The sequence below is a fragment of the Apium graveolens genome, chromosome 8 (genome assembly GCF_009905375.1).
Source record: "Apium graveolens cultivar Ventura chromosome 8, ASM990537v1, whole genome shotgun sequence".
Lineage (NCBI taxonomy): Eukaryota > Viridiplantae > Streptophyta > Magnoliopsida > Apiales > Apiaceae > Apium > Apium graveolens.
The window spans coordinates 261,142,805-261,286,983 of NC_133654.1; the positions used below are offsets into that span (position 1 = coordinate 261,142,805).

The 144,179-nt window shown below is 35.1% G+C and overlaps 9 protein-coding genes, 3 long non-coding RNA genes, 1 other non-coding gene and 1 pseudogene across 14 annotated transcripts; 5 read left to right on the forward strand and 9 right to left on the reverse strand.

Annotated features, from left to right (window-relative positions):
* Positions 1-24,556: 24,556 nt before the first annotated feature.
* On the reverse strand, positions 24,557-25,237 carry LOC141676479 (uncharacterized). The gene is made up of 2 exons (XR_012557034.1): positions 25,032-25,237; positions 24,557-24,831 (listed from the first exon to the last, which is right to left on the reverse strand). It is a non-coding gene; the product is annotated as an uncharacterized LOC141676479 (long non-coding RNA).
* A 936-nt stretch (positions 25,238-26,173) lies between these two features.
* Positions 26,174-30,177, reverse strand: LOC141680801 (uncharacterized). The gene is made up of 3 exons (XM_074486920.1): positions 30,120-30,177; positions 29,746-29,874; positions 26,174-27,816 (listed from the first exon to the last, which is right to left on the reverse strand). The coding sequence occupies exons 1-3, from the start codon at positions 30,175-30,177 to the stop codon at positions 26,174-26,176; spliced, it is 1,830 nt and encodes a 609-aa protein (XP_074343021.1).
* Positions 30,178-32,654: 2,477 nt separating this feature from the next.
* LOC141676922 (uncharacterized) lies at positions 32,655-33,303 on the reverse strand. Its single transcript, XR_012557229.1, has 3 exons — positions 33,107-33,303; positions 32,834-33,022; positions 32,655-32,755 (listed from the first exon to the last, which is right to left on the reverse strand). It is a non-coding gene; the product is annotated as an uncharacterized LOC141676922 (long non-coding RNA).
* Positions 33,304-37,378: 4,075 nt separating this feature from the next.
* On the reverse strand, positions 37,379-38,605 carry LOC141678636 (uncharacterized). The gene is made up of 2 exons (XR_012557829.1): positions 38,327-38,605; positions 37,379-37,690 (listed from the first exon to the last, which is right to left on the reverse strand). It is a non-coding gene; the product is annotated as an uncharacterized LOC141678636 (long non-coding RNA).
* Positions 38,606-43,966: 5,361 nt separating this feature from the next.
* On the forward strand, positions 43,967-45,912 carry LOC141676870 (nudix hydrolase 1-like). Its single transcript, XM_074482588.1, has 2 exons — positions 43,967-44,310; positions 45,371-45,912. The coding sequence occupies exons 1-2, from the start codon at positions 44,169-44,171 to the stop codon at positions 45,667-45,669; spliced, it is 441 nt and encodes a 146-aa protein (XP_074338689.1). The 5' UTR covers positions 43,967-44,168; the 3' UTR covers positions 45,670-45,912.
* A 487-nt stretch (positions 45,913-46,399) lies between these two features.
* On the forward strand, positions 46,400-46,848 carry LOC141680802 (nudix hydrolase 1-like). The gene is made up of 2 exons (XM_074486921.1): positions 46,400-46,553; positions 46,676-46,848. The coding sequence occupies exons 1-2, from the start codon at positions 46,400-46,402 to the stop codon at positions 46,846-46,848; spliced, it is 327 nt and encodes a 108-aa protein (XP_074343022.1).
* A 2,381-nt stretch (positions 46,849-49,229) lies between these two features.
* On the reverse strand, positions 49,230-51,230 carry LOC141680803 (uncharacterized). The gene is made up of 5 exons (XM_074486922.1): positions 50,834-51,230; positions 50,593-50,737; positions 50,106-50,376; positions 49,712-49,946; positions 49,230-49,465 (listed from the first exon to the last, which is right to left on the reverse strand). The coding sequence occupies exons 1-5, from the start codon at positions 51,228-51,230 to the stop codon at positions 49,230-49,232; spliced, it is 1,284 nt and encodes a 427-aa protein (XP_074343023.1).
* Positions 51,231-55,142: 3,912 nt separating this feature from the next.
* On the reverse strand, positions 55,143-76,548 carry LOC141680804 (uncharacterized; annotated as a pseudogene).
* LOC141681115 (small nucleolar RNA R71) lies at positions 73,242-73,348 on the forward strand. Its single transcript, XR_012558558.1, has one exon. It is a non-coding gene; the product is annotated as a small nucleolar RNA R71 (small nucleolar RNA).
* A 2,453-nt stretch (positions 76,549-79,001) lies between the features above and the next one.
* LOC141677075 (uncharacterized) lies at positions 79,002-82,981 on the forward strand. The gene is made up of 8 exons (XM_074482811.1): positions 79,002-79,168; positions 79,594-79,933; positions 80,047-80,122; positions 80,251-80,325; positions 80,825-80,961; positions 81,048-81,297; positions 81,595-81,658; positions 82,144-82,981. The coding sequence occupies exons 2-8, from the start codon at positions 79,683-79,685 to the stop codon at positions 82,776-82,778; spliced, it is 1,488 nt and encodes a 495-aa protein (XP_074338912.1). The 5' UTR covers positions 79,002-79,168; positions 79,594-79,682; the 3' UTR covers positions 82,779-82,981.
* A 139-nt stretch (positions 82,982-83,120) lies between these two features.
* LOC141677076 (protein MIZU-KUSSEI 1-like) lies at positions 83,121-85,171 on the forward strand. The gene is made up of 2 exons (XM_074482812.1): positions 83,121-84,383; positions 84,474-85,171. Exons 1-2 carry the CDS (start codon positions 84,166-84,168, stop codon positions 84,928-84,930), a joined length of 675 nt encoding a protein of 224 aa, XP_074338913.1. The 5' UTR covers positions 83,121-84,165; the 3' UTR covers positions 84,931-85,171.
* Positions 85,172-88,454: 3,283 nt separating this feature from the next.
* LOC141677788 (disease resistance protein RPV1-like) lies at positions 88,455-93,040 on the reverse strand. 2 transcript variants are annotated; one of them, XM_074483855.1, is made up of 6 exons: positions 91,256-93,040; positions 90,868-91,152; positions 89,464-90,790; positions 89,271-89,354; positions 88,908-89,149; positions 88,455-88,815 (listed from the first exon to the last, which is right to left on the reverse strand). In XM_074483855.1, the coding sequence occupies exons 1-6, from the start codon at positions 92,840-92,842 to the stop codon at positions 88,639-88,641; spliced, it is 3,702 nt and encodes a 1,233-aa protein (XP_074339956.1). In that variant the 5' UTR covers positions 92,843-93,040; the 3' UTR covers positions 88,455-88,638. The 2 variants fall into 2 exon arrangements, with proteins under 2 accessions (XP_074339956.1, XP_074339957.1); XM_074483856.1 differs by lacking the exon at positions 88,455-88,815 and having other exon boundaries at positions 88,961-89,169.
* Positions 93,041-120,111: 27,071 nt separating this feature from the next.
* On the reverse strand, positions 120,112-121,671 carry LOC141680806 (uncharacterized). Its single transcript, XM_074486923.1, has one exon. It carries the CDS (start codon positions 121,669-121,671, stop codon positions 120,112-120,114), a length of 1,560 nt encoding a protein of 519 aa, XP_074343024.1.
* An 8,598-nt stretch (positions 121,672-130,269) lies between these two features.
* On the reverse strand, positions 130,270-133,613 carry LOC141680167 (uncharacterized). The gene is made up of 2 exons (XM_074486466.1): positions 132,180-133,613; positions 130,270-131,515 (listed from the first exon to the last, which is right to left on the reverse strand). The coding sequence occupies exons 1-2, from the start codon at positions 132,396-132,398 to the stop codon at positions 130,472-130,474; spliced, it is 1,263 nt and encodes a 420-aa protein (XP_074342567.1). The 5' UTR covers positions 132,399-133,613; the 3' UTR covers positions 130,270-130,471.
* Between the last annotated feature and the right edge of the window lie 10,566 nt (positions 133,614-144,179).

The following is a 144,179-nucleotide window of genomic DNA, read 5'->3' on the forward strand; positions in this document are numbered from 1 at the left end:
GCATTGCTAAATAAGCAGATATAGACCCACGTGATTCTGAATTGCTCGCGGATTTTAAGATTTTACTACATGTTGGTTTCGGGAGCTTAGATTTACTGGTCATTTCCTTGTCAGATGTTTTACCAGCTTGCGATGGTTCATTCTCTGTTGCAGTGGTGACATTAGCTCACGAACGAGTTCTTGGTCCAAGGGGGACATGGTTCTTTTTCTTCCCATTCTTCGTTCTCTACAATTATTAGGATTGCAAATATAATGTGAGGCCAAAGCAATAAAGAGTATAAAATAAAAACAAAATATATAGGAAACTTGATATAGTGATAAACAAAATATCAGGTCTTAAACTAATAAAAAAACACAATTTACACTCTTGAGAAACAAGGAAGGAAGGCCAAAGTAATGAAGACTGTAAAAGAAATCCATACCTCAGATGAATCATCACTATCATGTTCGTCCTCACTTTCCGGATTATAATCATCATCATCCGGAGAGGCTTTGTCTTTTTCTTTGGATTTCTCAATAACTGTTGCTGATCGAGCTCTCAAATCAATCACTAATTTTTTGATCCCAAGTTCTTCCAACCTTCTATCATTTTCCTTCATTCGATTAAGTCTTTCTTGCTCACAGGCTGGTAGCGGTGGGGGGGGGCACCTGCAATAATTATAAATCAGCACTGTTATTAGTGTAGCTCAACTATGCATTGTACTTTCTTTCTAAAAATTTGGAAGGAGTGTTTAAGTGAATATTACAAGTGTTACAGTCCAGGTTAGAAGAAAAAAAAGAGGAACATTGACAAGGATACCTCGATGTCAGGTATAGCAAGTTCAAGGGGACATCTTACTTGGCGTGCATCACCTTGTAGTTGATCTTTCATTTTCTCATTATTTTACAAAGTACGGGGTCTTTTTCTTTTGATTTCGGTCAGTGGTGGTGGGGGCAACTACAATAATTTATGAAGACAAGGTCAGTGATTAAATTGACATAACATAACAATAATCATTATAACTTATGTTTTTAAGAAGGAAAATTAAAAAAATACCGCTTTATCCAGAATAATATCATCTTGTAACTGCAGTTTCCTTCTAGCAGACCCTTTATCGTTTCCTTGCCCAGCAGTTGCATCTTGCTGAGTAGGCAACAGAGCTAGCGATGATCGTAACGCATACCTCCGACTAGGCTCAGGTGTCTTCTTAACAATCTTCCTTGGGTTCTGCTTCTGCTGGAGTTCATGTGTGGTAATATATTTCCGCTTTTATATTTTCTTCGGTGAAACTGTATTTATGCAAGAAAAAAATCCAAGTCAAAAAATTATCTTCAACTAATATGGACATCCAAGTCCCATTATGCATATATAAAGAGATACAGAAATAGATAGAGATGTGTACTTAATGGGGACCTAATTATTTATCAGCAATAGGCATACCTTCAAACAGGCTTTTCCTCGGCCTGACAATCACGTGTGGCTGCATCTCACATAACGGCTCAATTGCAGGGTCAACAACTGTGTCTACATAAAGCTTGACCTCTTCGCCATCGTTGCACTTTTCTATCTCTTGAATGATGTCCAGGTCAGTCCTCAGCAGCTTCCAACCACCATGTTTTCCTTCTTTTGCATAGACTCCTCCGATTTCATTGAGTTTGAGGAGATCCTTCACCTCCTCCATCAGATCATTATAAGCCCACATATCAGCATCTACATTATAAATAGTCAAGCAATCTCCACCAGAGTAACTTGTCCTCTGAAACTCCCCACCGTGGTACAATCCAATATTAACGTGTTTTTCTACCATCCTGCACAGAGTTCAAAGAGATGTCAATGACTGACCATTAAACAAAAATATTTCAAATATATATTTGCCAAATCCTAGTATACCATAAACACATATCTCGAACTAATTGGTAAACACATATTAGATCAAATAATAAACAACAAAATATTCATGAATTGGCACTCGACACAAATGCAACAAACACAATTTCGATCATAAAAAGTTATTAAGCATCTACTTCATATCCTATATTTGTTTTTATTACACGTGTAGGATATTTGTAGCTAACATACAAAATTATAAAAATAAGAAAAAATAGTTATCATATGCATTTACTGAATAAACTAAATTACAGTAAGGAGATTTAATCCCAACACTACGAAATATAACAAGGGCATGCTGAACTTACCAAGACAATAAATATAAACTACAAATCAGACAACGACGACAAAAAATTTAAACTACAAAGATGGATTTCATTGAAGAATTCATGGAAGAAATAAATTAAGATATTCAATTACATCTAAATAGTCCAAACACAGAGAAAATACAAAATGAAGTTCACTGCTGTGATTAATTTTAAACTTATAAATATTTAGCAGTTTGGTTGCTTCATTTATCGGGAATGGGAACTCTTGTTGTAGGGATATCATCTCTGCACCAACTCATTTCATCAACATGAGTTTGAAGTCCACAAACAAATTCAATCTCACGGAGATTAGTATCGTTGACATCTTCATGTGCATCCACGTTTCCATTATCACACCACTCCCTCGGTAGTTTCTTAATTACGTAATGTACATTCTTTTCGATTGGGTCTTCCACATAAAAAAACTTGTTGCACTTGTTTGGCTAGGACATGAGGATCAGATTTATGGCATAACCTATTGAAATTTACTCGAATGTTACCGTGTGGATCTTTTTGTTGTTGGTACCAACGACACTTAAATAGGACAACTGTAAATAATCCCCAGTAATCAAGTTCTATGATATCTTCTATCGATCCGTAGTAGCTGACATCCCCAGCTATAGGGTTCTCGTCTCTAGAACTAGAGAAACTAGTTGTTTGTGCAGTCAAATATACACCACTGTTTTGTGTTGTGCATCGAGAATCTCTATCACTTGTGTGGAATCGATAGCCATTAACAACATAACCAGTAAACCTTCTAGCTGTTCGATTAGGCCCCAACGCAAACACCCCCAAGTCAGATGAAACCTCCACCATTTTCCCAACCTCTTCTCGTAACCAGTCCCAGAATTCTGCCGTGTGTCTTCGTGCCCTCTTGTATCTGTTCGTATTTTCGTGGCTGTCCACCAAGGCTTGATGTTCCCTAAAATTATACTAAGTTAAAACAGTGCAGAAAAAAAAAAGTTCTTGAATTATGAATTAAAATTATTTACGTTAGAGCTTATTAAACTTACTCGAGGAGCTTCTCTACTTCTTTGTTACCAGTATTGAACAAAACATAGCGATGACTTGCCTTCCAATCAACATCTTCCAAATGAATAATAGTTCCATCTTTATTCCTTCTCGTTCCAATATGATATTCAGCTTGTGTTGGCCCTCTTTCAAAAACTATTGAGCACATGTTGTTTTTTGTTGTTTCATCAGCAGCCAAAAATCTTGAACAAAATGTTAGACATTCTTCAGCTATGTAACCTTCTGCAATAGAACCTTCCGGCTTACTTCTATTACGAACGTATGATTTCAATTTTGCAAGATAACGCTCTATTGGGAACATGTTTCGAAGGTGCTGAGGTCCCCCAAGTCTAACTTCTCTAGTTAGATGAACAAGCAAGTGCACCATTATGTCGAAGAAAGCTGATGGAAAAATCATCTCAAATTGGCAAAGTACCTCGACGATTTCAGTTTCCAACTTCTCAAGCTCCTCCAAATCGATAACCTTGCTCCATAGAGCTCTAAGGCAGGCACTCAATTTCATCAAAGGTACTGCAACCTCAGCCTTTGTAGTTTTTTTTATGGCAAACTGCAACAAGTAGTGGAGTATGAAATGAGCATCATGGCTCTTATACCCCACTACTTTCCTCTCCTTTGTGTGCACATATCGCCCTATGTTGGAGGCACAACCGTACGGCAGTTTAGTGTTTTCCAACACTGAACAAAAGATCTCCTTCTCTTTGTTCGACAAGTCAAAGATTGCTGCTCGTATTTCATGGTGTGCTCCATCTTCTGATAGAACAGGATGGAGGGGTTTTCTAATTCCCATTTCTTGTAAATCTTTACGAGCGGCAACATGATCTTTTGTCTTGCCACTTATATTGAGTAAAGTGCCCAATATGTTATCGCAAACATTTTTTTCTATGTGCATGGCGTCAAGGTTATGTCGAAGTGGATTATGCTTCCAATAAGGTAAATCAAAAAAAATTGACTTGTTTTTAAAAGGGCCCTCAGTTTTACTCTTTGCCTTTTTGTTCTGTAGGCCGAATTGGTTTACATACCAAGACAACAACTCTTCAATGTCAGTTCCCGTTAAAACTGAAGGACAATGCCCCATTTCAATTGCGCCATTAAACCTTTTAGTATCCATTCTCCACTTGTGTGCAGAAGGAAGAAACTTTCGGTGGTTCATATAGCACATTTTCTTGCTATGCTTCAAATAAAGTGATGAAGTTTCATAATGGCAGACAGGACACCCTAGTTTGCCTTTTGTGCTCCAGCCGGACAACATAGCATATCCCGGGAAATCGCTAATAGTCCATAGCACTCTAGCACGTAAATTAAAATCTTCATCAGCCAAGGCATCATAAGTATTAACGCCAACCTCCCATAATTCTTTTAACTCGGCAATTAAAGGTTGCATGAACACATCAATACTATTCTTTGGTAAATCTGGACCAGATATTAGTGTCGAAAGAATTAGATTTTCTTGTTTCATGCATAGCCAAGGTGGGAGGTTGTAATTGACCAATACAATTGGCCAGGTACTGTGACTTAGGTTCATTGAACGATAGGGGTTGAATTTATCTGAGGCTACTCCTAAACTAACATTCTGATTTCTAATGAAAAATTAGGATAGTCAGCATCTATCATCTTCCAAGCCTCTGTATCAGCCGGATGTCTTACTTTTCCATCCTGTTGACGTCCCACATCGTGCCATTTCATTAGTTTTGAATATTCCTTGCACATGTATAGCCTCTGCAATCTCGGCTTTAGAGGGAAGTACCTCATCACATTAGCTGGCACTTTGTGTATAACCTGCCCCGGATCACTAGCATCATTGCCTTTTTTTCCGGTAACACCCACTTAGAAACACCACAATTGTCGCATTTTTCTTTGTCTTTATTTTCTCCCCAGTACAACATGCAATTATTTCGGCATGCATGTATTTTTTCATAATGAAAGCCTAAATCCTTGATCATATTTTTTGCAGCATTCAAGACAAAGGTATTTGGGCATCAGGAAAGGCGTCTCTTATTAACTCCAGCAATTCCCCAAAGGCAGACTCGGAAATTCCATGAGCACACTTTAAATGATAAAGTTTGATCAGGAAACTTAACCAAGAGAATTTAGTGGATCCGGGGTATAGTGGTTGTTTACCCTCCCTAACATGGCCATAAAACTTTCTAGCCTCTGCATTTATTAGACTTTCATAGTCATTTTCTAAATCTCGAAACTTTTTACCCGTACAATTGAACATTTCACCTAAATTATCTTCGAAATCCATCCCCGTCCCCGAATCCATGAAGTCAGTACTACCGTCTACTTTGGTATGTGATACCTCGCAAATCCATTTCATATGTAGTGGAGAAGGGCCACTACATATGAGATGATCATAGATAACTGTTTGAGTGTGCCAATAACGGTTGACACATACTTTGCAGGGGCACTTCATTTCTACTCCTTTAGCATGAATTGGAAATGAATTTTCCATAAATGCCTTTATCCCTCGTACATATTCTTTACTAGATTTTGGAAATCCTATCCAGCTACTATAATCATCTTCCATAAGTACACTGTATAATATAGCCTGCGAAGTTAAAAGATTATAAGTCTACCTAAAAAAGCCCGTGTAATCCTCTCTGTGCACTATACTGCAGTGATACTAGATAAACTAATAATTTCCTACATCTCATTCCCCATTTTTATCCATGCTTTGATTTTTATTAAATTTTTTACTTCAATTTACAACTGTAACTTTTGAATAGCACACAGGGAATAAATGTTAGAATGTAAAAGATCAATAGTCAAAGACTTGTATAGCACATAAAATCAGTTTGAGATTAGATTAATGTCTTAAGTATTCGAATAATATATATTTATTCAATTGTACAAGGAACTAAGGAAGGCTCAGTACTACTAAGAGACGATAAAAACAAGACACAGTAACCAAATGGCAAACAGAGTTAAGCCTTGCATTTGGACATTAAATAACAAAAAACAGCGAATAAGCAACATAATTTCATCAATTCATCTCGGCACGTAATCACATCAAGAAATGCAATAACCATAATTACAAGAATCTAAAACAATAAAACTCAAAGAGAGAGAGAGAGACAGAGACAGAGAGAGAGAGAGAGAGAGTCAGAGAGAGAGATAGAGAGAGGGGGGAGATGACCACAAACACATATTACATTCATATTAAACACAAACTCTAAACGTATTACACATATTACACATATTAAACACAGACACATATTAAACATATTAAATAAGCAGGGATAAATACATAAAATCAAAAATAAAGTTCAATTAGAGGTTACCTTGGTCCAAAATCGAAACCACAAAGCAACTCTGAACCCTAATTGCTAGCTCCAACCGAAACCCTAAAATTCTGAAACCCTAATTGCACGCCCTAACTCCGTTGCAGAGAACCCGAACCACCGAAATGTTGCTGAGAACCACCTAATTGCTGCTGAATCCACCGAAATGAGAGCGGCTGAGGTGAGGCTGAGGTGAGAGTGCGGCTGAGGTGAGAGTGCGGCTGAGGTGAGGTGAGAGTTAGGGAGAGTGAGATGGGTGAGAGTTAGGGAGAGTGAGATGGGTGAGAGTTAGGGAGTGTTGGTGAGAGGTGAGTGAGTGAGCGAGGTGGGAGGCTGAGGTGAGTGAGCGAGGTCGAGAGAGAGTGATGTTTCTGAGAGAGAGTCTGAGAGAGAGAGTGATGTTTTTGGGGGGAAATTTAGCCGCCCATATTTTCACTGCACCTTTTGTACGATTTTCATTTTATTTCATTTTTTCATTTTTTTCATTTTTTCGTAAATTTTAGAAAAAACGATATTTTAATGTCCCGATCCGACCATGATCCGGGCATTATATTTTTTGATTATTTTTTCCTAATGTTAGGAAGGCAGTTTAATAACATCCGTACGGTTGGATCGTCGAGAAAACCGATTAAAAAAATCGAACGACGGATATGTGGGTCGAACCGTTAAATGAATCTTATCCTGACATATGAACCCTATTACGATCCGACCATGATCCGGGCATTATATTTTTTGATTATTTTTTCCCAATGTTAGGAAGGCGGTTTAATAACATCCGTACGGTTGGATCGTCGAGAAAACCGATTAAAAAAATTGAACGACGGATATGTGGGTCGAACCGTTAAATGCATCCTATCCTGACATATGAACCCTATTACGATCCGACCATGATCCGGGCATTATATTTTTTGATTATTTTTTCCCAATGTTAGGAAGGCGGTTTAATAACATCCGTACGGTTGGATCGTCGAGAAAACCGATTAAAAAAATCGAACGACGGATATGTGGGTCGAACCGTTAAATGAATCCTATCCTGACATATGAACCCTATTACGATCCGACCATGATCCGGGCATTATATTTTTTGATTATTTTTTCCCAATGTTAGGAAGGCGGTTTAATAACATCCGTACGGTTGGATCGTCGAGAAATCCGATTAAAAAAATCGAACGACGGATATGTGGGTCGAATCGTTAAATGAATCCTATCCTGACATATGAACCCTATTACGATCCGACCATGATCCGGGCATTATATTTTTTGATTATTTTTTCCCAATGTTAGGAAGGCGGTTTAATAACATCCGTACGGTTGGATCGTCGAGAAATCCGATTAAAAAAATCGAACGATGGATATGTGGGTCGAACTGTTAAATGAATCTTATCCTGACATATGAACCCTATTACAATCCGACCATGATCCGGGCATTATATTTTTTGATTATTTTTTCCCAATGTTAGGAAGGCGGTTTAATAACATCCGTACGGTTGGATCATCGAGAAAACCGATTAAAAAAATCGAACGACGGATATGTGGGTCGAACCGTTAAATGAATCCTATCCTGACATATGAACCCTATTACGATCCAACCATGATCCGGGCATTTTATTTTTTGATTCTTTTTTTCCAATATTAGGAAGGCAGTTTAATAACATCCGTACGGTTGGATCGTCGAGAAAACCGATTAAAAAAATCGAACGACGGATATGTGGGTCGAACCGTTAAATGAATCCTATCCTGACATATGAACCCTATTACAATCCGACCATGATCCGGGCATTATATTTTTTGATTATTTTTTCCCAATGTTAGGAAGGCGGTTTAATAACATCCGTACGGTTGGATCATCGAGAAAACCGATTAAAAAAATCGAACGACGGATATGTGGGTCGAACCGTTAAATGAATCCTATCCTGACATATGAACCCTATTACGATCCAACCATGATCCGGGCATTTTATTTTTTGATTCTTTTTTTCCAATATTAGGAAGGCAGTTTAATAACATCCGTACGGTTGGATCGTCGAGAAAACCGATTAAAAAAATCGAACGACGGATATGTGGGTCGAACCGTTAAATGAATCCTATCCTGACATATGAACCCTATTACGATCCGACCATGATCCAGACATTATATTTTTTGATTATTTATTTATTTATTTATTTATTAAATAATTAAATAATTGGATAATCTGGGGCCCACATGTGGGGCCCATTTTTCCATTATTTATTTATTTAATTATTTAAATAATTATTTATTAAATAATTAAATAATTGGATAATGTGGGGCCCACAAGTGGAGCCCACATGTGGGGCCCACTTCTCCATTATTTATTTATTTAATTATTTAAATAATTATTTATTAAATAATTAAATAATTGGATAATGTGGGGCCCACATGTGGGGCCCACTTCTCATTTATTTATTTAATTATGTAAATAATTATTTATTAAGTGATTAAATAATTGGATAACGTGGGGCCCACATGTGGGGCCCACAAGTGGAGCCCCCATGCGGGGCTCACTTCTCCATTATTTATTTATTTAATTATTTAAATAATTATTTATTAAATAATTAGATAATGTGGGGCCCACATGTGGGGCCCACAAGTGGAGCCCACATATGTGGCCCACTTCTCCATTATTTATTTATTTAATTATTTAAATAATTATTTATTAAATAATTAAATAATTGGATAATGTGGGGCCCACATGTGGGGCCCACTTCTCATTTATTTATTTATTTAATTATTTAAATAATTATTTATTAAATAATTAAATAATTGGATAATGTGGGGCTCACATGTGGGGCCCACAAGTGGAGCCCACATGTGGGGCCCACTTCTCCATTATTTATTTATTCAATTAATTATTTATTAAATAATTAAATAATTGGATAATGTGGGGCCCATATGTGGGGCCCACTTCTCATTTATTTGTTTATTTTATTATTTAAATAATTATTTATTAAATAATTAAATAAATGGATAATGTGGGGCCCACATGGGGGCCCACAAGTGGAGCCCACATGTGGGGCCCCCAAGTGGAGCCCACATGTGGGCCCACTTTACCATTATTTATTTATTTAATTATTTAAATAATTATTTATTAAATAATTAAATAACTGGATAATGTGGGGCCCGCATATGGGGCCCACATGTGGGGCCCACAAGTGGAGCCCCCTTGTGGGGCCCACAAGTGGAGCCCCCTTGTGGGGCCCACAAGTGGAGCCCCCTTGTGGGGCCCACTTCTCATTTATTTATTTATTTATTTATTTATTTAAATAATTATTTATTAAATAATTAAATAAATGGATAATGTGGGGCTCACAAGTGGAGCCCACATGTGGGGCCCACATGTGGGCCCACTTTTCCATTATTTATTTATTTAATTATTTAAATAATTATTTTCTTAAATAATTAAATAATTGGATAATGTGGGGCCCACTTCTCCATTATTTATTTATTTAATTATTTAAATAATTATTTATTAAATAATTAAATAATTGGATAATGTGGGGCCCACAAGTGGAGCCCACATGTGGGGCCCACAAGTGGAGCCCACATGTGGGGCCCACAAGTGGAGCCCACATGTGGGGCCCACAAGTGGAGCCCACATGTGGGCCCACTTCTCCATTATTTATTTATTTAATTATTTAAATAATTATTTATTAAATAATTAAATAATTGGATAATGTGGGGCCCACATGTGGGGCCCACTTCTCATTTATTTATTTATTTATTTATTTAAATAACTATTTATTAAATAATTAAATAATTGGATAACGTGGGGCCCACAAGTGGAGCCCACATGTTGGGCCCACTTCTCCATTATTTATTTATTTAATTATTTAAATAATTATTTATTAAATAATTGGATAATGTGGGGACAACATGTGGAGCCCACAAGTAGGGCCCACTTCTCCATTATTTATTTATTTAATTATTTAATTATTTAAATAATTATTTATTAAATAATTAAATAATTGGATAATGTGGGGCCTACATGTGGGGCCTACATGTGGGGCCCACAAGTGGAGCACACTTCTTTATTATTTATTTATTTAGTTATTATTTATTTAATTATTTAAATAATTATTTATAAAATAATTAAATAATTGTTTAATATGGGCCCACATGTGGGGCCCACTTCTCCATTATTTATTTATTTAATTATTATTTATTTAATTATTTAAATAATTATTTATTAAATAATTAAATAATTGGATAATGTGGGGCCTAAATGTGGGGCCCACAAGTGGAGCCCACTTCTTTATTATTTATTTATTTAGTTATTATTTATTTAATTATTTAAATAATTATTTATTAAATAATTAAATAATTGTTTAATATGGGGCCCACATGTGGGGCCCACAAGTACAGCCCACATGTGGGGCCCACAAGGGGATCCCACATGTGGGGCCCACTTATCCATTATTTATTTATTTATTTAATTATTATTTATTTAATTTTTTAATTAATTATTTATTAAATAATTAATTATTTAATGACGTGGCGGTGCACACGTGGCAGGGTTAAGCAAATGTAACAGTAGCGTTGTAACAGAAAAGTTAACGTAACGCTTTGCTGACGTGGCAGTGCCACGTGGCAGTGTGGGCCCACATGTGGGGTCCACCTGTTAGTGTGGGACACACTTTCTGGAAAAAGTTTTAGTGGGGCCCACATGTGGGACCCACTTTTGCTGACGTGTACACTGGTGGGGCCCAAAAAAATAGTAAATAAATTAAATATTATTATAATGATAAAGCAAAGCGTTACGTCATGTTAGCACTATTGTAACATTAGCTTTCTACTGCAACACAAGCCCTCTAACGTAACAGTAACTTTACATGTAAAGTAACGCTATTTCGTTAGTGTTACAATAGGTCAAAAAAGTATGTCTAATGTAACGCAAAACAGGCATTAAATTAGAAAAGTGTCTTATTTGCCCATCTATGGCGTAGTGCTAATACATCATTTCTATTTACAGAAGCATTGTTGTACAAGGTAATTGACATAGTTAGAAATGATGTATTAAGTCATCTTTCACATTAGTCCAAAACTGATGTCAAAAACAGGTTCATATTTTTTTTTTTGCTAAGTTGAGTATATTTAGACAAAAAGGACAGGGATTAACCCTTGTTCTAGGATAGGCCCCTAGAAACCACTATCTATAAGCAATCTAAATAAAGATTGAGGATAGAAAGCCAAAACAACACAAGGCAAGAACCTAATCTAGGACTACCAATCTGCAATGAGCCCTATACAATCTGAATTTTTAAACCATACAGATGAAGAAATGTGAGCCATAACATCCACTAGGATACCCTGGAAGAGTTTGCTAGGGCCAAACCTCCCAAGTATGATAGCAAAAAATTTGAAGGCATAAGAGGGTCAAGGATTTTAATGATTTATGCTTCACTGCAAGGCAAAATTCCAGGAGCTGCACCCAGGTGGTACTGTCAAGAGTCATATTTAATTTGCTGAAAATGGGCTGCAACACAAAACTACTATAAGAGCAGCTAATGAAAAGATGATCATGGGACTCGAGGCCACCTACACATAGACAACAAAAGCTATCCCCTTTCAAACCAAATCTGGTTAGTCTATCTTGAGTTGGGAGACGACCTAGACAGATTAACCATTCCAAAAATGCATAACGCGGAACCACCAAGTTGTGCCAAACACCAGGACTCCGGGAGCATTCTTGACCTCTATACCGAGTCTTGTCCCAAATGAACCAAGTTTTAATTTTCTTTAAATCCAAATCACACCAAGTTACTCTATCAGATTTTGAGGAATCAATGGCTGGAAAATTAAAAGTATGTATCCAAGAAATTAACTTTGGATTAAGATGGTGAAGACTTGAGTTCAGCTGTGGGAGTCTCCAAGTACCCAAGTTGATAATAGAAGAAACCTTTACAGTCATAGTGGATCTCGCTTGTAAACAAACGTTGTCATTGCTATGATTTGCAAGGCATCCATTTTGCCACCAAGGGTCCATCCAAAGAAAAGTGTTAGCACTATTACCACTGTCATAAGAAATAAACTGTCTTGCATTATCACGAAATTGAAGAATTTGGCGCCAGATCCAGGAGCAATCAGTAGGCATGGTCACTAACCAGATGGAAGAGTGCTTGAGGTGAGCGGAGAGCACCCATTGCACCCATAGAGAGTCCTTACGGGATACAATCTTACATAGATGGCAAAGTAATTTAGAGTGGTTCCACTCTTCCGGATCCCGAATGCCAAGCCCTCCTTCATATTTTGGAAGACAAAGTTTTTGCCAACTTACCTTGGCTCCCCCTTTTTTCTTAGTATCTCCTTTCCATAGAAACCTCGTTAGGAGCTTACGGATGTTCCTATAAACTCCTTTAGGAAGCAAAAAATGGTTTGTCCAAAACGCTTGAATAGAATTAAGGACTACCTTGATGAGCAGTGCTCTACCAGCAAAGGAGAGCAAAAAATTCGTCCAATTGTCCATCTTGGAGAGCAACTTCTCAATGAGAGGCATACAATCATTAGTACTTAATTGGGAAGAAATAAGAGGGATGCCTAAGAATTTCACCGGAAGAGAACCATGCGGGACCCTATAATGTTGATCGAACCAGTGCACAACTTCAGTGGTGCAGTTGCTCAAGAAAACAGTGCTTTTGTGTATGCTAGGCTTGAGATCGCTTAATTTGGAGAAAGCATCAAGGCTGCTCATAATATGATGAATCAAGTCTTTGTCCCTTCGAGAGAAAAGCAGCACGTCATCCACATAGGAAAGGTAGCTGAGTTTGAGGCTCTTGCATTTCCAGTGATGGTGAAAGTTACTCGGGCTATTGGAGAGCAAACAAGACAAAACATTCATGCCAATAGAGAATAAATACGGGGAGAGAGGGTCACCTTGACGAAGACCCTTCGCTCCTCTAAAGTAACCTGTCAAAGCACCATTAATCTTCACAGAGAACCGGGGCGTAGTGACACAATCCCTAAGCCACTACACAAATTTATCACGGAACCGCATTTTGTTCAAGGAAGCAAAGATAAATTCCCAGGTAATCGAGTCAAAGGCTTTGTGAAGGTCAATCTTTAAAGCACATCTTGGCACACCTGATTGACGTTGATAGCCTCTAAACAATTCTTGGGCCAATAAAATGTTATCCGAGATGCTTCTCCCAAGAATGAAAGCTGATTGCATGGAGTGGATCAATGTTGACATTAGAGGTTTCATACGATTCGCAAGAATTTTTGCAATACACTTGTAGGCAACAGAGCATAGGGAGATTGGCCTATAATCTTTCATGTGAGTTGGGGTTAAAGTTTTCGGAATCAGGGCAATTGCAGTGGAATTAGTTCCAGGGTTAATTTGCCCCGAATCAAAGAAGTGTTTAACAGCCTTGCAGAAAACGTCCCCAACAATGTCCCAGGTGGATAGGAAAAACTTCACATTAAAACTGTCAGGTCCCGGGGCACTATTCTTCTTCATGGTCTTGAGAGTACTGAGAATAATTTCTGGAGTAATCCCCATCAAAAAAAGACTCGCCTGATTTTCAGTTACTTGAGCACACTATAAAGATCTAAGATTAATTTCTTGATAAGGAGGAGGAGACCCCAAAGAATTAGAAAAGAATTCTACAGCCACATTAGTAACAGCTTGGTGACCAAACACAATTTCACCACTGTTATTTTCGATGGCTAAAATTTTGTTCCTATTCCATCGATCCTTGGTTTGGTTAAAAAAGAACTTCGAGTTATTGTCTCCCAAGTGAAGCCAGTCAACTCAAGCTTATTGTTGCAAGAGGTTTTCTTCTTCTTCAATGCATTTATCGAGATTTTTTGCAGCCACCGACTCAGACTTGCACAAGTCAGAATTCAAGGGGTCCATGTCAATGGCTTCCTGAATTTCTTGCAGATTAGTACGAGCGATAGAAACATTGGTGAGAACATTACCATGCTATTTATTGAGAGACTTTAATTCAACCTTGACCTCCTTTAATTTACGGCATAAAATGCTCATCGGGTCCCCAAAGCAAATATAGGCCCATCCTCGCGTCACTGCCTCCTGGAACCCTGTTATATCTCTCATAAAATTAAAAAATTGGAAGGGCTTACGTATCTTTTCAAGCTACATAGGTATGTGGAGCAATAAAGGAGCATGGTCTATGATCCCCTTTGTCTTAACATGGACCAAGCTTTCAGAAAAATCGTGGAGCCAAGCTGCATTATGAAGCATTCTGTCAAGGCGCCTATGGACCAAATTATTAGGGCATTTGTTCGACCATGTGTGGAGAGGCCCTATAGTACGAAGATTGCCAAGGCCAGCTTGTAAAATACTATCTTTAAACTGTTGCATATCCAGGGTCCATTACTCTCTACCACCAGCCATTTCCTCCATTGCAGCGACGCAATTGAAGTCACCACTAACCACCCAAGGAGAAGTGATATCCTGAGATAGCAGTCGTAAGTTATTCCATAGAGGGACTCTTTCATGGGCCTTATTGAAAGCATAGACAGCCGTAAGAGTGAAATGAAGCTGCTTCTCAATATGAGTAAAGTGACAGGTAAGATGTTGAGCCGATTTGGAATGGAATGTGACAAACCATACGCTCGGGTCCTAACCAAATCACACTTGGCCGTTATCATGATATTCATAATTAAATAACCATCTCCAGTTTCTATTAATACGCTTTGAAACTGCAGCACTATTAGTAATTTTAACTTCTGTTTCAAGACAACACAAAAGAGAAATTTGATTTGCATTAATAAAGTCCTTGACTTCACGTTGATGAGATTTCTTATTTAAACCTCTAACATTCCAAGTGCCTATATTCATTGAGAAGGATGAGTTGTTGTTTTAAGACCAGCGAGTCTCACACTTTTCTTGCCCTGAGCTTTTATTTGCTTACCATTAGCCTTAATGTCTGCATGATCAGTAGAAGAGTCAGTGGGAGGCTTGAGTCCCAGAATAATAGATAGGGAAGGAGGTGAGGCCTTTCCTTTACGTTTACGACTATTAGGGGGCATTCCACCCTCCTCCAACTCATTAAGGGTCCCAAAGGGATTGTGGGTTTCAATAGGTTCCTCAAAATCTTGGGTAGCAACTTGATAATCCTCAGATGGATATTGGGACTTGGCATGAGATTAAGTAGCGCGCGCGTTGGGCGCCTTGTCTGTGCGTAGACCTGGGGACTTGACTGCGCGCTTCGTAGTTCGAAGGCGGCCTGGCGATTGGTAACAATCTGAAGCCCTAGGTGAGTCCTGGGACTCAACAGGATAAACTTGTGTTCCCACTGGATCCTTTTGGGCAGATTCACCCACAACAGCATTTTGATCCACATCAAATTCATCCAGATTATCTTCATTGTTTAGGTTTGCAACTCCACAGTTTGCTAAAACTAAGTCATCATCCATTGTGACGTCACAGCCCAAAAAGGTTCCAGTCACTATTTTAGTCATATCATTATTTGCCACAAAGTCTTCCATTCCTTCCTTGTCTATCAAATCATTCTCAATGACTTCTGTGTTCTCAACAGGGGTTCTAGTACTGGACCTGGTTTCTGCACTCTTGGTTCTCCCTTGATTTTTGTTGACACTATTGTTTGGGTTCTTAGCCCGTGGTGGTTCTCTTTCAGGGTTATCTGAGCATCTAGAGAGAGATTGTCCAAACGCCTTGCAAATGTTGCACGAATAGGGTAACTGAGAGTATTCAACCTCCACCCTAAACTTATCTTCCACTCCTTTGCTATTGAGTAAAGGAACCATAATATAAGGAGGCCTTGGAGAGTTGTACTCGAGTTCCACCAACACCCTAGCAAATTTATAAGGAGAAATCGACTAGTGGCCTCATCAAATTTCATCACTCTACCAATAAGCTTAGAAATCATAAAAACTCCAGAGCTTGAGCAACAATACGAAGGTGGGATGTTTCACAACTTGATCCAACAAGGAACTTTGTCAAAAACATTTCTTTTAAATTCCGAACTTTCCATCCATGGCTTGAGAAAAAGAGAACAACCTCCCATTTTGATAGAATTAAGATTCAACACTACTTTCATATGCTCAATAGTATCAAATTTAAAAGTGAAATAGCCCTTCGTATTATAAAAAACATTAAGCAAGCCACGATTTTTCCACAAACCCATAGCTCGTTCTCTAAAAAATTTGAAGTCAAAACTTCCCCCAATGAAGTGCCCTATGCAGCTTGTGTCCCATTGTTGGCGAGCCTGAACTAAAAATTCTCGTTGAGGTATCAAATTCAAAGACCCATCAGGATTAGTTGTAAAGGCAGCCTTGTGTTCGGAGGATGGATTAATATTTGGTATGGACTGTTTAACACGATCACTCCAAGTGACAATTTTTTGACCGCCACATAGTTGTTTGAAAGGGGGTCCTTAGAACCTTGTTCAGCCCTCATCGCAGTTAGGTTATTAACAGCAACAATATCCGCAGCAGCCGATACAGTGGCCCAGCTGCCCCAAACGCCCCAATATTGGCCACATCCGCATCAACGTTATGTTCCACATTAACATCTTCATTAACTACTACATGTCTAGCAGTACTTAGAACAGCATTATGTTCACAAACCAAACTTAACACCCCATTTTTCACTACAAAATTATCTAGGAGATTTTCAAGTGATTTTGACATTACCTATCTATACATCGGTTTTCACAGTTTTTAAAATCAACTCAATCGATATATATTGACGTTTTTTCAGTAGTGATCATTTATGTATATATGCGCATGATAGACTTAGACATTAAATTCTCGATTCTTTTTTTTACTGTCACATTGGATTGTGTGCAGTCAAATTTTCCAAAATTTGATCAAAATTTATCAATAATTTATAATTAAATGAATTTAAAAAATTAAATATTTAAAAAGTAGATTCAATCTATTTTAATATATAATATTCAGTTTTATTAAATAATACTAGCCTAAAACCAGTGCACGGTTGTTTTAAATAATTGTTATTTTATTATTTTAATTTAATATTTTATTAATTATATTTGTTAAAAAATAGTAATGTCTAAATAAGTATAACAGAATATATCTTCCATTAGTATATTATAATAGTTATTTATAATAATTACAATTAGGTTTTAATATAAATAAGTGTAAAAACTAAGCCAGTAAATAGGTGTTGAAAAATATATACTCGGACCAATTAATAGATCTTGTATTCAAAATAAAATATTTTAATTTAGAATTACTCAGGTTGAAGATGAAATTCAAATCTTGGACTATTTTATATAAATAACTATTACTATTATATCTAATCATACATAATAACTAGGATTTTAGCAATCAAACTAAAACCGAGTTTAATGAGATTGAAGTGATTTTTATTAGGTTTACCTTGAGAAATATTAGCATGTTGTTGAAATGGTGTACTTAAAAACACACACTTAAAAATGGACGACGCAAAGTCGTGACATATACAATCTATGTGAGTGAACTAAGACAGCTACTGTTTTAAGAGTTTGAGTTTAATATCATGTAACTTTTTAAAAATTTATTTTGAAATGAAATTTTAAGATTTGAAATTTAACATTTAAAATATTTAATAATATAATTTGATAATATTTATATATGCACACACACGTATATATTAGTGACATCTTTGAAATAAGAAATATTTGATAAATAAATAATATTATTGACTTAAATACATATTTTATTGATATTTATAGGTATGTACACAAATGATAATTATTTTTAAATTAGAAAATAAATTTTAGTCTAGATTAAAAATGTGAATTACACAAAGTTTATTTTTAATCTTTTTTAACTCGGATCAATTATACACATTATATTATTTTAGCCTAAGTCACATTATACCACTCAAATTCAACTAATTATATTCAAATATAATTTATTTTGTTTGAACTCGGATATATGATGTAATTTGTTAGCCTTGATAAAAGTATATATTATTTTATTATAATTACCCTATTTTTTTAATTTGTATTATCTTAGACTAATTGTATAAATCTTTTCAAGTGTGGTGAAAAGTCTATATAGTTTTTTTTTATTCCGACACTATTAAACAAAGTGTCAATTATCTGTAGTTTTATTTTATTAAATTAATATATATATTATAGACATAGACCCATAAATATATAAGCTCGTTATATCAACCAAATCCAAATAATTATATTTAGTTTGTTTTGAATTTTATTTTAGTCCCACAATATTTTATTTTAGCCTGGATGGATGAGTAGAATATATTATTTTTTTAGCCCGATATATATCATTATATTGGCTAACGAATTATATTTCAATTTAAATTTTGTTTTATCTCGGTTCAATAGTTAAATTACTTTAATTGTTTCAGTAGTATTGTATTATTTTGTTTCGGTCGGGGTCTATCAACATATTTAATTCTATTTTATTTAAAATAAAATGGTATGGATACTATAGTCACTAAAGAAAACCCGTAATTATATAAGCCCGTTATATCAACCCCATTCAAGTAATTATATTTCGTTTATATTGAAATTTTATATTAGTCTAGTTTGAATATTATTTTGTTTTATTCCTGATGAGCAGCATATTATTTTTAGCTCGATCTCACTAATTCACTATATCGACAACGACTTATCTTTCAATTTTAATTTTATTTTTCCCAGTTCAATTATTGAATTTTTTTTAATTATGTCAATAATATTTATTATTCTGTTTTATTATGATGCGGCAAATTTATGTAACTATATTTAGTTTTTTTATTTGTTATTTTAACAAGTATTAATAGTATAAATATGTTTAAGCCTGGATGAATCCTGTATATTATTATATTTTATCCCGAGCCATTATACATATTCACGAATCATTTTTGATTGTTTAAGATGGTTCATTAGTATATTTTTTGGCCCGGGTGAATATTATATGTTATTTAATTTTGGTCAGAGTCTGTTATACATATTTCGTGAATATTTACCTTTTTTATATAATTATAAATTTAGAGTATGATCAAAATATAGGTGATCAGACTAGACTACCAACAAAACCTTTATTTGTTTCATCTTAAACATAACTCACTGGATAAGCCCGGCCCAATCAGCCAGACCCCAACCCCTAAAAGACCAAAGAACAGGCACAAGTCAATTCCGTATTAAAACACTCACGCTCGGCCATACCGAGCACCACCTGACAAACCCTGTAAACACCCTGACATGGGCGACTGATATCCACGTGGGGGATTTTGACATGCCGCTAGCAGTCACTAACCCCCATACCAGACAACCGCCGCCCACGTCAACAGATGGGACAGCTCCTACACACTCCCCCAAACACACATGATGCCCACATGCTCTCATTCCCTATAAATACCTAAGAAAACAATAGGTAAAGGGGTTCACATTTTTTCTCTATAGTAAGCTTTACCTTTTCTAGCTTTGTCTCTCTAGAGTTTGGCCGGAATACTTACTCTTACACCGGAGGTGTCCCCGGAGATCCCATCTCCGCCAGACATTCTATTTCAGGTTCCTCTTTCCTCGAACTTCACCCAACCCAGGATAAAGAAAAGCACACGAAGATCTAGAGGCTTATCATTCGGCGATAGAAGGAGGGGCACCAAAGCTCTTCCGCCCAGCATCCGGTCTTGAACCAAAACTCCACCTCTGTGTTGATTAGTACTTAACTGGGTCAAGACTCAATTAACATCCAATCAACATTCGAGGCTGAATCAGAGCATCATGACAATAACCGGTCCAACAACACCCTCAACGACTACCGAGAACCGTTGGCACTTCAACAAACTTCACCCTTTCCACCGGTTGGTGAAACCGAAGTCGAAGACCATATGCAAAAACTTGATCGGCATGCCGCGGCCCGTGAGAGGGAGCTTGCGCGCAAAAGAACAGCCGAGGCATGTACCCATCCAGACACCGGTCCTCCTCCACTCACACTCGGATCAGCAGTCACTCACAAAATGACCGCACGGCAGCTACAGACACTAACCCAACCCCAGCTAGCAGCCCTCGTGAGCTTCTAACAAACCATAATTACCTATTAAGGATAATTAAGTAATCTCAGTGAGTACTGACCGATCGACTACCAAACTTTTAATATTTCATCTATTATAATATAGTACTAGCCTAAAATCTGTGCGATACACTGTTATTTTTATCATCATAAATTATAAATAATTAAGGCTTTAAGAGATTTTTTTTATCAACTCCGTCAAAATTCACGAACAATTAAAATCAACGAAAATCTTTTAAAATCCATGAATTATTATCAATTCTTCAAAATCTCAATTGAATACATCCCTAACTAATTTAAGTTAGTATCGACTGGTCGACTACCAAAATTTTAATATTTCGTCTATCATATCATAATATAGATAATATAGACTTTATAAGCTGTGCGTATACATTGGATTGCAGAGCATTTGGATCAGGTTGATTTTGATTAAAAAAGTGTTCAGTTGGGAGAAAAAAAAAGAGATTTAAGATATTATGAATGTGCCCGTTAACTTGGATAAGAGTGTGACAGAAAAGCTTCTAGAAAGTAGAATCAGCAAAGAATAACGGGGTTGAGCTGTGTTTTTGTTATGTTTTTCATTTTTGTTTTCCGGAAAAAGTGCAATCGAGACGTACAAAAATGCAACTACTTTTGCTATGTTGCTTATAATAATTTTCTTTAGATTAGTGAAATTTGGAATTGCCCTAATTTGATGACCTACTTAAATTAAGATAGTGTAGGGAACAAAATGATGTTAGAAAGGGTGAGTATGAAGAGTATGCCTCATTTAATATGAACCCTTTTTAATGTTTGACATCAATAAATTAATATAAAAATTAATTCAACTTATGAAAATTCATAACAAAGGGTAATTAGATGGATTAAGCGTGTAATGTAGTAAAATTTTTAATATTTCAACAATTAAAAAAAATGTGCCAAAAGGATAGAGTACGCTAGGTAGCAAGAAGCATTTATGTAAACTACTGCATCATCAGGGAATTAAAAGCTCCCTGGCCTACACGGCATTTTTCCACATGGACCGGACTTGGTACTCCTTCCGTCCCTAAAAATGTTTCGTATTTGTGTTAAACATGTTTGTCAATATACACTTTTGATTGTTAATATTTTTAATTTCGTATTAGTATTAAATATAAAAACTTCATTGTATTAAAGTACTCATAAATATGAATCCAACAAAATCACTCATGACTATGTTTGATCTTATAGATTAGACGTAAATTAGTAGTCAATCGCTTAACATGAACAGTATGAAAAAAAATTAAAACGGGAAGATCATTTTGGGACGGAGGGAGTATGATTTTGGAGTCCAAAAAACCCTGTATTAACGCTGTTAAGTATGTAGATGACGTCTTGACCAGTGTTCTAGTTTTTTTAGAGCATCGATGCATTGTACTATTTTGTTGTGAAATTTACACGGTCCAAAATAGTGTAAAAGTTACACTATTTTCATATTTATCTTTAACCCATATATATTAAATCTGATACCATTCTTGTACTGTATAGGTAATTTTAGTACTAGAATACGTAATAAACTAAAGTATAAAAGTAAATATGTTTGTAGTATATCAAATTATTTTGTTTAAAGTAACGAGAACAAGGGTAACGTTTGCATTAATAAAAACTCTAAAAATTTGGCAAACTTAAAGTAATTTTTGGTGCAATATCAAAATGGTGTAAAATTTAGAGATTGGGCAGGAGAAGATTGTTTATACCAAAATAATGTTAAAATATAAATTTGAAGTTGGGTCGGAGATTAGCTATGTGAGAATTACAACATTATACTACTATATTTGGTTTGTATCAAATACAAATCTTACCTTAATTAGAAAGAAAAGGACTTATATAATAAAAGTAATTGAATTTTTAACAACTTACATAATTCAAGACATTATTTATAATTCGTTTTTAACTTGGGTTATATTTGCCAAATAGACCTACTTGTATGTTGATATCCAGCTCCTACTATATGACCATTTAATGTTTTTTATATTTGACGAATATATATTAATATCACTGTATTGTAATACTGCCAGTGATCGGCAAAACCTTATGATAATTAAAGGAAATTTGAGGTCCTTCCATTTTATTTATTTTTTCCTATTGATGAGTGAAAAATTTATTAACAAAATCTCTAAATATACTTTTCAAAATAGCTATATTTTTAATTTTACTTTCATAAATAATGAACAAAATGAACATATATTTTTCATGATTCGGCATGCCTTTTTACTAAATTTTTTTTTAATAATTATTTTAATATTAGAAATATCCAGAAATAACAAATTTAATTTTAAAATATTTACATATATTTTAATATCTAAAAAGTTACTAATGTAAATGAGTATTATGATGGTATTTTGTTGTTACTGTCAACTAACTTTAATTTTATATTAAAGTTTAATATTGTATATTAATATAAGAATTATTTATTAAATTTTATTATATTTAATTGATAAATGACAAAGCAATGGGCATGCCTTTTGACAAAAAACATGCATATAAACATGACTTCGACAGTCTCGTGACAGGTATGCTATGTGCAAATATATACAGGTATTATGGAGTTTGCTGGGTTGGCATGTCCCATTGAAATAATTGGAATTATGGTCCTTTGCCCTACAAGGTCGTCAATTCTCTCTGGCACGCACTACTAGACCTGACAAAATATGTCTGGATCCGAATAACCGAACCGAAATTTATGAAACAGAGATCCGATCCGAAATCCGAATTATACAATCCGATAATTATCCGAAAACCGATTTAAACCGATCCGAAAAATATCCGAACCGAAAATTTAACCGAAAATGATCCGAAATACAAGATCTGATTATAACTTGGAACCGATTAAAACCGAATAATATATTACCCGAACCGAATATGACCCGAAATAAGCAAAATTTATAGTTTAAACTATTTTATTTTTATGATAACATACTTATTTAATCATATTCTTTTGTAAAAGTATATTATATTATATTAAAAATACTAAATTAAATAAAAAATATATTTTTAAAATCTCAAAAATTAAAAAAATAAATAAGTTATGATCCGAAAATATCCGAACCGAATTTAATCGGAACAGAATTTTGTCCGATTTTAATCCGAATTTTATCCGATATTAATCCGAATTAGACCCGAACCGAATCACATCTGATCCGATCCGAATGGTCTTCAAATATATCATAATCCGAAAGTAGATCTGATTCGAAATTGATCCGATCCGAAACCGAACCGGTTATCCGAATTGTGAGGTCTACTCACTACTCCTCTCTGTTTCGTGTTCCTGGAGATCAAGCGAGTAACATTTAAAATATAATATAATCGAACAAATTATGGATTCAAATTTGTCAAAAACGTCTCAGATATTAGGGCTGATTTAATCGAAAAATTATATATAATTCCAGCATGGCCAAACGGGTTCCGTATTCAAGAATTTCGTCAAATAATAACGTTTTAAACTTTGAAATAATAACGTATTCAACTGCAAGAAAAATTAGACAATTCCTGTTTAAAAATCAATCTACCTGAAAAAAAGTCATGAAACACATGAAATATTCAACTATTCGCCTATTAGCTTCATACACAATTTCTACTAAATTGCAAAAGATGAACGGCCCTAAAAGTGGCGGAACCTCTCGGTTCCTTATTTCTTGTTCCTTAAGATTGATCATGTCTGTCTATATATATATATGAATGCATCATGGATGAAAGTTAATTACTATAAATATGCTATTCTCTGGTATACAAGGATTGTATAAAATATTGCTAAGTGATAAGATCAAAAGATGGTCTTCTTTATTTACAGTCATCGGTCTTCTCTTCATGTTTTCTCTATTTCAATCAACTCATGATGACATTTCATCATCTCCGCTGGTTGATACAAATTACCACTCTGGACGGCGCATGCTGATTTCCGGAATCCAAAGTAATTTGACTAATCTTTAAATCGACTCTGAGTCTCTAAACACTGGCCATTTAAATCTTTAAGATAAATGTGGGGGAATGTGGACGTTTCGAATAATTAACTCGAACAAAATTAGATAAACAGAAGAATGTCATGCATATAGGAATTAGAAACTCTCATCCTCCAATGTTAATTTAGATGCTTTTGCACATCCCCCAGTTTTTTTGTGATGATTAAAATGCTTATTACGAAAAGATAGCACTGTATATGATCAACTTCCAGTTCCACATACATAAGAGAGTTCCACCTAAATACTTAGCCAGATGAACAAGATACTTTTATTTGGATTCTGCCAATACATATCTCCTACTTCCGACCATGCGGACTCTTTGGAGAATCACTTCCGCGAACTGATCCCCCAGTCTTTAGTCCCCCAGGCTTCATACTTCCAAATTGCAACCAATCTGTATAATTGTGAGACCAGTCTGTTATTTGATAAGTAAAAATTAAGTAGTGTAGAATGTTACATACCAACTTAAAGATTTTATTAAAATTACAACTAGCATCATAGAAGGATTTGTTATTATTTTGCAGAATGGAACTAGTTATAATAAGAGAATCCTTCTATGATAACAAATCCATAACAACCACGAGAATTATTTACCTGGCCCAGAATATTTAGCATCAGCAGATGAAGATGATGGAGAAAGTATGAAGTGAAGACTGATTAGCAACAAGAGAATGTTGATCACTACAATAGATGCAGCCACCGTTGCCATTAATTCTTGTTCAAAATGGTAAGTCTACCATGGATTTATATTCTGTATATGATCACCATGGCCTACCATGGAAATACTTGTAGAAAAAGGAACCAACATGGAATTAGAGGCCCCTTGATTTTAAGGTTGTAATAATTACGTTTCAAGTTTGCAACGGAAACAATTTTAAAATCAACTTTGAAAAAAATAAAAGTTGTATTTCAGGTTATTGCAAACTCTATTTTTAAAAATAAAATTTTAAAAAAATGTAATTTTGGAAATTGTTTCACAAGAAGTCGTATTTTCAAAATATCTTTTAAAAAATAGGGTATTTTTGGAAAATCTCTTAATTCTAATATTGTTTCATATAATTCTGATTTTGTACTGACTAATATTGTTTCATATAAAACTGATTTTGTAGTGATTGCAAAACCTAGTGAAAGTTGATCCAGACGTCTTTTATCTTTTATTTAAAGTAGCCTTATTGTTCTTTTTTAATTTTCTTTTTAACTTTAATGAAACAAATTTTTTAGCTCAGCCAGAAGTTGTATGCGATCCTAAGACAATTAAACCAAAAGAAGAGATCACATTGTGCTCATAAAACACTTTATTTGCATGAAGAAAATTACCTCCACCGAGTGATTAATGAACTAGTACCACCCCATAATTTATTAGAACTAGTATGTAGCCCGTGCTTCGCACCGAGGCCCCGAGGGTTTTTTTATAATATTTTTTTATTGTAATTACGTAAAAAAAAGTTAGTTCTAATAATTGACGTGAAAAAACATTAATAAACTCATTAGATGATAGTGAAGTAAAATAAAATTAGACATTAGATGATATTTAAAATTGCAAGGATGACATACTTCTTATTTTAATCCATCTACTTTTGGAAGATAAATTATGAAACTCTTTACATGATTAAGTGAAATAAATTTTAGACAAAATATCACATTAAAAAATTGAAAAACTAATGATCACGATTAAATTTGGGTTTCATCTTCTAAAAAAGAGTGGGTTTGATATTTTAGATAATGACATTAAAATACTACATCTTGGGTAAATTGTAGAAAACTTCCTCGTACACAATATTTTTTGTACTATATTTATTTTCAGTAGTTCCGTCGCCTAAGAGGATATGAAGACCAGCCGGTGAAGTGACACGTGAGAGAGCAACATAAAGCTGACCATGACAGAAAGTAGGACTGGGAAGATACACACCAACCTTTTCCAAAGACTGACCTTGACTTTTATTAATCGTCATTGCAAAACAAACTTGCAACGGCAGCTGTCTCCTCTTAAATATGAAAGACCACTTAGAGTTGCTTTCATTTGATGTTGTGGTAAACCTCGGAATAATATGCATAGCTCCTGCATGACTTCCTGTAATTATCTCACATTCTACTGTCCACTTGAATAATTTCTTTATAACCATCCGTGTACCATTGCACAAACCTAGAACCTGATTTATATTTCTGGTTAACATGACTACAACACCAACTTTTAACTTAAGCTCATGCTTAGGCATTCCAGACATGTCGATTGAATTCAAAAACTCCACAGGAAAAGCTGAATTTAAACTATGCTCGTCAATAGGACCTTCGTCAATGCTATCAACACTAAGATATACATGTTCCTCACCAGGTATTCGATCCAACATATGAGCATTAATTTCGTCTACCAGTTTGTTAGTGGGAGCAAGAATAGCTCTGTCTCTGAGATATTGATGATCTTTAAAACTGTATTCAACATCAGGATAGACGAAGTCAACAATATCTGTTATTGGATCCTTGGTGTGAGGAATTAAGAACTGTTCAGGAATGAAAACTTCAGGATCTTTATTCGGGTCGTTTTCATCAACAAAAGAAAGTCTACCATCACCAATATCCAGTACCCATTTACTAAATTCATCAATAGCATTATTAATGGCATCAGAGTTACCTCTATGTAGTCTCATATTCTGCTTTAAAGTGAAGAGCATAATTTCATCCCATATGTAAGACCTGTTAATGCATATACTTACGATGTCTTGTCTATTACCTTTCTCCACAACAGGCAAGATCTGTCTAAAGTCACCACCAAAGACTACGGTGATACCACCAAACGGCTTCTGACGATTTTCTGATGAGACATAACCCATTATATCCCTTAAAGCTCGATCTACCGCTTCAAATGCATACCTTTTTTGCATGGGAGCCTCATCCCATATAATGAGATCCGTATTTTGTATCAACTCGGCTATATCAGTTCCATTTTTCAATCCACAACTTGATTGTTCATCTATGTCCAGCGGAATCTTAAACCTTGAATGTGCTGTTCGGCCTCCTGGTAATAGAACAGCTGCAATCCCAGATCCCGCAACAGGCAGTACAATTTTCCTTTCTGACCTCAGTCTAGCAATAATTGTACGCCAAAGAAATATTTTACCACAGCCTCCACTACCGTAGACGAAGAACACATGTCCTTTCTTATTGTAAACAGAATCAATAATAGCATCATATACTATTGCTTGATCTGCATTTAGATTTGAGTGCAGGTTTTGATGTTCTTCTTTCACCGCTTCAATATCGTAACTCCTTTCCTCGGCAATAAGAGTGTTTGAAAATCCACTAAAAAACTGAGAAGGTGGCAAAGGCATGTCTGGATAACTCCGTAAAGATTTTCCAATGGAATTAAAAATCTTTTCAAGTTCTGCAGAAATAAAACCATGTTAAGAAAAATGAAATAAATGATGCAGGAACATATAACATAATTGTCAATCTGCTGCTAATTACAGATGTAATTATCAGTTGCTCTATATGTCAGTAGAAAGATAATAAAGTCTAGTTTCTTATAAAACTTTTGACTCGCAATTTCGATTTTTATTCAGGGAGTTTTTGTTATTTTTAGTGTAGGCTTTTCATTTTCAGAAAATGCAGAATCTGTTATGACCTAAGTTTGAAGAATAAACTGCTACATCATAAAATTGTGCTACACCTATTTTATACATCAGTAAAAAGATAATTAAGTCTATTAACTAAAAAAATTAACGGTTTGTTATTTGAATATTTCTACAGGGAGAAAAGTCATTTTTTGTGAAGGGTGGTCAGAATTTTGAAATGCTGAATTTGCTAACCTTCCTGCGTGATCTAAATTAACTGCTCTAATTTAGAAGGATATATTCATCGATTCATATATTATTAGAAAGATAATTAAGTCTAGTTTTGAACAAAATTAATAATTAGTTTATTATTCTAAAATTATACGGGAAGATAAGTCATTTTTAGTGAAGTGTACTGTTTCACCAAATGCTGAATCTGTTAAAAGCCCAACCTTGTAGAATAATCTGCTAAAATGTAGAAGGATATAACAGTTGTTCCCTAGATATTTGAAAAATAATGAAGTCTAGTTTGTTTCGAAACTGACGGCTCGCAGTTTTGATTTTTCTACATGGAGTTTTGGTTATTCTTAGTGTAGCCTTGTCATTTTCAGAAAATTCAGAATGTGTTATAACCTAAGTTCACAGAATAAACTGTTATATTGTAATATTTTGCTGTACCTTTTTTATAACTCATTGGAAATATTATTAAGTCTATTAACTTACAAAATTTACGGTTTGTCCTTTAAATTTTTCTACAGGGAGAAAAGTCACTTTTCGTGAATGGTGGTTAGAAGTTTCTCTAGTATTATTTTGAGGAGGTGACGTTAGTACAGAAGTTTTGTGACGTTAGTACAGAAGTTTCTCTAGTATTATTTCCTGAAATGCAATGGAAAGTTGTTAATTTGTTTTTTATTGTCAATTTTTCTATTTAGTCCAAGTATTAATATTTTACTTATCAATCTATTTCGAAACTAAGAAAATAGTTTTGTGATACCTGGGAAATGATTCTCTTTGTCAAGTGTTGTGTTGGCAGACACCTTTCTAGGATGGCCTGATGTATTTTAAGATTTTGATAGAGTTTGACGACATTACATAGATACGCCAAAAATATATAATCAATAATGAATATAAAAAATAAAAAAAAACAGATTTAACAATTCTTTCTTTAGGAGAACTCCTAGAATATTACCTCGTTGAGTTTTTGGTTGGTCACCAATAATATTTCTAGTGATGTTGATCAGCGGCCTTCTTTCTGCTAACACCACAAAATGATTTGTATAAATAACAAATAGAGATTAAATATCACATCACTGGGACATAGAAGTACCTCTGATAGGGCAGGATGAAAAATTATTGGAAGTTTGCGTTATTCTATAATGATGGTTGTATAATGTCGGTGATACACTGTTATGAATGTTCAAGCCTAATTCTGCAGATAGATGTGGGCTAAATTGTTCGAATAAGTTGGAAAAGAAACCCAATATATTGAGATTAAAGTTTATAAATAATTCACTTTCAGCTCACAGTAGAAATAAAATGAATATTTATTAAATTATGAGTATGAATGTTATACTAATCAAACATCTCACATCTTGAGAAAGTGAAATCTCTTAAATATTACCTTCTTGCAGTCTTGGTCGCTGAACACTGATATTAGTACTTGCGAGGGTCAACGGAGTTCTTTCTGCTAAATATTTAATAAATAATTAGTATAAATAATTAAGAGAACATTGGTTTGTAAAAACATTTTATATACTTACCTCTGTTAAGAATAGAAGCCATATTATTTGGAGTCACTGGAATTGTGAAATGATGATTGTATGGTGTTGGTTTTAAACTATTGTAAACCGGCAATAATGTGTTTACAAATGGTTGTGGAGCATATTGTCCTAAAAGTAATGGAAAATATAGTAGGATCTTAGCATAAAGTAATGGTACTTATCGATGTGTGCATTTACGTGTGCATCCAATCGACAAAGATGAGAAGACAAAAAAGTTTCAAAACCTGAAATCGTTCCATTCACTGAAGTGTTTGAAGATCCAATTACATCAATTTTTTTTGGTCTTCATATGATCCAACACAATACAAAAATGTCAAATTCTGGATTTAAAAAGTGCAAAAACATGATCATACCTCTTTTTCGTTTTTCTTCCGTGGATGCATTGCCTTGTTGAGAATTGGAGGTATCCATAAGTGCAAGATGCCTGATATTAAAATGTCCTTAGAATGCTTAACTAAATTTGTAGTATCCTAAATAAGCAAATTTTTTGGCATAATCTATAAGTACGTAAATGGGTTATTCATCAAACAGCTTGAAAGCACAATATGCATTGTAAAGATGCAGCTATATATATATATATATATATATATATATATATATATATATATATATCAACAAACCTAACAAATTAATAAACACGAACATAAATTAGGTCATTGGGATGAATTTGAATACACATTACGTTTAGTATATATAAAAATTATAATTTAAATATAGAAGTTAATACCTAAAGCAGCTTCAGTACTAATGTGTCATGAAGGATTAGAGTTAAGTGACAAATACATTCATGGTTGAAGAGTAAAAAGATAAAACATTAGAAATAAACAAGATTTAAGCAAAAGAGGACTATTGGAAGATACAAAATGAAATTTAATAATTAATATGGTGATAAAAGATTATATCGTGCAAAATTAAGGCGGAAATGAGTCTGCAGTTGTGGGAATTTTTTTCATGTGAGTTCAAAATATGTGTAAAGCTCTTTATATAGGAAAAATATAGTGGTCAACATTGATTATATGCATAAATTACGTTGAGTAGATTGTGCAATTAATATATTTTTGAAGATAATATTTATTTCTGATTGGCTGTATTTGTTTAATGTCAAATATCATAAGATTACATAAATCATGTGTAAGTGGTCAGAAATTAAAAATGTCTCAAATATCAAATTGATTTGAGTTGATTATGGTGAAGAATTATTTATTTACAAATATAAATTAGTTGTCAACATTAATTATACGCAAGGATACAGGAAAATCTAACACTTTAAATAAATGAAAAATAAAGACAAATCCAGAGATTGAATAAATCATGTCTCACATTATTCCAAACATGCATGATTTAAGCTAATGTATAATATGTCATAATCATAGCTAACTCAAATTATTCTAAACATGCATGATTTAAGCTAATGCATATTATGCCATAATTATTTATACATGTATATAATTATAGTTGATTTATAAATTATAGATTTGTTAGTAATGAGAAAATCCAAAATTGTAAATACTAAATTTGTAAATGAGAGATTTGTTCGTAATGGCAAAAAGTTCAAAAAGGAAATAATTATGTTAAATTTGTAAGTAATGTTTAACAGTCAAAATGGAAATGTTTTTGAATTTGAATTTGAAATTAATGATAAAAAGTATAAACATTAATTAAACATTAATTAATGATAAAAAGTATAAACATTAATTAAAGTAATTACTGATATTACTCTGTCATGTTCTATATATCATTAGAATAACTGGTTGTATAAAGAGCCAAGCCTTTAAACAGAGTGTTAAGTTGAATTTATATTACTGGAGATAAGTCTTTTTTATCAAAAGGTGTTTAGAATCTTGAAATGCTGAGTCCGCTAACCTTCATACATAATCTTAATTAACTTCTCTAATGTGGAATGATTTAACCATTGTCCCATTTATCACATGATTCATTTTTAAATCTATTTCATTTCAGAATCTACGTTTTGTTATTTGAATTTATATGACTTAAGATAAGTCATTTTTACTGAAAATGATAGTTAATTTTGAAATGCTGAATCTGATAACATGCCTAGATGATCTGAATTAACTGTTCTAATATGATGGGTTTTAGCCATCGTCCCATATATCAGGGTCGTGTACATGTGTTAGCTATATTTTTGACACATAATTTATTGATTTATAACCTATGAGATTTGTTACTGATGAGAAAACCCCAAATTATAGATTTGTAAACCACACTAAAATTTTGTAACTAATGTGAGTTGATTATGGTGAGTTGTCAGTATTAATTACACGTAAGATTTACTTTAGTCGTATAAAGTTGTCAGAAAATATAGCTAACACATTAATTCACACAAAAATATATAGTCAAATTTGACAACTATATCGACATTAATTAATCGCAAGATTTACGTTAATCATACATATGTCAGTAATTATACCTAATAAATATAATAAACGAAAAGATACAATCAAATCTGAATATTGAATAAATCATGCGCGTGATTATTAAGACTAAATTTGAATTTTTTGTTTGTGATTGGTTGGAAATAAAACAAATCTTCCTGCTTAAATTTTGTGCAAGATTTAAGTTAATGTGTATTATGCTATAATTATAGCTAAGACAGAAATTGTATGAAAAGATTTAGTTAATATTAATATTAAGTAAATCATGTGCGTGATTTATGACATTATCAATCATGAAGATACTAAGTTGCTATAATTTTAAAAACGTAATTTAGGAATGAATCTTAGGAATGGAGCGTAGAAAATTTAAATAATATTTTATTTAAATTTATTATAAAAACAATTGGTAGAAAAAGTAAAGCAAGCAAAACTTGAATCAATATTATAAATAAGGAATCCAACTCAAATCATTATCATATATGAAATGTAATGAAACAAATTAATTATAATGAAAATCCTCCTATTCTACTATTTTAAAATGATGAACTCTTTATGCTAGGAGATCTTCCTTGCCCATTCGTGTCCTTTTAACCTTGCTGAAATTAAGATAAAGCAGAATTAGCAGATTGGAATACCAAATATACTTAATGAACAATATGTGATAATTTATTTACCTTGTGAATTTTTTCGGAGTGACCTTTCAAATCAAAAACGACATCGTCGTCAAGGACCACATGACTGGGTGATGGTCTAAATCTTTTATTTGTGGACTTGACGGAATCTGGTGTCATCTTTGTTGGATTAGAATTAGTCGAAGAAGTTTCCTCTTTCTCTGTTAATTCATATTTTGTGGAGCCAGACCCCTAAATATTCACAGATAAATCAACATGCATTGTATCAACATTAAAAAAAACCAAAAATTAATGAATTAGGAAAAAAATCCTTACATCCATGTAACTAAGATCATGAATATTCTCTGTATTTGTTTTAACTGGACAGTCTGCATTTGCTGCTTCACCACATTCAGCAACATCAGAGGCAAAAAATATTGAATGACCGTCCAATAAATTGTTCTTGTTTAAACAAATGGTCACTGATAGTTGTTTTCCCTCCAACTCCTTTAGTAACTCTGGGTACTCATTTGATGAACTGTCCTGACAAACAAATCAGATTGAAGAAGTCCATGTGTGATGTGTGTTTACCAATAATATAATTGTATACATTTAAGTTTTACATTATACTTAACTGTTTGAATATTGTTGACATTTTTTGATGTCAACCTTCGGATCTCGCGATCAAAGAATATAACCTGAATGGTTCCAGTGGAGTCACTAACATAACTTGTAACATGGAACCTGGAATGGCACATTAACCAATTTTAGAAATTATGAAATTGAAAAATGTTGTACAGTGGACAGTGAGATTCAGACAAATAGTACCTTTTATCAGGATATGAGATAATATGTTTGCATTCACCAGTACACCGATAAAAGTCATCCACCACCTCCAATTCGGCCGAACAAATGTCACAGCCGTAATACCACCATTTCATAGAATCATCAATTTTTTCAATCTTAGAAAAACACATTACTTCCATCTGTAATCAATATGAATATGAACTATTATTACATAGTTATACGTGCAAAAAAATTATGTATGAAGGTTTTGTTTCCAACCTCATCCATATTTTTCATCCGTAAATTGCTAATTTCTCCCACTTTATATGATTTAATGGTTTCTTCAAATTTAACTCCAATAAATTCAGATTCATCAATTGCGTCGTGTGTGAGTGAAAATTTCGACGTAGATCATGTACAGCTTCATAGTCTAAATCTATATAGTATTTCGAACATCCATATGAACTGATTTGCATCATACCTTTTTAAAAATATACAAAAGATAAAAAATTAGAATCGTTGTTGATAAGTTGTTAATATTTATCTAATGATAAATATGAATGTAGATGCATGTTTCTTACTGTTGTAGGTTGTAATTTTGCAGCCGGTAATAATTATTATATGAGCATCACCTTGTAGACTTTCTACATCAGCACGTAATTGGTCTGCAAGTTTGTCCCACACCGTGACCCTAGCTCGCAAGCTAAAAATTTAAAAATTAACCAAAAATCATAAGTAAAAAAATTTTCATGTTAGAAATCGTATCTCATCTTATATTTACCTGCCGTCAACAATGTCAAACATGAAGATATTCATTATTCCTTTTTGGGTGTGGCGCGAAGAATTTGTACCTGGACCCTCAAAAACGCCAATAACATCTGCTTTGGAGAAAGATGGGATATTTAATTATCTTTCTTTAAAATGGAACTTAGATAATTTATTTACTAAAAAAATACCTGTAAGAATTCTCGATTCACCGACTCGTGTGTGCAAACATCCAAGAGATACTAATTCAAACTTGTGACGGGGAATCATCTCATCCTCTTTTGTTATCCGCTCCATCTTTGTATATTTTTGGACAAATATACACTTTTTATTACTAACAGGGGAATGGTTGAACCTAGATTCCGCAACAGTAAAATTGGAAACCGAGTAAAGATGTCCTTCTGTAGGTTCCGCATCTTGACCGTTACAAAATTCCGGACCAGCATAAGCATGAATGTGGATTTTCTGCATGTGTCAGACACATTTAATTAAACTGGTGTATGACATATGGATATATTATATTTTAATGAGTTATGTGCACGATATGTGGGAATCAGTACTTACGTCATCATCGAGGAATATGAGATTCAAGCCTTTGAAGTCACCCGTTGTGCCGTTGAATCCAGGCCACATCCTAGTCAAGCGTACTTTGATTCTCCAACTTGTCTTATCTGTTGTCAAAGAAGCAATACGACTGAAGCGAGAACCTTGCATTATGCAGATGTAAGCGAAAGTGTTTGTTATTGAGAGGAATTTTTTTAATGTGAGTTCAAAATATGTGTAAAGCTCTTTATATAGGAAAAATATAGTGGTCAACATTGATTATATGCATAAATTACGTTGAGTAGATTGTGCAATTAATATATTTTTGAAGATAATATTTATTTCTGATTGGTTGTATTTGTTTAATGTCAAATATCATAAGATTTCATAAATCTGGTGTAAGTGGTCAGAAATAAAAAATCTCTCAAATATCAAATTAATTTGAGTTGATTATTGTGAAGAATTATTTATTTACAAATATAAATTAGTTGTCAACATTAATTATACGCAAGGATACAGGAAAATCTAACACTTTAAATAAATGAAAAAATAAAGTCAAATCCAGAGATTGAATAAATCATGTCTCACATTATTCCAGACATGCATAATTTAAGCTAATGTATATTATGTCATAATCATAGCTAACTCAAATTATTCTAAACATGCATGATTTAAGTTAATGCATATTATGCCATAATTATTTATACATGTATATAATTATAGTTGATTTATAAATTATAGATTTGTTAGTAATGAGAAAATCCGAAACTGTAAAATAGTAAATTTGTAAATGAGAGATTTGTTCGTAATGGCAAAAAGTTCAAAAAGGAAATGATTATGTTAAATTTGTAAGTAATGTTTAAAAGTCAAAAAGGAAATGTTTTTGAATTTGAATTTGAATTAATGATAAAAAGTATAAACATTAATTAAAGTAATTTAAGGCTACCTCAAGGTGGTTAACATCATGGTTAAGTCTGTGAAAAAGGAAATAATTTTGTGAATTTTGATTGGTCAAAATTGAAATGGTGGCTTCTCATTGGCTGAAAATTATGAGAAAATCTCTGATTGGCTAACTACATGGTGTAGATAAATTGAAATGGTGGCTTCTCATTGGCTGAAAATTATGAGAAAATCTCTGATTGGCTAACTACATGAGAAAGTCTCTACGTCAATTGTAGATAAACACTATTGCACCAATGTCATCACAATAAAAATCTACTCATATACACAAATAAATCCATCATCAGTAGGAGGAGGGAAAACATGAAATATTATCAACAAAAATAACTAAAATAATATAATTCGTCCAATTTAGAGCATGCCCGTGCATTGCACGGGCTATAGAGCTAGTTATGCCTAACACTTTAAATCAAGGAAAAGATACAGTCAAATTTGGAGATTGAAAATATAATGCGCGTGATTATTTATACATGCATGATTTAAGCTAATGCATATTATGCCATAATCATAGCTAACTCGTTAACTATATGAAATGATACAGTCAAATATAAAGATTAAGTAAATCATGTGCGTGATTTATGCCATCAATTTTGAATTCTTTGTTTGTGTTTGGTTAAAAACAACTGAATATCACACTATTACATTAAAGGAACTTAGAATGTCACATTTTTATATTATTATAATTAATAAATTATAAATACTTGTTTATTCCGGAAATATGATTTTAATCTATCTCATTAAATATAGAGATCTAAAAAATTGGTGAAATCCGAAATAGTTGATTTATAAATTATAGATTTGTTAGTAAAATCCGAAATTGTAGATTTTTAAATTAGAGATTTGTTGGTAATGGTAAAAAGTTTAAAAAGAACATGATTTTGTTAAATTTGTAAATAATGTTTAAAAGTCAAAACGGAAATGTTTTAAAATTAGAGTGATTTAAGGCTAACTCAAGGTGGTTAACATCATGGTCAAGTCTTTGAGAAATGAAAGAATTTCGTGAATTCTTATTGGTCGAAATTGTAATGGTGGCTTCTGATTGGCTGAAAATTATGAGAAAATCTATGATTGGCTAACTATATGATACGGTAGACTCAACTTATATAAAGAAAATCTCTGATTGGCTAACTACATGAGAAAATTATGAGAAAATCTCTGATTTTGTACTGACTAATATTGTTTCATATAAAACTGATTTTGTAGTGATTGCAAAACCTAGTGAAAGTTGATCCAGTCGTCTTTTATCTTTTATTTAAAGTAGCCTTATTTGTTCTTTTTTAATTTTCTTTTTAACTTTAATGAAACAAATTTTTTAGCTCAGCCAGAAGTTGTATGCGATCCTAAGATAATTAAACCAAAAGAAGAGATCACATTGTGCTCATGAAACACTTTATTTGCATGAAGAAAATTACCTCGACCGAGTGATTAATGAACTAGTACCATCCCATAATTTATTAGAATAAATACTCATTTGTTTGTAAGGTTATAAGTCATATTTGTTAAAAAAATGAACTAGTAATGATGGTGATTTGGCATATGAAATTAATCAAATTATGAGGAGAAGACTGACGAGATCTCGCCCGTATTGCTATTATTATAATATATTTTGCTTAAGAAACCAAACATACAGTGCATATAATTTATTCCTGTACTATTTGAGATTATTGTACATAGCAATTTTATTTCACAATGACACGAATTTATTTAAATCAAACACCGAATTTTGTTCTTTTACTTGAGAACAATATATACATATATCTAGCGCGGAATTTACATATACACAAAAATTTTATCCGGCGGGTGGTTCCGGACCAGCACCAGGACCTCTCCCAGAACCACTTCCCCCAACCTCAATAGCGCTCCGCCCTGCAAATTGCAAAAAAATATTTATAATTTCTTTTAACATATACTAGTTTATAGCCCGTGCTAAGCATACGGGGATCTCAAAAATTATTTAATAAAATAAATAAATAAATTTATAATTCAAATTGAATAATATAATTATGAAAGATTAAATTATCTATATAATAAGTGTATTGAATCTACATATTATGATAAATTTATTTAAGATTTACTTTCGTTACATATGTTATTTTTATGTTATATAATTTATGAGATTATTTCTATAAATAGGTCTATTAAAATTTAAACATTACTTCAAATTTGTATTGAAAACTTACCATAACTAACACAATTCATATTTAAAATTGTATTGCAAAGTTTCTATAATTAAAATGGGTCATAATAAGTACATGGATCATGGATCTTTTATAAACTTAATATGGATACCAAACCTAAAAATGGATAGTCCAATGGGTCAAATTAAAGTTAAAAATCATATCCGAATCAAAATATGGATACCAAAATTTAGGAAAGGGTTATCTAGCAATTTATAATATATAGATAAGCATATGATCTACAAGCATGTAATTGATAATTTAATAATGAATAAAGTATTTAATAATGTTAGATTGTTAGTTGTACAGAGGGGGGCAACATTACTTGGGTTGCCGAAATCAAGCTTGCGTCCTACTGGATAAATCGGTTGAGATGACAAAATTTCATAATGAAATAAAGAAAGGATGGAGAGGAGAGTGATAAGTAACAAGACCAATTTCTTTACTTGAGTATATACTGAAACCATTTCTTGACTATGGCCGAAATGATTCTACATACATGTAGTAATATATATGAAAAAAGAAAGACTTGCAACTAAATTATTTTTGGGTCTCTATTCAAAGTCTTCTCACTTGATTGACGAATTGAAAGCGCCACATTAAAATTTCAATTTATGGTACATTGAGTAGTTAAATAAATTGACTTGAACTAGATATTTTCTGAAATTCTTCCGGACTAGATATTTTCTGAAATTCTTCCGGCCCATCTGGCTAGGGGTGTAATTCGAACCGAGCCGACTCGAACTCGACTCGATAAAATAGGCTCAACTCGAATCGAAATTGTTATCGAGTTTGAGTTCAAATATATTTTTAGGCTCGATTAAAACCTCGAGTCCAGCCAAGATTTTTGAGCTCGACTCGAACTCGACTCAATAAACTCGAATTTGAACTCGACTTGACTTGAACTCGAGTTCGATTATTTTTCTAAAATATAAATATGTGTATGCTAGTTTATTTGTCTTCCAATTATCTAGTGAGATTAAATTTACAAACTAATTTGCACATTTTTCGTATATTTACGAGATTTAATATATTTTTTTTAAAATTTAGTATAAAAATAAAATAAAATTATTTTGTAAAAAAATATATACTTATCCCAACTCTTAATATTAACTTTCTTAATTGATATTTTAGTTTCTTCATGTAATAATACAACTTCTCAGCTCAAGTGACTGTTTTATATACTTAACGATCAAATAACATTAATTGTTTTAGGCTAATAAAGTATAAGATATGATATTTACATAATTATATTTATACATACTGATCAATAACTCGAATTCGAGGCTTTTACATACTTCAATTCAAATATTCAACTAACATTATAAATTATAATGAATAGATATATTTTATTAAATAAGAACGTTAGACTATTATACATTAAATATTATTAGCATTATTGAAATATATTTGATATCTCAATTTTACTTTGTTTAATAATTTTACCAGGCGATGTAACAGTCACTTAGTTAAGTTCGATTACTGATTATAAATATAATTTATAAGTCATAACATTTGTTGCATTTACCGATAAATCATCTGAGTAAATATAATATATAGAAATACTAATGATTCTTAGTTCATCATTGTGCCATTTTTGAACAAGCCGAAATCAAATTCGTTCATAATTGAAAAAATACAATTTATTATTGTTATTATCATCATATATTATTTAAGATATTTAGTTCGTAATGAAGATAAAATGCATCTGTAAATTATTTATGAATAAATGATATTAGAATATTGTTTAATTAATCAAAAAAGTAGAGCACCCAAAGTATTAAATTTGTTATTTTGAATTGAAAATAAAATGATATTTTTAGCTTGAACTTAAAACTATAATAGTACAATCAAGTAAGTTTGGTCAAATTGAAGTCAAAACTTGAAAAATCGATAGTAACCTAAATAGGTTCAAAAACTCGGAAAATTTAAAAACTCGTTTATAAACTCGAAATACTCAAAAATATTGATAAAAAAAACTCGATAAGTTTGAAAGCTCGCGAACAGCTCGAACCCGACTCGTTTATTTTACGGGTCTAGTTCGAATATAATTTTCAGGCTCATTATTTTTAGTCTCTATTCAACTCGATAGAACAAAGCTCGAACTCATATTTACTCGCAAATAGTGAACTTTTCCAATGTTTCACTTATAACCTTTTGTACTAGAGTCGTTACCGAAATCTGTTATCATACACGCGTATGTGGTATATGTGGTATAGTTATAACATCTCCAATATTCTCTTAGTACATTCCTTATAAATGTATTAAATAATTAGCTTTAGGATATTATTGGATAAGACAGCGATCTAACAACACTCTTTATATATGCTCATTATTATTATTATACTGAAAAATTTATAGAAGGGAAGAGAGAAAGAGGGGAAAAAGAGAACTAGAAATGTAGGGAAATGAATATTTTATTTATAAAAATGAAATAAAGGATGCGATATGCATTAGTACAAAAATAGTCATTCGCGTCTTTTGAAAAAGCTTATTTGCATCTGTTCACACCAGACGCGTATGGAGGAGTCGTATCAGCTAGAGAAATAAGATAAAAGACACTACAAGAAAACAGGGTAAAACCGACCGGACATAACCGACCGACGTCAATTTGGTCACCTTAAAACCGATCGATGTTAGTGGTCGGTTATATGTCAACTAAACGACACTGTATCAATGACGTGGCACACATAAAACCGACCATCCACTGGTGGTCGGTTTTACTGAAAAAAACTACACCGTTTTGCTGATGTGTCACTTTTAAAACCGACCACCTACATGTGGTCGATTATATCCACAAATTCTGCAGGTTAAAACCGACCATATCTGGTGGTTGATTTTGTAGAATAATAAAAAATTAATTTAAAGTACAAAAAAAAGTACCCGTTACAGAGTAAACGGTGTCATTTTATTCTTCTGCCTAAAACCGACCGCTGATGGTCGGTTTTAACCTATTTTTTTATTTTTGTGTTATATCCCTCATTTCTTGATTTTGGGCAAAAAATTAAAAAGACACAAGTGATTGAGGATTGAAGTGGATGAGTTTTAGAAAATTGTAAGTTCTTTCCATATTTCGTAATTAATGTGTATGTGTGTGTTTATGTTGGTATATGTATTAAATGTTGTTGTATGTATTTAATGTTTTTATTTTTTATATAATGTTTGTTGTGAGAATTGAAGTTTGGTAGTAGATAATTTGTAAGTTAGTTTCATTTATTGTAATTATAGTGTGTGTGTGTGTGTGTGTTAGGTGACATAACCGACCGTCAGGTGACATAACCGACCATCTTCTTCATAAAATCGACCGTCTCCTTCAGAGGGTGGTCGGTTTTAAGACGGTTGGTTATGACATTTAAATTAGCTTCTGAAATAAAACCGACCGATGTGCACACTTTGACCACGGTCGGTTATGAGTTCGAGTCAACTTTTTAAAAACAGACATAACCGACCACCAACGGTCGGTTATGACTAAGTGACGTGGCAACATGTGTGCACACGTGTTGCCACGTGTATACAGTGATCCCACATTTGAATAAAATGTTCAGGCATTTAACCGACCATTATGTTGGTCGGTTATGAGGGTTAAACCCGACCAAAAGTTATAACCGACCAGGCTAAAATCGACCATGCCCTGTGGTCGGTTATGACTATTTTAACCGACCGTGTTGCCTCTTAACCGGTCATTTTTTACAGTCGGTTGTGTCCTGTTTTCTTGTAGTGAGAGGTGCATATCAAATTTTTAAGAAATAAGTAACTAGTCTCTTGGGATAACATTTCATGTCAAATTATTTTTATTTTAAATTTAAAGGTTTATTTAACTAGTCTATTGGAGATGCTCTTAGGTCATTTACGATATTTATCGATTTTTGTTGTGTTCATATATGAAAAAAATGGTCTAAGAGTATACAAAGAAAAATTAAAAATAGGGGACAGCTAGTTAAAAAAATAAAGTCTTATATAATTAACAACCAAGCAGCGATAAAGCAAATCATCCTAACCAATAATTTTTATAAAAACAGAAAATATCCAATAATAATATTATTATATATATTAATCTCTATTAAACTCACAATGGTGAATCAAAAATTTGTCAATCAAGAAAGGGAATCACATAACCGAATGATCCAAAACTGCAATACAGAAAACGAGTATATAAACTAACTTAAAAATAGAGTCACGAATTCAAACCGATAAAAAGCATCCAAGAGAATTCAAAGATACATCATACAAGAGAAAACAGAGCAATATAAGTGTACATAAACCCAAATTAAAGTTAACAAAAGATTTAATCAACAAGAAAAGAAGATTCATCCATGTTATAAACCAAAACAACTTTAAAACTAAAATAAATATGCAACCACCTAAACTAAATCCAAATCTAAAATCAAACCCAATAACAAATTCAAATTAACTCCAATTATAATGTAAAATAAGAATTGAATGCAAACCGTATTCAAATTAAACCAATAAAATTTATTTGAATCTTAACAACAAACTGAATACAATTCTAATATCAATCCAAAATCAAAATCGATCTAAGTTCACGTTCAAATTAACTGAATCCAAATCAGCAAATTGTATCCAATTCTAATTAAATTAAATAAAAATCGAATCCAAATTCAAAATTCAAGTCTAACCTAGAAAATAATCCTGTCATGGGGCAATGTGCAAAGAGCACTAGATAAACTAAAACAATCTTTCGAAGTTTGAATTTTTCTAGAGCACCAAATTAAAAAAATCTCAACAAGAGATAATTCTTTTGTCAGTATAATGATATCCGAAGAAATCAAAATAATATACAATATTTATTCTGGTTAAAATAAAATTATACTAGGAGTCTGAGTTATAATAAAATTAAAACTAAGCATCATTCTTGTATTGCGCGAGTTCAAAACTACTCCCTCCGGGATGTATACGTCGGGGAGAGGGATTCGGCACGCATTTTAACATTCCTTTAAAATATAGTTCCATTAATTTTTTTATTTTTTTTTATTTTAAATAAAATATTGATGTTTAAAGTTTAATTCAGGGAAAAAAATTAAAAAAACTATTATAAAAGTATACTTTATATTCACCTTAAAATACGTGTCGAATATTAAAAAACAGTATAAAATTAGGGGGACGAAGGATATAGTTATTAAATAATTATTCTATGCACACTTCTCCCATATTTTTTTAGTCAGCCATCAAGGACAGTTGGAAAAAGAAAAAAAGTAACCCCCGCCATAAGCCATTCATGTTTTCAATTGCTTGGAAAATTCCTAGCACTTGTAAAGTTGCAGTAGTCCAATTGGTCCCTCGTGACTTTTCAAAAGCTAAATTATCAACAGAATTGAAGTTTCGTGGAAAGAAATTTCTTTAATCAAAACAGAAATGAAAATTATTGGTATTCGATTTTCCACTTTGGCTTGGAAGCAGGGCTGGGGCAAAAATTTGGACCCGCAACTTTTATTTTAAAATAAATTAAAAGAGATATTTTTCAATAAATAAAATAAACTCTCAAAATATATAAAGAAAAAACATATTCCAACAAGTTAAAATTAGAGACTATTCTCACATTAAAAGAGGTCATTCTAACTTGTAAAACGAATCATCTAAAACAGAATCAGTGTAACATCTGCTTTATCCAAAAATACATTTTCCGTTGTCATCATAACTTAGGAAAATGCTAAAAACCCCAAATATTTTCCCCAAATATTCCCCAAATGCTGATGTGTCAATCTTATAACTTTTAAGTTTCCTAATAATAATATGGACCACGCGTGCATACATGTGCGCCCACAAATCAAAACTTGTCACGTGTATGCCAAATCATTTGGTATAAAATTTGGGGTATAAATGTGGGGCACCTAGCACTACTCCATAACTTATTACTCGTAAATATTCGGCCCCCTAATTATCAAAAAAAAAAAATATTCGGCCCCCCTCCCTCTCCTTGGAAGATACACGCGAGGATTACATATTTTACGTTACATGCAATGTCATACTGGACTTGGTGTCCCAGTTATTCAACTAGGTTTAGCCCAATCAAGCCCATACAAAATACAAAAAAATACCCGCCAAATATGTTATTTAACTCGCCCGCCTTTTATATATTGTTTTTACTTTGATCCTCGATAATTGACAACGCATTTCTTGTTATTTTGTAAAAACTAAAGCTGTTGAAAATGGAGAAGGGCTCAGATTTACCTGCTCCGTTTGTTGGTGTAGCTGTCTTTGTTTTGAAAGGAAACAAGGTGTTGATGGGGCGTCGCCTCTCGGCTGTAGGTCACAATACATTTGCGCTTCCTGGTGGTCATCTTGAATTCGGTTAGTAAGTACGACTCAAATGAGAACTAGTTTTCCCGAGAATTTTTAAATCTTTATTTAATCGATGTCGTTGGTTAAAAAAAATTACTACTGTTTTTTTAACTGTTATAAATTTTCTCCTAGTAGTATTTTGATTCAAATTACAAATGTAGTTTAGGAACTTAACTTATGCGCTTATTCTGTTTGAGAATATTCCTGAACCAGTTTACTTATATATGTCACTTTTGTTTTGAGGAACAAAGAGAGCAGATCATTTGTTGTGTGCTTACCATCACCCTTCACCTGTTAGCTTCAGTTCTTGACATTTTCCTGGAAACCGCATTGTACATTGTATCTGCGGCTTGTGAAAGAGTAGGGGTAATGCACATTTGAACCAAAGTATGTAATTGAGGGTCTGAAGACTGAACATGAGAAAGCTTTTTGGGTGTGTTTAAAATGTGAGTCTTAATTTAATTGTCCAACAATAAGATTTTTCGGGAAAGGTTATTTAGATGACATTGCTCAATTGCAGTGTTAATTTGGTATGTGCTCACCGATCTCAGTACTTTAGGTGATTTTAAATTGACAGGAATAAGGATAAGTGATTATTTGGTTTGGACTTTCTTCTTCAGTGTGTAAGTCCGTAATATACAGATGTGTGTAGGTCCGGAATATACAGGCACATTATTTTTACCACATTGCTATTGCACTTTTGGTGACTTGTGTTTGTATGTTATATAAAATCAAGAATCGTTACTCCTGTGTATAATTGATTAATTGTGTTTGTATGTTATAAGATGAACATTATTTCAGTTGTTTCCAGACTTACTCCTGAGTCCTCACAGTTTTGAAGGAAATTCTAAAGAAATACTATAATTTGCTTTATGAGCTAAGTAGCTTATTTTCGACTTTCAGAACCTAAATTGACTGGTCACCACTTGAACTCATCCAAACAAGTTTTGCTAGTCTGGTCTATAATTGGTCATCAATTAATACTTCTGTAACCGCTGCTTGAAGCTATTTAAAAGGCATTTGTGATCTGATTTGTTTAGCTCCTTTCTTAACCTTTCTCTTTCTACAGGGGAGAGTTTTGAGGAATGTGCTGCGAGAGAGGTGAAAGAGGAAACTGGATTAGATGTTGTAAAGATAGAATTTTTAGCAGTCAGAAACAATGTTGTACTAAATGAACCGAAACCAGTACATGTCGTTTGCATATTCATGCGTGCAGCTCTGGCAGACGATGATCAACTGCCCCAAAATATGGAGCCAGAAAAGTGTGATGGTTGGGAATGGTATGACTGGGAAGACCCTCCAAAACCACTGTTTATCGGGTTGGAGAATCTGGTGCAGAGTGGTTTTACTCCCTTTCCCACTGACTAATATGATAGGATATCCTCTCATTTGCCATGTTATAAAACTTCAAGCAGCTTTTAAAGCTCCGGACCTTTTATCTATTTATTATGTCATTATGATATGGTGAATTGTTCTAGTGCCAGTTGTCGGAATTTAGTATGTGATTTGTTAGCTTAATCTTATCAAGTAGTATAATGTTGGTCTGCTTGGTTGTAAACTTGGTTCACAACAAGAATTTAGACTATACCCGGTTGGATGTAATAATCAGTATCATGTATGGTCCAGGGTCGTATATAACTAACTAGTTTGATAGTGACCACGGCTAGCAGTCTCGTCAATGGAGATTGTAACCACCGGATTAAGTTGTGATTGGTCATTTGCTTGTTGATTTAGAGACCTTTGTCCTCCTGATTATAGGCATCGGAAGGTCTGTTTCTGTTATTTACAAAAATCTGCCAGAAGTTGAAACTTATATATGCATCAAACGTTCCACATTCTGTATGCAAATGAATACCAATCATGTGACAAGTCATTTAAGAAAGAGATGTTGCCTGATACCAGTGGAAGACTGGAATGTTAAGCAATCATGTCAATAACCAATTGTTCAGTGATCTTGTCTGCAACTGCCGAAAAGATTTCCAGCATTTAATTTCTGGATAAGTAGCATCCATATTATTCTTCCACAGTCCAAAAAAGAAGCTTTTACACAACGAACTCTTGAATTTATATCCTTGCGGAGGTCTTATCAAGATTAAGAATGGAGAAAGTACCTGGTTTGCAAGAAACACTGCCTGCTCCCTTTATTGGAATAGCAATGTTCGTGATTAAAGGAGATAAGATGCTTATAGGACGTCGCCTCTCCTCAATCAGTCGCAACACTTTTTTTGTTCCAGGCGGTCATCTTGAGTTTGGTTAGACCTTGGGCTCCTATCTTTCTTTATTACATAACCCAATTGTTCAACTTCAAATATATTATAAATACTGCTAGTTACTTGTATTCATACTTTGATAATCCACTCCTCTTGCAATACAGGGGAAAGTTTTGAGCAATGTGCTGCAAGAGAGGTGAAGGAAGAAACAGGATTAGATGTGGAAAAGTTCGAGTTTCTGGAAACAGAAGCAATGTGTGAGAATGGAACTTCTGTAACAAACTTCTTCATTCATTTGAGAAAACTGAATTGTACAAACAAGCCAAAAAGTCTGTAAAACTAAAACTCCTGAGCTGAAGAAATATATACAAAAAGTTCTAACTGATTTTCCCGCTAAAACCAACTAAATGTAAAAGATAGAAAAGACTGTATTATCCTCAAATGAAACTCCTATTTACAACAGTCGTAACTCCACAGCCTCCCCCCTCAAGCCGGACTTGGATGATGACAGACAAGTCCAAGCTTGGAAGCCATAAATTTGAGCTGAGCAGCACCAAGAGACTTAGTAAGAAGATCTGTAAGTTGCAGAGAAGATTGAACATGAAGCAGAACAAGAAATTTAGCTTCAATGTAATCCCGAATGAAATGACAGTCAACTCTGAGATGCTTTGTGCGTTCCTGAAACACTTGATTCTCAGCAATGTATTGTGCAGCAGTATTGTCACAAAATAACTGGACAGGTAAGGCTACATGAACACCAATATCTTCCAGCAAATCATGTAACCAAATCAACTCACTAGTTGCATAGCTCATGCTATGATATTCAGCCTCACGGGTACTTTTGGAAGTGGTTTTCTGCTTCTTAGTTTTCCATGAAATCAGAGAATTGCCAAGAAACATAGCATAACCAGATAAGGACTTTGCAGAAAAAGTACACGATCCCCAATCTGCATCACAATAACCTTGAAGCAGAAAATTATTCTGTGAAGAATAAAACAAACCCATGTTAATAGTACCTTTCAGATACTAAAGACCATGCATAGCAGCCTGGAAATGAGAAGTAGCAGAAGAGTTTAAGAATTGACTTAGTTGTTGGACAACATATGAGATATCAGGTCGAGACATGTTCAAATACAGCAACTTCCCAACAATCCTTATGTAATTCTCAGGATCTGGTAATAAAGGCCCATCCTTGATGCTAAGATGTAATCCAGTTGGAAAAGGAGTAGAAACTATTTTGCATCCTTCCATATCAATATCCTTAAGTAAATCCAAAATATATTTCCTATGATTCAACAAGATATCAGAACTTGTTCTAGATACCTCAATACCAAGAAAGTAAGATAAAGAACCAAGATCTTTAATTGTAAAAGCACTATGCAAAGAAGTCTTGACCAACTGAATATTGGATAAAAGATTACCAGTGAGAAGCAAATCATCCACATAAGCAACCACAGCAGTGAATTGACCATTTGAAACAGATTTAACAAATAAGGAATAGTCCTGCTTGGATTGGACAAAACCCAGATCAATTAAATGCTTACTCAATTGCACATTCCATTGTCTGGCTGCTTGTCTCAAGCCATATAAAGATCTTTTTAACCTACATACCAAGCCAGGAGCTACTATATAACCAAAAAGAGGTTGCATATAGATCTCTTCTTCAATATAACCATGTAAGAAGGCATTATTTATGTCCAATTGATGTAAAGGCCAATCATTTGCAGCAACTAAGGCAATGAGAACTCTGACAGTAGTAAACCTGACAACTGGACTAAAAGTATATTTAAAATCTTTTCCTTTAATTTGTTTATCCCCTCTGGCTACCAATCTAGCTTTACACTTGTTTAAGGTACCATCAGGATTAAACTTAGCCTTATAAACCCATTTGCATATAAACCCATTTGCATCCAATAGCAGATTTGTGTTTTGGCAGAGGGACCAAATCCCAAGTCTGATTTTGTTCTAAAGCCTTAATCTCAGATTCCATAGCAAGAACCCAGTTTGTATCATTCTTAGCTTGAGAATAACAACTAGGCTCATGAATTGAAAGAACCTTATCTAAAGTTGTAAGATAAGCAGTACTAAAAGTAGTCAATTGAGAATCAGTGAATACACAAATTGCTTGAGAAACATTGTGAGCAGAAGTAGAAGATTTTACAGAAGGTGTAACAATGAACTCATCAAACCTTTTAGGAATGATAAAAGTTCTTGTGGACCTTCTAACAGGAAGCATCAAGGTATGTTCAGAAGAATCAGTATTGATAGAAAACACATGATCAGGTAAAGAACCAATGACATGATTGTCAAAAGAAGAAGACAAGTCAATACTAGGAATAGAAGAAGTATCAGAATCAGCTATTGGAGTAAAACTATCAGTAATATCTGAAGTTTCAAAAGACATAGGAGTAGAACCTGTATTTGCATCAGGCAAGGAAGAAACTGATTGTTTATAAGGAAATATATGTTCCTTAAAGCTGACATCCCTGCTGTAAACCACCTTCTGATTATCTAAATCAAACAGTTTGTAAGCCTTTTGAGCACATGGATATCCCATAAAAACACATTTTAAAGCCCTAGCACCAAACTTGTCAGAAGTCTTGCAAGCAGCATAGCACAAACAACCAAGTATCCTTAATCTTGAATAATCTGGTTCCTTTATCATTAAAATATCATAAGGAACCTTCCAGTGAAGCACATAAGAGGGCATGAGATTAATCAGATGTGTAGAATTAAAATGCAATCACCCCAAAACTTGATAGGTAAGTTGGCATGAATTCTGATGGACCTAGAAGTATCAAGCAAATGCCTGTGTTTCCTTTCCACACGGCCATTTTGCTGAGGGTTACCAGCAACAGATCTCTGATGAACAATTCCAAGGGAAGAAAAAAGACTAGTACAAAAATCTTGAACAATCTCTGTCCCATTATCACTTCTAATTGTTTTACCAGATACTTGAAATTGTTTTCAAGCATATGATAAAAAAGCTGAAATGATGTGAGGAACCTGTGTCTTAGAATGAATCATGGAAGTCCAGGTATATCTAGAATGATCATCCTGAATAGTAAGGAAATAAGAAGCACCAGATAAAGAATGTGTCTTATAAGGACCCCAAAAATCAATGTGAAGTAAATCAAAACAAGCAGATGCCAAAGAGGTTGAATCAGAAAAAGGAAGTTAGTAATGCTTAGCCATCATACAGGCCTCACAATCAATAGCAGGAAGTAAAGTATTAGTAAAACCAGATAAATGTTTAAACTTAGAAATAGGCATATGACCAAGTCTAGCATGAAGAATAGAAAGAGATTTATCAGATTTGATAAAAGAACCACTTGATGAATTATCAAGAACTGAACAGGCTAAAGAAGCAAAATATGGTTGGGGAATCTTATCAGATAAAAATTTATATAATCCCTCATGCTTTATACCAATAGCCTTGATTACATTTGATATAGAATCATGAAAAGAACAGGAAGAGGAATGGAAATTTGCAATCAAACTATTTTGATCCAAAAGTCTTGCAACAGAAAGCAAATTATGTTTAAACTATGGAATATATAAGACATTTGAAAGAATAATCTCAGAATTAAGAACCACTGTTCCAGTAGTAAACACTTGTTTAATACTACCATCTGGCAAAGCAATGTTAAGAGGTTGTAACAGCTGTTGAGTACTGGAAAAAATCTCTAAGGAAATTGTCATATGATCACTGGCACCAGTATCAACAATCCAAACATGCTTATCAGAAGGCAATGATGAAGAGCAAGACGCATTGAAAACAGACACTGTACCTGCAAAGCTGGTGGTAGAATCAGAAGGACCATGAGAAGGATTAGAAGCAGACTGCATAAACTTCAAGAATTCTCTGTATAGAACCACATTGTTGTCTTCAATTGGAAAAGAAGCATCCTATAATTGAGGATCCAAAGGAGACTCTTGAACATGAGCTGCAAACTTTACAGGAGGACCTCTACCAGGAACAAAATTAGAACCAGTCCTGCCTTTGTACCATTCAGGATATCCTACCAATTTAAAACATTGATCCTTCAAGTGCCCTTTCTATTTACAAAAATCACAAAACCTATCAGGTTTAGGTTTCCTGAAGTCTTTAACTTCTCTTCTTGGATTCTGAGGAAATCTTGAAGCAACTGCATTAACATAATTCTTAACTGTTAGCAAAGCACTCATCTCTACTGGCTGAGCATTCACAATAGAATTCTGTCTCTCTATTTGCTGAAGCATATGATATACTCAATTAACAGTTGGAAGAGGATCCATGCTAAGAATATTGATCTTAGCCTAATCATAACTCTTATTCAAACCTGCAACAAACTGAATTAACTTCTTCAACTGATCAGCTTCAATAATCTTCTTCAAGAAACCACAAGAACATTTGAGTAAAGCTCCACACGAACAATCAGGAATTGGTTCCAGAACTTGTAATTGATCCCAAACCTTCTTCAACTTGTTATAATATTCTACTATTGAGTCATCATTTTGACAAGTAGACATCAAGGTTTTATGAAAATTATATAACTGTGGAGCATTTGAGTGTCCATAACGTTCCTTGATCTCAAGCCATAAATCTCTAGCAGAAGGAGTGAAAATGAAACTCTCGGCAATTATTTTATCAATTGAGTTTAATATCCATCCCGTGACCATGTAGTCATTACGAATCCATTTCTGTAACTCTTCAGAATCATCAGCAGGCCGTAACATCCTCAAATGACTCCAAACACTACAAGAAATTTCAATATTGCCAATGAAATATTCGGTTGGTAAATCAAGAAAAACCGTTGGTAAGAGCACTTCCTAACAGAATAACAACCGAACTAGATGGTTAGCATAAACGCCGTTGGGAAGCATCTAGCTAACGGATTAAGGGTCCGTAGCTAAGTTAGTAACGAAATAATAACAAACTAATAATGCACATCTTGTCATCAAAAGTAACAAACTACCAACAAATAATCCGTTGTTAAATTTAGTAACAAACTTCTAACAGAATTTTGCTAACAAACTACTAACGGATGATCTGTTGTTAAATTTAGTAACGAACTTCTAACAGAATTTTGGCAGTAGATCTAGAAAGACAATGGTAAGTTTAAAAGTTGCTAACAAAAAAGTCCGACATCATTTCGTTATAACAAATCTGAAATCTGACGTAATTTCGTTGTTAAAGTTCTACATTTATGATGGCATTCTGTTGGTAAACATGCCTAAATGGTGCAAAGATTTCAATTTCCAGAATTGTTGACATTTATATATCAATAAATATGCAATTTAATTAAAAATTAACAAAATCTAATTTGTTTCATATGATTACGCATCACACTGTCCAAAATGGGGTAAGAGTTGCACTACACTCAAACCCAATACATAAACACAATATATAGTAAGCTGTCTTAAATCCAAAAGCAGTGCAATACTGGTCATAACTATAAATATTAGTAGCACTATTAGTGTCCAACATTACCATTCACCATAAATGTACTAAACTAGTTACTTTAGTGGTCACCACCATTTTCACTATCCTCACCACCATTCTCACTATCTAAATCAGTGGCAGGGGTTTGAGCAACTTGGGCAGAAGTAACCTCCAGAATTTTGGCTATTTTATCCTCCATTACTTTTATCTTATCCTTCATAATTTTTAGCTCTTCCTGCAACTTCTGATTTTATGCATCGGCTGATGAACTGCTGGGAATTGTCTCTGGCTTATAAAATAGAGTTTGCGATGAACCAACGCCATACACCCTCTTTCTCTTGTTAACCCCTCCTGTTGCCTCAAGAAATATAGCATTTTTGTCAATTGGCTCTCCAGCATTCTCATATAACTCACAAAGCTTCAGGAATGTTTCATGTACACACCAACAGTAGTTACCAACCAAATTTATAACATCAACCCCATAAAATTTATTTCAACATCATCCAGTGACTACAAATATATGGGTACAAGTAACAACATCAACCAGTGACTACAAATATAAACAGGAGACTAGAAGTAATAAAGAACAAACACTTCTGAAGGTCAATGCAATATCCGGCTGACATTAGCTTACTTTTTCAAATTTTTTTATGTTGCATTAATTTTTCTCATCTGCTCAGAGCAGACTCTTCCATTTAATATGTACGTCGGACTAGCCTTATTATGTTAGTTTAACTCTATTATAATTACGTATTTCTACTAGTAGCATCACTCCAGTTTTTATTTAATGCTCTCGTATTTTTCGTGGAATGGTGATAGTCTTAGCTTGTTCAGAGATCATTGTTTATATGATTGATATTATTCCCCATGATCTCTCACCCTTACCATAAACGCAGTGAGATTTCTATAATTTGTATGTTTCTTTCTTGAGTTTAAGTAGCAGACATAGACAGTTAGTATTCTACTGCTTGTCTTTTCATCCAACAATGTTGTAGTGTTACTGGCTTCTCTTTTGAAATACTAAACTCTAGGCAGAGGACATACTACCCTTGAAGATAATTTCTAAATAATCACTTAGCAATGAATTCTTATGGTAATGAATCCTAATTGACAGTATTATAAATTATCCATACTAGTAGTGATTTTATATCAGCATTCTCAACTCTACTAGTACAGTATAATTCATAAAATCAGGAGAGCAGGCTAAAAAAGAAAATTTAAGTAACCTACATATGTTTGTTGACTTTTTTTATCAACCCATATACTTTCTTCATCAGAGTCCTCGCCATCCTCATCATCCTCATAATTGTTGCCATTCTCACCATCTACATTCTTTTTTTTCTTCACAGATCTAGTGTGTGTCAATAAAAGTACATGATCTGCAGTTGGCTCTCGATTGTACTTCATTTTCTATAAAATTGGTAACAGTTCCATATGGGTAACTTATACATAACGTACGACAAGATTATAATCTGATAACAAATGTAAAAATAGCTACCAACTAAACTGATAAAAGGATCGAACAAGATGAAAATTTTTAATATACTGCCAAGTAAGATACTACAGTCAGAATATATTTAATTTATAATAACATAATTTATGCCTGGCCTATAGCCCACATGTACATTTTTTAATGAAGGTGCTAGAAGAGAAAGAAGAAAAGATAGCTCATGGGACCTTGTTAGGAACAAGTCACACGTAAGTTGTAACTTTTGGCTATTCTATTTTTAGAAGTATGTATTATTAGCAGTTCTTTTGATGTCTTTTACCTTCATGTCTGCAGCTATGTGTTAAGTGGCGCTACACAGGACAAGCCAGCAGCGAAAAGGGTATACATTCTTAGCATTCTTTTTTTCCTAATAAGATTATCTGGCCAGATAATTTTTTCCAAATAGTACCATTAAGAAAATGAAAATAGTACCATTAAGAGTTATTTTTAAATATAATTGACACACAATACAACAAAACTATCTTAACAAGAGATACAACTCCTTGAACAATCTCTAGTACTGTCCTGTTGCGCTGGCATACTTCTGCCAACTCTTCTATAGAAATAGTAACGATATCAAGTTTAAAATGTAGCAAAAATTAAAAAATATCAAAAAAAACACCAACAAGACAGACACCTCAGACAAACAATCGAAAAATACAACAGGAACGCAGAAGACAGACACCTCAGACACTGACCACAACTTTGAATAAAACTATATTAAAAAACTATACACTAAGGACTTACATGGTCACTATAACCAGCTTTCTCAGTAGTCATCTTAGGGACCTGACAATTATGAGCAAGACCATCCTCCTAGCCAATATTTGCACTCCGATTGGTTTTTTTTTACAATCTGAAATATAACAATAACATTATGGCTATACATAGAAATAACCTGAAATTTTAATTGAATTTAAAGTTCACCTTAGCAAAACCGTCATGGATATCATCTGCACTTCCATTAGTTTCACCTCCGCTGCGTTTCTTTGGACTCGCATAATGAGCAAAACCAACACCTTTATCCCTAATACCCTTGTCTTCATCAGGACTTCCATCTTTAGTCATGGGCTGAAAAAAAGAAACAAGTTAATTGAAATACATATACAACCAATACATTACAAGTTAGGTTGTTTTTACATCTAAATTTGCAGATTAAATAGGGGTTTTAAGGGGTTACATAAAAACAACCCCTCATCCTTAAAATAACTAGTTTTAAGGGGTTACACATACACAAAACTCAATTAATTGAAGAAAATAGTGAACATCACCATTTCATCCATAAATAGAGATAGAGAAACAGATAGATAATGAACACTATGTACCCATACAGATATGAGAAGAAAATGAATAAGCACATACAGATAAAAGAGTTGCCAATTTTTTCATCTTCATTTGGTGTCATTCACAGCTCGATTGAGATTGTGTTCGGCGCCTTTTTACAGAGAAAAAAACCCTAGTTTGCTTGTGTTTTAGCCCCAATCCTCTGTTGTCCCTGTATTTATATTTTTCATAAAAAAATACAATTAAAATATATAACTCGATATATTGTGCCGCTTATTCGAAATAACTTAAACTTACAATAATATAACAACATTTATAATATTTATATTTATATCTATCTTTTATATATATATAATATATATGTATATATATTTAATAATAATTAAATACATTTATCTGAAAAAAGTGCATACTTTGATAGCTAAAAAAATTATTATGAGGAATCAATATATTCATCTTCACAATTATCACTATCTTCGGTTTTTGAAGATCCATCATCTTCGGATTCATGTTCCATTTCTTCCTCCGGAGTTTCATCACCATCATCTAAATCTACTCCAATTCCGCTTTTATCATTTAGATATGTGGGAATATCATCCGTACTAATATGATTTAGATGTGTAGGAATATTATCTTGAAACGGTTCTTGATTTGATGTTGGGGTTTGAGGAAGTTCAATAAGTGATCGAGCCTTTACTTTGCATGCAACTACCCAATCCATTCTGTCTCGTTTAAGACTTGGATAATTACAAAAGTAGACTTGCATGGCCTGCATTGCTAGTACAAACGGTTCGTACACACCCAATCTCTTTTTTTTATTAACCTCAACAATGTTATACCGTGGATGAATTCTTGTTCCAACATTAGGTGTAGGATCAAACCATTCACACTTAAATAAAACTGTTTTCTTCGCTGGAAAATGTGGATACTCGACAATCAAAATCTCTTCAACTATTCCAAAGTAATCATTAAAAGTCTCGCTATAATTTGATCCTTTGATATATACTCCACTGTTGAACGTTGACCTATCAGCCCCATATTCCCGTGTGTGAAATTTGTACCCATTCACGTAGTAAATTGGTACTGACTTTACCGAACGTAGAGGTCCAAATGTAATATCCCGAATATATTCATTCGGAACCAATGATAGATCTTGAGCCTGAAATTGTTAGTGGTGACTATTAGAATATAGAAAATATTTCATAGTTATGTAATATTAGTTATGAAAGTATCAACTAACTTGCATAATTTTTGAACCACATCGCAAAATCACTTTATAAGCACCGATCAACTTCAACACTAGTTAGATGTGGATTATGTTCCCGAAGTTGATTTATGAATATCCTAATTAAACAAAAATAAAGTAATTAAATCACATGGCATATTTTTTTTTAATGGCGTGGACATACAAGTACGTAATAATTGTAATTAACTTACTCGGTATATGGTGCAACCTCAGGATAATTAAATAAGATATAATTATGAGCTGCCATGTATTCTCGATCATCAAGATAACGTGTATTGACACTACCATGTGCACGTCCAGGATGAGAAAATATAGAAATATTTCCCCCAAAACTCTCTTCACCTCCACTAGGATCGTTTTTGGGAACTTTTCTATGTTTTGTTTGAACATGTTGCTTAAAATTGTGTGAGCAAAAAGTGGAAGCTTCCTCTTTTAAAAAAGCATTGCATATTGATCCTTCAACCCGTGCTTTATTTTTCACATTATTCTTCAAGTGGCGTAAAAATCTTTCAAACGGATACATCCAACGATACTGTACGGGACCTGCAATACGTGCTTCATATGGCAAGTGCACTAAAAGATGTTCCATTAAGTCAAACAATGTCGGTGGAAATATGTGCTCTAACTTGCAAAGTATGATAGGAATTTGTTCTTCAAGTCTACGCATATCACTTACCCTCAAAGTAGATGAAGTGAGATCTCTGAAGAAAAGGCTTAATTCTGTCATGACCTCCCAAACATTATTGGGAAGAAATTCTCGGAAAGCAATCGAAATAAGTCATTGCATAAACACGTGACAATCATGACTTTTTATTCCAAATAGCTTGTATTTCTTCATGTTAATGCAATGCCCCATATTTGACACATATCCATCTGGAAATTTAAGATCTTTCAGCCATTCACATACTTTTTGTTTTTGCTTTTTGTCTAAGCTATATTATGCTTTTGGATACTTCCGTGTCAATTCATCAAATGCTAACTCAGGTCTCCAACAATTATTGCAATATCATTTCTTGCCTTGGAATTATCTTTGGTTTTACGTTCAATGGCCACGATGGTGTTAAAAATATTTTCAAAGACATTTTTCTCAACATGCATAACGTCAAGATTATGTCTAATAGACAATGTCCTTCAATATGATAAATCCCAAAAGATGCTTCTTTTTTTCCATCCACAGTTGTAAGTTTTAATGACTCTAGCATTGTGCTCCTCACTTCCCAATTCAGTAACTTTCATCAAACCAAGTGACTCAATTTCTTGAAACACATCTTCACCTGTTCGGACTGGTGGGGCAGATTCGGTCACTGTCTTACCCTTTGTAAACCAGTTTTTATTCTTTCGAAATGGATGATTAGCAGGTAAAAACTTTCGATGATTATCAAACCATGTAGTCTTTCCACCATGGGAAAGATTATATGCATCATGATCATGAGCACAATGAGGACAAGCTAAATGGCCAGCAGTTTTCCATCCAGACAACATTGAATAAGCAGGGAAGTTACTAACAGTCCACATCAATGCAGCTCGCATACGGAAATTTTGTTTTAAAGAATTATCCCATATCTCTGTTAGTCGCTAAACACACGCTAAAACTACACGCAAGTATACGTGTCTGCAAGTAATATAGAATCTTTTCTAGTTCGTTCCCACAGAGACTGATTTGGTTAACTACTTAATTCACACACTTAAGCAACAATGTATGTTTATTATTCAATGCTAAAATGATGATAATTGAGGTTGTTTATAACTAAGAATTAAACTAACTATTATAACTAAGAGAATAAGATTGACTGAATTAATATATATGACAAACATGGAATTCTAACTTCATTAAATATTTCATTCAATAGCCTTATTATTCTCAACCTTAACATTGTTTAAGTTGTTATTTTTGTGTTGGTTAGTACACGGCTAGTGCCTGGCCCGAATTGATCGGGTCGTATATAAAGACTTGTAGTTCAGTCTACCTGATCGGTGCAATGGTGATGACATTAATCAGACAACATGAAACTAATGGACGCCAACTTTCGTTGCACGGATACAATACTACCAGACATCCACAAAAGAGATAGAAGCTGAATAGACACCAATTATATTGTGACCCTGTATGTCTATAGAATTTGACAACATAACGGTTTAAGCACAAGTTATCTATCTTGATTACATAGGGCTAGTAAGATGGTTAAAATTACCTACAAATCATGCATAACAATACATGAACCTATGCTAGCATGGCAAGTTCTAAATCCTTAAATTTACTTTCACTTCATTAAGAATTAACACACTATCTTATAAGTTTGTGACGCTCATAAGATGAATACGCACAACCAATACTAGGCTATCATACAATCACCACATGTTAAGGCATCGCAATAATTTAACTAAAGAAATCCATAAATAAATCCGTTAGAAACCCACGATAACGATTAGCCCATAATCGGACTTATCATCAACGTGGGTTCCGATGAAATCATGGTATAACAAACGTAGTCTTTATAACGAATAAATAAACCAAGTACACACGAGTATAAGTTCAACAAAATAAGAAACGAGCATCCAAGATTACAACTCAAAACAAAGATTCACAAGAATAAACTAGATCGTCTTCGCCTTTGTTAAATTGTGCTATAGGTTCCTTGCCGTCTTCTCCTTAGCTCTCGCTTGGTATGTCTTGATTCTCCTATTAAAAACGTCTTAGAGATGTTTAAATAGCATCCTCATGCAGTGTAGAACTCTAGAAAATCAGTCTTCTATTCAAAACAGGAATTCTGAAACCCGACACGGCGCACGAGCGCGCTGGCTTTCTGTACTTGGGCGCGCGCGATGAAGCGCGGGCACGCTGGGCTTCTGCCAGAATTGACTTCTTTTCTTTTACCTGCAGCTTCGAGCCAGCTTCCAATGAGCTTTTATTCCAACACCACCTTGACACCAAATTAGCACCAAAACAATGCTAATTCACCTGATTACCTAGATAATGCCTGAAATGCAAAAACACTCGAAAACACGTTAAAACACTTAACAACTTGAGTACAAATACATCAATTTAAAGCTTATTAGAGCATCATAAAGTGTCATAAATGCCATTCAACATACCCCTAAACTTGAATCGATGCTTATCCTCAAGCATAAACAGATTCAAAGAACAAGAAAATAAAAATGCAGGAATGCAACTAAATGAATGCAACGAACCCCATAGAATAACTAAACCAATCAACAAGCAACACCTCAGCAAATGCAATTATTCGCATAAAGATCAATCAAATCTCATAAATCAACCTACAAACCAGAGACATGCGTGTGTGCAAATGCTTACAGATGTACTATCACAACTAGATCTACAATCATGGCTCACTTTCTATCAAAACAATCGCAAGTTTATAAATAGAATAAAAGCTAGACTCAAAATAACTTATAACACTTCAATCCTTATATCGGAGTTAACGTGGAGTCATGCTTTTATTCATAATAAAACAACACAAGTATGCTCATTTGATCGTGCAATGAGTGAGGTCCACAAAAGACTTATACAATAGTACACATGTAGCGAGCGTTAGGTTAGCGGATCCTAGACTATAAAAGCCTTCGGTCACTAGGCACAAAGTCCCCTAAGAACTTAATAACTCGAGTAATAAAGATCCCACTCGTGATCAATTATACATACACTTATTCTTCTTCTTTTTTCTTCTTTTTTTGTCTATTTTTTTTCTCTTTTTTTCAACGAATTTCTGAACGAGTGTGTTTCGCTCCATCTCGCTCAACCCTAGACTACTCATAAAAATATGAGCCGGCTACTAGCCATTTGACACCTAGCCACACAACTAGAAATGAAATCCAATTTCCTCCAATTTTCTAAATATCCATGTCTTTTATTATTAAGAGAATATCCTAAATTCTAAATTTAAACAAGGGATTAAACCTCGACAACCAACAAACCATGACTATGATCTAGCACTCTAGCAACCTATAAGACTTAGTGTAATACAAGTGTCTCTAGCATGTAAATTAATTTGATAAGACTCAACATCACTAAATACGACATCACTACACTAGCATCAATATCACCAATTAATCGAAAAAATTATCTAAGGGATCATGATATAATGCAAATGCATGAAAACTATATGAACATCGTAAAAACTACCAAAAATAAAATAAATAAATAAAACTACATGGTAAAATATGCAAACTATATGAACTAAACTATCATGAACATACAACTATATGCGACTCACACAAAAACATATTCCTTCAACTACTACCCCCAAACTTAAAATATTCATTGTCCTCAGTGAAGGTAATAGTAAGGAATCAGGCATACCTACTGCGAATCAGAATCATCACCCTCAACGGGTAGAGTGTCAGGTGTGTCAGGAGGCGGATATACGGAATCCTCACCATATACTGGCAACTGGATGTCAACACCGGTGGCTCTAAATGCAGTCCCAAGTGCCTGGGTGACATCGTGTACAAACCGACTATAGATGTCATGCATCGAATCTATCATCCTCGCAAGACGCCTATACTGTGTCGAACTCAATCCAGCTCCCATCTCTACTCCTGCTGCCAGCTGCTACTGCTGCGATGAACCAGCCTCTTCTCCTAACTGAGCTCTCCAAGCTGCTCTCCGGGCATGCTGAGAACCTCCTGCAGTAGCCTGATCCATAGGCACCCCACCTGGCAGATGATCATACGAGTACCCAAGCCCCTTAGGATCAGGCTTCCCTCTATAACACTCTTGCATGCTCAACAGTGTAGAACTGTCGATAGGAGCACTGGAAAGCTGAAACTGCTCATGTGCGGGCCAACGAACACCAACTGCCACGCACAACTTCGTCATCACGGACGCATAAGGAATAACACCTGTCGTACCTCCTCTCAAGAATCTCAGAATCCCCTGATATATCACCATCCCCAAATTAATGTAATCACCCTGAAAAATCCCCCACAGCAAACGAGCACGCTCCACAGTAATCTCATGCACATGCGAAGATGGCATGATGTTAGCACAAATAAACGAGTTCCAGGCTCGTGCAAACCTGTTCGTGCACAAAGCAGGGAACATGGAGTAATCAGTAGTGCCCCTCTTATACTTCCACTGAGTCTCAGGAATGTAAAGAGTAGCAACGATAAGATCCAAATCAAAGTCCTCCGAAGTCTTATCGTTCCAAGTGTCCTGACCTACCGTCCTCGCAGGCTGCTCAATCACCGTCTTGATAGTCTCAGCACTTTACTCAACAGTCATCCCCCTCACCATTGTGAAGCCATTCTTATTCGCCTTGGCGTTAGTATATAACTCCCGTACAACACTCATGGGCATAGCAGCGGGCGCCTCACAGAAAGAAACCCAACCCATCTCGAGAATCATCTCCAAAAGCTTACCATCCTTCCCTGATGGTAGAAAACCTCGCTCCTTAGTAATAGGCTTTGAGAGAAGCCTCTTGTACTCCTCCTCAGCCTCTGGAGTAGAAAACCTTGGCCTCACACCACCCACAGATGAAGAATCAGTGGTATTACTGCTAACTTGCGTTCTTTGTCTCTTGGGTGCCATTGGGATCGAATGAGAGAATAAAAGTTTAAGTGTTTGAGAGAGATTTGTGTTTGAGAGTTTGTGAATTGGTTGAGAAGTTGTGTAGAAGTGTATGTATTTATAGGTGAAGAGGTGAGAATTCTATAAAGAATAGAAGTGGGAATTAATTATGGGAATCGTGGGAATAATGGGTTTGATTTAGAGAGGGAATTATGGGATGTGGAAGAGTAAAAAAATAAGGTTGGAATTGATTTTTGATTAAAAGTCTCGAAATTACCTTTTAAACTGCTCCTTACTTTTTTTTCGAAAAGGGACCCGGCGCGGCCGTGCGCTAGGACAGCGCGGGCGCGCTCACTCTCTGGAAAATCGGCGTGGCCGCGCGCTAGACCAGCGCGGGCGCGCTTACCTTCTGTAAAAATAGCACGACCGCGTGCTGGATCAACGCGGGCACGCCTTGTCACTGGAGTTGGCCCTGAATTTTTTTCTTTTTCTGATTTTTTTTGTTTTTCTCCTTTCTTCTTACTTCTGCTACCTACTAATGTAAAACATACTTGGGTTACCTCCCAAGAAGCGCTTCTTTTGCGTCGCTAGCTCGACGTAGAATCTCGAGATCAAATGGACAATAAAACGGCACTAACCACCTCGCGGTTTTCCGTGTCACCATAATAATGCTTCAACTTCTGACCATTTACCTTGAATGATTGGTCCGGATCATTCACAAAAATTTCCATCGCTCCATGTGGAAACACAGTTTTGATTATGAAGGGCCCCGACCACCTTGACTTCAACTTCCTAGGAAAAAGACGGAGTCGAGAGTTGAACAAAAGAACTTGTTGCCCCGGCACAAATAATTTGAGTACTAGACCTCGATCGTGCCACCTCTTGACTTTCTCCTTATATAACTTGTTGTTCTCACAAGCTTGAAGTCGAAACTCGTCGAGTTCATTCAACTGAAGCATCCTCTTTTTACCAGCCGCATCCAAGTCCAGATTCAACTTCTTCAAAGCCCAATAAGCTTTATGCTCGAGCTCCACAGGCAAATGACACCCCTTACCATAGACCAACTGAAACGGCGACATTCCCAATGGAGTCTTATATGCTGTTTTATACGCCCAAACAGCTTCATCAAGCTTCAAAGACCAATCTTTCCTTGATGGACACACGACTTTCTTTAGAATGCGCTTGATCTCTCTGTTAGATACCTCAGCTTGACCATTTGTCAGAGGATGATAAGCCGTGGCAATGCGATGATTCACATTATACCTTTTCATTATAGCAGAGAACTTGCGATTGCAAAAATGCGATCCCTCATCACTGATTATGACTCTTGGAATTCCAAACCTTGTTAATATCTGCTTGTGAAGAAAATTAAGCACCACCTTCGCATCGTTCGTTGGCAACCCCTTAACTTCAACCCATTTCGACACGTAATCAACCGCCAACAAGATATACTGATTGTTACAAGATGAGATAAATGGCCCCATGAAGTCAATCCCCCAAACATCAAAGACCTCAACCTCTAGAAGCATATTAAGAGGCATCTCATCCCTCTTAGACATATTACCCACACGTTGACATCGATCACATTTCAAAATGAACTGGTGAGAATCTTTAAACAATGTCAGCCAGAAGAAACCTGCTTGGAGAACACGAGCTGCTGTCTTTTCTCCGCCATAATGTCCTCTATAAGCTGTTGAGTGGCAATCTCACAAGATTCCTCCTGTTTCGCTGTAAGGAATACATCTCCTGATGATTTGGTCAGCTCCTTGTCGAAAAAGAAACGGCTCATCCCACATATACCACTTTACTTCATGTAGAAACTTCTTTCTTTAAGCATAAGACAAATCGGGAGGCATGATATTACTCACAAGGTAGTTCACAATGTCTGCAAACTTTACTAGATTATTACACAAGAACAAGATAAAGATTTCTAGTGGTTTGGATTTAACTTTACAAACTAGAAATTTGATCTTGAAATTAGCAGAGAAGATGAAATATTTGTTCTGCTTCTTTTTCTTTTGTTCTCGGGTTCTGTTGTGTTGGATGATGGATTGACTTCTGCTGCTTCTCTTCTTTTTAAATCAATCAACAGACTTGAATGAACTGGAGTGACAATCGGTGAGACAATCCAATTGTACTAGCAAGACAATCTGTTGAACTGGAGAGACTTTCGGTATGACTATTGTTTGTACTAGCAAGACAATCTAATTGAACTAGCAAGACAACCCTCTTCCAGTGTAACTTTCGGCAAGACAATTATTTGTACTAGCATGACTTTCGGTATGACTATTGATTGTCATACCGATTGTCATATTAGTACAATTAGATTGTCTTGTTGAATTTAAATAGATTTTAATCCAATTTAAATTCTGAAAATCCTTAATATTAATTCTGAATTAATTAATCAATTAATTCAATTAATAAATAAATTAATCTTTGCAGATATAATTTATTTTCTTAATTAAATTATATGACTTAATTAATTAATAGAGAATTAATACTTATCTTGAGCAGCAACCATTCTTCTGAATATCTTTTGAAAATCACTGAAAATTATGAATCAATTCCACCACTTTAATGTTGACATTCGATGTACTGTCTGGTTCATGAGTGACTAACTTCCGTGACGTTTCTTCATGTCTTGACTTTGATAATTGATTTTCTTCAGATTAAATCCTTGTAATTAATGATACTCTGATGAGATCTCTGTCACTTGATTAAATCCACAATCTTGATTTGCATCACTGAGGCTTGATCAATTTCTTGAGCTTCTTCTAGTGAATTAACTCCTCAAGTCTGTAGATGAACCTTGTTTCTGAATCCTTTGACAGATGTTACTTTGCGAGATCTCTTTGACGGTAGATCCACTATTTACTTATTACATTCTTATTTGAGTTGAGTTGAATTCTCGAATATACAAATAGGCTATGACATATGCCTTACAATCTCCCCCTATTTGTTTGTTAGACAATAACACAAAATACCTAGAGGATAACTCAACTAACAAATAAGAAAAAGATATAAACAGAAATGCAAAGTAAATAGCAGAAAAGTTCTGGATAACATTTAACCTTTTCCAGATTCCAAATAGATGTTCTGGATAATATTTAACCTTTTCCAGATTCTAAATAGATGTTCCTCTAGACTGAACATATCTTCAAGTAGTTTCATCTTCTTTTGTACAACCACATTTCCTGTTGAAAAGCCCATATCTCTCTTGCTTCTCCCCCTATGAGAATCAACTGATTAAAGAAGATCACCTTCGTTTACCACCTCTCCCGTACAATAGGATCCGCAGATAAAAACCAATGGTACTCCCCTTTTGAAAAACAGCTTCTCCCCTTATCAGAAAATCACCTTGTGTTTACCACCTCTCCCGTACAATAGGATCCGTAGTTACAAACAACAATGGTGTGGTGTAGTGTACATATGTAGGATCTTTTTCTTCCTCCCTGCTATTTCTCCCCCTTAGTTGAGGAATCCTCCAAACTATTACTTAAGCTTTTATCTCCCCCTTAGTGAAGGAATGTATGCCGTCATCTGAAGGAGTTCTCATATTTCACTGGGTTGGAAAAGAAATAACAAGTAGTTTCTCTTTCTTCCTCACTGTGAGTGTGTGATTCTGTTTTAGTGTACCTCACATGTGTTTCACTCTTCTCTCCACTCGTGTTTACACTCATTCTCACAAGTGTATCACTCCTCTCATAGCTCCAACATTCAGCTGTACCTGCAAGGAAAATCACCTTAGCCATCCTTAAGGAGGTCACAGGTAGTGCAATGGGAGTTCGCAAATCCCCATCCTTATTAAACTCGTCAGATGAATCTGAGTCATAATCTACAAGTTGCTAGTTTCCCTTTTAGGGTTCCAGATTTGAATTCTGGGAAGGTAAACAATGATCCAACGAATTTAGCATAAAGATCAAAGTTCCCTTCTAATGTCTGTGAAGACATTTCCTTGTGACTCATCAGGTAATATCTGAATCATTGTCAACAAGTTGCCGATCTGCACCTATGTCAGATCCACTATCCGCAGATGCATCCAGGGGATTTAAGCCTGGGGAGGTAGACACTGACCACTGACATATGGCTTTTGGATCAGTATCCTCTCCTAACACCTGTAAAGGCAATTGGTCCATTAACGAACCTTGAACAATCGAATCTGACCTTAAAATGGTCGAAACTCTTGTTTCCGTCAACTCATCCTTTGTGTGTGTAACCTCTCCTTGTGCATCAAGAATTGTTTATGTTTGAAGTGGTGACACTACATCGGATACCCTGGACGACAGACAAATTTCAATAGACACACCCTTTTGAGAGAATGAATCTAGTAACTATTTTTGAGCCTTTTCAGCCATTACATCTTTTTGAGAAGATGTATGGGGGCTAGCAGTTGTCTCGGTTTAAATACTGCTCATCTATGTAGGAGACAGAGCTACTGGGTTGACTTCAGAACCTTCCTTATGTGGTGCACTAAGGCACTATCTCCCTCACGCTCATTCATACTACATTTAGTGGTAAGAGAGTGTTGGTTGGTTCTGTTTCTGTGTTTGTCTTTACAGTATGGGATAGATGTTGTGGGTTTTCAACCTCATGACTGTCAATGAAAGAAAGCCATTGGAGACTAAACCTGTATCACAGAACATAGGGCAATATAGAGAGATAAAATGTACTTAAGATATATAATGAATGAAAATTATACATTTAATCTTTTGAGAGTAATGATGTACAATAGTGATTTCAAAAGATTTTACATGAAATAAGAAATCACTAATGTAGAAAGAAGTTTGATTTACTCCTAAAACTCACTGCACATATAAAACAATATGACTGAGCCTAGTGATTATAGTGTTATAAATATGACGATTGCTTGAGCAGTACACTAGTTCATACCAACCTGAAGTGAGATTGTGAAGAAGAGATTGCATAGTCCAATAGATCTGCAGCTGCAAAGTCCATGAACTGTGGTGCACTGACTTCCTCTTTTGACTCACCAACCAGGAGTACACTTGTACACATCTTACTAAAGTCCAATTCCAAGTGTAATGTGCAGCAGGTGCCTGATATGTCGTAATATTCTCAAGTCTCGTCACTGGTGCTATATGTTAGATACTGCTTCCTGATAATAACCTAACACAATATACAAATTTTCAATGATAACATTCCCAGCTTGCAAGCAGCCATATCCCTCAGATAAACCTTTGCTGTTATCTCCAAAGGTAACCAGGGGGCCAGCTTTCTCAACCACATTTGATAGCAGGGCTCTATCTCCAGTCATATGTCTTGATGATCCACTGTCAAGAATCCACACTACCGGTTACACCTGTTTAATGCCCTGCACTTACAAATGGATTAGACCTTCTTCGGAACCCAAACTTGGTTGGGCCCGGCATACTTGTAGAATTGTCCTTTGTCAGGCAAAACAACATTTTTAATTTTAATGGTCTCAACTTTCTCAATGACTGAACATTTGACCTTGTAAACAGCCTTAACAAATTTCTGTTTAGGCTTAGGCACAAATGTCTCCTTTCTAGCCTTAGAAGGACTAGCAGTCTTAGATCTATCATGCTTCTTGTTATTCACATGCTGACGAGGAGTAGTCTTATCATTAGAAACATGCTTACCATTAAAATAAGCATACATCATATTAAAAACACAAGACATACAATTAGAAACACCACATGCTTTATGAGAGATATTAACAGCAGGCAATTTATGCATGGTAGACATGACATTTTTGTTATCCAACTCATGTATATCTGAGTTAGTCTCAGTTGCTTTCACAACTTTGACTGGAACTTTCGACACACTTGACTTGGAAACAACCTTCTCATTAGCATGATCTTCAGCACATATTTCTTCTTGAATAACAGAAGAGGTCGCATCAAATGGTTCAGCAATTGATGCTTTATAGAGGGGTTCATCAACACCCTTAAGCACATGTGGTACTTCCCTACCTTTAGCACAGACATGAGGAGGGGAGTTTATGCCTAATTCTCCAATAGCAACATTGTAATCATAACCTATTCCAGATGTTTGATTAACAGCTTGCTTACTGTAGAACTCTTTAGCCTTCGAATAAGAATTGAAGTAGGCTCTAACCTTAGTCTCAAGACCGGTGATCTTGTCTTTGAGAATAGTTTCGAGTTTTCTATAACAGTCAACTCTATTCTCTAGAAAAGATACTTGTTCTTTTAACTTGTCTTGATTAATGTGCACAAGTCTTAATTTATTGACCTCTTTCTCAAGGTCTTTGATCTGTAAACTTAACAGTTCATTATCACGACGAGCACAATCTAAGTTACCTCCTAGATGATAAACTAATTCAGCATCAGTATATTTTACCTCTTTTCTTGACGATGAAGCTTTTCCATCAATAGCCATAAGAGCAAGATTCTCATCTTCTTCATCTTCACTATCAGTATCATCCCAGCTTCTTCCCTTTGCCAGGTAAGCCCTTTCAGAGTTACTCTTCTGATTTGAATCATAAGAGTTCTTCCTTACTTGTTTTGGCTTCCTGTATTCTATGGCAAAGTGTCCCAACTCATTGCAGTTATAGCATCTAATGGTGCTCCGATCAACCATCCCTGTTTTGTATCCTCCACTACTGGTGTTAGAGGATGAAGATCCACCTGTCTGGAATCTATTGTAGTTGGACTTGTACTTGAACTTGGGATTTCTCTTGAATCTGACATTGGAGAATCTCTTGACAATTTGGGCCATTGACTCATCTTCCAATTTCTCCAGCTCTTCCAAGGAATAAAAATCATCACTGGATTGATTTGTAGTAGGAGGATCATATTCTGCTACTATCACATTTTCCTCAGCCTTGGAAAACTGTACCATTCTCTCCGACTGTTGAGATTGTTGTTGTTGTTGACCTTCAGCTACAAGAGCAGTAGATGTGCTGACCATTCTATCTTTCTCGTAGACTTCCTTCTGCTGAATCTGCTCCAGCTCATAGGTTTTCAACACACCATAGAGTCTATCCAAAGAAATCTCACTCAGATCTCTAGCTTCTATAATGGCAGTGATTCTAGGTTCAAGATGAGTTGGCAGTGTTAAAAGGAACTTTTTGTTGACCTCCTTGATTGAATAATATTTTCCATTTATGTTCAGGTTATTGATCAATGCATTATACCTCTCAAACACTTCAGAAATTCCTTCTCCTGGATTTGATTTAAAATGTTCATACTCAGAGGTTAGGATCTCCAACTTGTTCTCCCTAACTTCCTCTGTGCCTTCATTAATCACCTCAATAGTTTCCCACATGTGTTTGGAATTTTTACAGTTCATCACATGTCTGTTCATCAAGGGATCAAGGGAATCAATTAATATTAATTGAAGGCTGGCATCCAAGGAGGCTTCTTCCTTTTCAGCAGGAGTAAAATCTTCAGGCTCTTTTGGATAGGTTCTAGCTTTGGTAATCACAACATCATCTTCTATCACCTCTGGTTCAATAACTATCGGAGTTTTTGGACCCTTCTTTAACAAGTTCAGATATTTGGGATTTGCAACTTGTAAAAATAATAGCATCTTCTTCTTCCACATGATGTAATTTTCTTTATCAAATAGTGGAATTTTAATGGTTCCAACTTTTTGTGAAGTCATTATGAATTTTTGAATAAATAAAAATTCAAGGAGTTGAAAAATCACAAAAGTCTAGGATCTTGATTTGTTCGTTAATCAGAAGGCTCTGATACCAATTGTTAGGTCCCAATGTGTTTGTAGAAGGGGGGGTTGAATACAAGCAGTACCGAATAATCGAATTAAATGCGGAATAAAATTATGAAACAAAATTCAAGTTAAATAAGAATATTATTAAACTTGAAAGGTGTTACAACAACTGTATCGATTACAAGGAATTAATCTCAAATTAATTATCACAAATTTAGAATAAATTCGACATGAACTTTTTCCATTTTTGCAATAATTAGAATTAAATGCTAAACGCGATTTGAGATTAAGTTCTAGGGATTTTGATCCGCTAGATTGTTACACAAGAACAAGATAAAGATTTCTAGTGGTTTGGATTTAACTTTACAAACTAGAAATTTGATCTTGAAATTAGCAGAGAAGATGAAATATTTGTTCTGCTTCTTTTTCTTTTGTTCTCGGGTTCTTTTGTGTTGGATGATGGATTGACTTCTGCTGCTTCTCTTCTTTTTAAATCAATCAACAGACTTGAATGAACTGGAGTGACAATCGGTGAGACAATCCAATTGTACTAGCAAGACAATCTGTTGAACTGGAGAGACTTTCGGTATGACTATTGTTTGTACTAGCAAGACAATCTAATTGAACTAGCAAGACAACCCTCTTCCAGTGTAACTTTCGGCAAGACAATTATTTGTACTAGCATGACTTTCGGTATGACTATTGATTGTCATACCGATTGTCATATTAGTACAATTAGATTGTCTTGTTGAATTTAAATAGATTTTAATCCAATTTAAATTCTGAAAATCCTTAATATTAATTCTGAATTAATTAATCAATTTATTCAATTAATAAATAAATTAATCTTTGCAGATATAATTTATTTTCTTAATTAAATGATATGACTTAATTAATTAATAGAGAATTAATACTAATCTTGAGCAACAACCATTCTTCTGAATATCTTCTGAAAATCACTGAAAATTATGAATCAATTCCACCACTTCAATGTTGACACTCGATGTACTATCTGGTTCATGAGTGACTAACTTCCGTGACGTTTCTTCATGTCTTGACTTTGATAATTGATTTTCTTCAGATTAAATCCTTGTAATTAATGATACTCTGATGAGATCTCTGTCACTTGATTAAATCCACAATCTTGATTTGCATCACTGAGGCTTGATCAATTTCTTGAGCTTCTTCTAGTGAATTAACTCCTCAAGTCTGTAGATGAACCTTGTTTCTGAATCCTTTGACAGATGTTACTTTGCGAGATCTCTTTGACGGTAGATCCACTATTTACTTATTACATTCTTATTTGAGTTGAGATAAATCCTCGAATATACAAATAGGCTATGACATATGCCTTACACACACCTTGGCCTTGTCCACCTCTAGACCCTTACTAGAAACCTTGTGCCCGAGAATAATGCCTTGTCGCACCATAAAGTGGCATTTCTCCCAATTGAGAACCAGATTGGTCTCAACACACCTCTTGAGAACGTGTCCAGGATTTTGAAAGCATTCATCAAACGAATCGTCAAGACCGAGAAGTCGTCCATGAACACCTCCACATTCTGGCCAATCATATCAGAAAAGATGGCCATCATACATCTCTGAAATATGGCTGGCGCACCACACAGACCAAAAGAGACTCGTCTGAAGGCGAAAGTACCAAATGGACAAGTGAAGGTAGTCTTCTCCTGATCTTCTGGAGCGATACAAATCTGATTGTATCCTTAATAGCCGTCCAGCAGACAGTAATACTCATGACCAGCTAACCTATCGAGCATCTGATCAATGAAAGGCAAAGGAAAATGATCCTTCATAGTGGCTTTGTTCAGCTTCCTGTAGTCCATGCACACTCTCCACCCCGTGAATGTTCTAGTAGGAATAAGCTCATTATTCTCATTTGCTACCACTGTAATACCACCTTTCTTTGGCACACATTAAATCGGGCTTACCCATGAACTGTCAGAAATAGGGTAGATGATCCCTGCATTTAGCCACTAAAGAATTTCCTTCTTCACTACCTCCTTCATGATTGGATTAAGTCGTCTTTGCTGCTCGACCGTAGGCTTGCTAACGTCCTTTAGCAGAATTTTATGCATGCAATAAGAAGGGCTGATTCCCTTGATATCTGCTATAGTCCATCCAATTGCCGATTTGAACTCTCTCAGAAGCTTTTCCTCATCACTACCTGAAAGGTCAGATGCAATAATAACAGGCAGAGTAGATGCATACCCTAAAAATGCATACCTCAAATACTCAGGTAAAGGCTTAAGCTCAAGAGTGGGAACTTTCTCAATCAAAATGGTTTGAGGCGTTCAGGAGCTTTATTCCATTCCTCCATTCCAAGATATTCAAATGGCATATCTATCTTCCTCTTCCAGGGAGAAGCATTCAAATACTGCAATTATTCTTCACCTTCGTCATCCTCACTATCTAAATTCCCCAACAAGGCCTTTTCTAAGGCATGGGACCTTAGCAATTGGTCAAGTTCCGATGTGACCACCGAATCAACCAACTCCACTTTTAAGCACTCCTCATTATCAGTACGAAATTTCATAGTGTTGAACACCTTAAAAGTAACATCCTGATCCAGAACTCGCATTGTGAGCTCACCCTGCTGCACATCTATCAAGGTTTGACTAGTTGCCAAAAAAGGCCTTCCCAAGATTATGGGAATCTTCTTATCTTCCTCAAAATCAAGAATTACAAAATTAGCAGGGAAGATGAGTTTATCAACCTTAACCAAGACATCCTCCACAATACCTTGTGGATATGTAATGGAACGGTCAGCTAACTGCAAGGTCATATAAGTTGGTTTGGGATCAGGTAAGTCCAACTGCTTGAAAATTGACAAAGGCATCAAATTGATGCTAGCATCTGTCAAAAGACACTTTTCCAATAGTACACGGAATAGTGAAGCTTCCTAGATCTTTAAGCTTTGGAGGCAACTTCTGTTGCAGCACAACACTGCATTCCTCCGTGTGAGTGACTGTCTCTAAATCATCTAGCTTCACTTTCCGAGAGAGAATATCTTTCATAAACTTTGCATAGCTAGGCATCTGCTCAAGTGCCTCAGCGAAAGGTATGTTAATATGAAGTTTCTTGAACACCTCCAGAAACTTCTCAAATTGCTTGTCCAGCTTTTTCTTCTGCAGCCGCTTAGGAAAAGGCGGTGGAGGATAGATCTGTTTCTCCCCTGTATTACCCTCAGGAGGAGTGTGCTCAATAGTGGTCTTCCTTGCTTCCATTTCTACTTCCTGCTGCTCTACTTCTTTCTCAACCTCAGGTTCTTCAGTCAACACTTTAGTTTGTTCAGAATTCGCAACCTTTCTAGACCTTAAAGTGATTTCCTTTACCTGCTCCCTGGCTTCCCTCTTTCCTGGCACTTCAGTGTCACTAGGTAGTGTACCAGGCTGACAATTAAGCAAGACATTGGTAATTTGCCCAATTTGATTTTCCAAGGTCTTGATAGAAATAGCTTGACTTTTGCACATAAGCTTTAATTCCTCTAATTCAAATTTCTCATTAGCTTGTTACAGTTGGAGTTGTTGTCTTGGTGCAAATTGCGGTTGCTGAAAACCAGGGGGGTTGTACTGCTTAAATGGGTACTGCTGATAAGGTTGTTGAACCGCATTCTGGGTGTTACTCTAACTGAAATTAGGATGATTGCGGTTGTTGGGATGATAAGTGGCTGGCACTGGATGCTGTGAACGCTGAAAGTTGCTCACGAACTGAGCTGATTCACTAGGAATTATGCACTGATCAGTCTCATGGCACCAACACAAAGTTCACAGACACTGGTGATTTGATTAACTCCATAATTAGCCAAAGAGTCCACCTTCATCGTCAACGCCTTAAGTAGGGCAGCTATAGCAGTTGCTGCATCCAACTCCAGAATTTCTGCTACTTTTCCCTGAGTCAGTCTCTGGGAAGGATTCTGGTACTCATTAGTAGCCATCAGTTTGGTCAATTCATAAGCTTCATCATAGCTTTTAGCCCACAAGGCTCCTCCTGATGCTGCATCAAGCATGGGTCTAAAAGTAGCACCCAATCCATTATAGAAACAGTTGATAATCATCCAATCAGGCATGTCATGGTGTGGACACTTCCTTAGTATCTTTTTATATCGATCCTAAGCCTCACACAGAGATTCATCAGTTTGCTGAGCAAACTGAGTAAGAGCATTCCTGATTGCAGCAGTCTTCGCCATAGGGAAGAATTTAGTGAGAAACTTTTGAGCAAGATCTTACCATTTAGTGATAGACCCTGGTGGTAGAGAATGTAACCAGCACTTAGCTTTGTCCCTTAGAGAGAATGGGAAGAGTCGCAGCTTGATAGCATCTTCAGTCACACCATTGAACTTGAAAGTATCGCAGATCTCGATGAAATCCCTGATGTGCATGTTAGGGTCTTCAGTAGGAGAACCCCAAAACTGAACTGAGTTCTGTATCATCTGAATCGTGCCTGCTTTGATCTCAAAAGTGTTAGCCGAGATGGCCGGTCTGATGATGCTTGACTGAATGTCATTGATCTTAGGCTAAGAGTAGTCCATCAAAGCATTAGGATTTTCTGCTTGATCTATCATCGCTACTACCACTGGTTCTTCAACTTTTTTTCTTCTTATTCTACCTTCTGTTCTTCTTCAACAACTTCCTTACGAACTACCACTACTTCTTCCTCGGCTTGATCCAGGTTTCTCTTACGAGTCCGAGAACGCGTATACATACACGCTCGCTAGATCACCAGAAATAAGACAAGGAAACAGCTAAGTAACAATGTCCGAGTAACTGAACTTTAACGACCACTGATGGAAAGTGCATAAACTAAAAATTAACACTGCAGTCCCCGGCAGCGGCGCCAAAAACTTGTTAGTCACTAAACACACGCTAAAACTACATGCAAGTATACGCGTTTGCAAGTAATATAGAATCTTTTCTAGTTCGTTCCCACAGAGACTGTTTTGGTTAACTACTTAATTCACACACTTAAGCAACAATGTATGGTTATTATTCAATGCTAAGACGATGACAATTGAGGTTGTTTATAACTAAGAATTAAACTAACTATTATAACTAAGAGAATAAGATTGACTGAATTAATATATATGACAAACATGAGATTCTAACTTCATTAAATATTTCATTCAATAGCCTTATTGTTCTCAACCTTAACATGCAATGGTGATGACACTAATCAGACAACACGAAACTGATAAACGCCAACTTTTGTTGCACGGATCCCTACTACCAGACATCCACAAAAGAGATAGAAGCTGAATAGACACCAATTATATTGAGACCCTATATGTCTATAAAATTTGACATCATAATGGTTTAAGCAAAAGTTATCTATCTTGATTACATAGGGCAAGTAAGATGGTTAAAATTACCTACAAATCATGCATAACAATACATGAACCTATGCTAGCATGGCAAGTTCTAAATCCTTAAATTCACTTTCGCTTCATTAAGAATTAACACACTATCTTATAAGTTCGCGACGCTCATAAGATGAATACACACAACCAATACTAGGCTATCATACAATCACCACATGCTAAGGCATCGCAACAATTTAACTAAAGAAATCCATAAATAAATTCGTTAGAACCCCACGATAACGATTAGCCCATAATCGGACTTATCATCAATGTGGGTTCCGATGAAATCATGGTATAACAAACGTAGTCTTTATAACGAATAAATAAACCAAGTACACACGAGTATAAGTTCAACAAAACAAGAAACGAGCATCCAAGATTACAACTCAAAACAAAGATTCACAAGAATAAACTAGATCGTCTTCGCCTTTATTGAATTGTGCTATAGGTTCCTTGTTGTCTTCTCCATAGCTCTCGCTTGTTGTGTCTTGATTATCCTATTAAAAACGTCTTAGAGATGTCTAAATAGCATCCCCATGCAGTGTAGAACTCTAGAAAATCAGTTTTCTATTTAAAATAGGAATTCTGAAACCCGACACTGCGCGGGTGCGCGCTTCATCAGCGCGGGCGCGCTGGCTTTCTGAACTTGGGCGCGGCCGCGCGCTTCATCAGCGCGGGCGCGCTGGCCTTCTGCCAGAATTGACTTCTTTTCTTTTACCTGCAGCTTCGAGCCGGCTTTCAACAAGCTTTTATTCCAACACCACCTTGACACCAAATTAGCACCAAAACAATGCTAATTCACCCGATTACCTAGATAATGCCTGAAATGCAAAAACACTCGAAAACACGTTAAAATACTTAACAACTTGAGTACAAATCCATCAATTCAAAGCTTATTAGAGCATCATAAAGTGTCATAAATGCCACTCAACAGTCTCCACGCCAACGTCCCACAACATTCTCAACTCAACAATCAATGGTTGAAGAAAAATATCTATATTTTGTTTTGGATTTTTTGGGTCAGGCACAAGTACAGACAGAAACAAGTATTGTTCTTTTGAACACATCCATGGAGGCAAATTATATGGAGTCACTATAATTGGCCAAAAAGAATATGATTTACCCGTTGCACCAAATGGTTGAAACCCATCAGTAGAAAGTCTCAGTCTAACATTTCTCGTCTCTGAGGAAAATGAGGGATGTGCTCGATCAAACTGTTTTCACTCTTCCGAGTCTGAACAATGACGCATCACACCTTCTTCTTGATCATGTTCAGCATGCCATCTCATATGGGTTGTTGTCGTAGACGAAACATACAACCTTTGCAATCTCGGCGCTAATGGAAATTAGATCATCCTTCTAACAGTCACTTTCTTTCTCTCCTTCTTAGATCTGTTATGTCTTGTTTTGTATCTCGCCTGTGAACAAAATTTACACGACTCCATGTTGACATCTTCACCTCAGTATATCAGGCATCCATTAACACAACAATCAATCTGCTCAGAAGGAAGCCCCAATTCTTCCATATACTTCTTCGTGCTATAAAAGCTATCAAGAAACGTATTATCTTGAGGCAAGATACCTTTGAAGAATTGTGACGTCTGATCATAACATGTTTCTGACCAATGATGATCAGATTTCAAACTCAACATTTGAGCCATGGCAGACAACTGAGAAGTTTCACAACCTTCATATAACTCTCTCTTAGATGACTTTAAAATATCATACAATTTTTGTGCCTCTGCATTTGGAATCTCCGGATCAAAACTTGGGCCCGCAGCATCCATCACCATGTTGTACATTAGGTTGTCATCTCCTAGACCTTGGGTATTGGAGTAATGTGTGAATGATTGTTCTTCACTTTGTCTAGTAACATATGGCTCTCCATGTCGATCCCACACATAATAATATCTTACAAACCCTTTCTTCAATAAGTGTAATTTCACCGTCTTCGCATTCCAGAATTTGCGATTCTCACACTTGAAACGTGGACACTGAATATTTGTCCCATTCATGGACTGTTCTCGAGATATAACATATTGCATAAAATTTTCCAATCCATTTATAAAATCTCGAGTTAAAAATCCCCGACTATCTTTTCTTTGATACATCCGGCCCCGATTATTATTCATATTAAATGTTATAGAAACTGTAAAAAAATATCAAATAATTATACGTAATTTTAAGAAAAACATAGCATACCATATTTCAACAAACAAACTTAATGTATTGGTAAATAGCAAGATAAAAATGTAATATCTGAATAAAAATTATAATCGACCGTAATAAGAATATAAGAAATTCGAGTAGACTAATCGACATATAAAGTATAATTCATCATACTTCATTTCATTATTGTCAACAACATATTCCGTTGGCGAGTTAAAATTCGGTTGGTAAAACATATTAGTAACGGAATGATCACAGAATTGCTACTAGACCTTGGTGTAAACTTTTTCCAGAGATTTGAAAGAGATTTGCAAGCTAATAATTACAATGCACATATAACAACATAAAAAAATTTTGCAAATCAGCTACTCAAAAAACATAATGCAAAACACAGTTTAATCTTGAAGTTAAAGAAAAAGACTAACCTTAATATATTGTAAATAAATTGTTCTTCAATCCTTAACTTGATTTGTTGAGAATATATATGGACAAGATCGAAGGTGCCGTTTATATGCCTTTCAGATGAGCTGAGCAGAAGAAAACGAATAAAGTCTAACTAAATCTGAATATAATTTTTGGGACGTATGGTTGGTTGAGAAGGTAGGTATCCGTATTAAATTTATTTATTACATTTACTGAGGGAACGCTAACGGATATAAAGTTGACTGATCTACATTTATAACAAATTAGTAACGGAATACTAACGGAATACAATTTATCATTTCCGTTGTCAAAACGTTAAGCTTCAGTTACTATTTAGTTGCTATTATGTTACTAGTACGTAGAGAAAATTCTGATTTTAATCCTTGGCAATTCTGTTGGCAGATTTTGGCGGGCTTTTTTTGCACCCATTTTGCCAACTAAAATTTCCGTAAGTAAATATTTGTTGGTGTTCAGTTGGGCTTCCGTTATTATTCGATTGGCTTTTTAAAATCTTAAATTTCGTTGATAATCCGTTAGTAACTACCAACGGATTATTATCCATTGTTAATTTTCGTTGACATTATCCAACATTCTTTTAGTGAAATAAACCATCCTCAAATGAAACTCCTATTTACAACGGTCATAACTCCACACAATGTTATATTAAATGAACCGAAACCAGCACATATTGTTTGTATATTTGTGAGTGCAGCTTTGGCAGATGGTCATCTAGTTCCGGAAAATATCGAGCTAGACAAATGTGATGATTGGGACTGGAGATAGGTCCAATACGGAGGACCAAGTCACCTGACACATTCTTTCCACATAATTAATAATTGGACTTCACAGGCAAATGGGTGATCTCGTCCAACCCACAGCCCAACTCCTAACTTTTTTATGGACCCCACGTGATTAATCTTATGTAACTTTCTTATGACACATGCACTGTAAAGTTCACAGATATGCAATAGGATATAATAAAATAAGAAAAAGATAGGCAGTTGGTCAGGCCCGGAAAAGTGGACCTGTCCAGTTTTTATTATTCTCGTCCAGTGCATGTGGCTTGGCCAGTTCTTTTTCTCTTTTTGTCACATAAGGAGTTGGGTCTCCCATTGGAGCTGCTCTTAGCCCCCAAAGGGATTATGTGCAGACTGCAGAGTGGTGCTATTTTACCTTTCACACTGCTTAAGCATCATTTATAGGAATGTACTTGGTTTCTTCATATTTGGTTTTAAAACTCATTGATACTTGATAGGGTTTGCTTCTGTCACTGTCTCGTGATGTTATCCTGTACAAAGGCAAAGGTGAAGGAGGGATGGAGGGATGGATCAAGACCAAATTATCAAAATAAAATGAAGTGCATGAAATATTAATTTAAAATTGCCCTTTGGAATTAAAATTTGCAATTTTTTTATGGTAGACTCATGCTTACAAATTTCAAAATACCGATTAAATATAACTCATTCAGTAACATTCGAAAATCGGAATTATTCGGTTGAGGTATCGATTTGTGATTTATCGGACGATTTTTAAAATATTGTCCGATTTATCGGCGATTTATCGAAACTCGGTTAAATCGGACAAATATTTTTGACAAAATTTTGAGCGATTTATCATAATTTTTGAAAAATCGACCGATTTCTATAATTAAGCTCATTCTTAACAATACATATCAAACTATGATATCCTATATCTATAATATCTATTTCTTTTAAAATACAGATTAAATATATCCCATTCTTAACAATCCATATCAAACTACGACTAGAATTGAATATTTGTGATTTGTGAACGGACTAAAATTAAATTTTATAATCGAAATAGGAAAAAGGAAAACAAAAATAAATAAATAATACAAATTTTTCCCTCCGCTTCTCCGCCTATTCACCTCCCCCAGGATCCAGATATCTAATATATCTATCTAATATATAAAACTGCATAAAATATATACACACAAATTATTTATTCAATTACTGTAAAACCCTAGCTGCTCTTCAATCTTCTCAATCCCAGAAATTCAATCAACCCCATCTCAATCTCAAGGTAAATTATCTCTTCCTAGTGTTTTTTTCATTAATTGAATTATGTGAATTTTTGGTAAATTGTGTTTATGTGAATTTTATAATTAGTTGATGTTTGTGATTCTATTTAATTGATGGGTTGATCTTGATTTTTTGGTTTGTTTTGGTTGTACCTGATTGTATATTGTGTTTTTTATTTGATTGGAGAAAAAAGCTGTCTTTTTTGCTGAATAGTTGTTGATTTAGTGGTCTGTGCTGGTTGTACATTGTGCGTGTGTTGTGTTTGGGGGGGAGAGAGAGAGAAATGAGAGAGATAGATAGATAGAGAGAGAGAGAGAGAGAGATGGGGGGAGTGAGAGAGAGGGGGAGAGGGGGGGGGGGAGAGAGAGATTGATTGATTGAAGCTTATGTTTAGAATTGATTATAATGAAAGAATCTTTTTTGCAGGGTAATTCTTGATGTATTGATTGGTTACCAGATATTGTGATTTGAAGTGTGGTAATTGAAAAAGATTCGAACTTTAACTTGGCTGAATTATGGTCACTGAATCCTTAGTTGGCTCGGGTGTTATTAACATTTGTATTGAGTCAAAAGATTTGGGTGTTGATAAGTTGAGCCAAAGTGACATCGGTGCCCATTCAGAATGTGTGGAAGCAATGAGTGGCGTCATGAGTAGTGATAAGTTGGTTGAGGCGAATGGCTCAGCTAGTTCGGGTTCTAAACGAGCTCGAGTGGATAGTCAGGATCAGCAGGCAGCGGTTCACGTAAGATATGAGTGTTTGTCAAGGTATGTATAGTTTTCGATACTTATGTTACCTTTTTAGCTGTTTGATTGTGTGGTCCTCAAGGACGTAAATACGTAAACTTTTTAATGTTAACGATTTTGTTCTTGAATTATAGAGAGAGCAAGAAAAAGCTTGAGGAGCTTCTAGGTGAATGGTCAAAGTGGCATGCTGCGCATTGCGCTTCGTCTAAGGTAATTTTTTTTTCAAGTTTAACATATTAGCAGCGCAACATTGTAAAACCCATGGCATTATCTTATATTTATTTGATTCAGTAAATTGTATAAGCGTTAATTAAATTAGCTCTATTTGTTATCTAAAGGATTGTGATGCTTTGGAATCTGGTGGGGAAACATACTATCCTGCTTTACAATGCGGAACCGAAAATTCTTCTGTGGTATACTCCTTTACTGATTCTGATATTAAGTAAAACACATTTTGGCCCCAATGTTTAAACAAAAAATTATCTTAAGATCTTACCATTCAAATTACTGCTCTTCAAAATTAAACTTTTTAAATGGTCCATGTATAACACTCAGTCCTCAATCGGACTCTTTGGCCAAAGTTTGGGTTCAATTTATTTAATTATTTGATGTTTAAGGTTGAGATGCATATGTGCATTTTAATATGAATATATGGATGCCATTTAGCCATTTTCTCTCTGGGGGTACAGTTCTTGGTGTTATTATATATCTTTTTCAGGATCCAATTATGCTTATAATAGTCAACATGAATAATGCAGTGATGTATGAATTAATTATATAAACTAATTTAGGACAAGAAAAGGCATGTTTTGTGTTGATAGAAGGTTGAATTTTCTCTTCTCTATATTGTTGATTGAGGTACTACAGGCAATTTGTGTTGACCATTTTTTTGTTATTTTTTTATTTCTCTAGTCTTTCTTGATGGAAACCCAAGCGAAGAAAAAGCAAAAGATTGATTGTCTTGCATTAAAATGTGATTCTGTTCCTCTTTATGATCGAGGATTTGAATTTGCTCTGAAGTTAACTGATGGATCTATCGAGGAGAATAGGTAAAGGTTTCTTCTTGAAATTTGATTTCGATATTTTGCACATGATCTTTACATCTGGCTAATTTCATGCTCCATTTTTCTCCCAGATGCTTAAACCCTCTAAATGCCTCTCGCTGCTTTAATTGTGCAACCTATGGCCATTCACTTAATGAGTGTCCTAAACCTCGAGACAATCTCGCTATTAGTAATGCTAGGAAAGAGCGCCACTTAAAGAAGAACCAGAATGGCAGGGGCCATATAATAACTCGCTATTATCAGAATACTCCCCGTGGAAAGTATGATGGACTAAAGCCTGGTGCTCTTGATGCTGAGACAAGAAAACTTCTTGGTCTTGCGGTAATATGCCTTACTAGCTTTGTTGAGCATTGTCTCCTGTCTTTTTATGCATATATAGAGCAGTATATATTCTAGAAAAGTAGAAAGTTTAAAGTTTTAGGGAGGCATTTTAGGAAATACTGATGAATGATGATAAGTCGGAAATTTTTTATCAATTTCTTAATGGATACGAGATTTCATGAATTCATGTAAGGAGTAAATGCAGAAAGTGTATATCGTGCAACTAAAGTGTGTTCTCTTTCCGTACTGCCATAGTAATTGTATGCCAATTTTGGTAAACTATTTTCTCTTATTCAGGAACTTGATCCACCTCCATGGCTCAATAGAATGCGTGAACTAGGATACCCTCCTGGATATCTAGGTAAAGTCTTTTTTTCCCTTTATGCCTCCTTAGGGTTAATATACTCTGTAGCAGTTCTGTTAGTACTTGCATGGAATGGGTATCTTTTCATGTTTATATCTCTTTATTGTGTTGTGTTTACATTGATGAAATTAGAGGCTTATTGAATTTTGTTTATTGTTATGCATAATCAATTATCATCAAGTCCCTTGTTCCGTTCTCTTGGCTTAAAAGTTTAAACTAGATGACCATTTCTCTCTCCCACTCCTTTTATTCACGAATGTCATCTTTTATCTACACTGCATCATCTCCTTTTTATCCACACTGCATCAACTCCTTTACTCTCATCACAATCATACTTTTCAATCTCCCTTTTCCACTTATGCTTCTTTTTTATTTAATTCATTCCAATCTCTTTATTTTTCCTTCTACCTCATGCCTAAACAAAAAAAAAATCCTCTTGAAGTTTACCCTCAATGAATGCTGATTTCATTAATTTATTTCAGACATTGAAGATAGCGACCAGCCTTCAGGGATTACAATATTTGATGATGATGAATCTTCTAAAGAAAAGGAGAAAATTAGCAAATTGGATGTTTTAGAACCAGGGAGAACGATGAGTGTTAGTTTTCCGGGAATAAATGCACCAATTCCAGAAGATGCAGACAAGAGCCGGTGGGCAGCTTCACCTTTGCAGCAAACCAATTATCCTTCTGCTTATCACTCCAATCAATGGTCCAATTACTCCCCTGAGTTACCTTCTAGAGGGAAGACTTATTCTCAGAGACAACAATCAGACCACAAAAGTGGTTTCTTTTCAAGCTATGCACAAGAACTTGACTCTATGTTGTCTAATTATTCTGGTTACTCTCAATACGGAAAACCAGATTGTGCTGCTAATAATAATTTAACCTTTAGGGATGGATTTTCTAGTCTAAGAGGTCAACATACACCTGGTGCATCCCCTAGCAATGGAAATTATGGTTCAAGTTACAGTAGTGGGTCAAATTTTATGGATGGAAATTCTGGAGGTCGTAGGATATATGAACTTGATGCTAGGCATGGTCATACACCAAGTGCCAGTAATCATAGTCCTTTTAGTATTTCACCTAACCAGTTTGCATATTCGCGCCATTTTTAAGAAGGTTTTAGGTCTTTTAATTTATGATGCTCAAGATGTATCCTGTGAATTCCTAATTTGTCGGCTTTTGACTTTCAATATTGCAGCTAGATTGTCGCAAATTATGTCAGCTAAAACTTGTAAAAGCTATGTGCCAACTTTTCTCTTCTGTATTCTTTGCATGATACATTAGATTAATAAAAAATTTAAACTTAGTATGTTCAGTTTTTTCTTTCTGTATAATTTGGGTGATACATCATGGTATAGTACAGTACAGTCAATTACATGGTATGTAGTAGAAGTAATACTTCATGATCTACTATCTGGTGTTTTGCATGGGTATTGCCAGCAATTATATGTGTGTGTATATGTTCTTGCACATTCTCCTCCCAAACCAGAGTGTATAGTCTTCTTTACCTTACCTTCATATAATAAATATGTATTTCTTCACTAAAAGTCCCAAGTATATTTCGACTATTTGCTTGTGCTGACGTCTTGGCAGTTCTATGATGATGTTATTGAATCTTTAGTGCTAAACATATCTGCATGTAAAGTGTAAACTGTTATAATTTTATTGTAGTAGGTTGTGGACTCCTGGTAGTTGAACTGTGAACTTGGTTAGGTCCAATTACCATATAAAGAATTTTGGTTAGATATTGATGCCCTACTTGCAGCAGGCAAATGTGTGCTTTTGGTTATATTATCAATTTTGATTATTTAGGTGTATGAAGCTTAGTAAAGTTCAACATTTGACTAGGATGCCATTCATTCTGCTCCAAGAGCAAGTGCACAACACTACTTCTGAATATGTAGTCCTTTGTGTGAAAATACAACTAACAGAAAGGTCACTTTGGAAATCATCCTAGCCAAGTTTACTATATGACCAAGAGTCCAAGACATCTAAAACTAGAAATTAGTATAATTTAACTTTTGTGGGCGAAGTTAAGGTCATTATTGTAAGTCTGGTGGTGCTCACAGTCACAGGTCAATGAGTACAACTGGTATTGCCTCTTGGCCAGTAGGTCTATTTGCATTAACAAGTTGAGGTCCTTCAGTGGTCTTAATTGCATAAAATGTGATAACTGTAACTATAGCCTATAGGGTACACAACACTATCAATAATTCATTTGTGTGTGGTTGGCTCTTAATGGTGTGTAGTAGTTTCTTAATCTTGTTCTCTTCTGTTTGAGCTTAATGATGGCTCCACCCATTTTTAAATTGTCAAGTCATGTAGTTAGGTGGGGCTGCTCACCTTCTTTTGTCATAATCTTCTTTCAAGAACCTTAAAACTAGCATCCACAGTTAGGGAAAATATTGTGCACTAGATAAACACAATTTAAGTTCTTTTACTGTTAAACCAGCTTTCCTAGCTGCATCTGTAACCTGTGGTTTTTGTTTGTTTTTCTAGATGAGGACAATCATGGCAAAGACCCCTCATGATTCCTCTTTCTCATTCTCAAGGAGATTCTTTCATTGGAAGAAGAATGCTAATGAAGATGATGATATGGAAGAAATTTTAACTTTCAACTCATCGCGTGTTTCTGAGTTGAAACTAGACGATCTTGATCTCTCGGCACATTCTGTGCCTCTTCCAGTGATGGTATCGAATAAGAAGCGATCAATCGTGTCAGTTTCTAGTCTCCGGTCAGCTCTCACGTTTAGTAAGAGTAAATCAGGTCTTGGAAAAACAGTAATATGCACTCTTTTTGGTTACAGGCATGGACGTATTCATGTTGCATTCCAAGATGATGCTAAACTGAGTCCTGCTTTTCTGGTCGAACTAGCAACCCCCACAAGTGTACTGGTTCGTGAAATGGCTTCTGGAGTGGTTCGAATGGCCTTGGAGTGTGACAAGAAAGTTGTAAAGAAACGTACTAAGCTACTGCAGGAAACCATATGGAGGACATACTGCAATGGCAAGAAATATGGGTACGCTACAAAATGCGAATGTGGACAAGAGGAGTGGTCAATTCTAAATGCTGTTGGTCCGATCACAAACGGAGCTGGTGTGCTACCAGTGAATAAGAGTGGTGCTGTTGCCGAAGGCGAGCTCATGTACATGAGAGCCAAGTTCGAAAGAGTTGTCGGGTCAAGAGATTCTGAAGCATTCTATATGATCAATCCTGATGGCAAGGGAGGTCCTCAACTTAGTATCTTTCTGCTAAGAGTTTAAAAGTCTTGCGGCCAAAGTTCTGTTTACTACTTACAAGTCACTTATAAGTCCAAAAAAAAAGCTCGGTTCGGTTACACAGGGACTTTAAGTTTGTCGACTTGGCGGAGATATGTTAAGCTTCAAAATGTCACGTTTTATGTATTGATTGCAGTTCTACAAGTTCTATAATGGAGATTTTGGTTTCTTGAGTATGCTAATGTTATGAATGTTTAGAGATCTATTGAGTACTACAAGTTGATTTTGTGTTTGTCTTAAATTATGGCAATTTCATAAATGGGTGGTGATGTACGATGTACCAAACAATATGATCCATTGAATTGTTCCGGTACGTGGCGTTGTCACCGCAACAAACTCTTTAATATCGTCTTTAATATGTTGAACCTACTTTGAGATAAGATTTCATCACAAACTTCTTGAGTCGTGTGCAGTGATGTTTGAAAGAAATTGATCAAAAGTTTGTCAAAAGTTGTTCTCTTACCTTTTCTTAAGGGAAGGGTAATTTTGTGTTTCAAAAATTTAGATACTAGTACGTTGTATTTTAATTACGAATTTTCTAGTGTGTACCCAAGTCCCAAAGGCATGTGGTGCTAAGAATTAGTACTTGATAAATTGTCAAAATTTTATTGGTAGAGAGTTCATTAAATACGGATTTTTAGAGTGTGCACACACTAGAAAAAATTGTTTTAATTAAAGTTCGTATCACTCGCCGACACCAATATTCTTCAAATATCAAAACTTAAAAGATCAAATTTAGAACATTCTTTTCTGATATCTACTATTAATAAATAGAACAAACATAATTTTAATTATGAGCGCAATGGCATATCAAGTGGTAAGGGCTTATTCATTTCGTACAGGTTGTGGATTTAAATCTTACTCATTCCGAGATTTGAGATTATCTCAGATAAATACCACTTATATTGAATTATTTGTTGCAGAAACTTGGTGATCAAGATTCATATGCAGCGTTGAGGATACAAGACTAACTTGTCTGGATCAGTGAAAGTAACGTTGATGAAGCCCCATTGCTAAATACGGTACTGATTTGGAAGCCTTTCCCTGTTTAACCTTGTTTTCTGTTCACTTTCCCAAACTAATCTACTTTGTTCAATTCTTCCCAAAATAACTTACTTTTTCAACTCTTCCCAAACTAACCTACTTTTTATATTTTCTAACTTTTAGTTATAATTATATATTATACATTATTATTAAATTATATATATGCTGGATTAATTTTTTAATATAACATTTTCAATAATAAATAAAATTAAAATACAATAATTCATTAATACTTGGTTAAATATAATGCATATTTTAATTTTTTTTTCTATTTTATTTCGCATATTTCTTGTTTGAGCAATTAAAAAAAACTTGTTTGGACAACCACACTACATTATTGATATCAGATATGATCAAATATAAAATCTGGACAACCAATAGAAATGAAGATATTGAGATAATGTTTTATCTTTAAAATTTAATAAAATATGTAATCTTGACAACCAATCAAAACACAAAACAAAATTACTCTTATCCTATCTCTAAAATGCCTATATATACAAACCAATCTACAACAAATAAATCATAGAAAAACAAAGCAAATTAATTTGCAGATGAATAATGAGAGTTTTCTATATATGATGGAAAGAGCAAATGCAGTATTCAATTTAAGTGAAACTGATCATTTAATCTCTCCACACGAGTCTGAAAGTGATGAAATTGATGGTGAAGATGAAGACAATCCCAATTCAGATTCAGCAAGTTCTGATGGTGAAGAAGGAGACAATCCAAGCACAGCAGTCGGAACACATGTACCTACCGCCCCATGGTTTACAACGAAGGCTTTTACTAATAATTCAGGTGATTTTTCTAGTGCCTCTAGTGTTAATCCTCTTGGTAGTACTATAATCCAGGAATTATTGCTTCAATTGAAGCTGAAGCTGATTCTACAACAGTCGATACATCTGTTTGTAAACGTGTGTGATGGACATTCAAACCGATGATATAGGGGTGGCAACATGCTCGACCAGTTATCAGTATTGATGGTACATTTGAAGTTGTTATGTTGGTTGGCTGAAAATACATCTCAAGTGAGAAAATTTGAAAGAGCAATGAAAAAATCAAAGACCTTAGTTTGAGTGTTGAAGAATGGCTACGAGACATTCCACTAGAGATGTGGACTATGTCTCATGATGGAGGATATCGATATGGTCAAGTAACAACAAATATGGTTGAAACATATAATGGTCAATTACGATCCGCTCGTCATCTCCCAGTCACTTCAATGGTTGAGTACATATATTATCGAAGTGTCAAACTTGTTGCTGAAAGACGAACTCAAACACTGAACGATCTTCAAAATGGTCATGTATATTGCAAGAATTCGAGAGAGCTCTTTCAAAAAATTGAAGAAAAGGCATCGACACATAAGATTATTCCATAGAATCAAGAAAGAGGGGTATTTGAGGTGACTACTGCAAGATACAAAACAGATAAGGGATTTTGGAAAGGTGGCAACAAACATCATATAAGATCTCTCTAAAGGATATTGTTCTTGTGGAAAATGGCACAGGTATCATTCTCCTTGTTCTCATATAGTTGCTGCTTGTATGACATGTAACCTAGATTGGAAGCAATACATTAAACCATATCATACTCTACCAAAATTATTTGAGATGTGGCAATATGAATTTTCTCCAATACCGCATCTATCATTTTGGACATTTCCGATAGCAAATAATTGGGAGGGGTATGGAAAGCTCGTACCTAATGAGGATTGGAGGAAGAAAAAGAAAAAAGCACAGCAAAGGTCAAAGTCAAAGAATTCGCACAGAAATAGATAACTCGCAGACTGGTAAAATTTGTGGAAAATGTGGACAACAAGGTCACACGAGACGCAGTGCACGTTGTCCTAAAAAAGATCTTTAATGTAATATTTTTAATTTAATTTTATGTTGTTAGTTTATTAAGTTGTAATGTTTTCGGTTTAAATAAAAATGTTCTGTCTATATGTTTTAGTTTATTAAGTTGTTTAATTCAGCATATATATAATTTAATAATAATGTATAATTTATAATTATAACTAAAAGTTAGAAAATATAAAAAGTAGGTTAGTTTGGGAAGAGTTGAAAACAGTAGGTCATTTTGGAAAGAATAGAACAAAGTAGGTTAGTTTGGGAAAGTGAACAGCAGGGAAAAGCTTCCTGTGTTTGTAGGTCCAATGCGATCGCACTTGATGGTCATCTTTTTTAACCAAGGTGATGGCCTTGTGTGGAGCTGCACGGAAATGGACGTCATTTATGCTTTGTCGATGTATCAGTCTGTTGTTCAATGTTGATTGACATGGATGGTTACTTCATACTGGTGGTGACGTGGTGAATTGTCCTTGTGATAATATAGATGAACCACATTATCTACCTAATGTCATAGGTCTCAGTCTTGGATACTCATGTTCTGTGTTGTACATGTTAAAAAGCACAATATAACCTTAAAATTGCAGAAACTTAAGAAGTGCACATCCAAGAGGAAGTCATAGCCTGTTGCTCTCTACATGTTTATAACGGTGTGTCTAAGACGTATAACTTTTTTCAGCCAAATTTATTTGGTCTTTACAAGTCGTATTATAATAAAACCCTACTTTTCTCTCTCCCTGTGTACGTTTATCAGTTTGTAATGGTGTCTAAGATGTAGAATTCTTTTCATCCAAATTTATTTGGTCTTGGCAATGGCTTTCATTAAGCTCATCCAAGCTTTCTCATATTGTAATAGTCCTACAAATCGAAATTCTGCATTGTATTCAGTGGTAATCTCTATGTACTCCTCAGCTGGCTGGTTCAGCTTCTTCCCTTGCTTGATTTTTGTAATCATTTCTATGGGTATCACCAACTGCAAAAACTCACCTCAATTAACTTTAATGCAACTGTTGCATCAAAATCTTCAATTATCAATTTTAAAGGGTTAGTTATGACATAAATTACCTGATGTTTACGGACTAATTCATCACAGAAAGCAACTTTTTCAGTAGAGATAAAAAGGACTCCTGCAATCAGACCGGCTGAGGAACGAAAATAACACTGTGAGGCCTTCAACATCTTCTCTCTTTTTCTTATCCCAAACTCATGCTTGAACAGATTAGCTCTGCCACCGGCTATAATGATGTAGATCACCATAATCAACATGTTGCGAATACTCTCAGTGAATACAGGACGACGCAATTTAACTGCAAATCAATTTTTTTAGCTGCCAAGTGAACATTTTTTTGAGAGGGAAAATATCGCATTAGAAGATCAAAAGAACGGGATTAAATAAAAATACATTTTGCAGGAGGATTAATTACGTACAATGATGATGTATCCTTTTCCACAAATTGATGATTTTCCAGTGTCCTAATGCTTTCTTGAGGTCCATAGTTGTGTTTTCTTCTTCTGCAATTACAAGAGAAGTGCATGCATCATCAATCAGCACCATAGCCTAAATTTAACATCAGAAGTCACAACAATCGGATAGCATTATCTATGACATTTAATTGGGTACCTTCGTCTGATGTACATGAAAAGTAGTCTTCACTTTCATCATCAAACTGATCAGAGGCCATGCTCCAATTTTCAGAATCAGGATTTGTGAACACGATATTTTCCATGTCTGTGTCTTGCTTGTATGCATGAACTCCGCACCAATTTACTGTCCCTTTTGACAATTCAAATGTAAGCTCCACATGATTCCAATCATGGTGTAGGTATGTATCAAGATCTCGCCACTGCTTGGAGGACATTTCAGTTCTTAGATCATGTAGCCATGTAAAATGCTCCAGTTTTACGGTATAATTATTACGATAGACATAAACTCTGAGGCCATTGATGAATAGGTTTAGCTGGAAGTCTAACCATAACTCTTCTTGTCCTCCAAAAACAGAACATACACTTATTACTGGGAAATTTCCAGAGAACCAGAAGGACAAGGATCCCCCTTTTACACGATGATCAAACCAATCCGGAATCCCTCTTCCTGGGACTTGAACATGCAAGTTCTTGACCTCCTTCAAACCCTGACTTAATAATATGTTTGATGACCGTTTAGTCAATGATCTGCAAAAATCAGTACTTATGTCTCGTAAACTTGATGGAATCTCTGGAATGTCGTGGAGAAAACTGCAATAATCCATTTGGAGAGTCTCCAAGTGGAAACATTCTTTGATGCATGGCGGTATAGTAACAAAGTTGTTTCCTGAGAGGTTTAGCTTTTCTAACTTGTTAAAACTACTGAGGATAATGTAAACATCATCATCTGATAGATCACAGTATTTGACATTTAGTAAAACCAAGTTCAATACCGAAGTAACTGAACCTTCAACTCTTTGTCCATGTTTCTTGAACATGCTCAAACATTTCCGAATTTTTGGACAATTTCCCATATCAAGTTCCTTAAGGTTTTGCAAAGCCAGAAAACTGCTTGGCAAATCGGCAAGCCATACACACCTTGTCAAACATAACTTTTCGAGCCCAATTAGATTGCCAAATGAAGATGGCAGTTTCTTAATTGCAGTCTCCCCCACATCAATGAATCTTATCTTTTCCATTCTCCCCAAAACATCTGGGAATCTCTCGAGTTTTGAAGTTCTCCTGAAATCAAGATGTTCAAGGGCTGTCAACTTCACAAGAGATGGAAAACTCTTGAGGCTTGTACATCCCCAGACACTCAATCTAACAAGCTTATGTAGAAATCCAACAGAATCATGAAACTTCACTAAATTTGTGCATCCATCAAAACTTAAATCTACCAAATTTGGGATCTGAGAAATGTCAGGTACTTCTTTAATAGAAGAACAATGTCTTAGATCCATGTGAGTCAAATAATCATACCTCTGCAATAAAATAAAAACTGTCTGTAATTAATTATTATAAAGAGTCAAACTTCTTCATCAAGCGGTAGTGATTTTACCTTGAATGGCTTCTCCAATGCAATACGACTGTACCTTAACTCAAGTATAACAAGTTTCTTGGGATGAAAATCAGGTGGCAATGACGATGACGGATAGTCATCCCAGAAAAGTACCCTCAAGTTATTTGGGAGATGCTTGGGAGCTTTGGAAAAGCATCCAATTTGATATTGATCAACTTTAAGCATTCTAAGATTTTTCATCTTTTCAAAAGCTTCATCATTCCACTCCACTTCATGCACTTGTCTGGGCAAGTCTAACACTATAGCTTCAAGCTTATCTGTTCCCTATATTCATTCCAAAAGAAAGAAAAAAGAGAAGACAGAACATTCAGTAATAAACATAGATATAGGAGGAATTTAAGATGATAAAACATGTGTTATATCTCACCATGTTGTCACTTAGTACTCGAACAATGTCTTCATGAAACCATAATCTACTACGTTTTCCAGGATCTAATGGTGATTCTTGTCGAACAACTTCTCTCCCCATGTCTTGAATTAAATCATGCATCCACAGTCGATTTTCTTTAACAGCTATCAAAGATTTGTCAGTAAGTTCTCGAATACCAGACTTTGAGTAGAATCCACATGCATTTAGTATATGTTTGACATGATCCAGTTTCTCTTCTTTGAAAAAGCATGCAATGTCAAGAAAAATTGCTTTCTCATTCTCCTCCAAATTATCGAAACTAATTCTTAGTATTTCTTGAATCTTTCTATTTGGAATGCTTTTGTACTTTTGCAATGTGCATTCCCATTCATCAATTGTTTTACCAAATAACTCAGAACCTATTATTTCCATGGCTAGTGGAAGGCCCTGGCCATAAAACACTGCCCTCTTTGAAATTTCTATCCAACTTTCGTCTGGTTTGCTTCTTTTGAAGGCTTTCCAACTGAACAGTTCAAGAGCTTCATCATCGTTTAATTCCTTCACATCATATATTTTATCGACTCCATGAACATCTAGCAAATGCTTATCCCTTGTTGTAATAACAACTCTACTACCCGAACCAAACCAATCCATTCCTCCTGCTAAGGCTTGCAATTGTTCTCGTTTGTCAACATCATCGAGAATCAACAGAATTGATCTAGTACGGGGAAGTCTGTCTCTACTTATAGCTATTCCTTGGTTAACATTGTGTACATTGGAACCTTTCTCCATATACACCTGCGAAAGAATTTGTTTCTGCAGTTCTTCTAAACCAAGTTTGATCGAATTCTCTCTCACATTTGCTATAAAAATTTTGTAATCAAATTTGTCAGCAACAAAGTTATAAAGCGCTCGTGCAATTGTTGATTTTCCTATTCCACCAATGCCAAAAATCCCAATCATGCGAACATCATCACTAGAATTAATTTCCAGAAGTGAAGTCACTTCTGAGACACGAGACTCTAACCCTACTGGATAATCAACAACATGCATAAATATCGAGTTCAACTTCTTACAGACTTCATCGGTAATCTCGTGAATAAACTGATCATATTGATCATACCTGATATGCCATCCAGACAAGTTAGCCACACTGTGCAGCACTGACTTCCAATTTCGAACCCTGTCCATCCGATCCTTGTATCTTTGTTCATGCCTAGCCATTGCTTCTCCAAAACTTCTGATTTGATGTCTAACATCTGCTGGATCCACTTTGTAAAAAACAGGTCGAACCAACTGTCCCATTGTTTCCATACACTGATGAATTTTGACAAGTTCATCAAGGCACCACGGAGATTGAGCATAATTTTCCGAGAAAATAACAATTGCAATCTTTGATTCTTCAATGGCTTTGAGAAGGGCAGGTGCTATGTCTTCTCCTTTCCTAAGCTCCTCATCATCTTGAAATGTGTGTATTCTTTTTTGGCACAAAGCTTTATAAAGACTGTCTGTGAAATTGTTTCTTGTATCTGATCCCCTAAAGCTAAGAAAGACATCATAAGTCCAATGTTTATTTGTGGAGGAAGAAGTCACTGTATGTGCCATGCTACCGTAAGATCAAACCAAACCAAACATACACGGTATATCCTGCTCGTAAAACATGGCAAGGGATCCTACCTTAACATGACAAAATCAGCATCTGAAATAATTTGCTCTGGTTTTGCTTGACACATTACTACAGAAGTAATTAGTAAAGTGAAAGAGGTAGATAGAGTGTTTGTTTGGACAGCATTTCAACTGTAAGAAAAGATGTAGGGTTACATTTTCTCATTTTCTTCTTTACTTGACAGCACACTATTATCCCCACTTGCTGGTGGTGGGTCTCTAGAAATTTAAATTTCAAGGAAAAATTTGTTAAAACGGCTGTAAAATTTGGAAATCGAATTTACTCAATTACGTTTTTAAAATTTTGAGTGATTATATGATTTTTTGAATACTCATTTTTTTATCGTAAGAACTCGCATCCGCTACCATGAATACTCATTTTCAAAATTGTCAATTTGAAATATAAAAATAACTATAGTGACATGTCTGAATTACTAGTATTTCATGATTTCTTGAAGATAATGTTTCTTGAAATCTTTTGGGGAGTGAAAATATTTATTTATTAATATTATTTGGAAAGAAATAATTTAAAGATTTTAATTTTTGTTATATGGTCAATGCAATTCGAGCTGATCTGACGTACAACTCCAGAGTAAAAAATACACCTCCACGTTTATTATTTCTTTTATTGGTTGACTTTAATTATTTAATTTTGTGACGAAAAAGTATTTTAATCTTAATGACAGATTTTGAAGCATAAATTAATACATATCACAACTCTTGAAAGTGCTATAGGAACGAACAATAAAGTCTCATTTGAAGCAGAGGAAAAAGAAAAAAAAATATTTTATAAAATTCCAATTTGATCGAATTATTCTCCAATTAATTTTAATAAGCTACTTTCCTGATATGATTTTTAGTTCGATTTATATATTCTTTTGTAATCCTAATATATTAAGGCTGGTAAATTAAATTTATTTTATTATTTTAATTATTCAATAATCATTTCAATTATTTTCCAATTATCCATAAGTGTTCTCTCAATTAGTGTCCATTTGACAATATTATTCATGACTCTCGTTGTTCACACGTTCCCCAAAATTTTTCGTCAATTTTTTTTATCAAATTACGTGGCAAACACATGGCATGTTTTAATTTATGAGCGCATGATAATGCACGCAGGTTCTTATATACTCCCTCCGTCCCTTTCAAATGTTTACATTTTTTAGAGAGTATTCGACACGCATTTTAAGGTGCATATAAAGTATAGTTATGTAACTTTTTTTACAATTTTATTTTTCTGAATAAAAACTAAAACATTCAACTTTTATTCAGAAAAAGAAAAATTGTAAAAATAATTTACATAACTATACTTTTCATGCACCTTAAAATACGTGTCAGACACTTCCTCATAAATGTAAACAATTGGAAGGGACTGAGGGAGTAATATTTATATGACATATCAATATTTGAGGAAATTTTTGGAGAAAAAATTTCGGAAACCTAGCATTACATGCTGGTGAGTTAAACATTTTGTAAAAAATTTCTTAACTGCATTTAAAACTTTCTGATTAAATTCAGATACAAATTCGAATTTTAAATCTAAAAAAAATTACGAACCAAAACGTAGACATGTTATAAAATTCAGCTTGTTTGGTAGGCAGGCTTCTTTTATCAGATTAGCCTGTTAAATGCGCACTTCCAAAGCTATGGTGGCCCAGCCCATTATATTAAAAATTTTGAGCCCCGGAAATTTTGATTTTGAACTATGAAACTCTTTGGAGAAATCTTACAAGTTTAAAGTTTATATAAAACTAGTGCATTTAATAAGTGCAAATTTTGAAATGTATTCTTTGATCAACTTTTTTCTAATATGCGTAATTTTTTAAAAATGACCGTTAAAATGAGAGAGCGAGGGAGTATTAGATATCCCCCCGTATAAGTTGTTGAGTAAGCGAGAGTGAAACACAATTCATGAATAATGAAAATCAAATTTTTACCGCTATATTATTATCGTTAAATCTTGATAAATAAATATTTTTCGGACCGAACTATTTTATTTATTAATCGAGAATATTCATTTATGGAGATAAAAAATATATTATCCCTATTATGTTGGGATCGAAACAAAATATTAATTTGGCGAGATTATCCATTTATCGAATATTTATTTATCGAGTTTTTACTGTATTACACTCTTAAATGATATAATTTATTCAACGTTAAAAGTAAGTAATTTCCTTGACAAAAAAAGTAAGTTATTTTATTACCCTCTTAAATGATACTAAAATTTATTCAACATTAAATATTTATGTTAATTTTTTTTATGGCTTTACACAAGAAGAAATCTGTGTGTGTCCTCTCCACTGTGACTGGCTAATTTCCAAGCTGTTACTGCAATATTGTATTGCTGATTATACATTTAATTTTAATTTATTTTTTGACAGATATGTAAATTTAATAATTGACTAGGAAACGGATGGTACAGCTAAAGCTAATTACGTGTAACATTACAAACACGCAATATTTAAAACTTTGACTTGCGACTTGTTTAAAGATAATATGTGTACATGTGAAGTGAAGCTTTGAGAGTACGTATCTGAGGCTTTCATTTCAGGGCTGTGATTTAGGGTAAAGATAAACACATGCATCCATAACTGAACGATTCGTACGATTACAGAGGCTGGAGAGTGTACCCAGTTTCAGACGGTGGAGTAGTTGAGTCAAATGTCAAAACCTTACCATGCAAGCTTTGATACCCCCAGCTGTTGTTGACTTTCCAATTTTCACTACATTTGTATTCAAGATAATTACTATCTCCGTCCAATCGGGGAATTGGATACGTTCACTATTTACACGCATTTCGAGATTTCTATAAAATATAATTTTATAATATATTTTTAATTATTTTTTTATTTTAAATAAAAGTTTAAAAATAAAACTTTTATTCAAGGAAATTTTTTTTTTAAAAAATATTATGAAATTATGTTTTAAATGAGTATTGAAAAGTGTGCCGAAAAGTATTTAATGGAACGGAAGGTGTATACTTTTATGTTTGACTATGTAAAAATATGGGTGATGGCCAAAATATCCTATCCCCATATTGAGGTCTTATGTACATGCAGTTACGAAATTTCGTCGTCCGTATATGCTAATACGTAAGTTTATTTGCCGTATTTAGTCGCCATACGCATTTTCGTATGCTGTATCAGGGCTGATACGACGTTGAGTTTGACTTATTATCCTTAACGCGACTCATGAATGTTTTAGGGAAAATTTTAAAAAATGAGATACCGTACACAGAATGTAGTGTTTAAAGGATTGGTCAGGATCATACATCCTGAAATGAGGTAACTGGTGATTATCACAAAAAAATAGTCATATATATATATATCAATTCATGGTCACATTTTTAAGCTAGGACCGTAGTGTATGTGAACGTCCGGTTTACTTGAATATACCTTTATTGAAATTTGAATTAATATAGGTTTAATAATAAAAGTAATTACCGTTAAGTAGTATTAGATACCTTAAATTCGTTATTAATTTTTTTCCTAATAACTTGACATGACATTTGTCCTGTTTTAATTTATTGATGCATATATATGCACACAGAATTCTGAAAAATTATTAAACTTATCTTATTTGTGAAGAGTTTCTGAGACTCTAACATTTCTCATCACTGATCTATACATTCCCTAAATATCAGTGTTGAATATCAACCTGAAGATTATGAACTTTGTATATCACATCGTTCTTTTTTCCAGAACAACCGATGATCAGAAAACGTGTTGACATGTAAATTTTAAAATTAACAAAAAGGTCTGTTGTGTACATGTTTTTTTCTTTTATTTTCACGGCTGCAAAATTTTGACCAAAACTACACAAGTGCAGCACTCTCCCCCATCAAGCTCCGAACCTCAGCAACTTTCTACAAATTCGAAATCTACAACACACACTGTACTACATGTATAATATCTTCAACTTTAAGAATTCAAAGTTGTTTACAGCAACTTCACACTAGTGCTGAGAGTTAAGGAGTGTCAATATCAAACATTCACATATATCCTTACCTAACCAACTGTAAGGATTTATGAACCGACTTGTTCAACAACAAAATGCTCGCTTTCATATCTTTTACTAGTAGCACTACTTGCAAGTTATGACTCTTGTAAATACTACCATTACATTTCCTGAACTTTCAAGGCAAATGCAATATCAATCAACAACTCTTTCAAAGTCCTTTTTTTTCCAGTTCTACTAAATATGATGAATTCACTGCAAATACTATAAACAACCCTCCCGCAGATTAACCATTTAGCATATTATACGTTGAAAATGAGTTTTATTCCTTTTTTATAGGTAAACTGACGCAAACGACAGAAGTCGAAGCTTTCATATCTCGCAGAGAAATCAAGACCTCGATCACTAGCATCACCCTTTATTGGTTGTTGTATTCCATTTTACATTCAACTAGATGCAAAAGTTAATCATTTTCGTGAACCAGGTTTCATAAACTTAAGGACCAATCCTGCAAAGTACAGTTCCATAATCTGTTTCAAAAAAGAATTAGACTATAAATAATAGTTGAACAAACAAAATAATATTTCTATTCAGTATATATCTATCAATTACAGTAAGTAATCCAAATCAACAAATATTGAAGTTCCTCATGTTCTAACAAAAACCTTTTAGACAAAAAAATCAAAAAATATAAATTAAAAAATTAAATAATATTAGTTCAACAATATTCATCACCATACATATTTCTTGATTCATGCTGGTTGTGTTCTTCATGATCAGTTGTGGCCTTTAGATGGTCCTGACCCCGGATGATGATCGCCTTTCGGCAACTGACTGAAAACCAATCCTTCATATTTTGGTTGATATTGCTTCAACTGCTCCGGTACCATCTCCGGTGAAACCTTCTTTATCATCATCATCATTCTTCCCGGTCTTGTCGCCGCGCAAGAACTCATCAAAAGACATATAACCAAGAAAACACTAAACAGATTACACGAAAAGTATTGTTTAGCCATGGAATTCAGAGATTTGTTTTTCGAGAAAAGTTGAGATAATTTTTTTGGCAGCTAGGGTTTATTACTATACTCAAAGAATGTAGTTTATAACTGTATAACATTCCATATATATAGAGGAGTGTTGGTGTTTGAGGAAGCAGAAAAGATGAGGAAGATGCATGGGACAAGTAAAGTCCTGGAAATTTAGAGATAAGGAGTGATGCACACGCTAGTGAGTCATGCTCTTGAATGTCAAAGGCATGGGAATAAAATTAGAAAAATATTAAGATTTAAATTTTAGCCTTTGCTTGTTGCCGGCTATCCATGTAATTTCTTCTGCTATACACAGTGTCATTTTTAGGCCAAATTATATTACAATTTGTAATGCATGTTTTTTTAATTTTATGAGGTTCATTTGCGTGTACGTCTCCTTATAAATGCTACAATTACCGTAAGTATCAGAGTAATAGGATTATGGTTTTGGTCTTTTAATTAAGTACGCCATATATTAGTTTATTATAGTTAGGCACGCTTAGTTTATCATAATACACAAATATAATTCACGGCGCATGAGAACTATTAGCTGTTGAGATCGGCCGGATCCTAAGAACTTACTATCCGAAAGTTACAAATTCAGTTGTAGTGTGAAGTCCAGATTTAAGGAGGAAATAGTGAATTGCCATACTATTCTCTCCAAAATTAATTGAGTTATAAAAAAACTGACCGCTCGTGTTATTTTAACGATTTTTCTGTGGTGTGTCAATGTACATAAATTAATCATTAAATTTTATATGTTTAACTATGTTTGATTATCTGCTACTCGTTAATAATTAGGGCTGTAATTCGGGTCGGGCGGCTCGCGAGCTTGCCCGACTCGAACTCGTTTAAGTGGGCTCGACTCGGCTGGTTTAGTTAAACGAGCCGAGTTGGGCAGAAGTTCCGGCTCGTTTAATTATGCCCGACTCGAACTCGTTTAAGTGGGCTCGACTCGGCTCGTTTAGTTAAACGAACCGAGTTCGGGCAGAAGTTCCGGCTCATTTAATTACCCGAGCCAGCTCGACTCGACTCGTGAAATTAAATGAGCCGAGTTCGGGTAGAGTTTTTGGCTCGAGACGAAAATGACTGTCACACACCTTTCGTAGAAGAGCTGAGTGGGGCCGAAATATTTACGAATTCACGAGCTCACCCAACATCCTGAATAAATCAGTTCGTCAATCAGCAGTTCAGCCCGAGGGCATGCAACTCACTGACCGGAACTCCCATTAGACTCAAAATAAACTAATTTTATAATTTTATCTCTTAGCATGTGTTAATGTGCATGTACTGAAACATGTTTAATAAGATAAATATGCACGAATTTATAGAAACGCGTTGATTATAGATAGTCCGTACGTACCAATTTCAGACCACACAATGTCATGTGGGAAAAACATGTCACGAAAATGGGGTAGAACAGCCAGAAGAGATTTCGAGATTAATTAATGTAAATGATGATTTTGGAGATTAAAATATATGGAGTATTTTAATCAGGGGGACGATGATGAAACAAAAATTAACCAAAAGGCCGACGTTGCTTGTTGATAACTGCCATAAAATAAGGGTTGCCGAAGTCAAAGTCAACCTCAATATTTTAATATAAATAAATTCAGAGTATCTCAGATGCCCCACACAAAAAAGGATTAAGGAAAGGCATGGATGTTACAAAAGTTGATTAGAAGGAGAAACTGATATTGACATTCTATAGGGCGAGGTTAAAAAATTGATATTAGTAGAATGGAGTTGTTGTAAGATATGGTTTTTATATAGTGTATGACTTGCAATCTGGAATTGTTTATTTTTAGCATGCCATGTTGCCTGTTAATAGAGTAAAATACTATATTATTTCGTGATACGGATTTACAATGCCAGCAATGAAATTAGATGCCGACTTAAATAGATTACCGCATTATGGATTTGTGATGGGCTTGAAAATACCTAAGTTATTTATTTGGACAAGAAATTTAATTAATTTATATTCGAAATCCGAAACGGTGATTAAATTTAAAAAAAGTGGTTCGTGATTGCAAGAATTTATATCCGCGGGATAAATTTTATACTAAAAGTTGATATGAATTAGGATCATGTCACGGATATTCGCGCTTAACTTTATAATGGGATAAATATCAAGTTCATGACTGATTGCAGCCAAATGACTCAATTTGGTCACTGACTACAAATTTGACTCACTTTACTTACTCATTTAATTAAAATGTACAGGCCGTTAAAAGTCAATGAAGATTGTAACGGTCAGATCTGATGTGGCATGAACAGAGACCAATCAGCTGAGCTGTAGATGACGTGGACTGTACAACGGCTACATCTGCCCTTTATATACATATACATACAACCCATACTTGATATTTATCCCCTAAATATTTTAGGGTTCTTCTTTTCCATGGCAACAACAAGCACATCAAGATCTTCTCACCCCATGTCCTCAAGAAACTCTTCTGGGTTCATTTGCGATTGTGGTGATAGGGGAAAAATGTATACGTCTTGGTCATTGAGAAATCCAGTACGAAGGTTTTATACGTGTTCTTACTCCCAAGTAAGACATTTGTGATAACATTAAAGATGATGTTAGTGAATTAATTGAATTAAAAAATTAAAATTTGAAACTTGCAGGATAGCAGGTGTGACTATTTTCAATGGTATGATACGAAGTTTCGGGGAAGGAATGCTGAAGTTATCACTCATCTCAATAATCGAAGAATTTACTTAGAAGCAAAGATAGAGTTGCTCGAAGAGAAGATTGTGATGCTCGAAGAAAAAGTAGCAAAGAAGAAGGAAAAGAATAGGGAGAAGAAAGTGAAATTTGGCAAGTATTGGAAGATACTAAAGATATTTGGATTTGTAACTGTTGTGTTCATTGTTGTGTTGGTGATGAAGTCCCAGCAGAAGAAGAATGTGAATGGTGGATGGCTCTATGTTATGTAATTTGTATGTTAGTGGTGTGAATTTCAGTTAGTGGATGGCTTCATATTGTGTTGCCACTAATGAATTTTGTGCAATTGTAATGCATCAGTATGGCTCAGTGTCCATGTACTAGCAATATTTAAATGAATGGAATGAATGCAATTATAGCATTATGAAGATTGGTGTGAAATAAGCTGCTAATGTAGATAACTTCATTCAGTCATTACATGGTCCCAAATTTTGAAACATAAGTTTTACATACTTAACCATACCAAAATAAGGTCTACTTGACCATACTTAAGACAAAAATATAGCCATCCCAGAGTTATGATTTAACTGACCATACTTAACATAAGTACATTGTTTGGGACTGATTACACTAAACCCAAAAATATAAAGTTCATAATTAAAAACCCTTAATCATCATCAAGGTTGACAGGATCATCCGGCGTATTTTTAAAAGTGAACTTTGTCTTCAACCATAATCTGTTGCTCCTCCTTGGTTCTGGTTCCACCTCATCTTCATCGCTTTCTTCTTCTTCTCCAGACATGACTTCATCACCCTCTTCTTCTCCTTCTGATTCTTCATGATCTACCTCTTCCGATTCTTCATCACCTTCTTCTCCACTGTCTACTTCAGCACCTTCTTCAGCAAGGCCTTCCATGGTATTCTCTGTACTCGGTCCATCTGCTGCCATAGTAGGAGTTACATGTGCATCACCATGTTTAAATGGTGGAGTACTAACACATGGAGTCCCATTTGACATATGGCCTGTTGACACAAACCCAGGATTAGGCATGAATAGTTTACCTCCACAAGCTCCTAAGAGCATTTCCTGAAATGACTGAGTCCTTGGAGTAGGTTGAGTAGTCAAGGTTTCATGGTTGCTAGGCACTTTGTTGCTTTCTTTAGAAGCCTCAATCAAGTCATCATATGTATCATGAAGAATGTTGTCATCATAGGCTGCAAGGATGTCTTCTAGCTGACCAGCAAATTCTTCCTCCTCAATCACTGGTTCAATTTGTTTTTGCTGACATTTTTTGGCCATCCAGAAGGGCCTATCTTTTCTCTTGGTTTGAGACTTGTTCTTCATCTGTTATTTCCCCTTCCCTTTCCCAGTAGATGCTTTAACCTTGGATGTTTCCCTTGGTTTCACCAATGACAATACCAGGTAAGGCCCTCCTTACCAGTAGTTGGTGGTTTATCAGTAGATTGATTTTGATGATCCACACAAACATTCATTTTTTTTAATGGTAGAGACAATTTAGTTAAATCCCTCATGGAGACATCATCATATAATAATCTAATACCTTTCTTGAAGCTATGACCATCATTTTGGAAGTAGTACAAATCAGTTAGGCTATAATTATATTTTTCTGCATAATCTTCAAATTCCAGTACAGATATTACATCAGTGTCAACATTTTCAATTACTTCTACAGACCCCCCGACATACCCAGCATTACCCTTCACGGGTTCAACTTTAAAAACCCCACGGTGATGTAAATAAAGGGTAACCCTAGAAGACATTCCTACATAACAAAGATTATATAACTTCGATTACACACTTTTATTACAAACAAACTAAGTAAACAACAAACACGAGATGATGTTCAACTGAATAACTAAAATATGGTGTCAAATAAGCACAACTCAGTATGCATGTCATACAGAAATCGTAAGTGTGTATATATATATCAATACATACCTTATACGGTGCTTTGATGATAGCAATCAGTCAGTTGTTCTTCAATCTTCCACAATCAACCCAGAAACGCAAGCAATCGATCGATTTCAAGAAAAAAGAGGATTAGGGTTTCATTTCTTCCCCTCTTTCAATTCCCGCTTCTTCTCCCTTTCTTTGACATAACTGATACTCTTTTTTTTTAATTTTTAACTTGGATAGGTGCCACTTCAGCGACAGGTGTTGCCACTTCAGCGACAGGTGTTGCCACATCAACGACAGGTGTCGTCAGATGGAAAACTTAACGTTTAACGTTAAGTCTGACCAATTTCTTCATTGACTTTTAACGGCCTGTACATTTTAATTAAATGAGTGAGTAAAGTGAGTCAAATTTGTAGTCAGTGACCAAACTGAGTCATTTGGCTGCAATCAGTCATGAACTTGATATTTATCCCACTTTATAATTATATGATTTTTGATATTTTTCGCAGATTAATAGTTTGCTTACGATTGCTTATTATGACAGAACACTCGTTTAAAAATGTTAAATTTAAATCTTAATTGTTATATACTATTTGATAGTTAATAAAAGAAATTCATAACTAAAATATGAATTTATCAATTAATCTCCGGGAAAAATCTCAAATTGGTCACTGAAGTGAAGCTATAGTATCAAAAAATTGATTAATCTTATCGGGGTCTCAACCGTACCACTCTAGTAACCGATAATGATATCTCTGTTAGTTTGACCAGTTGACCAGACGGGAAGGTGACGTGGCTAACGTTTCTTGGACAGAGTGGCTCGGTGGTGTTACGTGGAATGTGAGTTAGAGCCGACAATTAAAAAATTAAACAAAAGAAAAATAAATAACAAAATAACAATTAGAAATAAAACTATATTGACCCGTAAATTACCAAATTAGGGATTAATATGTTCAATCGAAGTTTAATTGAGGTGTGAGAGAAACCCTAAATATCGAATCGAGTGCGAAAACCCCCCGGAGTTGGTTCAAATCGTCTCAAACTGAAGAGGTATGTTCAATCGAATCTCAACAACACTTATGTATGCATATTGAACTTCGATTGTTGTGTTATCTGGGTATATATGTGTAATATCATTTTGATATTTGATTTACAATGTTCGTATATATGTTGTTGAATTTAATCTGAATCTGTAAGTAATGTTGTTGTATTTAATTTGATTAATCTGAAATTATGCATTTCGTGCTCAGTTGTTGTATTTATTTGCATGTTACAGTTCAATGTCGAAGGTACATTTATACATACACCACCATGGTGATTTTGCACCTATTCCTAATGTCAAGTATGTTGGTGGTGAAGTTGATGTCCTAGAGGATTTTGATACTGATTTGTTGTCTTTTAGACATTTGGATGAGTTTGCTGGTAAATTTAGGTATCACCCTAGTGAGTTAGTGTACTTCAAAACTGATGGAAAAACATGGAAAAATGGTACAAGGTTGTTGTTTGATGATAATTCAGTGAGAGAGATGGTTGAGATACATAGAGGTTTAGGTCGAATTGATCTGTATGTGGATCATTATGAGTTAGATGAGGTGATTTATGGCACTGATAATGGGGGAGGCACTACTAGAAAAAAGACCTTAGACATCGGTTTTTAACCGATGTCTATGTAAAAAATGTATGATGTCTTCGCGACTGATGTTAAATGTATTTTCTCATAGACATCGGTTAAAAACCGATGTCTATGTAATATTACACATCGTTTCTGAAAAATTTCTGATGTCTAATTCACATTGATGTTATATAATTGTTTAATGTCGAGTTCAGAAATGTAATATTAGGACGATTAGGCCTGTTTAAAACTATAACACACAATCAATATTTATAAAATAACATCGGTTAAAAATAAAAAACCGATGTCTATATCTTATTAGACATCAATCATTTTCTAAGTACCCGATGTCAATGTTGATAATAAACATCGATCATTTTCTAAGTACCCGATGTCAATGTTGATAATAGACATCGGTTGTTTTCTAAAAAACCGATGTTAGTATGATAAATAGACATCGGGTGTTTATTTTTAAATCGATGTTATTACCCTGTTTTCATGTGCTAATATTCCTTTATTAACATCGAATATTTTATTTTTCTGATGTCTTTGTGATTTTAAGACATTGCTTTTATATGTGTAAACTGATGTTATTTATGGTTTTTTAACATCGGTTCTAATAACAATGTGATGTCTGTTTCTATTATAATTAAACTGAGCATCTCTGTTTTTGCATGAACCAGAAAACTCCATATGGTAAAATCCAATCAACCAACAATTTTTCATCCAACCAACCAACAATTTTCCATCCAACCAACCAACAATTTTCACCTCATCAACCAACAATTAACCCAGATTCAACCAACAACAGTTTTTATCCAATCAACAACCTAAAACATCTACTATAAAATTCAGAACATCTACATTAACCAACCAACAACAAATATATAGCGAAAATAGTTCTAACACATTGTCAAACATGCATCTTACAAATTCGATCATCAAGTACATTATGAAACCAGAATTTACAGTAGCGAGGCAAGGAAATTTACAATCTACATTTTGTCTTGAATGAAGTCGATAACATCACAGCGAACCTGGTCTAGCTCCTCTAGAGTGTAAGACTTGCGAGTCTTGGTCGCCCACTAAAAATTGAGTAAACCGAAAAGGGAAATCATAAAAAAAATGCATCTAAAATGCCACATTCAGTCATACAAAAATGAATGTACGGACCTTAGAAGTAAAAGAAATTTCTCTGTCCTCAATAATTTCCTTCATGTACCTCATGACCACATAACCACATTCAACCCCACCAGGCTGTTTCGGGGATCCCTGTTAAGATAAAAAAAAACTGGCTTTACAAACTGATTAAATCAAAATTCCTGTCGTACTATAAAAATTATAATATAAATTACTTACTACAAGATTCTTGATTTTAGGAGCTTTGTTACCCCTTCCTGTTTGAGAATTAACTTGTTTTATTGTCCTGCATATTATAATGACACGATGTCAAGAGTCATATTTCGAATACAAGAAATAAATGAAAACAACCTAAAAAATAAAAGGAATAATGTTACTCTGATAAAGCTTTTTCTAAATCATCAAAATGAGTTGGATGAGGCAAAGGATTGAGAATGTAAATGTCGCCATCCCATATTACGACCAGAATCCAGTGACAACTGTATTATTATAAATTTACACAAGTCAGATATTTTTTAAAAATAGCCTGAAAACCTAAAAGAAAATTAAATTAATAGATTATAATATGCATTTAAAAATACTTACTGATGATTATGTGGCAGGAAGAATATGTGATTTTGATTACCCTCTTTCAACCGACTACCAACATTTCGTTGAAAATCAGCATTCAAATTAAAGTTGGCGCCAGGATCAAAAAATCCATACAGGACCACATCATCATTCTTGCGAACCCTCTTAATTGTACTATGCAAATGCCTATACAAATGTGGGAGAAATTAAAATTACTAGCAGACCAGTTGTGCGATAATTCAAACAGAACCTATAACCACGAAAATAAATTACTTACGCCATATACGCAGATATCGCAGCTTGTCCAATCATGTCAAACTCTAACAATGCTTTTAAATTCTCATGTAATATATATATTGTCTTCTCAACTCCAAACATATCGGAATCACATGGAATAGGGATAGATTCCCCGCTGGCTTTCATAAATGTCGTAGCATGTTTGTACAATACCTTGTTCTTTGACTGCGACACATCTCTTTTCTTTTTCTACAAAAAAATGAAAGAATATAAGTAGAAATTTATTCACCTAATTAACCCCTATTTTTCAACTTTTATACAACTTTAGCAACCAACAAGCACATGTAAATACCACAATTGTCCGTAGGCTGATTAAATTTCGAGGCCATGCCAAGTGTGAACCATTGGCTTCACGAACATGTTCAATTTCACCAGGTATAGGCACGGGAACTAAAGCATCTGGTTGGATATGTCCATCAACCGACACACGAGCATGTCCAGGCTTCAGGGGCACTCCATGAACCGAAACATTCATTTCATCATCTTCGAAAACAGTACCAAAAGCAACCTTATTTTCGATGCTATCCACCGAAAGCTCACAAATTTGTGGACCCTATAATTGTAAGGAGTAAATTATATAATTACTCTATAATTTGAAGAACCGTATAATTAAAATAATATATGTGAAATGTACCTTCTTTTCTGATGGAGGGGGTTGATCATAAGCAAGACAATCATCATTCACCAATATTTCTTTTGCTTTTGGTTCTCCTTCAACTGGTTGGCAACTTGCTCTCTCCGAAAAATTCGGAGACTGCTGATTAGATCCTGTAAACAATGACTTGAGCTCAGCCATTTCCCGCCTTGTTCTTACCAACTCCTCATGTAGCACTCTATCACGGGCCAACAACTCCGCCTTGGTAATTGCAGGTTTTCTCTCTTTCGGCAGATTAAAGAACATTTTTGGGGTGACGAAACCTCCAACTCCTCGAACCCTGCCTGAATGCTCAGGAGTTCCGAGTGCCGTAGTCAACACATCATCAGTTCCAGATGGTACGAATTCACCCTTCTCCTTCTTTTCGAGTAATTCATCCTAATGCAGATATGAATACACATCAGATCTTAGGGACATATTATGAATAATGAAGGAATAAACAGATTTCTCATTATAATCTGTTTTTCTCGATTAAATGCAGTTTTTTCATAATTTTTACTTACAATTCTGGCAAATACTGCTTCTTTATCTTCATCAAGTTCCTCATCATCTAGCTTTGACTTTCGAGCCTTTTTCTAAAATATTGCCCGATCTGGTTTCTCCTCGGGCTTCAGTTTGCCTTTCTTTATCTGTTTAAGATGAGAAAAAATTAAAAGGTGTTTTATTTGTTGAAGATGAGAAAAAATTATAGCTAGGTTCTTACTTCATCCTCTTGTAAACTAATGTAACCCTTCCTTGACAAACGATGATGATATTTTCGATTATGCACTCTTTCGCTCTGCAGGGTGCGTAGTTTTCGCATCATACAACGAATAATTATATCCAAGTAAATATTCTAAATCTAAAAAGGGTACACTGGCAAAGAAAATGCATCCATACCAGCCACTTATCACCTGTCCTCTGCGTGATAAATCTCGTCCAAGCTTCTTGACCCACAAACCGATAATTTTTTGGAGGCCTCTTCAGTTTCTTCTTTTTTTCAGCATATGGCATCACGTGTTTAGTTGTTAAATCAGTTTTAAACTGTCTCCACTTCTCTCCTGCAGACTTAAGCACCATAACCTCACTTTCCGGAGCAACTTTAAATGTACCCTATGGACAATAAAATACACAAGTTTATAAGGCTTAGATAGTAGTACTAAAAATAAGTTGTGTGTGTCAACTATAATTTAATACCTTAATATCAAGCCATAATTTATCTTTCAATTCCCGATCCACATTTGGCCAGCTGTCAATGTCAATAGGAATCATAGTTCTTGCCAGGTGCCCTATGTAGGACTGTAAGGTACACCTAGTATCTCCGACAGGAACTCCAAACTCATTGTATCTGATTTTAAATCTCTTGCCCTGGGCCTTCCTTACCAATACTTTTTTAAGAGAGGAAACACCTCGTGCAGCTCCCAACCTTCTTTTCGCAGAATTAGAATTAGTTGTTGTTTCTTGTTCAGACTGTTGCTTTTCAGTTTGAGGTTCACTTGGTGCTTGTCCATCCTGATCACAGTGCTCTTCAACCTCCTGATCACAATGTTCTTCGACCTCTTTAACTTTTTTAGATTTGCTTTTGTTGGTTCTCTGTTTCTTTGCCATTTTTGTCCTTCACTCTGAATAATAAAACAAGAAATAATTAGTCACTGAATAAATGAAACTCTACATGAATTAAAATACATTCAAAATTACATATGCATGAATAAAAATGCATTCAAAATTACAACTGGAAAATTTCAAAACAAATACAAAAATAAAATACAAAAAAATTATAAAAGAAAAATTACAAAAGAAAAATGCATTAGTCACTATAATTCATTTACTCAAAAAAATTACAAAGGAAAATTAAATATGCTGATTAAATTATAATAAGCAAAAAGTACAGAGAGCTAAATTAACAGGATCATTTTTTAACCCAAATTCCCTCAACATTAGGCCTAATACTATACGCAACATCTTCATTGGTCACATCAGAAGCAGGGATGTTAGAGCAGAAGGGAGGATGTTCCATGATCGTGTCACCCAAATCATCGTCGTTATACAACTCTTGATAGTCTCTAGTTGTGGAAGTTAACACGATCGACCAAGTAGGATCAACCAGATCTTTAATGTAAAACACCTGGTTGACTTGGTCAACAGAGACATATTTATCCTTCTTATGGCCTTGTCGATTGAAATCCACAAGTGTGAAGCCAAGATCGTCGATCTTTATGCCTTTATCATTCTCTGCCCATTTACACAAGAAGAGTGGAGCTTTGAACTCATGGTAATCCAACTCCCATACTTCCAAGATTATGCCATAAAAGGTCATATCACTCTCAATGGGGTTTAAATCTTTCGCACTGGACACCTGGACTGCCTTAGCAACCACAGAAACTCCACTGTTTTGAACAACCCGCGCATCATCTCGGTCTTTCGTAAAGTATCAGACTCCATTGACTGAAAAACCTTGATAAGTTAAAACAGAAAATGATGGTTTTTCAGCGAGCCATCGTATCGTCTCTGAAACAGCATCGGGATTTCCCTTCATTTCACTACTTACCTATACATAATATTATATAATAAAAAAATCCATCAGTTGCAAACTACAACTAACAACTATTTAAGTAGACAATACACAAAACCTACTTTTTTTTTCAAACCAATCGGCAAATAGCCGATTGTGCTCTCCCATGAGCCAATGAACACTTTTTTTCTTCCCTCGGTAAATTTCATCCAAATACTCCTTGTGCATTCTGAGAATATGCATAAATATTAGAAATAACCCACAAAAATTACATCTTCAAACAAATAGGACAAGTTAATAAAATAAACGTACACGATATAGGGATACACTTCATCATTGTTTTGAAGGACATGCAGATGAGCCTCATCTCGCTCTTTTTCTTCCACGACCTCTAGTCCATTATCGCGGCAGATAATGGACCAGATTGCTTGCCTTGCTCAACTGGAATGCTGGCAGTTGTACAAGTCTGGCTCATAAATTCTGTGCAGAATTCTACTGATTCTTCTTTAAGGTAGCTTTCTGCCATACAACCTTCAGGATAATATCGGTTTCGTACGTAGCTCTTTAGCACTTTATTGAATCGTTCGAAGGCATACATCCATCTATAAAATACCGGTCCACATAAACGCACTTCTAGGACCAAGTGGACAATAAGATGTAACATTACATCAAAAAATGATGAAGGGAATATTTTTTCTAGATCGCATAAGGTTATTATTACATCTGACTGTAATTTATCGAGTTTCGAGACATCGACAACTTTGCTGCATAAAGCATTAAAAAAGAAGCACAGTCGTATGATTGTGACCCTAACATTTTTCGGAAGAACGGATCGAATGGCAACAGGGAGGAGTTGTTGGAGAAGGATATGGCAGTCATGGGACTTAAGCCCGTATATCTTCAAATCAGACATGGATACACAATTTTTTATGTTTGATCCATGTCCAGAAGGAAGTTTCATAGACAAGAATGAGTTCAACACTTTCTTTTTTTCAACCTTCGACAAAGTAAAAGGGGAAGGAGGCAGATAGGTCTTCTTTTCTCCTACTTAAGGAGCTAAATCATGTCTAACACCCATATCAATCATATCACGACGTGCCGCCTCACTATCAATTGACTTTCGCATATTTAATAACGTCCCAAGCAGATTATCACACATATTTTTCTCGATCACTACTAGAAAAAGTAGAATAGACATCACCTCTTAGACATCGGTTGCTTTTCTGACCGATGTAAAAGGTGTTTTCTACATCGGTTTTTGACAACCGATGTCTTTTGTTGTTATAAACATCAGTTGTTTAGCACAACCGATGTTATATGTCTGTTTTAAAAAAATTAATTAACGCACCTTCCCCGTTCCCCCCTTAACCAAATTATTCATTCCCTCCAAGTGTTTCCCCCCCTTAAAATCAAAAACTGAAAACTGAAAACAAAAACAAACAAAAACATTTTATCTCTCAGTTCATCACTCTCTCATCTCTCATTTTATCTCTCTCCCAGCTCTCATTTCACTTTCCTGTGTAGATTTCACCTTGCTGCTCTCATCAAGGTTGCTCTCATTTCCCTCATTGCTCTCGTAGATTTGGGGGTTTCATTGCATTAAGTCAAAGTCGGAGTTGAAGTTCAACTCAGAGTTTAAGGTTGTAGTTCAAGTCGGAGATTGAAGCTAAGTTGGAGGTTAAAGCTTGAATTAGGTAAGTTTTAAACCCTAATTTCAGAATTGGGGGTTTCAATTTGAAACCCTAATTTTTTAATTTTTAATTAGTTTAAGCTTAAACTATCTGCATCTGCTTGTTTGAGTTGCTTGTTACATATTAGTTGTTTGTCATATAGCAGACCCTAATTTGCTTATGCCTTTGTCTTTGTTTATTTTATTTTGTATAAATGATAGGATTTTTGTTGCTCTTTTCTCTGTTTTCTCTAGAAAATGCATGTTATTTTCAGTTAAATAATGTAAACATTATTTTATAGTAAGGGGATGATAGACGAAATTCGCTTTTTATTCTGTATATGTTGTTACAGCATATATTTTACATATAAAATGACAGGAAGATGGTTCTGTGTAGAATTTATAGTATAATGTAAACATCTTTCATCTATTGATAGTATAATGTAAACATTAAAATGCATGCCCTGTCTTGTACTACCAAATCGATACAAGCAGATTACTGAAAAGGATAATGACATTACCTTTTCAGTAATAAAAATCAACTTTGATTTTTGATGTCATACTTGGAATAAAAAATTTTATAAAAGAACACTTCACCAACACATACATATGGTGCTTATAAAGAAAATAATTACCTGGTAGAGAAGAAGGGTTACCTGGGAGGAGTTAGAAAAGCAGAAGTGGTTGGTTTGGGAATGTAATCTTTGAGCAAGTACTTAATAAACCCACTAAAAGTTCTGATTCTTGTTTGAGAAATGATAGTTAGCATGTGAATAGAGTTTTCTTGGCCTATGGAAGCTAATTCTTTATGAGCATCGGCGTCGGGTGGTGGTTAATTATGCTCATTACAAATTATATTAATTTGCTATGTTTATTGTCTAGTGGCGTGCTCAGCTTTGTTCTGTGTTTCGTTTCATCATTTTAATCAATCAGTGTCGTGTTCTGCTTTGCCGGTAATTATACATAATAATACATATATATTACTAATTGTACGTTGTTTTTTTGAAATATTTGATATGGAAATTAGGTAGGAAATAGGTTATCCTACGAATATGGAGAAAGATTGGATTTCAAAAGAGAGGGATTTGTTGGAATATGAAGTCGGGGTTGAAAAGTTTTTGATTTACGCCGAAGAAAATTGTAAAAATCCTAAAAAAATACCTTGCCCCTGCTGTAAATGTGTTAATTTCAAAAAAATTTCGGTCAAAGTAATAAGGGGTCATCTCTACGAGAATGGTTTTAGTCTTGGGTATATTGATTGGATTTGGCATAGATCCAAGACTGGTAGGTCGTCTGTTGGTAGCACAGTGCCTCCTCATGAAGAGGAGCAGAATGCAGATGCATTTAAATCAGCCTTTGAAGCTGCATCAGAAGCGGCTGCTGCATCGGAAGCGGCGGCTGCTGGTGCTTCACAAGCTGCTGTGGTTTGTGAAGCAGCATATCGTAATCCGGGGGGTAAATCAGGGGGCGATGACTACGATAAAGACTCGCATGATTTTAAGAGGTTTGTGGCCGATGCTCAACAACCTTTATTTGAGGGCAGCGACTTCACAAAATTAGATTCGGTGTTAAAATTACATAACTGGAAAGCGAGATTCGGTGTGAGTGATAGCGCATTTAGCGATCTTCTCTCTACAGTTGGCTCATTCCTACCTCAGGATAATGCATTACCTGTTAACACATATGAAGCAAATAAGACTCTTTCGAATTTAGGCCTCGAGTACACAAAATTCCACGCGTGTCCCAATGAATGTGTTCTATACAGGGGTGTAAATGAGATTGCTTCGGAGTGTCCAGAGTGCAAGCTATCTCGCTGGAAGGTGGGTAAGGATGGTAGAGAAAGGTATAAAATCCCGGCAAAAGTTATGTGGTACTTTCCGATCATCCCGAGATTTAAACGGATGTTTAAATCTTCTTCGACAGCTGAGTTGTTGACATGGCATTCCAACCAAAGAATTCATGATGGCCAGATGCGCCACCCTGCCGACTCTCCTTCTTGGCGGAATATCGATTACAGGTGGCCTGCCTTCGGAAGTGAGCCAAGAAATCTTCGACTAGCTTTGTCGGCTGATGGTATTAACCCACATAACAATGGGCTGACTAATCGGTATTCTTGTTGGCCGGTAGTATTGGTAACATATAATCTTCCTCCGTGGTTATGTATGAAGAGGAAATTTATGATGTTAACTATATTGGTCTCCGGTCCACATGAACCAGGTAACAACCTTGATGTGTTCTTACAACCGTTAGTTGATGATTTGAAAAAGCTTTGGGAAGAAGGTGAACCGAATGTATACGATGCCTTCACAAAAACTTTTTTCACTTTAAGGGCGACTTTGTTATGGACGATTAACGATTTCCCGGCATATGGTAATTTGTCTGGTTGTGTCAACAAGGGTTATTTGGGTTGTCCAGTGTGTGGTGATGATACCGTTGCTAACTATTTACCTTATAGTAGGAAAATATGTTACCAAGGTCATCGTCGGTATTTGCCTAGGCATCATCCATACAGGAAGAAGAAGGCAGCCTTTAATGGTCAACAAGAGTTTGGACAGCCAAGGCAACCCCTTTCCGGACAAGAGGTGTTGGCACAACAAGAAAAAATTAAATTTTCTTATGGAAAGGAAGTAAAGAAGTCGAAGAAGGTGGACTGTGCTTGGAAGAAGAAGTCAGTATTTTTTGAGTTGGAATACTGGAAATTCCATCACGTTCGTCACTGCCTCGATATTATGCATATTGAGAAAAATGTGTGCGATAGTCTAGTTGGGACGTTACTGAATTTAAAACACAAGTCCAAAGATAGTGAGGCATCTCGGCTAGATATGATGGAAATGGGGGTTAGAACTGATTTAGCTCCAGAAGTAGGAGAAAAAAGAACTTATCTGCCTCCTTCTAGTTTTACTCTAACAAAAGCTGAAAAAAGAAAAGTGTTGAAATCACTCTCATCAATGAAGTTGCCATATGGGCATTCCTCAAACATCAGAAATTGTGTATCCATGGAAGATTTAAAGATATTTGGGATGAAGTCTCACGACTGCCATGTACTCCTTCAACAATTACTCCCGGTCGCAATTCGTTCTGTACTTCCGAAGAATGTTAGAGTTAGCATAATAAGACTCTGCTTCTCTTTCAACACTTTGTGCAACAAAATTGTTGACGTATCAAAACTTGATAAATTGCAAGCTGATGTGGTATTAACCTTATGTGAGCTCGAAAAAATATTTCCGCCTTCTTTTTTTGATATAATGATACATCTAATAGTACACCTGGTCAGGGAATTGCGTTTATGTGGACCAGTTTTCTATAGATGGATGTATCCATTTGAGCGTTTTAATAAAGTGTTGAAAAGTTACGTGCGAAACCGTTATTTTCCAGAAGGTTGTATAGCCGAAGCATACTTGAAAGAAGAATCTGTAGAATTTTGCGCTGAGTTTTCTAGAAATAGTTTGACAACTGCCGGACTTCCGAAGGACCAAGGCAAACTTTCTGGTCCATTATCGGCTGCAACAGTTAAATCTGTTGAAGAGAAAGAACGAGATGAGGCGCATTTACACGTCCTCTTAAACAACAGTGAAGTGTTTCCATATGTTAAGTAAGTCACTTTTCTTTTTCTTTTATTGATTAATTTTGTATAAGCATTATTTTAGTTTGTAACCAAAAAATTTATGTATTTTCAAAGGATGCATAAGGAGTTGCTTGAAAAAATTTATGAAGGAAAAAAAAAGACTATTCAGTGGATGATTGGGGAGCATAATAGGCTATTTGCTGATTGGTTTGAGAACAAAGTTATGACTGAATTTAACGAGAAAGTCGAAGGTGTTTCTGAAACGATAAGGTGGCTAGCAGGAAAACCATCATTTACTGTTTTGACTTATGATGGCTATCTAGTTGACGGAATCCGATACTTAACAAAGGAGCGAGACGATGCTAGGGTTGTTCAAAATAGTGGAGTCTCGTTAGTTGCTAAGACTGTCCAAGTTTCTAGTGCTAAGGATTTAAATCCCGTAGAGAGTGATATGACATTTTACGGGAGGATTGAAGAAATATGGGAATTGGATTACCACTCATTTAAAGCCCCGTTGTTCTTGTGCAAATGGGTAGACTGTGACAGAGGCGTCAAGGCTGATGAACTTGGCTTCACACTTGTGGACCTTAGTCGACATGGCCACAAGAATGACAAATATGTGTCCATTGATCAAGTGAAACAAGTTTTCTATGTCGAAGATCCCGTTGATTCCAACTGGTCAGTCGTATTGACCTCAACAACTAGAGACTATCACGAGATATACAATGATGATGATCTTGGAGACACAATTCTAGAAAACCCTCCATTCTGCTCTAACATCCCCATAGTTGATTCTGGTGTTGATGACGACGAAGAGTCTAATGCTGGCAATAAAAGAAAGGATGGCGAAGGAATCTGGCTGAAGAAGCGATCCAAGGATTAAAAATTTGTTGTATGATATGTATGAAATGCTAAAAATATGATATAATTACTTGGAGTTTTATTACTTGGAGTTTTATTATGAGTGTAAGTATTAGAATTTGTAGAAGCAATTGATAAAAATATGTAAATGCTTTATGTGTTCTGCTGTATGTTGTTATACGTTGAAAAGGCGATTGTGTAGTTAATTATATATCTTGCATTAGATGTGTGTTGTGCTAGAATGATTATGATAATCCTAGTATGATGATAATCTTATCTATTATTCCTACTCCTTTTGGTTAATGCAGGAAATATGGTAAAGAAAGGAAAAAAATCTAAAAAACAGTCTAAAGAATCATTGGATGAAAATCACATTGTTCCAGCGGACACCATTGTTCCAGCGGTACCAAATCCTGACCCGGTTGCTCTAGCGGACACCATTGTTCCCCAGCAGACAGCTCCACAACCCACTGAAAGTACTACACAATCTACCAAAAGCAGGACATCTGGAGCAGCACGAGGCGTTTGTGCTATGCACAAAGTGGTGATGAAGAAAGCGCGGGGAGAGAAATTGAATTTGCGGTTCAATCGAGTTGCAGTTCCAGTTGGAGACGAACGACACAAACTGCAGTCCTACATAGGTATGCTGGCAAGGACAATGGTGCCAATTGACATTCCGACTTGGCCAAAGGTTGACCCTGAACTGAAACAAAAAATATGGAATGATCTTGAGGTATGTCATTTACAATCGCAATTGACATTAATCTCATGGTTTTTATTTAAAAAAATTTGCACTGTCTGAACTTGTTAAATTTGTGCTTCAGGATACGTTCAAACTGATTCCTGAAAGTCGGAAGAGGATTCTACAGTCGGCAGGCGCAAAATGGAGAAATTTTAAGGCTAAATTGACAGCGAAACATGTGATGCCTTTTGTTGGGCAGAAGAAGAAGCTACAGAAGCCACCAAAGCAATATGCTTTTGTCGGGAAGAAAGCATGGAGACGATTTGTTGCAGCTAGAGTCACAAAAGAGTGGGAGGTATGCATTACTTACATATATATATATATATATATATATATATTTAAATTTAGGACCATATTTTTTTTTGATTTTTTGGGAGTAGATTTAATTGTAAAAATACAGTAATCAACAAGATTTATTTTGTATACAGGAAGAGAATAAAAAACAGAGTGAAAGAGTGGGACAACGGAAATATCCACACCGAGTGTCAAGAAAAGGATACATCGGATTGGAAGAAGAAGAAGTAAGAGTCTTATCATTTTTCTTGTAGTATTCATATTTTCAATTTTATGAATGTATCTTAATTTTTGTAGAAACGCTCGGGGAGCTTGGAGCCTGAAGAAAGGCCAGATAGGGCAATTATGTGGAAAAAAGCCCGTATGACAGAAGATGGGACTCTTGACCCAGAACTGGCAGAAAAAATTCAACAAATTGTAAGACTTATTATAATTTTTTGCTTCTTTAATTTTCCAATCATACCTAATTACTCTCATGGTTTTAACAGGATTCCTTACTCGAAAAGCAAAGAAATGGTGAATTCAAGCCGGATGGAACTAATGATGTACTCACCACTGTATTGGAAACTCCCGAGCATGCGGGAAGGGTTCGTGGGGTTGGAAACTTCATACCTCCAACATTGTACTTCGATTTACCGAAACAGACAAGAAATCACGTTACCAAAGAGCAGTTTCATAATCTTGAGTTGCAAATTACTGAGTTGAAAGCTTTGGTTGCTGGGGGCAATCTACATTCACCAATGTCTGAAAAAGCAAGTTGTCCTGGGGTAAAAGAACAAGAACAAGAACAAAAGAACAGAAGGAAAGTTGCAAAAGATTTGATGGAAGATGAATTGATGACCGTTGAGGATAAAGATGGTGCAGATTTTGTTGTTATTATTCCTCCTCCTGGTCCACCGGGACAAAAGGTATACAATTACAGTGTATACTTGATTGATTTCTATGATAATATTGCATGTTATTAAATTGTTTGAGCCAATAGTGTCTATTTTGATTTATAATTATAAACTATAGGGTCCTCACAAATGTGAAATGGCAGTGGAGAGCATTGATAACAAGGTAGCTTTTGGTGTTGTTTTTGATGACGGAGATGGAATGAGTAGAGCGGTTCATGGAGTGCCTCTAGAACCAGGATTTGTTCGTGTTGGGGTGGACGGAAGCATCCAGGATGATGCTTTGGTGCCTGTTCCTGTGGTTGGTGAGATAGAAACCGTCCAGCAAGCCATCGGTTCTCATTTGGCATGGCCCAAAGACATGATCATATACACCTCCACTACTGGTTCCGAGGTATATAATTTAATTACAAACCAAGTGTCATTATTTTTAGGAGGTTGTACAAATTTGCACTAAAGTGAATAATACCGGTTATATGCTTAAATATTTATTTACAGAAAAGGAAAAATGCGCGGAATGTGAGTGAGGTGCAAAGAATGCATAATGCATTTAATTCTGTGAAGCCAAAGGACAATGTGCCTCCTCGCTTTAGGCTTTTGTACAAATTTGCATCGACAGTGATGAAGGAAAGTGGAAATTCGACACCGGTTCCATGTGATTTTCAAATCTTTGGAATTGAAAGAACTATATATTTGCTTCATGAGAACATACTTGAATTGCTAGAGTTTAAAATGATTGGACAGTCTGCTATATCAACATACATGGCGTAAGCTTCTTTTTATACTTTTTTAAAATCTGGTCTCATTTTATATAGTAATGATCTATTTACAGAAAATGTAATTTGTATTTTTTTTATTTTTTAGGTATTTGTATTCAGTGTTTCGGGATAGGCCGGGTAGAGATTTGTCATCGATGTTTGCTTTTCTTCATCCGTCCACATACAAGTTGAATGATGAATTTAATGAATATGTTGTGCAAAGGCTGAAATATGGAGTTCTTCGGATGAACTTTATGCCTTATAACTACAAGTATGTCTCTTTTTGTGCGTCCTATTTTAAAATATTGTATGGCCTTGATTAGTCATATAGTTGTTGGTAAATTAATTATAATGTATATAAAATTGTCGGATATGTATTTTTTAAATTACATTTTGCTCACTTTAATTTGTTTATAATGAAAACAGTTTACATTGGATTTTAATTGTGTTTTGGGAATCAGAAATTTTCATCCTTAATCCATTGCCTCATCATCCTCATCCCCAGGACCTTGAAAAGGCTTTAATGCGGTAATTTTTTACTTCAATTTACAATTATATATTGAATGTAATCGGTAATTGATGGATTTGACACTGTATTTTATAATTATAACATTTACAGGGCAGTGAGATCTTATAATGCTCAAGAAGGACGGGTAAACAAGAATCCCAAAATTAAAAACCTTGTTGTGAGTATTTAGTCGATTTTTTAAATTTTTCATTTTTGTAAAATATGGAATTATGATTAATCTTCGATGTCACTAATTGTCAACAATTTATTGGAATGTATAGGGATGCCCTAAACAACTAGGTGGCACAGAATGTGGATATGTGGTCATGCGATATATGAAAGATTTAATTGAGGACCAGGAGATGAAGCTGCTAGACAAGGTATATTTTTTACTTTTCTTAATTCTATGAATATTACTTTTCAGTTGGTTGAGGAATGACATAGGTTTATTTGTGTTCCAGTGGGCCTCCAAGAGTCGCAAGTCTTATACAGAGGAGGACCTTGACATCGTTCGCTATGAGACGCTTGATTATATCCAATCCATCATGTAGTTGTTGGCGACTCTAGCTTGGCGACTGGTACCTATATTGCAATCTGAAAAACACCTTTATTTTGGTTACATGTATTCGGATTGTAACTAGTAATTAGAAAAGATTATGGATGAATGTCTAGTACTTCATGTTTGGCGGTTTAGATTTGAAACTATGTAGCTAGTATGGTGGGATGATAATTTGGATGTTTGGAGATTGGGATGTTAATTTGGATGGTTGGAGATTGAATGATAGTTTGGTAAATATTGGAGCTGAATTTGGTTGTTAAATGGCAATTGCTTGGTTTTCTGGCAATTTTTTGGCATCTGTGTTTCTGATTTTTGCATGGATAAAACAGGTGATCAGACATCATTTTATACAAACCAACTGATTTTAAAACAAAGCCATTTATCATCATTTTTTGACATAAAACTGGTGTTAATGTAATACTATAAACATCTGCTACAAAATAAAAAAATGATGTCTATCAAAGCTTGATACATCAGTTCTAGTTGACCATTGACATCAGTAAAAACCGATGTTAAAGACTACAGCAAAAAAAAACTTGAAACAAAAAACTGATGTTATTAAGCATCATAGACATCAGTTTGTCAAAAATAGACATCAGTTACCAATGAAGAACCGATGTCAAAGGTACTATTAACATCGGTTGTTTGATGAAAACTGTTGTTACTGGTACTAGTAACATCAGTTTATTGTTTAAATTGAAAGATTTTGCTTAGCTCACATATATTTAAATTGATAAAAATATCATATTATGATGATATATGAAGATTAGATATGCATGGGAAATTTAATATCAAGATATAGAAATCGGTTTTAAACTTGGAACTGATGTTTTATGCTCAATTTAACATCAGTTTAAAACCGATGTTAAATGGGGGGTCTTTAACATCACCCACGAAGACATCGGATTTTTACATACATAGACATCGGTTTTTAACCGATGTCTATTGACGTTTTTCTAGTAGTGGATGTGCATAACATCGAGACAGTGGCGAACATGATGATATTTCCAATATTCTAACTCAAAAAAACAGATTTTTTCTTCCATGAACATTCCACCTTCTTCGACTTCTTCACCTCTTTTCCAAAACAAAAATCAATTCGTTCCTGACGCGCTAACACTTCTTCTCCGGAAAGGGGTTGACATGCGTTCCCCAACTCTTGTTGTCCGTTAAAGGCCGCCTTCTGCCTCCTATAAGGGTGCTGCCTAGGCAAATAACGGCGATGACCTTGGAAGCACATCTTCCTACTGTGACTTAAATATTTAGCCACAGTATCGTCACCACAAATTGGACAACTCTTATAACCCTTATTCACGCAGCCTGACAAGTTTCCATATGCTGGAAAATCATTTATAGTCCACAATAAAATTGCTTTTAGAGTGAAATATGATTTACTATAGGCGTCATAAACGTTTGGTTCACCTTCTTCCCAAAGTTTTTTCAGATCATCAATCAACGGTTGTAAATAAACGTCGATGTTATTTCCCGGCTCATGTGGACCAGGAACTAAAACTGACAACATCATGAACTTCCTTTTCATGCATAACCACGGAGGAAGATTGTACATTACCAACACTACTGGCCAGCATGTATATCGATTGACTAACCCATTAGTATGCGGGTTGATACCATCCGCTGATAAAGCCAACCTAATATTCCTAGATTCACTACCAAAGGCAGGCCACCGATAATCGATATTCCTCCAAGAAGGAGAGTCGGCCGGATGTCGCATCTTGTCATCATTTATTCGCTGATTTGCATGCCAAGTCATGAGTTCAGCAGTAGAGGGGGATTTAAATAACCATTTAAATCTTGGAATTATAGGAAAATACCACATGACCTTGGCTGGAACATTGACCCTAAGTTGGCCATTCTTCCGTACTTTCCAACGTGACAGCTTGCAATGAGGACACTGAGAAGCATCAGAATGTATGCCCCTATACAGTATACAATCATTGGGACACGAATGAATTTTTAAATACACTAGACCTAAATTGGATAAAGTTTTCTTCGCTTCATATGCGTTAAGAGGCAACACATTATCTTTGGGAAGGATCGAGCCAACTGAAGAGAGCAGATCAGTAAAGGCAGTGTCGCTAATACCAAACCTAGCTTTCCAGTTGTGCAATTTTAACATTGACTCTAACTTTGTGCACTCGCTGCCCTCAAACAACGGTTGTTCCGCATCAACAACAAACCTCTGAAAATCATATAAATCCTTATCGTAATTACCCGAATTAAAAGCCGCTTCACAAACTTCAACAGTTTCTGATGCAACAAAGTGCTCTATAGGTTGGTCTGAAGCAGGACATGTACTACCTATAGAAGACCTAGTACTCCTAGTAGATTTTTCTTCATGCCAAATCCAATCAACATACCCCAAACTAAAACCATGATCGTAGATATGTCCCCTTATGATTTTGGTTGAGAATTTTTTAAAATTCACACATCGACCACATGGACAAGGAATTCTTTTAGGATCTTTACAATTTTCTTCAGCGAAAATCAAGAATTCTTCGACGCCAATTTCAAATTCTAAAGAATCCCTATCTTTCGATATCCACGACTTATCCATAAATGAAAATGTATGACCAGCAATCTAGCAACCTAACCACCTGATGGTCATTTCAACATCAAAGCGCGAATTAATCAATACAAGTGCACATATTCAAGTGCACATAAACAAAACCAAGAAAGTCAACATTGTTTAACTAGCATAATCAATACAAGTGCACATATTCAAGCACGAATTAATAACAAACATGCCCTTAAAAAATTGAAAGATTTTACATAAATGACAACTAGTACATTCATGGCATCTCATCTATTAAAAGAGAACGATACACTAAATCTGATACATAAACAACAATCCAAATCAAATAATGTATACATAAATAATGACAGATCGGTTACTGGTGAATCCCTTCCTACATAATGTATACAAAAAAAAGGAAAAAAGCAAACAAATAAGAATTTCTAACCTCCTTCTTGAAGTAAAATGTGCAGGCACTGTCAAATTCCGAGACTTGATGAGATAATCTGCAAATGGACAAAATCGAATTTAAAAACATACTATTACTTAAAACTTTAAACGGACAAAAATCGGAAGATATCAACCAGAAAAGAAAAATACATGCAAATATCAAACCTAATTAATATATTTAGGCAAACCTAAATATATATACACAAGAACACAAACCTAATTTATGTTAAAAAAATGCAGATTTATGTAAATATATATACATGCATATTTAAAACAACTCAAGAAAAAATATAAAATTAGAGTACAAACCTTATTTGGCTCAATGAATCTCAAAACCTGTTCAAAAAGGAAAAAACCCATTAAAATTTATGAACAAACCCTAATTGAACAAATATAACCTAATCGAACATACAAACCTAAATGAACAAACATACCTGTTCAGAAATTCGGGTTTCTCGTAGATGGATTTTGATTAACTGATGGTGTTCTTCAATTTGGGGTTTAATTAAAACCTATGTACTTATTATAAACTGATATGGTGTGTGTGTGAGATAGAGAGAGAGATGGAAGAGAGAGAGGGAGAGAAGCAGAGAGATGGAAGAGAGAGGGAAAGAGAACCAGAGAGAGTGAGCTCAGAGAGAGAGAGAGAGCAGAGAGAGTGAGAGTGGGAGAGAGAGCAGAGAGAGAGTGAGAGAGAGACAGGAAAAATAATTAGGGGGGAGAAACGGTTTTTTTTTGTTAGGGGGGGGGGGGGAATATTTGGGGAATAAGGGGGGAAAGTTTCCGCGTTTTTTTTAATTTTTTTTAAGTTAACCATCGACAACGGTTGTAAAATACAACCGATGTCTATAAAACAAAGACATCGGTTATATAGAAAACCGATGTCTAACTAACGTTTTTCATTTTTGAAAAATAAGTATAGACATCGGTTATTTTCTGGACCGATGTCTAAAACAATAAGTAACATCGGTTTTAAAATAACCGATGTCTAAATGAACTTTAACATCGGTCGTCTGAGCAACCGATGTCTAAGGACCGATGTCTATTGACAGAATTCTAGTAGTGAGGGGGTGGAGAAAAACAATGTAGTGATGACAGTGATCAATCTGATCCTGAATATGATGTAGAAACAGAGAGCTCTGAGTCTGATGAAGACAGTCTGTATAATGAGTTTGGAGAGAGTGATGAAGAACTCAGGACTAATAGAGAGAATTGCAAAAAATTTAAAGAGTCACTAAATATTAACAAAACTAGGTCTGATGTTAGAGTAACCAATCCTAGCAATATGAGTGATGATGACTCTGACTTTGCTTCTGATGAACTAAGATCAGAGTCATCTTCTAGTGAAGATGAGAATGCTAGGATTGGTTATGTTGGGCCTCCAAACCCCAAGAAGAGGAAGAAAACCAGGACCACTGTTAGGTATGGAAAAAAAGATGAGATTATGAGGTGGCAGGTGGGGATGAAGTTTGGGTCTATGGCAGAGTTCAGGGATGCTGTGAGGCAGTATGGAATTAGGGATAGAAGGGGAATTCAATTTGTGACTAGTGATTCTAAAAGGTGTCAAGTATGTTGTGAGGCTGATTGCAAGTTTTACATATGGTGCAGCAAAGACAAAGATGGTGAGAATTGTACCATTAAAACCTTGGTTAATGAACATAATTGCACTAAGCCCTATTCTAACAGGCTTGCTAGTGTCAAATATCTAACTGAAATTTATGGTGAGAGAGTTAGGAGAAACCCACAGTGGAAAGTCAAAGAAATGGCAGAGGCAATCAAAAAAGAATTGGAGATTGAGGTGCCAAGAATAAAAATATTGAGGGTTAGAAAGGCTTCATTAGAAGGTGTGCATGAAGCTTTGAAGGAGCAGTACTCAAGGCTGAGGGATATTGGGCATGAGATTTTACTTAGTAATCTCAAGAACACAGTGCAGATAAGGACTAGTAGGCTTAATGAGGGTGATCCCAATAAGTTTAAGAGGATATATATATATATCTTATTATGTATTGAGGGAAGGCTGGAAGGCTGGGTGTAGACCTGTCATAGGCTTTGATGGGTGTTTTTTGAAGACAATCTATGGAGGCCAATTACTTTCAGCTGTAGGTAGGGATGGTAACAATCAGATGTTTCCAATAGCCTATGCAGTTATTGAGAGTGAGAATACAGATAGCTGGAGATGGTTTACTGACTTATTAAGTGAGGATCTTGGACTTGGTGATGGAACTGGGTACACCATTATATCTGATCAGCAAAAGGGACTTGACAATGCTTTAAAGGATTTGTTACCAGGAGTTGAGCACAGGTTCTGTGCTAGACATCTATATAGCAACTACAGGAAAAGGTATGACATAAATAATTGATGCATTTCTTGTTTTTAATTATGTACAGACATATTATAGCTTATTATATGCACTTATATTTCATTTCAGATTCTCATCTTTGCTTCTAAAAAGAGCATTCTGGAATGCTTGTATGTCCACATACCCTGCAACACATACTAGAGCAATGAAGGAATTGAAAAAGCTTTCCAATCCTGCATATGAACAACTTTCTAAACTACCTCCAAAGGTGTGGACTAAGGCACACTTCTCAACACATAGCAAGGCTGATAATGTTGAGAATAATATGAGTGAATGCTTTAATAGCTGGATAATACATGAAAGGTGAATATGTTATTTTATTTAAAATAAGTAATTTCTTTAGTGAATATTTATTTACTTTCAAATGTGTAATGTACTGTGTGAAAATGTGTAGGTACATGTCCTTGCTGAATATGATCCAGGAAATACATTTCAAGCTCTTGACTAGGATCAGAGTGAACAGAGATGCCATGGTTAGGTATGACTCTGAGTTGTGTCCTAAAATAAAGAAGAAGCTGGATGTGCTAGTCACACAATCAAGGAATTGGAGAGCAAGCTGGAATGGTTCAACAACTTATTCAGTAAAGATGGGAACCAGAGTTGTGACAGTTGATCTAGATGCAAGGTCTTGTGATTGTAGGGTTTATAACTTGACTGGTATACCATGTGAACATGCCATAGCTGCAATCCATGATAGAAGACACCATCCAGTAGACTATATTTCTGATTTCTACAAGAAAGAGAAATTTATGGCATCTTATAGCTTCCCACTTGAAGCCTTAAAGGGTGAGGAGTTTTGGGAGATACACTCCACTGAAGAGTTACTACCACCAGATCTTCCAAAAAAATTAAGGGGAAGACCAAAAAGAATGAGGAGAAAGGAAAGCTGGGAGGGTGGTAATAGGTCTCAAACATCACAATCAGGGCCTATTCTGCAGAGATATAGCAATAAGAGGATCATGCATTGCAGCACATGTGGCCAGGCAACACACAGGAAGTCCAATTGTCCAAATAAGAATGGAGTGCCAGTTGAGGAAACACACACAAGACAGTCTGATGGAGGTCAATCTTCAGTGAAGAACTCTGAAAATGTTGTGAAGAAGAAGAGCACTAAAGAGCTAAGGAGGAAGCAACTTAAAGTAAGGAAACAAGTCAAAAAAATTGATGTAGAGCCTGTACAAACTCAGGACCCAGTGGTCACACAAGAAGACACAAGGACTGTGAAAGGAAAACAAGTGAAGAGGTAAAAGCTTCAAGTTAGGAGAAATGTAGAGAAGGCAGATAAGGGCATAGAGGATGGATCACCTGTGGAAAGTCAAGCAGCAGAACCAGTGGTGCCACAAGAAAGCACAGTTGAACCAATCAAAATTCCTAAAAGAAGATTGCCCTTTGTGAAAGATGACAACCCTGCAGGTAAAGCATTTTGCTTAACTGGGTCCAAGTCAAATGAGCTGGAAGCAAATTTGAGAGGAGCTGTGGGTGACAAAGCTCTGCTAATCCCACAACCTGTGGTGTCCCAGTTCAAACCACCAAGAACCTCTCAATCTGCAGCTGGAGTGACACAAATGACCTCAACCAGACTTCTAGCAAAGAAGCAGTTCAAGTTCAAGAACAGTGAAGATGATCCACTCACAATTGCAGATTAATTGCATCCTTGAATGTCTTACTAGTATTATGAACCCCTTGCATCCTTAAGTCTTTTGGAGATTATGGTAATTTGTAAGCTAAATCCATTTATTTGGTAATTTGTAAGCTAAATGCTTTTATTTTGGAGATTATGTTCCAAATGCTTTTGTAAGACATTTCTTATGCAATTTAAAGGGGCTACTGCTTTTATATTACACATGTTCATTTGCACTTATGATTAAACAGGGGGCATATATTCATTAAACCACATTTGAGTTCATTCAAATATTCATTACATACATGACATTTGCAGTCATTCATCAAATTCATCTACCAACCACATTCATTTTATCCACCTACCAGTCATCAACCACATCTTCTACATCTACTAATCTACTTGCACATTAACACCACTGCAAACATTAATACACAAACAATCACACAAATTTTCAACTGTGTCTTCAAGCTATTATTCTCCACCATTAGATCACGTACATCTTCTTTCAATGCCTTCTTTTTTTCAACATTTTCTGCAAGATTTTCCTCCACAAGCTTCAATTTTTCCTCCAAATATAATCTTCTGTGATTTAAATGGATAATTACATCAAATGCCCTTCCACTGAAATCTTGATCAAACCATTCGAAAAAATGGCATCCAGCACCAACTTCCTAAAAAAATTCGAAGTAACAAAAAATATAAATTTCAAGAACAAAAACGTATACAAACAAGAATAATTTCTAATTAACTTTCCAATTACCTTCACTGTACCACATGTATAAAATCGTCTTCCTGGGTTATTGTGAGTCCATGAGGTATTCACCCTAGCTCTTTTACAACACCAACACCATTTCTGCTCCCTTTTCTGGCTCGATTCCATGGTAGAAGTACTCATGTTTATTACAATAAAACTTGTGATATTAGGAAGAAGTAGTTATATACATATATATATATTGGGTTAGAGAAGAGAACACAGCTGTGTTTAATTAATTATAACGTTACAATCCACCTCAGCTGCTGAAAGAGCCGTTAACAACCATTATGTCCAAGAAACGTTAGCCACGTCACCTTCCCGTCTGGTCAACCGGTCAAACTAACAGAAATGTCATTATCGGTTACTAGAGTGGTACGGTTGAGACCCCGTTAAAATTAATCAATTTTTTGATATTATAGCTTCAATTCAGTGACCAATTTGAGATTTTTCCCATTAATCTCCAAGTAATTTATCCCCGAATTGGGTAATACAAATTAGTCGGTACTCAAGAGTAAGGACCGGTCTAACTTCCCCTAATTTTGTTGCTGCATATATGTTCTTTTTATGCAAATGTGTCACGAGAACGATACAAATTACATAGTGATAAGGAATTTAATATATTACGTTACATACCGCAGCTTTCGATAAATAAATATCAGATTTGATCGGTTGCAGCGGCACAGATGTGCATACCAGCTGCCGCCTTTGTGAATTTGTTAGCAGACATAACAAGCACAGACAAGGACCCCGTGAATTCTCCTACTAAATTAACTTAACATACGTGGAATAATTAATATGTCATGCGTCATGCCTCTGTGGGTGTGCTGGAAATCAACGAAACAATAAGATTGTCATGGGCAGATGACATGGCTTATACATTTCCTTTTACAAAAAGTCTTAAAACACAGATGATGGTTCCACATGGAGCAAGCTAAGGATCCGACATTGATAACCTGTACATTCAACAACGTGGAAATCACTCAGGCCCGGTTCCTTCTAGCCGGCCGGTTAGCTGGCTACGGCCGTGATTCATGAACCGGCCGGTACGTACGTGACGTGAGCACCGACCGTCTTTTATTCCCAGCGCCGTTTCTCATCCTGTCATAGATATTCCCTTGTACATACATTGTACGGACATTAGGGCATTATTTATTGGATTAGTTTGATTATATTGTAAATATACATGTATTGAAAGTTAAATAGAATAGCGCACACATCGAAAATGTGAAGGATTTAAGCAAGCCTGCATGCATGCCGAATTGTGGTCGGTTTTGTTATGTCATGTTTATGCTTTCAAACTTGCCGCAACTTTTGATTAGCTAGATGGTTCACGTCTTGATTATGTAAGTTCTCTGAATTTGCTCCATTGACATTGATTATATAACTTAAACCCTCGCACACCTTTCGGATATTATTTTTGAAAAAATTCGAATTCTTAGCGCGTCTTATTAAGAAAACGGAGATAATATCGGTAGATCAAGAGGTGGTCGGTGATTATATAATATCTACTCGTATCATAGTCCATCTCGAGAAAGTAAAATAATTGAATATGTCTCACTGCTCCGTTATAGAATCGGTCGATTTTTTAAAAATCACCGATAAATCGCTCAGAAATCGGTCAAAAATATTTGTCCGATTTGACTGATTTCTGATAAATCGCCGATAAATCATCGTATTTTTGAAAAATCATCTCATAAATCGCAAATCGATACCCCAACCGAATAATTTCAATTTCCGAAATCTATAACACTGTAACCGGCCTTAATAACGAGTACGCTCTTGAATTGCTAATTTGTTCCGTGTGTTTCAAATCTAATTATAGTCATCATAATCTGTTATCATCTCAACAGTTGACAGTTTATTATTCGGAGCATCTACAAAAGTATGTGAATATAATATAAGTCAATTGTCAATTTTTCATGTAACATGGTCAGATAAAAAGAAATTTGTCATATAATATAACATGACTTTTGTAAATTGTATGCATATCAACTACTAGGATTGTATGCGAGTCAACTAAATATGTTACACGTTTTCAAGTTACAGTGTAAGCAACTTGTGAAAGTGTTTACTACCTGAATAAATTCCCTGTAATTGTTTTCACCTCAAGGAAGCTTCTCTGAAATTCCAAATTCGATCCCGAAAAGCAGTTGGACAACCTAAAATTTAAGGACAAATATGTAAATATAAACATAAACCTTCTGTATTTACAAAAATACCTATATGCTACACTTATTTTATTTTAACATGTTTCCTAATTCCCGAGATCATCATCGAGGCAGTAATTCCTTCTCACATTTATGGATCAAAAGTTGGACGATTCCAGGAATGTTTCCGGCCTGTGATCGGCTACAGGGGAGATTCCAGAAAAATTTGGCACCGTAAATTTGAAGTTTAATTTCATTTCATTATAGATAAAGGGTGTGTTTGGTATTACTGTTTCAGACAGCAGCAACATCTTTTTGCTAAAAAACAGTTACAAAACTGTTTGATAAAATCTTTTTAGAAAAGTGTTTTTGGCCTAAAAGTTGTCGTTAGAGAAAGCAAGTCCCCTCATATTTTTAGAAAAAACTGTTTTTTGCGGGAAGCAGATGCTGATTTCACCATCAAAATTTATCAAAAACATAATTATTTTTAATTTTTTGAATCAAAACATATACATATCCAAAAAATTACCAAAAAATCATCTGATTTTCACAACAATTTTTAACAACAATCCCCAAACAGAGCCAAAGTAGGTTGCTTGCTCATATATATAATCGAAAATGCAAATAGTTGGAGATCTCGTTCAAGTCGTCCCGTTTTTGAAGGCAATGTCAGGAGCACGTCTGTGCACTGCCATTGTCTGGCTTTCACCAAAGGTGAAATTGCAATGTAAAAACCCGGATGTCTAGGGAAAATGATTGTTGTTTGGCTTGCGTTCCGGGCCTGTTGGGTTCAGTAGTTGTTTGTTTCTTTGGTTTTAGCATTCATCACAAAACCAGCCTCACTCACTCACATTACACATTTGTTGGACTTTGACCATTAATATAGTACCAACATCTCAGAATATTTTGATGTGCCTGGCTTGCCAGCACAACATTATGGCTTCTGCAATTCAGCAATGGTGTGTATGTTTGTTCAAACTCTGCATGCATGCATCTGTGAAGGTAGAATTTTACCCAACACCCTCGCTCCGTTTACGGGATATCGACGGTTCGAACCTTCTCTTTGACAAGGGGGTGTGTGCATGCAGGGGAGGATCTAGGAAGGTGCATCAGGGGACAAGTGCCTCATAAAATAAAATGTTACGTTTTTTCACCATTAAATTGTTTAGAAACATATGTAAATGCCCCCGTAAAAATAAAAAAATATAAGAGCTTTTTCACAAAATTTGCTTGGTATCTCCCTAAAAGAAAATTTAGTGTCCAGCCCTGTGTGCATGAGTATGTTTAACTAGTAAAAAAAGAAGATACAAATTATACGAGTTAAAAGGTAAAATGATAAATTCAAATTAATTTACACTTTGAAAATCTAATGTTCCACTGCTAGACATCTCATCTTCTCTAAATTGTACACAAATTAAAGATTAAGAAAACAGAAAAGCACCAATGCACCATCTTTCACATTCACAATCCCCTTCATTTTGACTCAAAATTTGTATCATGCTTCTTGTTACTGACATGGTGCAACACCAGAAGGAACTTGACTGGTTGATGACAAACCGATGGTATAACAAAGATTCGGATTGTTCCAAGCCCCGAAGCGCCTCGTCATTTTTATGTAAAATGATTCAGAAATTTGTCCTCTGAAGTTATTCCCGTAGATGTACATTGCAGTAACATTTGGCATTTCTGCTAGTTTTGGTGAGAGCTCACCTGTGAGATTGTTGTTGTTAAGTCCCAAAAATCTGAGTCCTTTTAGCTCTGATATGGAATCCGGAATTTCACCTGTTAAATTCATCATGGAGAGATCTAAGATAGTCAAGCTTTGTAGATTATGCCAATCGAGATTCATCAGGCTTCCACTTATTTGATTCCTCGCTAAAACAAGCTCTTCCAAAGAACTCAATTCTTGAAGTGACTTTGTCAGAACACCTGAAAATTTGTTCTTGCTGAGGTCCAACAAAGTTAGATTTTTCAGGTTCCCGATTTCATTAGGAATATTTCCCACCAACTGATTGTTGCTAAGGTCAAGTTTCAGCAATGAATCTAACCCACCGAAAGTAGGAGGCAAAGTCCCGGATAATGAATTTCTACTCAAGTCCATGATTAATAGCCGTTTCAAGCTACCAAAACTCGATGGTACTTGACTTGTAAACTGATTTCCTGAAAGTACTAGCCGTTTCAAGTTGATTAAGTTGCCTAAATTTGTTGGTAATTTACCCGTTAATCCATTTTCCAAGAGCACGAGAGATTGAAGATTACTAAGGCCACCAAAAGCAATGGGAATTTGTCCAACGAGACCAGGATTTGATCTGAACTCTAATGACTCTAAGCTGCCTGAAAGCGCACTCCAGTTCTGAGTAGGGATTGTGATCGGATGATTCTTGTAGACCATGCAGTTAACAAATGATAGAACTTTAAGGTGCTTTAGTGAAAACAACTGGGAACTGAACTTCATATTTGAGACACAACTAGGAGAATTTTCGTGAATGAGGCCAATATTTAAGGCTGTGACAGACCAATAGCCATCATCAAATATATCACAAGTAACACCCTGTTCAAAAATACAAATAGAAAGTGTTATATTTCTAAGTAAACACCAGAATTTGAAGCATTTAGTAACTCACTGCTTTCAGAATTTGAAGCATCAAACACATCAACTTGCTTGTCTCTGTTAAGGTATTCTGATTATCAAAAGTATAATGAACATAGTCCAAGAAGTAGGTTGTTGAATGTTTATTATATGCAGCCTTTAAAAAAGGCAGTCAAATGTTTATCTTTAAGCCTCATGTTTCATCTTGCATGCCAATTATACTTCCTTTCTCTCTACTTGTTTTTCTTTTCATCTTGTACTAGTGAGCTACACATGTAATCTCCACTTAGTTTCCCAGTTCAGACTCATACTGTCATACGATAATTTTACTCATACTCACTGTTTTCAAAAAATTGACGTTTGACTCTTTGGCACACTCAAACGTATGACGTATGATATGTTTTGTTATGTTACTCACATTATACTGAACTCTAGAATCATGTAAAACAAGATTGACTTAGGCAACAGGATCTTACCATATCAGTTATACAAAAGGATCTCTCAACAATTGAAAAACTAGCAAGTTAGGTGCCAACTGTATTATTACATGTATTATCCACAAGCCACAATATATGTACAGTACTTGAAGGAAAAATATGTAAGTTCCTCAGAAGAATCAAAGTACCTGAATAGGAGTCCAACCACAAGGGTCAGGATAAAGATCTGAACCATTCCATGACTTACCTACAAACCCTTGAATGACAGAGTACAGAGCTTCTTGCTCTCTTTTTTCCATCAAAGCTCCCAATGGTTCAGCTTCTTCTCCATTACAATATACAAAACTCATGCAAAATATAAAAATCATAACCTTAAAGGTGTACCTTGATTCTACAATACCCTTCATTTTCTCGAAAAGTTTCGCAACTTCAAGCAAGCAAGAGAGCAGGAAAACAGAGCCAAAACAGGGGAAGGCTTTCGAAAAATTTCAGGTGTTCAGAAGTTCAAGCAAGGAAGAGATAATGAAAACAAAGCCAAAACAAGTGAAAAGTTCAGTTTTTGTATAGAGAGAAGAATACTTCACTGAGGCAAAACTGAAGATTTTTGTTTACATATATTTAAGTGGCTGAGACAGATAACATGTAACAAAGAATGCAAAAAAACAGAGGAATGAGGAACACTTAAACTGATATAGAGGATGTTATGATGAGAAAACTATATAAAGGCATTTCATGAAATCATGCATCTTTTGTAGAACACAGAATAGTCTGAACTCTGAACACAGAAAGATCCATAGGGTTTAAATATAACAAGGAAAAGAAGATGCAGCAAAGGCAAACTTTATGATCTTGTAGCTGTTTCTTCACAATATTTTTAGCAAAGCTAAGGTGTAGAGTGTTACAGAGAAAATGAAAGAACATAGTACAGAAGATTATTGATGGATCAGAAATAAAAGCTTTAGCACAGTTCTCTATGCTTAAAACAGTAATTATGAATATGTCAATAGTTCAGATTTCAGAACCAAACTAACTGAAACTATTCAGAAGCTGAATGCAATGCAAGCTCAGCTCTATATATATACCTCTGCCTTTTCTTTTCCTTTTTCTTTTTGGCTTAGTATAGGTTTTTATGTTTTAGGCGGAGTCTTCATGGAAACAGCCTCGCGGAAATTCAGTATACGTTTTACTTGGCGAGACATATTTTGCTTTTTATTGAAGAATTAATAGCCTCGACAAATATTTTTCCCATCATTATTATTTACGCGATGAATTAAAATATCATAGCTATGCAGTTTAGAGAATAAATATGTGAGCAAAAATATCAATTCTCTTGCATTAAAAGCTTAAAATTTTTCTTGGCAACACAACAATAGATTCTAGATTCGTGACAACAATGAAGTATAAGTTTACTATATAGTTTCAATAAATAGATTACTATATGAGGATGAATAATTGGTAGTTGGTTGTTTAATGGTAGGACAGAGAGGCTAGTAGTAGTTGTGAGGATTGTATAGGGTTAGGGTTCTTGTTTTGAGGTCTGTGTGTTTATTAGTGTGAGGCTGGACCAGTATTGCATGCAGAAGTAGTAAAGCGATAGATGCATGCAAGCCAAAGGTGAGATTTGTCCATCTGACTTTCTTCTCTCTTTTTGGGCTGATCATTAATATTAAACAACTTTTGTCATAACTGAATACTATAATAAAGAAGATTATACCTAGTATTACTGTCATTACATTGATTTGAAGTTAGATTATACAAGTCCCATCTTTGGCTTGTATGGTCCTGGAATATGAGTGAATCTTGAAATATCTTAAGAGCTTATTAACAAATCTAAAGCTACATGACCCTCTACCTCTTGATACGGTATCTCCCTCGCTCACTTTGTCGGTATCTTCCTCGCTCACTTTGTCAGTTACGCAACATTATCCAAATTTTCTTTGTCGGTATCTTCCTCGCTCACTTTGTCAGTTACGCAGCATTATCCTAATTTTCTTCGTAGAAGTTTCCGAAAAGTACTTTTACATAAATAAAGTGGGTTTCAATCAAAATTCAAGAAGCACAAACACTTTTGCAAATCTTGAAAATGGGAAGACATCCTCTACCCTAGAAGTGAAAACTAGCTTTCACTAGTTCAAGGATTTTAAATGAAGGCAAAAACTTCACATGATCTTTTGATATCCATAAGGGAACATTCAATTTATTGTATTCCATGTGACCAATTCTCGTTTGCTTTCACCACAAACATCTCTTTACAACCCAAACGAATCTTATATAAATCAACCCCACCAAAGAAAAGGTTAGGATTATCCAAGTGATATACAACAAAAAGGTAAATTCACAAGTAGCAAGATTATACATACATTTTTACATGCAAAATTGATACAGAGTAGATAGACAGGGGAGCAGTCATGGACCAGCTACATATGAAGTTTAATGAGACTTTTTTTTTATTTAGGGACCAGACTATAATGAAAAGATTTGCAAGGACATTAACTTATTTAGTAGCCACCCCAGGTCTATTAGTAGTGACAAGTCCTTCTCAAAATATTTAATTTCTGTTTTTTACTTTACTCACTTTAAGGTACATTAGATTAATTATCCCATATGATGTGTCTTGTAATGTAACTAGGTTTTGATGGTGTTTATGTTACAAAGTCTGAAATTTAAGCAGTAAAATATAACTAATATGAAAGGGATGTGTGTAGAATATAGTCAGCATTGGATTGGATTGATGCTTTAGTATGTGACCACTGTTTTTCCTGAATAGCACCAAAAATGGCACAAGGGAAGAGTCTAAACTTATTTATTATAGACGTTGATTGTTAGAATTGTGTGCATATATCAATCTCGTAAATTAACCGGTGACCTCTTGGCCTACTGGTATCACCCTCGGTCTCTTTATGGAATAACAGAGATTCGAATCTTGTCAAACACTGAATTAACTCGAGTATTATCAATAACATCGTAAACATTTTGACCAAATTATCGACGAACAAATGCATACCAAGAATAAGCAGAGGTTAGAAGCAAACATACCTCTGTAGCAGTTCCAGCGGTGCTGTAATCATGTGGAAGATCATCACCGTCCAATCAGTACTATTTCATTATCCATTCAGTGCGTATATGATCACCAGGAGACCTCCTAGGTAATAAATAAGAATGCTTCTTCCACCAATTCTAACTTGCTCAATATTTTCACCGGCTCGAAAATAGGCTTAACAGCACCTCTTAGGCTCCAGTAACCTCTTAGGATCAATGGCACACATTCGGTTTCTTCTGGTAAAAAAGTACCACTGGTTCTCACTTCTCCTCGTGCGCAGCTGCAAAATATTTGAAATTATATCCTTTTGAGTAAATAAATAAATCATTGTATAAGATAAACCAAAGAAATCTAAACTTTATTAACAAACAGGATTCTAGGGTGAGATACACATGGAGTATACATTAACAAAGAAAAACACTAAAAAGTTTTTTTTTGCCAACAAAAACACTAAAAAGTTAGTTAAAACAAGCAATTACAAATATCACGAGCAGAGCAGGCATGCATTGACAGTACATGTAGCTCCTGCAAGAACCAGAGCCGGACTCCAAACTCAATCCAGTCCCGTACACTACTGGTCCTAACTGGCTCAGTCCGGCAAATCCAACCTTGGGAAATCCCAGCACGTGAGACACTTGCCTAAACACATGATAGGGATAACTGTCACCCATCAATCATGGGAATAATCAGGGCACGTGTCAGAGGATCCTCAGAACATTCATCAACCAGTCACATCCCGACACGTGTAAAACATCCACTCCGGCCAGGTGTCCTCCGCTTCTAGAACCAACGACTACGATTAAAAGGTACCAACCCCTAAACCATACCCTTGGGCTATAAATAGCCCAATGAGGAAAGGTTTTGGGGTTAATCACTCTCTTACACTCATATACACACACAACCACCTTGCATTCAAATCTATCTTCATCTTCCCCAAAAGCGTGTTCTTACTCTCACACCGGAGGCGCCGCGGGACCCAAACCCCCCTTCCGGTGTTGTTTTGTAGGAACCCCACCACAGCTACACCTCCGCAGCGGCGAAAGATCCAGGCACGACGTCGAAGGAGCGGTCCCACCACCAGGAGTTATCATTTGGCGCTAGAAGGAGGGGCCCTCCATCCTTGGGTCTCGGTGCCCTTGGATTCACCTTCATCAGCAAGCTCTTTAAAGAGTCCATTTTTTTAACTTGTAAGAACCCAAGCAATCAAACTCTCTCATAAATATGAATGTTATTTATTTAAGCCACGTTTGTGTGTGCTCGTTATTTTAGGCCACGTTGTGTGAGCCCTATTTCGTTAATGTAAGCCACATTTGTGTGTGATATTGTTAGTTTTGATTATTTTAGAACCCCGATTTTGCTCTAGTTTGCATATTTCCTTTGTGTTCTAGAACCTAGCTGCACTCATTCTACCACATTGTTGAGTAGTCCGAGAAGATTGTTTAAAGCTAGTCCAAGAAAGCTGTTTGTTACTGCTTATTATTGTTCTGAATAGTTTTTTGCGCTTTTCGAAGGGCAACCTTAGATCAATATTGTTAGTTGGGAATTTTTGTTAGTTGTTGTTGGTACTTTTGACAAAATGGCAATAGTAGGAAATCATACTTCTGGGAGACCCTCTGCTAGCACTCAGGTCCAGGAGCCGGACCACTCCCAGGCTCAGAACCCGGGAGCCGAACAAGAAACACTCCAGGAGCAACCACTTCAACACACTCCAGTTATGGAGAGGATTGTCAACACTCGGGACGCCAAGACCCTCATTGAACTGAACCAATACAAGTACACTAATGTCCTAGTGGCTGACGAGCACATGGACAACCTCACAAGTAATTAGTTGGGAGAAGTAATCCGGCTCTACAGGCGGGAGCAAACACGCCTCCAAGAAGAAGCCGAACTTGAGGAAGAACCGGAGGAGTCCGGGGACTCCCAGCAATCTAAGAGATCTGTCTTTGACCGAATTGGAGCTAAGGGTAAGAAGAACAAAAAGGATCAGGGAAACAAGAAAGAACAGAAGCGGCAAAGCAAAAAAGGCTAGAAGAGATGCAGGAGCAAATCAGAAAGATAGAATAAGCAAAACTCGAACTAAAGATCCTGAAAAAAATGCAGTTAGAAGAAGAAAAGCTATTGGCCAAGTCCAGGACCAAAAGAGCCCGGATAGATCCCACTCCGGAATGCAAAATAAATTTTGTTGCTACTAACTCTCTTTTACTGGCTTTAAGTATTTTTGATAGGAGGAGCTTTTATGTTCTCTTTGTCATCATCATAAAATGGGGAGAATGTTGGAATACACATGTTTATGATGATAAGATTTTATCTCAGCAACATAATGAAAGTATCAGAATGATAGCATCCGAGAACATAACTTTGCAACATCAGACTTTCCAGGAATACGAGTTTAGGTTTGTTAGGGTTTTATGTAAATCATGTTTAACTGGATATATCTTTCTACTCTATCTCAAACAAACCCAATCTGATAAACTTCGTTTGAAACATTCAAGACTTATCATTTACTATGTTTATCTCTTTCAAAACAAACTAACAGATTATATTTCAAGACCTATTCAAACATTTTTCAAACATATCAGATTTATTTATCCAGAGTTTGGAAAATAAATATGTTACATACATTGCCTATAAATACAACTCCTGTATTCAGATTTAAACCTAATACTTACACGCTATATTCTTCATCTGAAACATCATTCTTGTTCTCCATTCATTCATTCTAATATCCAGTCGAACAAGATAATAGTTTGAGTTGTAATTCTTATATTCATTCTTTGTATCGTGTATTCATATCAACTTGTGGGGTTGTGGCAAAGGCTTGATTTCAGAAGAGTAGCCAAGGTAGCCAGTGGACTAGGTTATAACAGGTGTGCTAGGTAGCAAGTGTGCTAGGGAAAGGTTTCTTTCAGGGCTATCTTTTATAATCAAGGAAAAGATTGTATGTTCTTTTATTGAAGTTGATATAATACATTCTCTATGCTAGTTGACGTAGGGACTTGGATGTAAGCCATAGACTAGGATTAAGGGTCGAACGAAGTAAAAATTCATGGTGTTTTTACATTGTTATTTTTTCATATTACTGCATTTATATTTCAGCAATTTACATTATGCAGTTAATTGAGACTGTCTTATTGTTTGTCTCATTCGTAAAGGGTATGTCCCATTTACATAAGAGACTGTCCCATTTTTCATATCAGTTAGACTATTATTTATATAGATTGGGTCTTTGAATTTCAAGTTCTGCGTCACTAGGATGATTCCCCATTATACGTTATTAGGATGATTCTCCATCATAAACCAAAATAATTTAGAATGCGTTATGAAAAAGTATATTAGAATCTGATACATATTTAGTTGTCAAACCTAAATATGTGCGTTTTAGGCTAGAAAATTAGGTAATTAACCATGCTAGATTAGGACTCTAATTCTAAGGAGATAATGATTTCCGACTGCATTATCGGCTTCTGCGATGAAATAGGAGGCCTCTTGTAAATGTTTTTTCTTTTACTTTTATATATAATCTGCATATTTAATTTTCTTTAATGTACAATTTTTTCTTTTTTCAAGTTGTACTCTAATATTTTTCCAAAGAGACGTAAAAAATATTAGGAGAGAAAAGTTTCAAAATTTTCTATGCAAAATTTTGTTCAAAAACATTGACGACAAAAAAAATGAAAATTTATCAAAAATACCAATTTTATTTTAATATTTTTCTCTTTAATTCTTTCAATATTTCTATTGTTTTTTGCCTTTTCATTATTTCTTGAACTCTCCGTCAACAAAATCTAGGTAGTATATAAAACTTACGGTACTTGCACAAAACATTATGTCCAAAGACATCCCTTTTTGGCATGATTTGTTTACTAAAAGCATTTAGGGATTTTTCTAACTAACCAAGTTAAAAATTTCATTTCAAAAGGCTACCAGGGCAGTTGCCAACATCATAACGATATAGCAATATAAAATGCAACATTTACAAATTCATATACAATTTATACAATCTCATATACAATTTTTATCGTATTTTTAATGATAAATTGGAAAATTTGATTCATTGAGTCTTTCAAAGAATAAGTTCACCATTCAGAGAACTGCACCAAAGTAGAACATCACTATTTCAGTATATAATTCACTGAGCCTTCCAAAGATTAACTTCATCGATTAGTAATATACTCCTTTCGTCTCTAATTAGTTGTCTAGTTTTCATTATTGATAGTCAAATCAACTAAATAAACAAATGCATCTAATAAACGGAAAAAAATAAACAGTTATTTAAAAGAATACCTCATTTCCAAATAGTGCGTATATTATCATGATCCGTGCCATCCCTCTTATAGTAATCTAGCATCATTTTTCTACCAATTTTACTCCCTTTTTAGTTTCATCTGCTCCAAAAATATGTTGAACAATATTTGTTTCCTTCCAGTATCCATTACGTGTACATGCTTTCGCTTCAGTTTGGTAAATCTTACAAATTATCTCGAAATATTTGAATAGAAACGGTAAATATTTGAAGAAATCATCATGCACGTTATAAAAGCATATTATACTTTACTCGCTTCATTTATGGGAGGTCGATGATTTACAAAATATAGTTTTAACATTTTGCAGGAGCTCACATGAACCAAAAACTGGAAGAGTAAAGTATAGAACTAACTAGTGAGTTCCTCAAGACCTGAGCCATAAAATTCCCTTAACTTCATCTTAATCTGGGTGCAATACCAAATTTCTCAAGTAATTCACTATAAACTCTACGTCGCTTGGATGATTCTCCATAATTAAACAAGAAATTTCAAGCCGTTACAAAATACAAATTCGATTTCCCTACAAAATCTGCATTGTGGAGTTCTTTTCCCTGTAGAAAATAGAATACATAGCTAGGATAAGACTACTTTTAAAATACAAATTCAACTCCTCTAGTTTTGTTGCCTACTTACTCGGTATTCTGATCCTCAACGGACTTTCTCATAAATAATACAGTTTATCACATTCATGTTTCTAGTATTTTATTATAATAAACAATGTTCTTAGAAAAATATAAAATATTAAATTGTAAAAAATTATAAATCTCAAGACTAATTATATGAATGCTTGTGTGTTGAATTTGCAGAGTGATGGTAGCTATTTGGAGAGTGATATTGAGTAGTACAACATAAGTATAATTTGATGAGATTAAGTTGTATATTGTTGTTTCCTTACTTTTAGACCTCTATTTTTATATATTCTGCACAGGCACCATACACCAAAGTAGAGCATCACTATTTCAATATATAATTTACCGAGCATTCGAAAGATTAACTTCATTGATTACTAATATACTTCCTCTGTTTCTAATTAGTTGTTCAGTTTTGATTTTAGATAGTCAAATCGACTAAATAAACAAATGCATCTAATAAAGGAAAAATAATAAACAGCTATTTAAAAGAATACCTCATTTCCAATCAATGCGTATATCATCCTGATCCGTGCCATCCCTATTATAGTAATCTAACGTCGTCTTTCTACCAATTTATACTCCCTTGTTAGTTTCATCTGCTCCAAAAATATACTGAACAAAATTTGTTTCCTTCCAGTATCCATTAAAGCAACTCCAATGCAAAGGGTGCCAACTTCGCCACATAATCAAAAATATAATATTTTAAATTCTCTCTTCCATATCATTTTTATCACCCTTTTTTCGAAAAATACTCCAATGGTTGGCACCCCAAGATTCAACTTCATTAATTGAATAAAAATAAATTAGAGAAAATGATATTTTATGCATAATTTGGACAATATTGAGACCACAAATGAAATTGGCACCCTACTTTATAGGATGCCAACTTTTGGCACCCCATGCCAACTCATTTGGCACCCCAATGGCATCCCTCAACTCCAATAGAGTGCTAATAAGGGTGCCAAGCCACGTCATACCACATGACATTCACACCCCTCTTGACACCCTACATTGGACCTGCTCTTACGTATACATGCTTTCACTTCAGTTTGGTAAATCTGACGAATCATCTCGAAATATTTGAATGGAAACGGTTAATATTTAAAGAAATCATAGGCATGTTATAAAAGTATATTATATTTTTCTCCCTTCATTTACGGGAGGTCGATGATTTACAAAATATAGTTTTAACATTTTGTAGGAGCTCGCATGAACCAAAAACTGGAAAAGTAAAGTATAGAACTAACCAGTGAGTCCCTCAATACCCGAGCCATAAAATTGAACTTTAAAATTCCATTAACTTCATCTAAATCTGGGTGCAATACCAAATTTCACAAGTAATTCACTATGAACTCTACGTCGCTAGGATGATTCTCCATAATTAAGCAAGAAATTTCAAGCCGTTACAAAATAAATATTCGATTCCCCTAAAAAATCTGCATCGTGGAGTTCTTTTTCCTGTAGAAAATCGAATACATAACTAGGACAGGACTCCTTTTAAAATACAAATTTAATTCATCCAGTTTTGTTGCATACTTACTCGGTATTCTGATCCTCAACGGATTTTCTCATAAACAATACAGTTTTTCACATTAATGTTTCTATTATTTTATTATAATAAACAATGTTCTTAGAAAAATATAAAATTTTAAATTGTAAAAAAATGTAAATCTCAAGACTAATTATATGAACGCTTGTTTGTTGATATTGCAGAGTGATGGTAGCTATTTGGAGAGTGATATTGAGTAGTACAACATAAGTATAAGTTGATGAGATTCAGTTGTATTTTGTTGTTTGCTTGCTTTTAGACCTCTATTTTTATATATTCTACACAGGCACCATGCACCAAAGTAGAGCATCACTATTTCAGTATATAATTCACCGAGCATTCGAAAGATTAACTTCATTGATTACTAATATACTTCCTCTGTTTCTAATTAGTTGTCCAGTTTTGATTTTAGATAGTCAATCCGCTAAATAAACAAATTCATCTAATGAAGCGAAAATAATAAACAGCTATTTAAAAGAATACCTCATTTCCAATCAGTGCGTATATCATCTTTGTTATGGATAAAAAACTAAGGTTATTATTTGCTGTATTTATTACTAAGATTCGGGAGCTTAAGGCCTTTAATGGCTGCTCTCGTGTTTCGTGGCTCGATCTGCCTTTACGAGATGCCTACGTATCTCTGTGAATTAGAGAATCAAGCCAAAAAACGTAGTTCTGATTTGTGGGGTGAGGCCTCTTATATAGATGTTGGGAGTCCTTGAATTGGACTTGGTATAGGAGACTTGGTGGGCAAGTCTCATAATTAGAATGGACTTTGGAGTCCTAGATAGTAGGAAACTGATTCCTTATCCTTTTAGGTCCCCTTGAGGCTAATCTCTAAGGATTTATATCCTTATCGGGACTCTTCTCAACATCTGATTTTTCCCTTATTAATTAATTACGAAATTAATTAATAATCAGGGCTTTTGGGCCTTTTTTATTCCATCAGGCCTGATCTAGTCCATCAGGCTTAACCTTTCTGGTCTAAGTATCATATATCTTTTTATTGGGCCTAGCAGTCCACAGCTTGTACAATTAATGCAGTATTTAATTATACAATCATAATTTATTTATCCCTATCATTTGCCCCCCAACTTTTGGGAAACATTGATTAGGTTTCGCAGAAGTTAAGTCTATTCGTTCCCTTACAGGGTTTCGTTTTTCCGTAAAGTGTGGAGCGACCTACACATTTACAATGAATTTTCCTTTTATTCAGGAATTATCTTAATTTCCAGGAATTTTTCCCTTATTTTCGGGATTTTTCCCTAATTTTCTGGATTTTTCCCTAATTTTCTGGGATTTTCCCTAATTTTCTGGGATTTTTCCCTAATTTTCTGGGATTTTCCCTAATTTTCTGGGATTTTCTCTAATTTTCTGGGATTTTCCCTAATTTTCTGGGATTTTTCCCTAATTTTCTGGGATTTTCCCTAATTTTCTGGGATTTTCCCTAATTTTCTGGGATTTTTCCCTAATTTTCTGGGATTTTTCCCTAATTTTTTGGGATTTTCCCTAATTTTCCAGGATTTTTCAGATTTCCAGCCCTTTTTCGGCCAGGATCCTAGTAGAAATTTCGACCTGGATCCTAGTCGAAAATAGGGATCAGCCTTGTCATCCTGATCGAAGGATTTCGACTAGGATTCACGACCTGGATTTCGACCAGGATCCTAGTCGAAATTTCGACCTGGATCTAGGTCGTCAATTCCCCACTTTTAGCTTCTGATCTTGAGCCCATCGACTAGGATTTCAACCAGGATCCTAGTCGAAATTTCGACCTGAATCCTGGTCGAAATTTCGACCTGAATCCTGGTCGAAAATTCTTTGGTTTTCTTGATTCCTGGTCGAAGGATTTCGACTAGGATCCACGACCTGGATTTCGACCAGGATCCTAGTCGAAATTCGACCTGGGTTTTTAATCTTTATTCCTGAAAGATGCTTGGCTAATTCGACCTCATTCCTGGTCGAAATTTCGACTTCAATTTAATCCTATTTTTTTCGTTATTTTCGTGAGCCTAGTCGAAAAATTTCGGGCAGGGATCACGACCTGGATTTCGACCTGAATCCTGGTTTTTTTTGCCTGTTATTTTTGGGTGCCTGCTCGAAAGTTTTCGAGTAGGATTCACGACCTGGATTTTGACCTGAATTCTGGTCTTTATTACCCGTTATTTTCGGGTGTCTGCTCGAAAGATTTCGGGCAGGATTCACGACCTGGATCTCGACCTGGATTCTGGGCTTTTTCTAGCCTTCTCCATTGGTCCTTACATTTTTTAGGGCTAAAATTGAATTTTCCAAATCCTAATTGGATTTGGGCCTAGCTTTTTCTATTGGGCTTTTCAAATATTACTGGGCCTCTTTATTGGGCTTTTCAAATATTACTGGGCCTCTTTATTGGGTTTTTCAAATATTACTGGGCCTCTTTATTGGGCTTTTCAAATATTACTGGGCCTCTTTATTGGGCTTTACCAAATATTACTGGGCTTAATACACCCTGTTTAGAATGCTCTAGAATTCCTAGGAATATTCTGGAATATTCCTTTTTCTGGGCCTTTTCTTATGGGCCTTTGTTCTCAATGGGCTTTTCGTCCCTTCAACTTTCTTTTCCTCTTATATAAAGGAATGAGGAAAGGCTATTACTCCTCACTTTCTCATTTCTTAGTTTTCTTCTT

Bases quoted from the DNA above. Each gene is read 5' to 3' on its own strand.
- LOC141680801 (XM_074486920.1), bottom strand. From the start codon at position 30,177: ATGGATACCTCCAATTCTCAACAAGGCAATGCATCCACGGAAGAAAAA. The intron at 29,875-30,119 runs GTATGATCATGT...CATTACTTTTAG, and splicing joins GGAAGAAAAACGAAAAAGAG to GACAATATGCTCCACAACCA. The intron at 27,817-29,745 runs GTAAGTATATAA...TTATTTCTGCAG, and splicing joins GGCTTCTATTCTTAACAGAG to AACTTGAAAAGATTTTTAAT.
- LOC141676870 (XM_074482588.1), top strand. From the start codon at position 44,169: ATGGAGAAGGGCTCAGATTTACCTGCTCCGTTTGTTGGTGTAGCTGTC. The intron at 44,311-45,370 runs GTTAGTAAGTAC...CTCTTTCTACAG, and splicing joins TGGTGGTCATCTTGAATTCG to GGGAGAGTTTTGAGGAATGT.
- LOC141680802 (XM_074486921.1), top strand. From the start codon at position 46,400: ATGGAGAAAGTACCTGGTTTGCAAGAAACACTGCCTGCTCCCTTTATT. The intron at 46,554-46,675 runs GTTAGACCTTGG...CTTGCAATACAG, and splicing joins AGGCGGTCATCTTGAGTTTG to GGGAAAGTTTTGAGCAATGT.
- LOC141680803 (XM_074486922.1), bottom strand. From the start codon at position 51,230: ATGTTACGGCCTGCTGATGATTCTGAAGAGTTACAGAAATGGATTCGT. The intron at 50,738-50,833 runs GTTTGAATAAGA...TTCAGCAAATAG, and splicing joins GTTAATTCAGTTTGTTGCAG to AGAGACAGAATTCTATTGTG. The intron at 50,377-50,592 runs GTTTTGTGATTT...GGTTCTATACAG, and splicing joins AGGAAACCTAAACCTGATAG to AGAATTCTTGAAGTTTATGC.
- LOC141677075 (XM_074482811.1), top strand. From the start codon at position 79,683: ATGGTCACTGAATCCTTAGTTGGCTCGGGTGTTATTAACATTTGTATT. The intron at 79,934-80,046 runs GTATGTATAGTT...CTTGAATTATAG, and splicing joins AGATATGAGTGTTTGTCAAG to AGAGAGCAAGAAAAAGCTTG. The intron at 81,659-82,143 runs GTAAAGTCTTTT...AATTTATTTCAG, and splicing joins ATACCCTCCTGGATATCTAG to ACATTGAAGATAGCGACCAG.
- LOC141677076 (XM_074482812.1), top strand. From the start codon at position 84,166: ATGAGGACAATCATGGCAAAGACCCCTCATGATTCCTCTTTCTCATTC. The intron at 84,384-84,473 runs GTCAGTTTCTAG...TTTTGGTTACAG, and splicing joins AATAAGAAGCGATCAATCGT to GCATGGACGTATTCATGTTG.
- LOC141677788 (XM_074483855.1), bottom strand. From the start codon at position 92,842: ATGGCACATACAGTGACTTCTTCCTCCACAAATAAACATTGGACTTAT. The intron at 89,355-89,463 runs GTACCCAATTAA...TTGTAATTGCAG, and splicing joins TTCATGTACATCAGACGAAG to AAGAAGAAAACACAACTATG. The intron at 89,150-89,270 runs GTACGTAATTAA...ATTGATTTGCAG, and splicing joins GAAAAGGATACATCATCATT to TTAAATTGCGTCGTCCTGTA.
- LOC141680806 (XM_074486923.1), bottom strand. From the start codon at position 121,671: ATGGATAAGTCGTGGATATCGAAAGATAGGGATTCTTTAGAATTTGAA.
- LOC141680167 (XM_074486466.1), bottom strand. From the start codon at position 132,398: ATGAAGGGTATTGTAGAATCAAGGTACACCTTTAAGGTTATGATTTTT. The intron at 131,516-132,179 runs GTACTTTGATTC...ATTTTTGAACAG, and splicing joins GTGGTTGGACTCCTATTCAG to GGTGTTACTTGTGATATATT.